The sequence below is a fragment of the Seriola aureovittata genome, chromosome 11 (genome assembly GCF_021018895.1).
Source record: "Seriola aureovittata isolate HTS-2021-v1 ecotype China chromosome 11, ASM2101889v1, whole genome shotgun sequence".
In the NCBI taxonomy this organism is placed as follows: domain Eukaryota; kingdom Metazoa; phylum Chordata; class Actinopteri; order Carangiformes; family Carangidae; genus Seriola; species Seriola aureovittata.
This window is the reverse complement of record NC_079374.1, coordinates 14,660,134-14,782,029: the sequence shown is the minus strand read 5'-3', so window position 1 is coordinate 14,782,029 and position 121,896 is coordinate 14,660,134. Positions and strand designations below refer to the sequence as shown.

Here is a 121,896-nt window from a genome sequence, read left to right as displayed (position 1 = left end):
TGTAGATATTGTTTGTATCATACATTTCCAATTACATGCATGTACTCTGACAGGCAATAAGGAAATCCAGTGAAGTCTTTGCTCTGTTTCACTTAAAGGCAGATCATGTATCTTTATCCAAAACCCTGATCAAGGCAGAGCTGCCGTGAAATAAATAATAATAATAAAAAAAGCCCACATCTTCCATTTAAGCACAAAGAGGGATCAGAAGATAAAGATATTATTTATTTGGCTACATGTGTTACTGGATAAAAAAAAAACAACAAAGCCATCAGATGTAAAAAGATTAGCAAAACGACAGTTGGCTGGACAGCCAGTGGCAATTTTAAGAGATAATCAGTGTCCTGCATTTTTCTGCAGCTTTGTCATCTTTATTTCAAAGGCATTGATTGCACTTATGAGCTCTTATCTACCTGATGATGTGCATTCATTGACACAATGTTAACATTATCCCAGCTAGTAGTTAAGTTTATGTCATTTATTGGAAATAACCCATGTGTGAAAATACAGACTGAGGAGCAGGAATTTTACGGTGCGTTTTCAAGTTCTGAAGACAGAGTGCAAAATTAATGAAGGGGAACTCTGACTTTTAGTCAATGTAAAAATTTCATTAATGTTATTATTCAGTCACCTCTGTGGTCCTGAATTTATATCATAGAGACCTGATGTGTTGAATCCTGATTGCCTGTATTTCCATTTCTTCAACATCAGGGGACCTGAAGAGCTGGGGGTTGGGGGGGGGGGGGGGGGGGGGGGGGCCTGGAAATCTCAGTATGAGAAAGGCATGAGCGACATTAACGTGTGGTTCTGACTTATCTGTAAACCTCCTTTGTCCAGGTTTTATTTTCATATGTCACATTACTTCATTTGTAAATATGCTTAAAGCAGAATCTATTACAATCTTTGATGGATTATAATCTTGAAGAATCAAGCGGGCCAAACTATTTACGTATATTGTCTTTGTGTAGTTTGTATATTTATAATTCATGGTTTTATTTTAAAGTGATTTTTAAAATACATATTTCTAAGGGACAGATTTGTTTTTCCATTTCATTTGTCTCATATAACATTAAAGATTTAAATTAGTAATGAAATTAAAAAATGATTGTAGGGCAATCCATGGCAATACGTGCACTCATGATAGCTGAAAAGAAAGGTATTTTATTCCAATGCATTAGTACAATAAGTTCATAGTAAGTAAGGGTGACCTCAGTAGCTTTTATATGGGAACAAATGGAAGGAAAAGGCCGGTAATGTGAATGAACAGTACAGTAGCATTGTGGTCAGGTCTAGGCAGTGGTTGATTGACAGTGGTTTTCTCCAAAGACAACAACTTTTGTGTCAATATTACAGCGCACTTCACCCAGCAATGAAATCAACTCAAAAAGCCCCTTGGCCTTCAGTTTTTGTTCTCTTGTGCCACTGCTTCTGCTTTCAAATGTTTTACCTTCACAGAAAGACAATGAACACTCAACGCCTTCCTAAAGTCACCTGACCCGATCAGCCGTTTGTTCAATGGCAAACAATTGAAACAGCCTTTACAGTAACATTGAACTCGAGAGGTTCACTATGTTAAATAACCAGATGTCAAGTCTAAATCAAAATGAAGACAAAAGCGCCCTCCCCTCCTCACAGCATGAAAAATAAAATGCACATTTAAACAGCTCTGTGCAGAAGTCAGTCACGATTAGTGCACAGCAGAGATTATTGATGGAATAAAATGTTAGCTTGTAATGTTAATACACACATGAAAACAGTATAGGCTGTTGGTTGGAGATCAATGCAGGTTACAGTTTAGAGTTTATTAGATGTTAATTATTATCATCAGTCAATTATTTTCGTGTAACTCATTAAAATTAATCACGATGACCAATTAGCAGAGGTTTTGCCAAAACATCAGGTGATCATCGTTGTGCATCTACCAAAATGTTAAGTTAGCTGTAGAAGGTTATCCATATTCCCTTTCATGAGAGAACAGAAAACAGAAGACAACACTGTACCTTCATTCTAAGTCCTGTATTTCTTTTCTCAGGTATCACATTTGAAGCTCATATCTTTTGACTTGCTTAGAGGATTACAGGCTCCCGTACAACGTACAGTAGCTCTGCATCGCTCAAAGCCACCTGTAAGGCTACGTCCATACGTCCATACTAATACGTCATCTCTTTTGCAACGTTTTCGCCTCCCGTCCACACTACTACTCCTCCACGCGCGAAGTTTTTAAGCAGCGAAAACGCTACTGGCCCCGTTTCAGTTTGAAAACTCTGACGTAGAGACCTATAGTCACTTCTGAATACAACACGGGTAAGGAACTACAAGTTTTACTTACATTGTTGTCTTTGCTAGCAGTTCTTTTCTTTGCTGTTGCTGTTGCTCGTTCGTTGTAGTTTTTGCAATGAATCAATTGCAGATTAGACAATCAGCTTCCTGTTTACACTGGCTGGCGCATGCCCAGTGCACGTGATTGCCCAGGTGCGTTTTCAGGTGTGGTAGTCTGGAGGAAGATGGTTTCTGATACTGAGCTAAAACGCTCGTCTGGACGGGGGGATCGTTTTTGTATGAAAACGCCGTTTTAAAATGAAAACGTAGTAATGTGGACGTTGTCTTAGATTACACATTTGAGCAGCTTTCCTCACTCAGTTATATGAAAAATATTATATTTGCTTATGTCTGAACCCACACAACTTTTCTCAGCTTCAGTACTTCTAAAGTTTGAGCTGCCAGTCCCACAAATATTCTCTCCAAGCCATAAATGTTGTTGATTTACATACTAAATATAATGTCCCAGGCCACATGATCTAAAGGCTGACTATAACCTGATACAGTATGTTTATTTGAAAGGGCACAAATAATGCTTTTCATCAATTTAAGTTTTTGACTTTGCTTACTTGGATTATGGGAACTGTGGATCTTACAGCTACAAAATGAATCATAATCTCCACAAAACTCTAGTGTGCAAATGATCGATCTACGCATTTCATTTTTTAAAATGAAAACAGTGTATGAATGAGTCAAGTAAAGTTCACTGAAAACTGTGCACACACTGCCATTGGTCAAAATATTCAGAACTGCTGGCAGTGCTGTAAGTAAAATACACACTTTTTTACTTTGGGGATATAGTCCTCTGCCAATTGTGCTGAAATTATGCTATCCTTATCTCAAGCACTGATTCATTCTTTGCATTTTCAATTTCCTCTGACATGGCTCTCCAATCCACGGAAAAAGGGGGACTGTTTTTGAAGTGCCCATACAGTACTTAGATTGAAGAGGAAGATACGGGTTTGTGCAAGTTTATTACACCCTCAAAGTAAAGAGAAGCAATAGAATTAACATATTTCCAAAGGTAAATGTAACAGCATACGTCATGATTACACAGTACAATCTTCAGTGGGCCATCAGATCACCTCATAAGTGATATCAGTCATAACCTGGCCGTCCACTGTGCAAACATTGACCCAAAAAAGATAAGTTCTGTCCCATGACATCTATGAAAGAACATATTAAGTGGTTTGAGAGTGTACAGCAGGTTAAGACTATAGCAGTGAAAAAGAAACTCTTCCCTGTGCAGCTATACATAGCATCCATGGCACAGCAGCAGAGAGAACATAGTAGTTGTTTTTTTTTATTGATGTGAGCATCTGTATTAGCAGTACAGCAACAGCAACATGTTGCTGTCTACATATTTCTATGTTTTTACACTGAGTACACACTATTGATTGAGTACACAGTATACATGGCCATTCAACTACAGCAGAATAACAAAAAAAAAAAAGATCTTGTATTTCAAAAGCAGAAATTCATCCACAAATGTCTTTTGTCAACCAAATATTTATAAAAAAAACATTTCCATCATTTGTTCCATACGGTACATACATGTTCCGTACAGTACAAATAGAGTCATCACACTGTTTTGTGACAATTTTATGTTAGATGTTGCACTCCAAGGTTCAAGATGTAATATAAATAGTATTGTTACAGTTTTTACAACTGAACTGTACACTGGTCAACATGTCATGTCATTTTTTTGGGGGGGAAGGGATGACTTACCACACAGCAGAGTCAAGGCTACATTCAGACACAGCAGGTTATGTATTAGATTACATAATTAAATTAGCTGACCTGATGCATGGTCAGCTAAAATCTTTGGCTTCTGCACGGCCACCACAGGCAGTGTCTTGGCTTGTCTTAGTGTGTCTGTCTTTAGTAGATTTGGCTTAGCAGAGCTATAGGCAGTCGTCCCCTCAGGACCCCTCTCTGGTTCAGCTTTTTGCATTTTATTAGTGAGCTTTTCAGATGCTGGTAGGCAGAGGTTGTCACCTTTATACGAAGCCAGGCTAGCTCACTCCCCCTGTTTCCAGTCTTTGTGCTAAGCTAAGCTAACTGGCTGCTGGCCGTAGCTTCATATTTAACAGACAGATATGAGATTGGTATTAATCTTTTCATCCAACTTTCAACAAATAAGTTTATTTCATTAAACTATCCCTTTTAAATAAAAGTATATGGTGCAACACAGCTAATATGCTACAGTAGCTTCGTCAGTTCAGCACTATTAAGACGGCTTGTTGTTGGTCAGTGGTGTAAATTTGCATGTTAAAGTAAACCAAAGCTGGATACAGGACACATTTTGTCATGGACTTATCATCACATGTGCTAAACATGGAACGTTGCTTAGGTGGGAAGAGGTGGTTGTATGTCAAATTTTCCATATTTAGATCACATGATGACAACTGAACAGTGATGACTGAATAAACTCCATCCACAGACTGTGAGATATGGTTAAAAGCTGTCTTCTTTTTTTTTTGTCAATTTGTTTCATAGTTTACAGCAGCATAACTGTTTTTTAGCCACTTAACACAACAGTGGAAGAAGCTGTAAATGTGACATTAGCCAGGTTTCCATTGCAGTTTTGTACAACGTAGAAGCGATTTTGTTTTAGAAAAATTGACAAAACACAGTTACGAATGGTCTGTGTTTACATTGAATGATGTTATGCGAATAAAGCTGGGGTTTCTCCCCATCATTATCAGTATCATTCCAATTAAATGTGACAATGGATTTCCAGCAGTCCTCCTCTTGGTTGGAGCTGGCTCCTTGGCGTATGATGCAGCAGATGCCATGACTTGAATGCGAAAAAAAGTGAGTTTGTCGAATAGTCTCACACAAGCGTATAATTTTAAGTTTTTTCAAAATTCATGTGCTTCCATTGCTCGTTTTTAAGTTTGCAGTTTCAAATTGCGCATTAAGCAGGTTAATGGAAACACATCCATTGAAATCTTATGACATAATAAAGTTGATGTAGCTACGGTGTCAGCAAACAGTTGACTATTTATTATTTCTCTACCAAAGACTGAGAGAAATGTGTGGCCTCTCAGCTGCTAAATGGTCTGCTATGTGTTCACCTGCTAGTTCTTAACTTTGTGTTGTTATAAGTGATAATCTGGAACAGAAGGTCATGTGTTTGCATGTATGTGTGCATGCCCGTGTGCCAATGATGCTTTGAACACAAAGAACAAACCACCATCCGCCTCCATCGTTCACACAGAGGGACACACACAAACATGTACAGGCAGAGACTATAGCTAGTAAATTCTTATTGCCATGCTTCAGTCATTGGAGAAATATGACAGCAATTACTCCACCACCATGTGAGTTGACCACCTCTGCAAACCATTACACATAAATATGTTGTGATCCCTGTGTTCAACAGTCTGTTATGGACAAAGATACATTCCTTTCCTTTTAGTGTGCAGTCATGTCTGAGGTCATGGCCATTTTGTCCATATCCCATTTCTTGGTGTATCTTTAGCAAGCCAAGCAAACTGGGTGCTGTAGCTCACACTGAAGTCTTTCTCTGTTGTTGGTATATGTGGGTCAAAGAGGAATCTTTTGAAAACAGGAAGATAGGAATACTGCCCAGCACTAAATGAAAGGGGTTTACAAAGCTAGAACTATTCTCTTTAATGTCTGACCAGAGCAAACTGATATTCAGTGGAAATACTCTAAGTGCAAATATTGCTACACCTGCTCCATCACTTTTGTACCTTTATACACAGAGAAGCATCTGGACGGCAGTACAGGAGTGAGATTCAATTAACTTGTGTTATAATAAGGGGCAAAGACTGGGACTTAGCAGAACACAACTCAGGTCCAGAGGTATGATTGACGTTAGCCTCCATTCAACCTCAGCATGAAAGGAAGCGCTAAGTAAACAAATAGCATGCTCTCAAAACATTCTCCGTGTATTAAATTGTTAAAAAAAAAAAAAAAAAAACTTTTTTGGTAACATGAAATGGTGTTTACACACAATTATAAAGTACCATTTCTGTCTACCGGATCAGTGCCAGAATGTGTATGCATTGTGGCTTGTGGACGAATTGAATAAGTCTGTGAGCCGTGCTGTAAATCTCTGAGTTGAAGGACAAGCTGTATCTTATACTGGCTTCTATCTGAGGCAGAAAAAAGCCTCTGGGCAATGATAGAGAGGTAGAGAGGACAGTGAAGGGACGATTGGTAATTTCAGCAGTATCTTATTTTGAATATTTTTCTTTACAACAATAAAAACATTGTCCTTGTGATTTTTTCTTTTTTTTTTTGTATAATTTTTCCAATTATTTATTTAAAAAAATGGCAACAAATACTGGTGTTCTGATGGTGCAGATAATACGTTCCATCCAGTGACAAGTGGGATTTTATATGTGCTGAATGAATGACAGTGTCAGATCCTGTCTCAAACCTTTTATGTTTCACTTCGCTGCACATTTAACAGTCTTTCTCTTTCCTCGCAACAGCCACAGAATATATATTAGGCTTGTTGTTCCCGTGCTTGGTCATGTTTGTGAGACATAAATGTGCTGCAAACTAAACACACACACCTAATTAAAGAGGCAAACACAGATGTTAAGAGGCATGCCAAGATCACTGCAACGCTTTCACACACCGTAATGTAAACTTTTCTAACCTGTTTCATGTAATTTGATTTAAATTCAAATGATTACTCTCATAATAAGATTGCTGCAAAAGATCATTTTCAAACTAAGCATGTTAAATGTATTTATACTGTGTAACCCAATGCCCTCAGCTATAACAGTCAGATAGTCACTGTGGTTTCTATGTCATTATATCACTGCGAGTAAAGTACTAGCTTATCATTGGGGTTGTGTATGTTTGTGTTACTTTCATCATCCCATGTTGCTGTAGAACTTGTGTGGGACAGTATCCACCCCAGCAAGCATCGATCAGCATTAGAGGGTTGATTCGTCAGCAGAGTCTCAGCACTGCAGAGTACAGTTGCCATGCTGTGTGGTACAACTGACAGCAAGACTCTTACTTTGAAGTTTTATAATTGTTGTACTTATTTCATTTCATATTTAATTCTTAAACCTGTCTAATTGCCTCTTTCTTCTCTTTCTATGTTGCATATTTTGTAATTTATAAGTGAGAACTAAGAGAAAAAAGTAAGATTTTTTTTGTGTTGTGTAATTGATTCTCTGTGCATAAGAAAAATGAATTGAATTGAGCTTTTTTGGGAAATGACTGAATATGATAGCATTTAGTAATTGTTTCTGGATTATTCTACCTTCTCACTAGTTCTAATATAAAGTTTAACTTACATTTTACAATTTCTTATTTGCAACTTGTTTTCACTGATGGTGTAACACCTCTGACAGTTTAGTATTTTTGCTTAATTTCCAAAAATATCAAAATCATTCAATCATCATATAAAACATTTCTTTCTTTTTTTTCTGATAATCTTTAAATAATCTTTAATATTTTAAGTGTATACAGACATATATTTGACAGCGAAGTGTGTAATTGCATCATTTTCAACTCCATATAAAACACTAACAGCAAATACTGGAGTGCCTCTGCCTGCTGTCTGTCTGTTCTGATGAAGAATCAAGGACATTTTCTCCAGAGTGCTACAATGGCACACACTTAAAATAAGTAGATGTTTATTATAAATGCTGGAGGCATATAATCTAATGAATTGCAAATTCATTACATTGTGTGTGCTTGGATACTTTCTGCCCTCTTGTGGAGGTAAAATGAGGTACATTCCACAGTTCATCAGTAAAAAGATCCAAGTGAAAATCACTGCAATAATTAATTTGATAAGTATAAGGACATATGGGATGTAGATGTATGTATAGGAAAAATAATAATAGGGATTTTGATGCATATAATACACTTTTGTAAAAAAAAAAAAAAAAAAAAAAAAAAGAATCTACATGAGAGAGAGAAAAATACTTTTGGATCATATAAAATGTATTTCCCTTATAAATTATACAGGCAACTGTCAGTTTCATTACATGCAAATTCTTGCCCAGTGTATGTCAATTAAATTTTTAATTTCTTGTTTTGCTAAATTTGAAGTATGCCACTTTCACTTGTAAAATTAAAACAAAAGATTTTAATAAAGACAATGTGCGCGCAGAGTAGATTAACATAATTTAGAATCGAGAACATGATACAGTAACACAGATCCTCCCTGACTCTGAGCCAGATTAGACGGAGAGTGAATCTGTTCACAAATGCCCAGCAAAAGGTCAGCGCAGTATTGAATTTTTTCAAATATTTTTCAAAATACCTCCTGGCATTGCAAATATTTTTGACCACTGCGTAATACTTTGGGGAAGGATGAATCCCCACTACTCCATGCCCCCATACCTCACTCACTCACTCTCTCTTTCTCTTACACACACACACACACACACACACACACACACACACACACACACACACACATAGATACCACCACACAATGCCTGCCAATCTGCACAGAAAAACACCGCTCTGGGTTATTCATCGATTGACCATTCAAATCCCAACATATGCTGCTCTGCTTCTATTCCACTGTGTTCGCAGAAATGGACCATTTCCTAATTCTTCCACAAGTCTTCCTACTCTGTTCAGGAGTCACTCGCACACCATGTTAATGAGAGAAAAAAGTAGGCAGGAATGTAAATTGATCCAATACGTGTGTATATGTGCTCGTGCACATGCGCATCTGTGAGTGCCACAGTGAACATTTTGACCTATTTTGCAGAAAAATGCAAGGACAATATATCATCCTAAGATCTGCTCTGTAACCTTGAAGTAAATTGCCCCATGATATATATCATGTTGTTTCAAAGTTTCTTTTGCACAACTACATGTGAAGGTATGACTGATAGCAAACACAGGAGTGGGAATCAGAGAGTTTGGATCTACTTTTACAGTGTGCAATAATATTCACCCCAAGTGCTGCACTGTCAAACATCTCAGCTTTACTTTGCTATTCATGTCTTTCTACCTTTAAAGTCCAAAATGTTTTCCTCTCCAAGACCCCCTCCTGGTTTTACCCCTGTCGTTTTCCTTTTCTTCTTCATCTTTTTGATCACCTAAAACATCAGTCCATCACCACCAGAAGCTGTGGTTTACGTCTCCCTGCTGTCCATAGCTCACTGTCTGCCTTCCAGTGAGAGCTCCTCCCCGCTGAGCCGCTGCCCGTTTGCCAAACTCGAGTGTTTGTGGGAGAAGTGAGCAGGTTTTACATGGAGGACTGCCTTAATGTTGTTCAGTTGGTGGGCAGCCACACAGGGCGCTGCACTTCAGATTCACTGTTTGTTCATCTGTGCAGGGCCAAACTCATTCCTCTCTCTTTCTCTCTCTTTCTGTCACTCCATCACACACACACACACACACACACACACACAAACTCTACACACCGTCACAACCTATATCTGTCAAAAAGAGAATGTTTCCAAATTAAATGATCTGAATGAAATATTCCATGTCTTGTTTTTATGTCAGGATATCGCCTGATACCATGTAAACACTTAGCCTGCTGGGATGTTTCGTCTGAGCAGCAGAGGTATGCCTTTCAGCTGGGGATTAGGAAGGGACGTGGCCTCTATAGGGCTCCCTCAGAGCAAAGCCAGTCCTCCCATGTTAATTTCTCAAGGTCAAGAAGAACCTCTGCAACGTTTCAGCTTTGAAGGTGGACTGAAAATACAATAACAGGAACCCTGCTGAATAGGAAGAAGAAAAAAAAAAAAGAAAGATTCGATACCACTACAACTACCTGTTTGCTAAGATCAAAGAGGCCAGTTACAGAGGTGTACCAAGCTGAACATCAAAAGACAGATATGTCTGTTTAATGTGAGCACATTCAGAACTTCTAGCTTCAACATAATGAAAGCAGTAACTCATATAAAAAAAACAAAAACAAGCTGATCTGCAGTATTACAGTAACAGAGCATCTTTCCGCTCTTGTCCTTGTTAGCTCAGTTCCTGGAGGAATAAGCATTGATATGACCATTCATCACTCACTGTTTTGAACAGTTATTTTACAAGCAGCACTGTCTAGGTCTAATTGAGCTACTTTACATTGTAATAAGGCAACAAAATGCACCGGATTAAAGCAGACCCTGTTCCCTTATGTATTTAAAAATAGGGCTTTGGAAAAAGCTACATTGCTTGCCTTTTGAGATTTAATGACTATCCTGTGACTCCACAGAGAATTACAGCCAGTAATTGATTATTAAAACTTGAAATTGCAAACCACATCCATTATTTGACGAGTGCATGTGTTATCCTTGTAATTAACAAAGCTTGGCACTTACCGTTTGCCAGTTCCAAGACCCCCAGAAAAATATATCAGAGGTTAGAGAGGCGACTTATAGAGCAAGCACTGTCTGGGCAATTATCTGAGACATAATACATTACCAAAGATGCTCAATACACCAAGAAAATCCCCTTCCCACCACGGCATGACCACGTTCCCTGAGAATCTCATGCAGTGGGGAAAAAGATATGAGAGCCATTAATTGTATAGTAGCAATGGGTTTGTTTTAAAATAAATGTGTCATTATGGTTGCTGCTGTTGTAAATAATTTTATACATTTTACAACTGTTGCCTGCATAAAATCAAAACTGTTTTAAAGCATATAATTTTTTTTATGACTGCATATAATCTATTTATTTCAAACCCTGAAAACCTTGCTGTAGTACATAATTTTATATATAAATAATATTAAAAAAATCCTGAATATAAAGCTGTGGGCAAATGCATAGATTTTTTAATGCATCATAAAAGCCCTGGTCATTCTTTTTATTAGTCGATCATTTTAAACGACAAACAGATAATGTGTTATATGGCATGTAAAGTATATTGGAAAATTTTGGATTACCATTACCCATAATGCCTTCAAGCTATAAACAGAAAGTAGAAATCCATTGATTAAGCCTCTGAGCTCCAAATAATGTGTCATCTACTCCTTTTCATTTACCTGATTATTATATATATATATATATATATAATACATTAAAGTTCATAAAAAACAATCAGCACAAAGACTGGCTTTGCATTTACCAAATTAAAACAAGTTAGAAATTCCAGTTCAATCAAAGCCAAACTGTACAGTGGTGTTGCATCACTGTTTTAAGAGGGAGGGGTAATATGTTACAGCAGCACAGCAGCTCTTAATTCTCACTTTATAAGTACATAAAGTGTGTGTGTGGAGGGGGTGAGTTAGGGTAAGGGTTACTATGACATGAAAAAATAAATAAAAAAGCTGATTTGTGTGTATGATTTATACATTGTGGGTAAATCTGCAAACATTTTATTTGTATTATGTGAGAATTGTTCCTTAGGAAACACTGAAAACAGATGATCTTTCACATATTTAATAATTTTTTCATATCGACCTATGATTATCTCTGCTCCAGTCCACTGTGGCCATTGCAGTTACAGTAAAGAGCTGTTGGATTTGCTTCTGGCTTTAGATACTCCTGATGGGAGAGCCCTTTGCAAAGGAATAGTCAAAGCCTCTAACCTTCACTAAAGTGCATCCCCTAAAGAAACCTAGCGCCATTTCCTCATAGACTCATAACCAAGCCCAGATAATGCCCTTTTGTGGATCAAGAGCAGAGCAAACAGCAAGGTCTTCACTTCATTGAAGATAATCAGTAACTGGCCAAAGACATCGAAGCCAGATAACTGAAAACAGACTCGGGGAATACAACAAGAGGGGCATTTAAGCACGGAGTGAAGCTGACAACGCTCAAGTACAAAACCTGGAGTCATAAGAGTAAGAGTGCAGGCAGGAGTAAATCCAATGTAGTGGTGTGAAATGTTACGAACAGTGGTGGTTGTCCATGAGGGCCGAAACAGAGCGGAGAGAGGCTTTCTTTACTGGGAGAGATGCTGTATCCACAGGCCGTTTGGGCTGGATAGAGCTGGATGAATTCATTAAAGGAAGCGCAGGCTCTCCCAGCTGCCATCTCTCCCCCTGCAGCCAGACTCCGATCAATGGCAGGAATACATCCAAAACAACATTTAGCACAAGACCTCGGAAGCAGGGGTGCATTTAAGACTTCTCTGTGTGCGCACATCTCCCCTGGATGTGAGCTCTGTTTCAAAATGTGCTATTGAAGTAGAGCAGGGGAGGTATAGGGGCAATGTGTTTGTATCACAACAGAGAAGATTGTTTAACACGGATGCTTCGAGATGAGACATTGTGCTGTTTACTGTTGGGTAGGGAACCATCATTGTGTATGTTACAGATATTCATATTGAATGAAGGAAATTTCTCTTTGAATACCGAGTGGCACTGAAAGTCATGTATATGAAGATGTGATTATCTGAAATGGATTACTTGCATCTTCAGTATAAATTCACTCATCTTAGTAAGAACAGGCACACACAGACTGTTGTTGGTGTCACTATGCATGGTGTATTTTTGGTGTATTCTCAGGTAACATATTTGCGCATACAATGTCAGATGATCAATATCAGTGAGGTCTTAGTTGCACAACCTTTAAGTAACTTTGATTTTTTTTTTTTTTTTTAAATTAACATTAACCCAACTTGCATCTTTGACACATTTCTTATGTATTATGTAATTTAAATTGCACTGGACACAATAAGATTTCAGACACAAACTTGGACAAGCAATAGCAAAATGCTTCCAGTACCATCTAGTGGTTATAAAAAATATTTATGTGACGGTTCCATGGAGGACACAAAGTATATGTATGTATACAGAGTAGTACCCACAGAATTCAGTAAATCATACTTGACAATGTTAGGCTAATGTGTCCCGTACACGTCCTATGTAGTGTGACTAAATTTAACTGTGCTGGATCCCATTAGAAAATCATGACTTATGTATTCACTAGAAAAATCTTTCTGCACAGAGGAGCACCCCACTGTGTGCTGATGAGAAGGCTTCATTTTGCTGTTATATTTCACGTGTGTCATTGCATTTATATGATAACCATGTATGCCCTACTTACTGAGAAATATCCTATCTAAAGACTACAATGTAAACTGTTTTATATTTGAAATAAAGCTGGGGTTTATTAGCCTAGTGATCTATTGCCCGACTCTGTGCCAGATCTTATTTAGGCTTTAGAGTTAAAGAGCTTGTGGTGCTGCTCACTGAACCACAGTAAACATGAATAACACATTGCTGGCAGTTCTTAAACATCACTGAAACCTACTGTGGGTTAAATGAGACGGTGATTTTCTAATAACTATTCTACAGTTCTTTGGGAGTCAGAAAACCCTGAATTGGACAACAAATCAAACAAAATCATACATTACAAACAGGCTGTGTTTATATATATATAAAACTATGCAGTCCATGACATTCATTGTTCAATGCACTGTTGTCCAGCTGAAAAATAAATGAAACAACGAAAACACCAGATGGTCATTTCAATCGTGTCAGTGATTTACAACACCTTGTTCTTAAAAGCTGATGCATTATTGGCTTTTCAAAATCAAAACAATATCTGACACTGTTTAACCACAGCAGTGGTAATAACATCAAAATACAACCAACCCAGGCTTTGCACACGGTGTACCTGAATCTTTGGAAAATATAAAAGCTAAATTTCAATTTCAATATACAATGAATTCAAATATGCATTATTTCTGATTTCCATCTTAATGACTTATGTCTAAAATTGGTGAAATATTCCACTGCCCTTACTGTAGAGCAAGCTCACAACTGATTTCATCTAATACAAAAAAATTCATTTAATCACATACATTTAAAACTAATGTACAGTGCAGACTAGTGAGGCTGTGTGCCACCTCTCCACCTGTACATTACGTCTCTTCTTCTCTCTACAGCAGTCTCGGTCCAGCATACAGAGCATGCACAGTGACACTTCCTGAGAGGTCATTTTATCTCTCAAATAGAAAACAATCATTTTCTTAAAAAAAAAAAAAAAAAAAAAAAACCTGAATACTCAGAGAGATGCAATGACAATGAAAAGTACGATAGCTTAGTTTTACTCAAATTTAATTCAGAGATGCTGTGTACTGCAATCCCCAGCATCACGCCGTAGCAAATAAACAATTATGACCTTGTTGGGACTCAACCATCATTAGCTTTGACAGACCACAACTGAATGACGGTATACATACTGCAGGAGACATTCTATTTGACTTTTCAGTGAAAACTCAAAGTCCAGTTAATGTATGTCACTTACCAAGAAAAGCTACTTTCTTTCTTTCATTGGCTTCACAATCTGTTTGCAGTACACATTCAGCTTTACAATATACAGGACAAGAAGCCATGTTTAAACTTTGCACAATGGATTTGGCAGGACTGAAGAGTAGTGTTTACCAGATAAAACCGCACATCATCTTCAGCGCCCATAATCAGTTATTATATGGTCTATTGTCAAATTCAGCTTTTTCTGAAAAATAAGAAAGGACAGACCGTGTACCACAGTATGAATGTGGACTCTAGATGAAGATAACAGTGGTTTCAGTTAGCATGGCTGTTCAGTTATTGTGTATATCTTTCTTCTTCAAGGCACAAAAACACTGGGAGTGTTTGTCCAGAAAGGCCCTGGAGTTAAGGTGCACGAGGGCCCGCAGGGGTCTGCTGCCTCCCTTGCTCACAGGGTGATCCGGGCACAGTGGTGCTTGAGCTTGCAGGGCAGCACCCCACGGTTTAGCTGGTAAAACTCCACCAGCTGGATCAAGTCAGTGAACTGTGTGTGACCGTCATCCAGACTGTAGAGCGACTCCCCTTCATTATCCACCTACATGTGCATCCACACACAAGGGAATCGCACACAAAAGATAGGTGACTTATTGGAAATGAGGTTAAAATTTTGGAGGTAATGTTTGGAAGATAGATGAGAAAGAATCTTAGAACTGTATAAGCAAACATTGGATTGTACTCACAGGTAAGATCTGAAAGTGTTTGACTTTCTGCATGTGGCACAGTGACAGTACGAATGTCTTAGGGTTGCTTTGGCTGTCCCTCAGAAGAAATACTCTGAAAGCACCAAGAACACTGCTTCTTACTTTTGCCCCGTTTCAAGATTTTCTAAAATACAGATAATAAATCTAAAGCGTGAAAAAAATGAGAATTTTTTGGACACAATGTGGCATTTGCTGGTACTTAAATAACGACATAGAATAAACTGTCTTAAATTTCAACCTATTACAGACCACTAAGAAGAATCTTGCTTTTAGCCCCTTTCTTTTTGGTTATTGGAAATATGCTTACAGTTTTTTTGACAATATGTAAAGATATGTTCAGAAGCTGTGATACAATAACGTAATGCAGGTGTAATGCACTTCAAAGAAAAAGATTTACTGTATGTTACACTCTCAATGATTATATTCTGTACCTACCCACTGCACAACTGTTTTACTGTAATGTCAAATACACATGTGATTTCTGTTCTGCAAAGAATTCAGAAGTGACTTCCATTAAAAATGTATTTAACAAGGAAAGGAACCTTTAATAACAGCACTGACAGGCTTCAAAAAAATAGGTATAGAATAAAATCCTCACTGTGTAAGGAACATACACTAAATGCGACATAGAGCCAGAAAAATAGATGTCTTTAATGACTCTTTTTAAACAGTGAAGTGTACACACTGTAGTTGCTTACCCATCAATAAGACCCTGTTGAGTGATTAGACGCTGAGCCTCATCCCGAGACAGTTTGCTGTGGAACCACGGCTGAGCCAAGTGCAGAGCTGAGGCACACATGGAGCGGATATGTTACTAATCATTTATATCAATTGTGTACATACAGAAAATCAGAATAATAAAATAGTGTCCCACGAACCTATGTTTGACACTGAACTCTGTGATGTGGAGGGGCTCCCATGACTGCTCAGACGGTGGCAGCTTTTCCTCTGAGGCAGAAATGAGTTACAGCCGCAACATTAGTCAAATTAATTTTAGAACATAGCTAATTTATTCCGTCTCTCTTCTCTTCTTATTGTAGTTCAATTATGAGGTGCTTACAGCTGTTGACCTTACAAGCTTTATTTTGTTGTGGTAACCAGCTGTGTGTATGACTATAAAGCGTGTTGTTCAAAAACATGAGGTAAATTCTTAATAACAATGAGGTTGTAAATTGTAAGAACATGCGACTACATTTCAAGTATTTGTTCCAAGATTTGTTCCATTTATCTAACAGATTTTCATTAAGTTCAACAAAATGTTAAGTAATATGACTATTGCAAATTCTTGTTTACAATATTGGGAGTCTTTTCTAACTCTAGAGAAAGTTTTTAAATAAGACCCCTGACTTACCCTCCATGACAGGCCTTCCTCTACAGCCACAGACAGCGCCTCAGATGGGTTCTCGATCACCCGGCTCCTTTGGCCAGAAAAGTCCATGGCCACCAATGAGTTCTCTGAGATGCTTCTCTAAAATGACACAGTTATCATGTTGTTATTCTTGATGAGCTTATGGATGTTTAAATCATTCCTCACTTTTCGCTTTATTTTCCAATGACACTTCGTTTCTCTTGTCTTTTCCATGTGTCAAAGATGGAAAAACAAAAGCATGTCTTATACTCTACAAAACAGCCAATGTTCTTCTTATTTTTGTTTCCTTTGTATACTGTGGAAAGGAAGTGGACTGACTTTTGGTATCGTGTGGTATTGTATTGCCATCTAGTGTCTGAGCAACATGACTCCATCCTCGTCACTTCTAGATGATTCCAGACAGAAAACCCCATTGAAAAAGGATTAGAGTGGCTTTGAGAAGAATGACACATGGGCACATTTTAGTCCTTTAAGCTGCCATCTAGTGAGTGGCTCTAAATAACTGCGCATGCTGAAGAAATTTCTTTTTTATCAGGATTAACAAAAAGCTTTGAAATTACCACATTTGTTCCTCTACCACCTACTAAGCTTGCAATTTAAACAAGTGGTTAAAACAAAGTGAGCAGTGTTTGCTTTGAGGATAGAGGCATTCCAATTCCTCTTATCTGCTCTGCTCCAAATCCAATGTAAAGATACCCATCACCACATATCGAAGTCTTACTTACAGTAATGTCGTGTTTAAATATGGCTTTCATTTACTTTTCAGAGTGAAAAGTAAATGAAGATGTATTTCCAGGACAGCATGTACAGCTATATCTTTCATGTAGAATACAGGAGATTCAACAGCCTGACCCTCCCTTTTGGCATATTCATGCACTCTTCTATCTTTCTAGCTAATCCTCCTGGCGAGGCTGCCGGTCACATATGACCCTCTGACAACAGAGAAGAGGTGATGAGTTGTTAAATCTGTGAGCAGCTGATCACTGTGTATTTTTAGAAGGCAGAGGGTTCATGAACATGTCCAAAAGCCATAAATAGATTTTTGTTCACTGCCACAAAAATACTCCCAGTAGAGTCTGAGGCTATTATGGGACAAGAAACCTACATTAACACACTGAAGGTGCCTCTTTCGTCCTATGTAATTATAGGCTTTTACTACACTCCTATGTGTTGGCATGTGTTAGCTCCAACAGATTTTCAGTGCATGGAAATTTGTCTTTAATTCATTCCTTTTATTAACCTGGGGGTGGTGGAGCTAGTTAGCTAGTTGTTAATATTATCAGTATGTCAGTATTTTAGTGCTTGATATGTACTATAAAGGAGATTTATCACAGCTTTCTGGCTGAGAGAAAGATGACTACTGTAGCTAGAAATTAAGTTGATGAGCACAGATTTTGTGGCCTAAGCACCAAAATAATGAGTCGATGTTAAAAGGGGCAAACTATTACTATTACTAATTATTACTACTATTTAGAAGTGAGTTAGAAGACAGTGAAATAATAAGAGCTTCAGCTTACCATTGGAGAGGCTTTTTGCTTCTGGTGTGGCTGAATGAAGTTTTGGTACAGTTGCATCCCATACTGAAAAAAAATGTTAGTATTTTAAAAACAAACCTTTTACACATTAACTGTAAAATACTTTCAATAAACTTGTCGCATAATGATGAAAATGGACAGATACAAATACTATTATTGATTGTGCTTTACTGTATATTATTTATAGACAAGCAGGAGAGTGACTAATACTTTAAACTGTATCCAGCAGACATCCAGACAATGAACACATGCTGCTTCTATCAAGAGAGGGAGTGCTAATCCAGCATCACTCAATAGTTTCCCTTGACCTCCTCCCAAAGCTAAATCTGATTCTAGCATTGACTCAGCATTCCCCCTCTTAGACACAGACCCGCAGTTTGTGATCGGCAAGCCAACCTTTAACAAGCGCATGGCTGTGATCCAGCAGGTCCTGGTGGGCTCATCATCTGCACAAAGCAGCTTCAAGTCCCGGGCTGAACTACACTTTGTGGACTGGAGAGAGAAGTTACATTAAGACAAAAAGGAGTTCAACCTACTGGAAATCAATGCTCTCCCTACTTGTGCTCCTTTTGTACAGTGGTAGCTTGTCTAGAAGGTGATGGTACCTTGACGCAGAAGCCATAATCTGTAGGTGCTCCATGTAGTTTTTTGGCTGACAAAACGGTGTAGACGTCACTGTCACTAAAGTCGGCAATGAACTGGAGATGTCTTGGTTCCTTTAAAACAAGCAAGAGAGAGGCAATAATAAAACGCAAGTACAGTTATAGGTATGAAGTTTCATGCAACATCAAATCATAGAGTTGTGTCTTATATTAATTTCCACAACATGTCTGTCTATGGTAAACAAGAAAGTCATTTACTTTTAGAAATGAATAGGACATGCTTTTATTAGGAAACTACAACTGAAACAAGTGGATGAATACCATAGTGTCTTTGAATGAAACCATGCTTATAGTCTAATCTAACAACAGACGTGGAGGCAAGCACAAAAATTTAATTTAAACAATGCATATTTATCAATAAGTCTATAAAACAGTGTTATCAGTAATTCAGGGTGTTGTTAACCTATAAATGTGATGAAAGAGATAAGGATAAATTTAGAAATATTGATACAGGCTGTGTTGAGACAGTATCAACAGCCACATTGTGCCAGAGATAAATTTCCAAGGAAAAAAAAAAAAAAAAAAAAAAAAGAAAAAGCACAAGGGCTACCATTGTTCTGCTTTCATGTGACACACCGTTCCCACTTCCTTATTTAAAGTAAAGCCACAGCCGTTAGTGTCTGTGCTGACTGACTAGCAACATGTCTGACCAAGACCGCAGATGAATGGTAAACCTGCTAGAGTAAAAGTGGGCACCATACCAAAGCCTCCCTGTGCTGGACAACAAAAGGTCTACTGTTGTAGGAAATGAAAGCAGTTGAGAAGTGGTTGTGTTGGCATGGCTAGTGCCTAGGTATAAGGTTCACTTGTCAGCAGCATTGAGAGCACTGTTTCTGCCTGGCTGCTGTGCCAGCTGACCTAAGGAAAATCAAGCTCAACCTGTTCCACTGCCCTCTCACAACATGAGTGAGGTACTGTATATACAGAGGATGAACTGGTGAACCCATAGTGTAAAAACAGAGGAATACAATGAGTCTTCAAAGATTATGTCAATAATTTTCATTCTTCCAATTGGTGCCATGCATTTGTTTATCCTGAATGTTTACTGTGGTAACTAAAAACTGTAGCAGAGTGGTTTTATTTGTATGCAACAAATAACCCACAGATTTTTTTTTATTACTTCTGATTTTCAAAATATGCATGTGAATGATTTTGTTTCACTGACCTTGGAAGTTCCCTTATTGGAAAAATAAAGCCCCGATCTCCGCAGGACAAAATAAAACTTCTTCCAAGACTTCCTGCTTTGTTCTTTGGCATGGAGGTGTCCATGTATCTCTGGACAAGTGCTGGAGTTGAGAAAGGTCTGTGTTGGGCAGAGAAATATTTGTCAGTAGGTGGGTTTGTGCAGTAGAGTCTCAAGGTAGCACAACATATATAGACAGAGGTTGAGAAACTCACAATTGGCACTCGAGGGCAGTGAGTTCAATGTAAACAGAAAGAACCTGATACCTGTATAATCTGAGAGTGATCCACCATCCCATTGGTTTCACTGGATATGGAGACCATGTGATCTGGGAAAAAGTCCTACCAATATGAAAGCAGCATCAGTATTACAACACTGTTTGACCTCCTTAACCCACACTATGATGGGAATACAGGTGGTTTAGTTCAAACCATGCACATAATGTCATCACAAACTCACCAGGGGTTTCCTGAAGAATTCATATTTTGCGTAATTCTTCCTAAAATACAGCCGGCTGTCTGTGTCCATCCCCCAGCCCGATAGCACCTCCATAACAGACTCATGGTCTTCAATGGTTCTCTCTAGTGAGACAAGTAGGAAAGATAATGAACGACAGATTAAATCTATTTTTCACTGCTCTGTCGATAAAAGACGGAGACCCAATTAGAATCAGCTACGACGCCAAACCAACATTAAAGATAAGACTTTAAACTTGCTTAAAACCACAGAGAAATTATGTCTGCAAAAGATTTTCCTGCAAGAGTTATATTGCTTAACTTCGAGGCACAGAGTTTGATTATTAACTTTGTATCAATGTGTAACCTCTGGATGAAAGCGTGGCTCTCAAGTCAGGCAGTTCAACATAAACATTAATTATTTCCTAGAACTAAAAATGATTGTTGAATTAAGGGAAAAACTTTTTTTTTTTAATCTTTTTTTTTTCATACAGCCATGTGAAGAAGTGTTGTACAATGAACTATGACAAAGAAGGCAACAGGCAACAAGTGACTAATCATGATTTACATGGCTGATAAAATAAAATCTGAAAAATGACATACGCCCTGCTTTATAAATGATTTAATTGAATAAGTATTTATAGACATGCCCTTTACACATGACTTTTTTTTTTTTAACCAAAAAAAAAAAAAAAAAGGCCTTGAGCTTTGAGATATTGTGTTTTGACAATGGGCTCTTACAGAGTTACATTAGCTCGGTGGAATTGTGTCAAACCTGAAAGGAGAATATAGTTAACATATAGTTAATTTATCTGAATAAAGTTGAAGAATAAATATCTAGATACATGGTTTTCTCTGGATACCAGTGATATGTAGTCTTGACTAAAAATAGACATTTGATGACAAGGACAGAACAGATGGATGAATTATGTAATGTGTGCAATAGTGTGAAAATGCAGCTGAGTAATCATTTATGCAATCACACTGCCCTCTTGCAGTTCAGTATTCACAAACCATTGACACATACGTGTGTTTTCACTGTTGGCTTACTAAGAACAATATTTTATATCATTCACCATTATTTAATGCAAATGGAGGTGATGTCCCTTTAATTTACAAGCTCTGACATCACAGTGTATGTTACATAACTGTTTATAGCTAACAGCAAATTGGCAGCAGCAGGTAATTTAGAGCTTACAGCAACCTCGTGCATTCAACAACCAAAGCCACGTGGACAGGAATGAAAATGATACAATGGGAGGAACTCCATATGTGTCTGTGTAGACAGTCTCTACCACTGCAACTCCAATAGAGGATCAGAAATATTATTCTACACAAGGAAGATCAAGAGTACTTTTTTCAGTACTTTGCGCCACTCTCAAACACATTTTCCCACCCCACTACCTACGGCCAATCCTCTAATCAATTCAAGCAAACCCCGCCCATAGGACTAACAACATTAGTATCACATGATTAATACAAGTACATACTGTAAATATGTCAAAATCAAACAAGTGCTGGTTTCGTGTATATTAAGACCAACAACCTATAACCAGAATTGGTTCAGTACATTATCTTAGACTCATAAAAATGACATGAGCCATAAAAATATTTAGTTTTCACTTCATCATTTCATTCAGTGAAAACTGCTTGAATTGTTGAAAAATATCTGAAACGTGTGCAATGATTCAGAGGTGTGGAATCAGGCTATGAAGCCATGCAAGACATTACAATATATTATTTGGTTTATGAATTGCTGGTTTATTAATTACCTTTAAAAAAAAAAAAAATTAAAAAAAAAAAAACTTTACTTTGCTTACTGTTTATTAACGCTTAACACAGACTGAGACAACAAAATAACAAATATATATATATATATATATAATATGTCAAAGAGTTTTTCTTTTGGCCCTAATGTACAGCACTGGGAACCTTGTAGCTCTGAGCCTGTGGTTGCAGGTTGCAGAGGGACCTTTTGATTAAACACAACTTGAGCATTTTAAGATTTGTTTAAGGGTACTGACCATGTTGGTATTGAGATTTTCACATTCTCACAAAAAGATAATAATTTTGCGGAAAACAAAATCTTACCTATTCCCAGATGGGAGAGGTGTTCAAAAAGAGTCCAGCTGTGGTCATCAATGCAGTGGTTCTTCAAGACAAACAGCTGGCATATGTCCCGGGCAGTGATGTCACTGGGAACCTCTACTGCTCTGCTGGTGTTATCTTCATTATAAACTTTGATTACCTGCAACAGAAGCATTGCGTTAACAAACTATTAACCAGGACGGGATACTTTTCACCTTCAAGAAGTACAAGCAGACTGTTGTTTTTGGCTTGAAGTAATGAAATGACCAGTATTAAAAGTGAGACAAAGCATCAGATAATTTAATCAGTTTGACCCACATACAGCAGTTAGTAGGCCCTGTTTTCCATTACCACAACAAAGTATTCAGAAAATAGAATAAAAATAATAAATAAAAAAGACGATGTGCAAAGCATGTTCCAGGATATAAAGACTTGAGCCTGTGAAGAACACCATGCAGTAATCTTGCAATACCATATTGAGACATCAAATACTTAATGTAACACAAATTTATCCATCTCAAAGTATAACTTACCCCCCCTCTGTTTGGAGCCAAGCATGGTTCTGAGGTTGGGCAAGCTCTATAGCCTATCCATGGCTGAGTACACAGCATTGTAAAGGAGAGCTTTTGTAAGAAACATAAAAACACGCATCAGACGGCACAGCAAGTGTCAGCTGGGAGGCAATGAGTCTTTCTCTCTCTCCCTCTCCCTCTGCTGCAGTGGAGCTGAAAAGAGGTAATTAGACAAAACTGCCTCTTAGCCCAACGCTTTTCTGACTCCACATATCTGTGTTGCTGTGGCTCACTACCAAATCACCAGCTACCTTTCCTCACCACGCAGAGTCAAGAAGCCAGAGATCAATCTGCTCATTCACTAGTGGGTGGAGAGAGGGAGGGAGGGGAAGAGAACGAGAGAGAGAGAAAGAGAGAGAGAGAAAGAAAGAGAGACGGAGAGAGAGAGAGAGAGAGAGAGAGAGAAAGCAAGAAAGAGAGAGAGAGGGTCAGAGAGAGTCACAAGGCTCCAACCCCCTCTCTATTCACATTCACACACCCATGGCAAGCAGAGTTCCCAGCATAACCAAGGGAGCAATTATAAAAGGTGCTAGTTAAATGTAATGCTAGTTGGGTCAACTCAGCCTAAAGTTGACTGGGGAGCGTATGGAGAATGGGGGGGTGGGGGGGTGGGGGGGTGGGGGCGTTTAAAGCTGGGCAGGACGAGCCTGATTCCTTTTGTGGAGATAATAGGAGGACAGAGCCCTCCAGCAGGGCTGAGGTTTGAGCCCTCAAGGAGCCGTCAGTAAGCTATGACATCACCTCTCTGTGTAAACCATTTAGTGTTTAATCAGCCTGTGTGGAGCCTTACAAGACAAATATCTTTGTTAGTCGATGTCTAACAAAGACAAAGGCCTGCATTAAACGGATTATTCCACCAACCAGTGTGTAATATTATATGTGTGTAAATGTACCCGTGTGTATATTTAACACAGCGTCATAACACTGCAGATTAATTATCTGAAAAAAAATGTTGTTACAACCGAGACACAGACACCAACAGCTGAGAACAACAGTGGTGCAAAATTCATATTCATTTAAAATACACAAACAACAGATAAAAAAAATAAAATAAAAAAAGCGATGTATGCACTGCACTGCTGGTCATGACTGCATCTATCCTGGGCTTCAGTTGAGTTGCCTAGGGAAGTGGCTTCCTGAGAATTGGCCAAATCAAATCATTCAGGCATCACATTTCACCAGGAACAGGGTAGGGTTTGTCAGAGGGTGATGTATTTTTCTGTTTTTTTTTTGCATGGCATTGCATTGCATTAGCATTAGCATTAGCATTGCAGATGTACTTTATGTTTGCATTACTTAGCACAGACCAACTGAAAATATTAGAGTTAGTTTCATGAAAAGTTTAGTTTGGATGCCGAGAGGACACACCGACAAAAAATGCTCTCTGAATATTACATTTTATCTGAACTATGACATTAATCTAATCAAACCTGTCAACTCTACTTTATACAATAACCTTTTGATGAACTACTTTACAAGTAAAAGAGACAGGGAGATTATGGTGTCAAGGACTTTATGTCATAAATTGTTTTAAATTTTGTGAAGACCGATGGCAACAATTTTTTCTGAGCTACTGTGTTCCACGGCTACACTAAAGACATTTTGCATAAGAACTGTTGGTGCTTTATCAGTCAAAAAAAATCAAAATTCACTTGAAGGCCTGTATGTTCAATGGTCTGCTGAGACCAGATATTAAAACATTTGCAATCATGCTAAACACATCAGCAGAAACACATCATCCCAGAATCATGCTGTAGGGTTGTGTCTCCAAATGTAGATGATACTATAAATTCAGCCGTGGTCTGCAGGATTCCCAACAATTAAGCATTTTTAATTTACATAGTAACTATAGTGAAAAAAAGCATGGTTCTGGGGATCATATTGCTGGTCAATTGGTCGGTCCACCAGCCTGGTCGACACTGAAACATCTCAACAACTATTAGGTGGATGGCCAAGAAATTAAATACAGATATTGATGGTCCCCAGAGGATGAATCCAACTGATTTTGGTGATCCCCTGATTTTCCCTCTAACACTAAAGAATGAGATTGGAATGTGGTTTTGGACTTCTTGCACCTCTGGATGAAGTGTATTAGCTTTGGTAACCTTGTACTTAGCGCCACCGCTAGGTCAAAATTTCAATTTGTCTAATATTTTGGTTTATGACAAATTATCTGCAAAATGAGTGACATCACAATCAGCCTCTGCTGTAGGTTGTGTTTTGTGCTAGTTAGGAAAAATTACCATGCTAAAATGCTAAACTAAGATAGAGACCATGGTCAGCATTATAACTGCTTTACATTACCATGTTAGCATTATCACTATGAGCATGTCAGCAAGGTGATGGTAACTTTTAGCTAAAGCACTGCTGTGCCAAAATACAGCCTCATAGAGCCATTAGCATGGCTCTAGACTCCTCTTCTTGTTTTAGCACCATGTTACTACTGCTGTAAAGAGTGGACATCAAAGCCATACAAACAGACCAGTGTTCTGTGAATGTAAGTACCATCTCCATAGTTACCATGATAGCATTATTTTTTTGTTGCATTTGCATAATTATCACCAATTATTTGTTGTCAAACAGTGGGTGTTTGGCCTAAAGCACCAAAACGGTGTTCGTATGATTTGCTATTAAAAAGCAAGGCACAGCACCAAGGAGAAATGAATTCTGCTCTGCAGGTTATTTTAGATAATTAACTTAACTGATGTCTGAGTCAAAGAAAAAAATACCAGAATTTTCCAAACATACAAAATATGACATAGCTACTGTATCGCAAAGACAGAATAAAATAATATACAACACACCAAGGATTTTCATATGAAGATGCTGTCAGTAATGGCATTTTGTATTAGAATTTTTAACCAGCTATTAAAGTATAGTAATTTTCAGCATCTTTTTGACCTCTGTATTCAGTGATGTGAATAACAGCAACAAATAAAAGTGGACCCATAGCTTGATTGGTTCCTCTTTTTCCACAATCAATTGAGAAATACATACAAACAAACAGACTATTTATAATATCAACACATCGGTCAAATAATAATAATAATCACAGCACTCAATGTAATTACTCTGAGCACTACTATCAAATTATTGTATCATTATGCATCATTGTTTCAGACCAAGCAATTGAAAACACTGAGTGTACAGCAGAGTTAATCATTAAGAGTTTCTAATGAATGTCCAGGCGAGGCAGCATGCTGCGTAAACCGCTGGTGTCTTTATCAGAGAACACAGAGCTCCATTCATCAGCAAGTAGCCCTGATCCAAATGTACACATGCTTTCACCTGGAAAGCATTCATGTCTGCCTGCATCATGTCAATCATGTCAACCTATTATGTTGCAACATGCAAAAATGAAGAATGTCACCTGGAGAGTTACTTCTCTGATAGATTATTGTTCCTCACTAAAGGAATGCAAGAACACTTTGGCTTCAGCTGCAACTCATCTAAAAATATAAATTAAAATCTAAATCACTGGGTGCAGTCATGCCAAAATGAGATGTCGCTGTTGAAATATGTGACCATTACATTAATAAAGCAATATTGTAAGAAAAGTCATCCTCAGTGGACAGATATAGACAACAATTCAAGTCGATCTAGAATGTGTGGATAGTTTCATTTTGATCTGATTTTGTTCTGCCTGAATGAAATTAAATTAAATGAACATCTGCAAATCTAGCACTAGTATAAGCACTAATAGTATAAGATACCATTGTTCTTGTAGTAGCACACCATATTTGTAGTAATCATATATGCAAATCTTAAAATTTATGTTAAGGTAGTTTAAAACTCACCACCCAGATCAAATCTGGTAGTTTTGTTGAATTCATTATAAATTGACTTGCTGCACAGACCAGTAGTGCCAGGCATAGATCTATGCAGCTTTCAGCAGTGGTGACACTGTCAACATTCATTTATTTTCACACCTTCCACATGACAGTTAGCTTAGTCAAAACGGACAAAAATTTTCACCTCCTCCAACTCAAGCACTGTAGTTGAAATTGACTGGTGCAACAAAGTCAAAATCATTGTCAGTAGATATGCACCACTGCTGACTGGAAGTACCCCTAAAGCCCTGCTGTTTCCAAGATGTTCTGACCCAGTTGATTTGGCCCTTTTTTACAGTTCAGGTCTTTACACCTGCCCTTTTCTCCTGCTATTAAATTACTACCTAATATATATTGGACCATTTGTGTCATTCTTATGAGATAATAAACATCATTCACTTCATCTTGTGAGTGGTCATAATGTTTTAGCTCAATGGTGTATACTGTATGTGATGAGCTGATACTGGCCAATAATTTCGGCCCCCTAATTTATCAGTCAGGCCACATTCATCACTCTTTGTTGCTGTTTTTTTTAGCATTGTATCACAGAGGTGAGGGTTAAAGCAGCGGGCAGAGCAACGGAACATAATGTGCTGTGTTATAAAGGGCTTTCAATGAAAAGCACAAAAAAGCAAAAAATAAGTCTAGACAAGGCAGAATAAATCCAGACATGGACTATGCAGGACTATATATAGCTTTGTTCAATATAAACTCCTCTATTAGACCTTCTTATCTCAAGGACAGGACAGTGTGAGCCATTTTGCCAATTAGACTACTATGGTTTAACCTTGAACTGCACTCTCACAGCTGCAGCTGTATCATCGCGTGGTGGTGAGGAGATGGCCTCCAGCCTTGTCTAGCTAAGACAACCACTGAGAAATGTCCTCCCAGCTCCTCACTGCTAGAACACTTGAAAAACTGACAGCCTCAACTTCATATAGAACTTTCTCTTTAATGGCCAGACCAGGAGCTAGTTGCACTGTCTACTATATTATTGTTGGATTAAACTTGTTGGCTTCTACACATGAACTAAGTTACTGGGCTCTGAGTGCCGAAACAGAATTGGACCACTTAGAGGTACAACGGAATAGCCAGAATACCATTTGCCTTACAGAGTATTCACCAATGAGGACATGAATTACAACAGAAGACAAATCTTATCAAGCGTCATTGATAAGCAGGCTGGAAAATTAGATGCTACTTTATACAGCAAAAATGATAGTGAGCTGCTGGAGGGGTTACTATTGTGAACATACAGTAATTAAATATTATTTGGCCTAATTTTCATTCTGCCTAGTTTGTTGGAATTGGATTGGCACAACTTGTTTTACTCAGAACTGGGATCAAAAAGATACTTGGTGGTGGCTTGATAAAAATGAAAAAAGTGTAAGTAATTAGGACATCAAAGCAGTAAAAAGTTATTTCATTGTTAGTATGATACACAGTTTAAAGAGCCCATTGTCAAAGTAAAATCTTGGAGCAAGCCGCGATAAAATAGAAAGCAATAATCTTATCATCAAATCCTTAAGAAATAATGGAGCAGTTCTAACGTAAATTCCTAATCGTGGCTTGTCCCTTTATATTGTTGCTGAACAGATCAACTGATGTTTTGAACATGGACAAGTCTTAGAGGTCACACAACAAACACTCCAGTTAAGTATGTCCTACCAATGTAAAGTACGGCTCCACAGGCAACACAAAGAAAACAGTCTATTAATATTCTGACTTAACGTGTGGCTTCTTCGTTCAGCATTTATGCTCCTTATTTAACTGAACTGCGTATTTTACATTTCAGCATATTTCCAGAGTCCAGTGACAGCTTGCTATTTTCCTAGTTTATTACACCATTTTTCAAATGACATCTTGCATTTGTGTCAAAGATTGACTTGAAAAAGGTGCTTCATAGTGAGCTAACAGTGAAAAGGAAAGGAAAGTCAGTTTTTCAACAACTAACAATAGCACAGGCAAACTGTAGTGAACAGAGTATGTAATCAGAATATGAACATATTTATGCAGATAAAAACTTTGGAAAGTTTAACATGTATTAGCCCTGTCAGTGCCCATCCAGCAACATCCGAAAAAACAGTTTAAATTTAAAACAATCTCCGATCAGGAATGGAAAGCTGTGGTTCATTAATAAATAGGAAAAAGCTTTAAGTTAAAGAGGTAGTACAGAGGAAATCAAGCTACGATTCCTACCCGCTTCTGCAGACAAAGTGGTGTGATGGCAGGCAAGGTGACTCTTCTCGCATGGAAATTCATGCTTCTGCCTTAGGTGCACAATTCATTACATGAAAAATATCCATACATGGTAACTGAAAATAAGGATAATGTACAAATTATGGTTCTAAATATAATAATAAATATATATGGTATTTAAAACAAAATACTTTTTTCTATACAGCAACCCTGTAGGATAGTACGGAAAACCAGTTACAGTGAGATTCCTCACAACGAAAGTGTGAGAAACTAAATCATGTTGCCTCCCCACAACACAAACTCCTCCTTTGTCCTTGGGAATGTAAAAGCTTTTTCCTTTTCTCTCTTTTCGAAAAACAAAACTAAAATTGAAAAAAAGAAAAAGTGTTTTTCTCATGGTGAACAGAGTGAAAATATACAGGGCAGAGAAAGCTAAAATACTTGGAATCAAAGTAACAAATACTGCCAAGTGATAATGTCAAAACCACAGCAAAGAGGCAGAAAGATTTCCCAGAAAGTCCATGTGTCAGATTGTTTATACTGAATTTGTAGCCAGACACAACATGGCTATTTTAAGTCTCTGACATAATAACAAACATTAAGAAACTTTTGCATAAATGTTTTTATAATTTGTACTGACATTAGATTTAAACATTGGCAAAAAGGGATCATTAAACAATCTGCAGTTTAGTAACTGTTTAGATAATTTAAAAAAATTAAAGAGTGCACTGAGGAAAATACTGATTGATCTGTTTGATCTACATCAGCCCTTCACTTTATTTATTGTCTTATTTCTTCAATTTATTTATATTGCTACGATCATTATTACTGATATCTGCCATCTGCTATATCCCCATAAAAAGCCAAGTAATGTGTAATACTACTCCGCCACTCAGGCTAGTTTCAGGTTACATCCCTGTTTATCCCGAATTATATAAAATATTACCCATTTGCGTGAAATTATATTATTGCTGTGTGAAGTCTTGAGCAAAAGTGTTTTCTGAGGTCACTGTGACCTTGACCTTTGACCAACAAAGTCTAATCAGTTTGTCCTTGAATCCGGCTGAACATTTGTACCAAATTTGAAATTCCCTCAAGGTGTCATGGAGATATTGCGTCCACAAGGCCAATACCGTGTTTTGTGAGGTCACCATGTCCTTGACCTTTGATCCCCAAAATCTAATCAATTCATCCTTGAGTCCAAGTGAATGTTTGTGCCAAATATGAAGAAGTTCCGTCAAGGCATTCTTGAGGTATTGTTTCCATTTGAAGACGGACGGACGGACGGACGGACGGACGGACGGACAGACGGACAGACGGACAGACGGACAGTCAGACATATGTACGTACAGAATGACAACCCAAAAACAATATGCCTGGCTCTGGCTGTTGCCGGCGCGGATGCATAATAACAAGAAACTTTAGTGTTGTACTATAGCGCTTCTCTTCTTTCTTCTGCTATTCAGTGTACAATTTAAAGTTAATTTAGTTCAAATTTTGCACATAAGTATGTGCTATTTGAAAGTATATGGTATGTAGGCTAGAAGTACATATCATGATATTAATTATATTTTTGATTGGTGTTTTGTGTTAACAGAAGATTTTTGATATATAGTAGTTTACTACTGTATTTTAATTTAATATGGTCACGATAGAGAGGGAGAGAGAGAGAGAGAGAGAGAGAGAGAGAGAGAGAGAAAGAGAGAGAGAGAGAGAGAGAGAGAGAGAGAGAGAAAGAGAGAAATAGGCATCCAAAATAGCCCTTACTCCCACAGCCACAATTTATAGCCCACATCTGTTTTACTGTAAGACAAGACAAAGAGGCCTTGTAAATATAAGTGTGCCATCTTTACAGAACACACCCACTTTCTAGGCTCAGGACTTAGCGTTTGATTATTAGAAACTCGAGATCAAAGTCAAAGTTGTAAAGGTTGAGGGTTAGATTTTAGTTCAAATATATGTTTACATAGTTTTCTATAGATTGCTATTCTATTTCTATTTTAAAATAACTTATTACTGGTACAATATGGAAATATATTAGAGGAGACATTTCACAAGTTACAGCATGCAAACGATATCAGATGATGTAAATGGGTTGATGGTAAATGGACTTGCACTTATATAGCGCTTTTCTAGTCTTACTGTCTACTAAGAGCACCTTACAATACTTGCCACATTCACACATCACACCTATGTACTCTAATACACTGATGGAACAGGCATCAGGGGCAATTTGGGGTTCAGTATCTTCAATAAAGCTATTAAAAAGGTAGAGAGATAGATAAGGGAGAAACAATCATAGACCACAAGGAGCCTGAATTCACTGTCTGATGAAGATCACACTCACCCAAACTCGTTCAGCCTTATATGGCAATACTGTATATCTGGTTCATTTTAAGACAATGTGGTTAGATTCAATTCTATCTAGACTAAATATTAGTGGTGATGTGAAAGTTGTCAGAATGAGAATATTTTGGGTTAGTGATTTTGCTAAAGTGCATCCCAGAGAGATAAAGCAGCTACTGTATATTGCAAAACTTCTCTGTCACCAAAACAAAAACTTGTAAAGCTACTAGAAAAATCCAGTACACTGCATTTCAACATAAGCATGGGTCTATATTTCTTACATCTCATTTCCTTATAGACATGTGCAGTATATGTTATTATATTTATCGTACACAGCACTGAATGTGGAAATTTGGCACCAATCATTGTCCTCTCTTTCAACTCATGAGAACAGACAGGAAAAGAAGAACCTCCCACAACAGGGTTCATGTTTATCTGGAAACATAGCACAGTGACTTGTGAGAGCACAGACAAACAGACGCTGCTAGTTATCACACAGCTAAAATGAATTGGAATTAATGGAGCCAGAATGATAACAGAGTCTCCACAACTCTCATAACAAAGCCAGCTCCAGACACATTTGACCACAGCTGATTCAATCAAGACCCCCTTGCAGGCTCTGTCAGAGCAACAATACAGCAACCAGAGGTGCAATGGTGCTCATATGCAGGTACACTGTGTATACCGACCTCTGGGCAGGGGGGTTTACAGTATACTAACTTGAAAACAGCCAGAGACACATATCAGTTTACATCTTGCAGAGCAAGGACATAGCCAGTCATGTTATAATCCTATCTGTGGAGGACTTTTGTTCTCTGAATTTAGCCTTTAAGGCTGTGCCTCTGCCCAGGCAACTGGATAAAGCAAAGTCTCTAGAATTTACAACTAAAGATTGTTCCTTGTCTTTGTCATTCCATAACTTGTGAGCTTTGTGGAGAGGTATAAAGTGAATGTTTAAAGATAAAAAAAAGCACAAAGCACAAAAGTACGCAAGCACAAAGCAAGTAATCAAAAACAAACAAAGCAAGCTTCATCAAAAGAAAAACTGACTGGCACTCATGAAACTGACAAAAAGTACAAAATTGTATTTGTACAGTATAGTACAATGTACTTGCTTCCACCATTGCTACTCGCTTCCATTTCTTGGCCATTACTCATGCTGAAAACTTCAGATTTGGTTAAAGGGTGGGGCAAGGAATGAGGTAGATGCAATCAGTTTCGAGTTGTCATTAGAGGAACTGCAGCTTAATGCACTACCTCACTGACGATTGACCATTTCAGTGAGAAATGGATTTCCATGCATTCACATAGTATTTAGTAACGTCTGTTTCTGATAAGATCATACAATAGGGTGAATACAGCATATTTGTCTGTGTATAGTGTGTTTGTGTTTCAGAAAGAGATAGAGGAAGAGTGAGGGGTAGGTGCAACTTGTGTTTGACATGGTATAATGACAACACATTCTGCGATTGACCTATTCACATCACGCTACCATCACAGTTTAATCCCTGGCTGTTGCTGTTTAAACGAGACCAGCATCTGCACCTGTCATTCCACAGACCACAGTTAAGCCATAGAATAATACCACACCTTGTATATTTGGTAAACATAGTTGAAATTGAAGTTTGGTAAAAATCGCATTGTTAACATCGACATTCATCAAGACAAAGCAGAAGCAGTGGGTTATCATTATAGAATTTACTAGCTTTGGTCTTATTAATAAATGTTAAAATTGAGAAGGACAGAATTTATGGTTGACCTGGACTAAAAGTTGCTTCCAATATCTAAATCCTATAGTTATTAAAACACTGTTGATTCCTCTATAATATAATAACACATACTCTCTGTTAGGCACAAAGAATGAAAGCTATGTGACTCCTCTGATTCTAACTCCTTCAATTCTCACTTTAAGTACTGCATTATAATGAATTACGGCAATATTTAACCACTCAAATCAGTGTTATGATAAATCAGAGAAAACTAAAGCAATTCAATTGTTAAAATAAAAAAAGATGTCTGCTGGCATTTTCTGGAGACTGTGGTTGTGACATCAGCGATCGCTCATCAACCAAATGTTGATTCAAGTTTGTAAAATACAAATTATTCATCAGCTCACCTCTGTTTTGTCAGTAAGCAGCTTTCAAATGGACTATTAAGTAGTAGAAAAAACATGTATCGGTGGTTTATATCTATTAAGTGTGACCTGATGACCATGTAACATCTGCTGTAGAGGGGCTAAAACTCAGAGTGAAGAACACGGACATGATGCATGTTGCATCTGAAATAACATCTCTAGAGGGGCAAGCATTTCCTCTGAGTCATATGGCTGAACTGAGCACTCAACACCGTCTGGACACAGACAGTCTGTTTGTTTCTGGTTTCTGGTATGAGTCCAAGCATGACTGCCCACAATATTCCTGGAGAGTGGAGGTGGTGCCAACCACTTGGACTTCCCCAAAAACTGTTTATTTTGTCATTGTTTTGTGAAGATATACCAATTCTTCCATGATGTTGCACTCAAAGCCAGTTTCCACTGCCATTATCAACGACATCAACAAAAAATTGTCCGCACAACTAAAAACATGCAAGAAGAAAAGGTTTCTCAATCCAACATATATTTACAGAATCATGGTGTCATGCTAAAAGTTTGTGTTTGTGTCTGCAGTAATGTGGTGAAGTGGCTGAGCCGACAGTCTGAAGAGCAGAACCTTCGACGTTGCCAGTGGGCACTTTTCCTGAGGTCAAACTCAAAAGTGCAGGAGGATTTTATTTCACAAAGTAACCTCTCATGTCACAGTTGTATGTCTGAAACAGCTGAGGTGGTACAGGACACACACTGATTTATTCACCATAGAAACTGATCTGTCCTGACAATCCAGTTGTCTCAACCTACTGTATATATAACAATGCCTTCTTATGTTAAGGTTAGGTGACTACACACTTATATGTATTCAGACATACAGTTTTCTGGAGGCTGTGACTCCTTGACATAATGTGGCCGTCCTTACTTGGTGGTTTTTGTTATGGAAATGTACCGTGACACTGCAAACACAAGGCTAACAGGGGGCTCAGATAGGCCAGACTCTCACGAGTGAAACAGCTTTAAAGCGATGTCAAGCAAAGGGTCTCAGTCAGACACTGAGCGGCTCGAGATACCACAACAGATGTCACTGACGGTTTCTTAGCCTGCTCATTTTATAGTCCAAGCTTGTCCCTAGTAGAAGATCATTATTTTCAGATAATTGTAACTGATGGGAAAATTACTACCCCCCAAAAAAACACACACAGTGAAGCTCAATGGATAATTTTCCTTTACAGAAAATTTGGAAGGGTGGGTGAGGGATGAGTTGAAACAATGATGTCATGATGTTTCTTTGGTGCTACTGAAATGAGGTCATAATGCTGTGAAACGAGGATTGTCACAAAAAAACAACTGTTCAGTCTGACATACTCCCTTTGTCTTCCCAATACTGCTGCTGACAAGGCTAAGTAAGAGGCTGTCAGATCCAAGAGTTGCAGACAAGGGTCTCATCAGCAAGCACTTTAAGATTTACTAACAAGGAAGCCACATTGTTGCAGAGTGAGGTCAACTGGGTGTCATTTTGCTCCTTCGCTGACAAGCCTAAGGATTACTCTCGCACTTATCAAAGAAAATGCCAAATCCGTGCAATTCCCTGACCTGTCTCCACAAAAGGCTGGTGAGAGCACAGGAGAATCGGCAATCACTCTAATTTTCTGATGTGAAACCTTGAGTGTAGTGAGGAGGGAATAGAAGGGCTCTTTTGAGATTTTTGGAGACTCAAGTAGAGACTCTCCAGTGTAAGATAATCAAGCAATCTTACCACAATGCATAGGAGGAACAAATACCAATTTGATCACATTCTTGCACAAATACTCTGAGCACAAAGAAATAAAAAATAAGGGGAAAGAAAAACATAAAAACACAACTCTCTGTATTCATTTGTCATTCTCAACCTGAAAGCAACACACACGCACACAGAGGTCTAATACTGCTGATAGTCGTCGGTAACTGCTGAGCTCTGTAATTTCTAGCTTTCCTATGAGTCATTGCTTTGACCTGCCCCCTGCTGCTACACATACACACACATATACACATACACACAGACCACAAAGATACTGAAAAACCTGAAATCAACTCCAGCATACATTACAGGGATCCACATCCAGGAAATATCTAGTGGTTGACAAACCAGACTAATTTAACAGCCCTGGAAAATGTATAGACAAAATCCATTCTGAAAGCCATGCACTTTTGAAGCAGACCCATAATTGTTAGCTTTCCAACATAATGAATGTGCTCTCTTTTTAGAATTTGACAGCGAGTTCTCTATAAATGTACAAATCAACTACAGATCAGAGGGTCAAGTTAAATAATTTTTTGCTGTACATAATAATACATTTTTTACTGACTTGCACTCACTGGTTAAAAAAGAGAATCTTATTAAGTGAATGATTATCTATTATGATATGTGTATCACCTGCATTAAAATTACAAGTTCATTAGATTTTATGGGCAAGCAACAATAGGTTTAGAACACAATGGTGGTTTGACAAAAACTCTCTAATTAGTAAATTTATCTTCTCAGAAGGTAATTAGAAAAAATACACAAAATATTTATGACTAAGATTTATGTGTTCCAATTTGCTGGTAATTGATAATTCACAAAGCCACCCTGCCCCCAAACAGCCATTGTCCAATCATACCTTAGCAACAGTAACTAAGCACAAGCTTTGGATTTCTTCACATCTTGAAACAGTGTGGGTGTGGCTGTACTAAGAGTGGTACTCAGTCTCTAAAGAATTTGAAGTGAAGTTTCGTAAATATTCAGCTGCAGTCACACTGTGTTTTTCAGTCAACTTGTCGAGTAACAACTGAAAAAGTCTGCCAGTGACACTTGTGATTTAAGCTGACAAAATCAACAGTTGCTGGCCAGCAATGAGTAGCCTTTCAACTTCTGTGTGAAATAAAAAAGATACTGTTTCCAAAGTTACTATAAACTTCAGGTAGTAAAACTCTTACCATTACTGTCAACTGCATATGTGCTGTGCTAGATTTGAAAGCTTGTCAGGCATAGTGACAGTAACAAGGAGGGGCGGGGCTTAGAGAGCAGTCAATTGTTGAGCAATTTGGGTTTTTTATTTTTTTTATCTTATTAAAATCCACATAAATTACATTGCCAAAATTGGCTCAACATTGAGATTGCAGTGAAAGCTTTTCCAGCACCAGTAGGTACTTCTCGACATTCAGTGCATGACGAATCACACACCCTGTGCTAAAACAAACGTACAAGAGTGGCTGTTGGGCACTAGGCCAGGTATTTCCTCGGTAAACCGTGAAGTTGTGATCAAATTTCAAATTCAATATCTACAGGTGGTATCGCACTTCATATGTATTGCTTAATTTTATGTGGTTTAGTGGTCACTGTACAGTGTGCATATTAAAAATCTGGACTCTCAAAAGTAATAACGTGTGTGCGCAGATTGTGTGTATGTGCTGGCACAACATTTTTATCATCTCCTCACTGCAACTCATTTCCATACTCACATAACTGGTTCAACTATCCATATGCCCTGACATTTCAGACAAATCCCAAGCCAAACATCATGTAACTATGCATTTAATTAAATCTAAATGCTGTATGTCCTGCTGTTGTTTTTCTGGCACTTGTTTCAATTAGAGTTTGCATGACTTTGCTGCCTGGGGTAGCATATGGAAAAGCTTACAACAGTTAGGCCTCTTTTTTTTCAAATAATATGCCTCTTTGTGTCACAAATGGCCTCAAGTACTGTAAATGGAACACTTACCTGAGATGCACTACTTTTGGTCCATGGTAATAAACATTCAGAGACAAAGGGGGAGAGGGTTGAGGGGATAAGCTCAGGGAAAGGGTTTGGAACAGGAGAGGAGAATGAATCCTCTCCCTCTTTATTGCTCCTGAAGAACAAAAAAAAAATTAGACACAGTGAGAGAACTAAACAGATGTTTCATACAATGAGCTAAACATTGTTCAGATTTGATTTTAAATTCTATATGAGTTTGCATAGTTCTCAAAATTACTAAGCATGTCAGACTGAATTGGCCCCCAAGAGTCATTATACACTGTGACATTGCAACTATGTATTAGACCGATTTCACAACTTGTACATTAGAGAGCTGTTACAACACAATGCTGGTTCTGCTTCTGTCCTATGCACAGGAATGAGGAGTATAAATGGAGCGAGTGATAAACAAACTGACAGATCTGACAGAAACACAAGGCTGTCTCTGCTTGGACCCCTTGTGCTCTCAACTACCAGACGACACGCCCCAATCGCCAACAGCTTTTTGATAAGATGGCAGATAATGCGCGTGTTAGCCGCCCCTGACTTCACCACTATAAGATACAGCAGTTGCTAACAGACACAGACAGCGCTTGAACTGCTGGCTGGAGGAAAGTAAGCCATACTACAATCAAAAATCTAATCATCAATATGTAAAGGAATTATTTTATCATAGTCACAAAATATTATGATACTGTCACCTTTTACAACCACTTAGGGATTCATCATTGCAATCTGTGCGTTTGGCACTACGCAGTAGAAATGGTCCATGTTTTGTTCTTTATTTATTAAAACACATTTAGCATGTCACTGTAATCTTCTCATGCTTAAATCAGTCAGACAAAAATTACATACACAGATCATTCATAACGCAACATCCCATTACCATCATGATATGGTAAGAAAGACTGGCATTTCAGCACACTTGCACATGAGAGGGCCTTAGTCTCTGAGAGGTGCTGTTCTCTGACTGACACTTTCTTTACTGCTCTGTAAAAACAACAGTTACTGGGTTACTAATTATCTCCCACAAACTAACAGGTGCTTGATTTGATTCCAGGTCTTTAACCGCACTGTTGAAATAATACATTACATTTCATTGACAGCTGCATGCGGACCGAGCCAATTGTGTTTACAGGTACAAAGTCTACACTACAGCTTTCAAATAGACCTCTGTGTCTCGCTCCTGCAAATACAAAGAGTGTACTATTCTTCTGCAGGGTAGCTGACATTGTAAAGTGTAGAGTAGAAAATGCTACTTTGAGTTTTAGTGTAACTGAAATTTTTAATCCTATAAACAGACTGGCGTCGTTCATGGCAAGTTTAAAGAAAAATGAGTCATACCTGTTTCCCTTGCAGAGCGTAGTCCTGCTCTTCTGGGCATTTGGTGTTAGTAAAGGAGCTCGCAAAGGGATGAGGGCTGGGCTGGGAAAGCCACTCACATTACCCTTGCCACTCTGAAAAATCTCTACTTTATCTCCGAGGCTTCCAGAAGTGTGTATTTCCTCCAGTGTGTTATTCATATCACTCATGTGGGCCAGCTAAATCCAAGGCATCATCTGGAGCAGAGAGAAGAGACAAGCTGTTGGACTGGAGTGTGTGCAGAGCACAGTTAGAGCAAGCAGGCTGGCGGGGCTCCTCTGCTCACAGCTCAGCAGAGCAACACACACACACACGCAGACACACACACACACACAAGTCTCTCTGGCTCATCTGCTGCCCACGAGGTTGGCCCAGTGGGGCAAAACGATCCCTCCTACCCAAACATGATCCACCACAATAAAGATATTTTTAACGCAATGACTCCCAAAACAGTTATCCTTGCTCTGACACAGTAGCATATTAATAATCTACTAATTTGTTCAACCTTGTCAAGTGTTGTCTTAATATTGCTGCTTTCATTTCCTTCCCTTTGTTTTTGATATAGTTCCCTTTGCAACCTGGAAACCAGGAATTGTACACACAAAGCACACTTACACAAAAGGGGATGTCTTTAGCTCAGTAATGAGTCCGGGAGGGCCGCCAGTACTATAAAACCAACTGTTCTTTTGTCATGGACTTCGCACAGGGATCCAAATTGCACTTTAAACTTAGTAGACTGTAGAAGGCATGTGGTTGTACAGAGTAGCCAGCCCAACAGATTGGTTGTGTTGTGGGCTGTGTCATTCAGTGACAGGCTCCATGTGGGGGATGGTTGGGATGATAACATCTTTCTGAAAGGTAATGTGTAACAGAGTCTGACAGGCTATTGGAGATACAGAGTAACAGACAGCATAGGGTTAAAGCAATATCTCACTACATTAACAGAAGAAACAGAAGACAAGGAGAATTTGATTACTTTGGTAAATATGACAAGCTGGGGCAGTGGTCAAAACCAAGTTACTTTTACTTTCAAATGGAAGAAATACAGAATAAGGAACCTGTGCAAGAAAAGTTTGAAACTGGGAAATCTCTTGCTTTGAGATGGAAATCAGTCTCGTCTGTATGACCTGTGTCTTTCTATCTCCATTAATCCACACTCCTTGACATGTACCTACCAAAGCATCTGTCACAATAACAGAGCTCCACAAAGCTGGATAACTTTTTACCTAAGCTCTATTATACGCACTTAAAAAGCCTAACGTGAACGTGGAGAAAGAACAGGTCACCAGAGAAATCAGATGTTAAATGTGCCAGTGCTGCTATAGATTAAACAAGCAGAGTTAATATCAGTGTGTTGAGGGTGATTTTGGTGAGGAGAGAGCAGTAGGAGATGGGAGGTAGACAAACGGCCGAGGTCCTACACTGGATTGATACAAGGACAAGAAACCCCAGGCAGCATGAGGGCCAGAAATAACTCATAGCCTGGAACACATTCTTTTGGTATCAGTCAATGCAAATGCTAATTACATTGGTGTAGGATGAATGCCAAATCTATTTTAGGGAGTTAATAACAGTGTCTCACATTACTCTAAGATACAGTTTTACTTTCATTATTTTGTACTGCAATGCATTTTGGTTTTACAGACACTTTACTTTCAGTACAGAAGCAACACAATGGTCATAAATGTGCTAATTAATTATCAATTTACATAATTTTATCTTTAACTGATGGGCAGATGAAGTTTTAATATAATTCATTAAATTATTTCAAAGGCTTTTTAAATATCTTTTTTCATCAGGAATTCCACCATATTGGAAGTGTGCTGCATTAAATGACTGGAGTAGTTTCGCTCCCATTTCTTAAGCACCAAAAATGACATTATGGACACGGATTAATTGGTCTAATGAGGCACTGGTTGTTGCCATTGTCCCTTACCAGCTCCGCTGTCAGTGCCACAGCACCATGAGTGCTTTCACTTAATTTGCAGGCCTATTAGTGGTAAAGAAAGCACTTGCACTGCTGCTCTGCAATACAGTTCAGATTTAAACAGTGGAGCAAACAGAGGTGGCACCTCATCCATGCTTAATCGCTCTACTCCAGTGTAGGGGTCACCTCTTCATTTTTGCTACTGCCAACCTGCAGGCCACCACTCGGCAGCGCATCGACAAGAAAATGGGGGAAATGGGACCTTCTTTCACTTTGCTATCCAGTTGGCAATGGTGACCAACAACCTGAGGCTATTGGGCATGTCCCTGTCAATGCTATAACAACAGGTAAGACTTCTGTGTCAGCTAAGAAGTTAAATCTGACAGAGAGAAACAACTTCTGTTCTGTGATAGGCTACGTTATGCCTCGTGTTGCATAACTGTCCCCCAACACAAGGAAATTGAAGAGCACCATCACTATTAGGATCAGCATTTTCAATGTTTTAAAGAAGTAAGTAATACTAAATACATCTACCAGCTTTGAGGAGAAAACACAACGCACAACTTCCACTCAGAGAGCAGCACAAGGACTTTGCTACAGCCTATGGATTCACAATGGATTCACCTGCTCTATCATGGCTCCCTGTCAATGCATGATGCTAATCCTACCTGTCCATCAAAGTCTACAGTATCCTGTTACCAACTTCTCTCTCTTTCTGAGGATGTTCTAAATCCACAATGAAGGACTTGGTCATTGCAGGGGTCAACCAAGAATGTGCGCATCCCCTCCCCATGACTTGATGAGCCTGACTGTTGATAAAGGTTGCATGGCTGACAGGGGCATCTTGCAGTATTCTCAGACTATTCTGGTCTTTCTGGACTGCTTAACTAGAACAGAAGCATCTCAGCTGCAGGTAGAACCACCCTGGACAGCTCCTCAGTACAACAAAGTACTCACAGGCATGTCAGGTGATGGCTTGACCTCTTATTCTGTGCATACTTATACTGTTGAGTTACTTTGCTGTAACTGCTTTTGATGTTTGCTGTTGTACTGTTGATTGTAAAGCAGCAACTAATGATTATTTTCATTGTTGATCTGTTTTGTTTTGTCCAACCAACAGCCCAAATCCAAAGATATTTAGTTTGCTGTCATACAAGACGAAGAAAAGAATCAAATGCTTACAGTTTAGAAGCTACTGGTGTTCCAGTGTTTGGGATTTTTTGATTAAAAAATTATTTGAGAGATAAGTTATTGGTCTTTGATTGACAAATTCATTAACTGTCTAACCATTTTAGCACTTTTAGCACTTCAGCTAAGTGGGTTAAAAATCCTCTGTTGTTCCACCAACTGATCTGAGTACCTGTCAAAACAGAACATCAGGTGTTAAAGTCAAGGTAAAGCTGTCCAGCTCAGCTTGATGCACTCATCTAGCCATCTACTGAAATGGAAAGGTTACTACATTTGTGTACTGTGTGGGTCGGCTTATGTGGAATGCACAGAGTGAGGCATAGCAGCTGTTGGAAAGTACAGGGAGAGGGCGGTTGGTTAACACTTGTGCAGCAGAAGCGTCTTTACAAAATCTATGTTAGCCTATTTAAAATTTGAGACACTAGGGATCATGCCATTTGTCACCACTTGGAAGAATAACTATTTGTGTATTCTGGGTAAGCCTCATTGCTGCTACTAGCTGCCATTTCTCACTTGAATTCAATGCTTCATTTCATGTTATAAAAACTGGAGAGGCAAGGACAAAATTATACTGTTTTCCAACAAGCTGTCCTATTTTTGAAATGTTGACAATCTATTGTGAAACAGTATCAATGTGTCTTTGCTCCTGGCAGAAGAGGGTTTTGAGAGCTCCTTAGTTTTGATGCAGGCTTGTTAGTGACATTACATCTCATATTGAAAAGCAAACATATCTCTTGTCAGTGACAGTCAATGACTGCCTAATGTCACTATCCTCTTCTCACTGAGGTACTGAAGGAGCACAGAATACCCTCTTGAAAAGAAAAAGTACTTTGGATTTTATGGGATGTTCAGTCAGTGCCACTTTTCATCCATGTTCAACTGTGAGTAATGAGGAACTAATATAACTAAATGTACTGTAAGTAATAAAAAAGTAGGGATGTCGTGATCCAGTCACAAAACATAATTCTAAGAAGTGATATGTTATAATATTTAACATGTAATATATTTTATTCATTTGAATGAAATTTAACGTTGAACCTAAAACGTCGACGAGTTTTACTAATAAACACCAACGGCATCGACGGGCATGACGCTGTTATATTTTTCTAGCATAAAGATTTCATGGTACTAGAAATTATGAACTACAGTTAAACTATGGTCTGATTATATAGGCTTTAATTTTGAAAGATAAATGCTTGGTGTTAGCCTCTACGTTTTGGGGAGGCTTGCCTATCAGTAACCCTTATTTAGAAATGGAAAAGGGGGAAAGTTAGATCTCATTTGTGTTTTTAAAGACGTTAACTTTTCAACTACCATACATATCAAAGTCAGGGGAAGCTTAGTCACTATCCCGGTGTCTAACTACGCTACTTTAGACATTAACGACCTTCCGGCTCTGACGTTAGCAAGAACTCTTCGAAGTCGGCGACATACCTTCATCTTCTTTCAATTAATATGACTTTCAATTCAATACGTAAAACACGAAGGTAAACGTTCAATAACAGAAAAAAAACCCCAGAGATTTCACGGTAGCACACGCCTTCCTGCTCCTTCTACACCAGCCGGACCACCTACTCGATAATACTCGTTTGAAATGATAGACCCGACATGGCCTATTTGTACAGCTGTTCTTACCTTATGCCTCTTTAAGTGGAGTTTCCAGTTCAAACTCTTCATATCGCTGCTCCAGAGAGGAAAGAGACTCACTGTTCGCACGTGCAGCACAGGTGCTCTACTGTAACATGCTTTAATTGCGTCACAAACTGTGATCACGTTTTACCTGTTGAGAACAACAGGTATTCAACGGGGTCCGATTTCAGCTGTTTATGCAGTGTGTGTGTGTGTGTGTGTGTGTGTGTGTGTGTCAGTGTGTGTTTGTGTGTCAGTGTGTGCACCGACTGAGGGCAATGACAATAATAAAGACAACAGAAATGATAAACGCTTTATTCATAACAACTCAGTTTGACAAGAACAACAGGTGTGCTGTACACATCAGTGTATTTCTGCATAAAGCTTAATCAAAACTCTGTAATACTTAAATATAGATTTGATGCATAATCTAAGGAGCATTTAAGTACCATAGGTCAGACCTGCCCTGTCCTAAACATCCAGTATTATTTAGATACATTTTCTGAATAAACCCAATAATATTACAACTCTGGAAATCAGTGGAATAATTTATAGAATTGTTATCATTTAATGTTCTTGTTCACTCACAACAGTAACGCATTAAATGCAAGATAATCGTCACACAAAAGTAAAAGCGAAGCATTCAAATATGCAGGTCAGTCAGGAATATTACTTAATGACATGTGACACATAAACCAAAATACAGCAATTATTAATTATCAACATACATCATTTTATGTACACTGTTGGAGACTACCAAAAGAGGTAAAACATAAGACGGTTGCTGCTTCTGTGCCGTGGGATGAAGGGTTCTGGAGAACTCAAAGTATACAGGATAAGCTCCTCCTGGAAGAAAAAGAAAACACAATATTTCATGCATGTTGGGCAGAGATTTATATAATATCATACGGAAATGCATGGGATTTTGCTTACAGTAGATGATAGATTGTCAGAAGAATGAAGACACTGCTATGGACTGCTCTCTCCTTCCATTTGAGCACTAAAAGTTGGTGGTTCACACTCAACTCCCTGCAGAATGGAGCCTTTGTCACTCTCCACCTCTCTGTTCTCACCATCCTGTGATGTTAAAAAAAAGAGACACAATGAATGTAGTCACTGAAGGCTTACCGTGCCAGAAAACAAAGACACAAAAAGAAAACATGGCTGCACTCTCTTTTTCTTTTTTACACCTATTTCAAGAGCCAATAAAAAACGTATCGGGCCCAACAAAGATAGATGCAGAATGTCTACAGGTCAAGATGTGACCCAAACACACAGCTAAAGGGACTTTGCATTATATCATGGCTCAGCATTTCTCCCCATTTGTTTGGACTATGTGAACTATTTCCTGACCTGCACACATTATGAAAAATTCTTGGACAACCCACATTGTCAGCTTTGCACTTGAGAATGTTGTGTTTTTTCACAGTGATAACTTTATATCCAAGATATTTTTTAGATTGGTTGTAGATTGTTGATCTGCAAGGCATGCACTATTTGGTATTCATGTCTTTAGAGAACAAATGTCAAATACTAATGCACAGAGAGTTCAACAATGAAGGACTGTAGCTCAACACTCAGTCCAGGTACTCTGGATACAGAATCTACTTTGAACATCAACAATGTCAAATATCAATTAATTAATAATATCTAATCAGGGTATCTGATAAATCCTTCATCTTAACCCACAAAATCATGGAAGCCTATTTAATAGTTTTCTTCTAAAAAAAATCTAATTCTATATTGTTTTGTATATAGAATTTTGGATAATATATATATATATATATATAATGTAGTCTACAGTCACAACTTCAAATTATTCTGGCCATCCCTAAAGCTCAGATAGCAAATAGAAATAATGAAAAATGGTGGCTGAATTGTTGTTCAGTTATTCATTGCCAGTGGACTGTGCTCCTCATCTCCTCTTTGTTTCAAATGCCAACCCTCTGTTTCTCTTTTATTATTCTTTTTTATTATTATTAAACAAATTGATGCACCATAACCTTCTTGATCCTTAACTTCAAATAAACTAAAGAGGATAAAAATTCAAATAAAAATTGAAAGCCCAACGCTATTACCCTCAAACGGCTGGGGGACACAGACGGGAGTTTATATTTAACCCTGGGATGATTCAAGTCAGTGGGTCGCAGGAACTATTACAAAGTATTTTGCTATTTATATAATGTTCATGACAGTCAATAATCACCAGTGGTCACAGCGTAAATGGCTGAGACAGCACCAAAAAGAAGCAGCAGAGCAGCTGCAAAAGTGGTTTGAGGTTAAAACAAACTGAAGTGGTGGTGAGATAAGTCACACTCTTGTCCTGTGTAACTCTTTTAACCAAAAAAGTGCTTTAATCAGCAGTGCAGAGTGCTCTTCTACTCAAGCATTAATATATCAGTGTGTGAGTTAAAGTATTAAAAAAGCTATGACCAGCAACAGAGGTTGTGTGAGTAGAAAATAGACATTTGCTGCTTTCATCTTCATCTAGATATTCAAACGTGAGCCTGCTTTCAGAACTCACCTTGAGCTTAGACGATCCTTTTGACTCTGCTATTGGTGGGCGTCTTGTAATGGGAGAAAACGTCGGTGAAACAGGCGAGCTGGGTGACTTTGGACCATGGGATAAGGACTGGCTCCTTTTCACAGCAGAGGACACTGCCTGGGCAAAGCGGGACGGGGTTGCGGGAGAATAGGGCCTAGGGGCTGCAAAGCTTCTTAATTTTTCCAAGCTTAACCCCACACTTTGCTCTTTACACGGCAAACTGCTTTGCCTGGTCATTCGCATGATGGCTACATCCTTGTCATCTCCTTTGGGGCTCAGCTGGACGTTAGCGGCCCCTGTTGTCTCCTCCTGACACTGCACAGGAGGTGGAGGAGGCGGGGGTGGTAACATTGCTCTCTCTGCACTTCCCTGAGCCTCCCTCTGGCCAGAGCCAGGACTGGCACTAAGACTTTTCTCTGCTGCTGAAGTTACGTAATACCCAGGTGATTTTTTGTGCTGTGCCAAGCGGAAAGAACCAGGCTTAGGTTTAGTTGCGGGTGGAATCTTCGTCTCCTTGACCTCTGCTGGTGAACTTGCTTGAGATGCCCCATTAGCAGAGGGTGAGATCATGTCATCTGCTTTAAGTAAACTTGTCGGTGATGAGGAATGAGGAGATTCAGGTATACTTCCGTTAACAGTGTCTTGGGTAGTAGCAGTGCTAGTCAGTAAGTCTTCCCTGGGTACAGAAGAGTGCAGCTCTCTTTTTTCCTCTGAAACTTCTGTCTGTCCCCTCGCTGCTGTGCTCTCCTCTAACTGAAGAGAACCGATGTCAAGTCCCTCTTCTGGAGCTGCAGGAGGCGCCTCCAGTGTCAAAGCGACTTCAAAATATCTCAGTTTCTCCAGAGATTTCTGAGGCACAATAGTATACGTTGTCATCCCCACCTTGGGGATGTAGTCCCTTGTCAGCTCGTTGGAAGGCTTGGGCTTTGGCTCAGAGTCTGTGGCATAAATAGTCTTAGTTGTGGCAGGGGCACTTGGTGTTGAGGTCTCTGAGGTGTGGGATAAGGCATCTTTTTCGAGGTCAGGTGGGTCCAGCACGTCCGTCAAAGTGGCCGTATCCTTCTTCTCCCCTGACTCAAGGGCAGGCACATTAGCTGCGGAGGGAAACTTGCCCATGTGTTGTTGTTGTTGAGGAGGCACAGGAAGCGGTGTGAAATCTGTTTGCACTTGAGCATCCTCTCCAATGGGGCGTGATGTGCTGATGGCCACTGGGTTCACCAACCTGTCAGTCTGCTCCCAGAGGGTTTCAGTGTTTGCCTGAACAGAGGCCTGTGCTTCTGCACCCTGCGTTACCGGCTGAGGGAGGCTGCTGGGTGCAGTGCTGCAATCTTCAACTTCACAGATTGGCTGTTGGCTTACATTTTCAACTTGACACGGACCACCATCTATACATGAAAGAAAAACATTTTTCATGTTAGACATTCTCTGAGAAGCAGAAAGACATTGACCTAGCATATTAAGGGGAAATTTATGACACATACTCGTAGGCATCTTTGCAACATGTCTGCAGAAAGAGAATGTAAATAACACTTCAATCCAAGAGCAAACCCACTTGTATCTGCCTGTTCAGATGAGTCTGTGCCAGCAACTGTCCTCACATCACTGAGAGTTGCAGAATCATTCCCTGTGCTCTGCAGTTGACTGTGAAAAAAAATCATGCAAACATAAAGAATTAAAAGTATTGCTAATGCTGCTGAAAAACACGGCTCAGCCTTGAGGAGTCTTACTAGAGTTCGTACTTGCCATCTGAGGACAGATCACGAGACTGATCTTCCCCACTGCCCTCCACTGACGTTGTGCTCAGTATCTCTGTGTCTGGGGACGGGGAATGCAATGAAACATCAGCTGACATGTTGAGGCTGCTGTCCTCTCCCTGGGTATCACTAGCAGTTGCAGACATTACAGAAAGAGTTGTCTCCTCCTGCTCCATAATCTCCTCCAGTGTGTTAGCAGCTGAACCCCCTGTAAAACATCATCATGAAGGAAAATCAGTAAAAACATAATTCACATTTACACAAGTGAAGTGTTGCTAAATGATCACTGGGGTATCCCACATCAAATTGATCTCTTTTGGCAAGGGCATATATTATATATAATCTATAAACAACTGCTAACGTGATCAAAGATTCAAAAGTCCTTCAACTGTTTTAAGTCATGGTATATGTTTCGTTTTAGTTATGTTACTTTCCCACCTTAAGCATGATAAACTAAGCGTGCCACATATTTATCTCATGGGTTTAAGCGTTCACCCTTGTTCCTCTGATGAACGAATTCCCCGTAATAATCTTTTGCATCTCATTCCCTCGTCTGGTTCTTAATTTAGCACTTCAAGGAAATGCATCACAGAGGAGCAGAGAGCAAAAGGAATTTCAAGGCTACTTAAACAAAACTCACTGTTCTCAGCCTCTGATCTCTGTATCTACTGAGCCACACTGCATTCTTAGGGAAAAAGCAGAGGAAGTGATCTTTCTCTGTGAACTAAGTGTTTAAAAAAAAAAATCAATGGGAGGACGGAAGCGGTGGTGTATACACAAACCAAGAGTCATAAAATCTCTATATGACTACACTTTCTGTTAATGAGGTCGGGGAGATATGCCGCTGGTTAACAAAGGAGTTGAGAGATCTTCTGATGAAACAACACAGAATATCTACAAACATGTAAAGAATACAAGAAAACGACAGACATAGAGGTGTGAGGGGTTAGAGTTATACAAAAAAAAGGATGTTTTTGGGATATACAGAACACCGGTTCTTGTAATGTCTAATCACTATACACTTGATGGAGTGAATTAAATTTAGTAAATGATGCTCAAGGCCACTGGCAAAGGGCAACTTCCCCCAGACACCTTGTCCTGGTAAAAATGTGGATCTGTGCTGTTGTATTTTTTATTAATATATAAAAAAAGGTGCTAATTTCATTGTGTCAGGGTGGCTTCAGGGTGGATCAGAGGAAATAAAACCACAACTAGTTGCATGGCTTGATACCATCCACAGAAAGTGAGAAAATATGATTTTTTTATTATTATTTTTTTTTTTTTTTTCGACTGGCTATGTTGTTGATGAACCTTAGTTAAAAATAATTGGGAATTTTTCATGTTTTTTTTTCTTAAATTGCCATGCACACAGGATGGGTAGAGTTTCCCTCACAGGACAATACAATACAATACAGTGAGGGTCCGATGTGTCTACACAATCACAGGAAAGTTCATTATATCCAACAGTAATTTGGAATGTAGCATTAACCAGCTTCTCAGAAACTGTATGTTAAACATACGTTAGATTGTGCTTTGGATTTTTAGACATTTCACAGATATCTGAATAAACAAGATTTGATTTCTAATTAGATAAAGAGGGTGTTTGTGTTGAACAAAAGGAGAGACTAAATACCAAAAAGTAGAAGTAGTAGTAGTCTGAAGTAAGTCAACACAGGTAGATGAAAAAAAGGTGGAGAGTAATCAGTGACCAGAAAAACAGGCAAAGCCTAGGTGTTGAAAACTAAATGACTGACAAGGGCAGCACAGAGAACATGCTGGCAGAACCAGTGCAGCGTACACTCACAGATGAAGCAGAGCCTACAGCGTTAAACATAAATCATATTTAGATTAATAATTGCTCCAAGTTCCCATGATCATGTCTCCTTACAGGACTACATTAAGTGCTTAAAATGAAGCACAGCTCAATAGCGACCACTAGGAGGCACAAGAGTCAAATCAAATAACAAGTTGTAGAATCAGGCTGCAAAGTTTGAAAAAGACCTGTCTTTGTCTTTGAGGCCAAAGTACACATGGCCAAACATCACACATCAAGCAATATTTTATATTCCACGCAGAAGTTTCAAGAATTTAAATGTTTACTAGAAAATTACCCCAGAAACCAACTGAGCGAGTCTTTCACGAAACACTAATAAACAGACACAACTATAAAACAAAGACAAACCTTGCAAGTTTTCATCCAGAGGAACCGTTTCTTGGACAACAGCACTAGGGGATGTGGGGGGTGGGGGAGCCTTGCGCTTGGTTCTTTTCAGTGAAGACTCTGCTGAGGACCCACGACTTAAACCAGCCATCTGCGTACCAAGACGTAATGAGGTTACATTATCAGGGGGACCTAAACATAGAAATCTTACGACTTTCATTCTACCATTATAGCCAGGTGTTCAGCGCTGTGCTGAGATGTCAGGGCTTCCTTCTCAAGATCCAGTCCACTCACCTGGTCACTGTCCAGCTGGGCGCCAGGTTCAGAGTTGAGTCTCCTGCGAGCGCTGAGGTCCGAGGAGCAGCTCTGAGACACAAGGATTGGGGGCTGGGGTGCACGTCTCTTCTTTGGCACATCGGTGGGGATGGTGGGAGAGCTGAGCGGAGACACATTTGTGCTAGGTAAGGCCATGCTGAGTGGTCGAGGCTTGCTCACGAGCACTGGAGAAGCTGGGGCACTGGCCGTCGATGCCTTTAAAGAGCAAACAACCAATCAGAACATGATAAGAGGACTGTTCCCAAACAACACAGTGCAAGTTAACCAATGGCCAACCAAAGTAAACAAACCTCCCTCTGAATGTTTAAAGTTTCTTGCTAATACAGCCGGATCTTTGCATAATCAGTGCATCAAAAAAAAAAATATATTGCATTACCTGCTCAGAGTTTTTCTTGCTTTTTCTAAACTTGCTGAAGAGGCCTTTGTTTTCTTTCTCCTTCTGATTTTTATCTTTGCCAGGCGTGACTGTCCCTGGGAGAAGAACAAAAAACATTGTAAGATATCATTAGTCAGATATAAGATAAGCCTGTTGATATCAATCATACAGTTTACAAACAGAAGTACCTGCATGACTTGGCGAGGCTGGACAAACAGGAGAAGCAGATTGTCCTGCAGAGCCAACGGGCATGAGATTCAGTGCAGAACAAATGGTAAATACAACAATAACACACAACAAGTGAGCTAATGAGGTACAGTATGACAAACTGGATGGTCAGTATGTTAAACCACAAACTCCTATGTCACAATATGATCTTTTAATACATTAGGACTTACCTTTTGTGTCTCTTGCATAAACCTCCCTTATTGCATAATCATTAAGACAATTGGACAAGTCCAAAGGGGTCAGTGATTGGACATCTTTCAATAAAACTGTAGTCTCCGTGTCAAATTCACATTTCTCACATATTGCTGGTAAGAGTTCAGCCAAGGGAACTCTGGGATTGACTCGTAGTATCGTTTTCTGGGTCTTTCTGTAGTTTATCACCATCCGAACAGTTGCCTGGAGAATATAAAATGTGCCACTTTTACCTGGTTAACTCAACAAAAAAAGAGCAAAACGTGGTGTTTACTGTAAGTGGCAGCATAGCGTCCAATGTGTTTAACGTACCTCAGGCATTTGAGGACTTGCCTTCTTATTTTTATCTTCCCCTTTAGGTTTAAGTATAATCTTCTCCGCATCTAAAGTTCCTATGAGAGCATTGGGCTTGAGTTTGATGTTGTTCCTGTTGGCGGTGACCAGCTCTAAGGTGTGGCTCGATGGGTTCAGGTGATACGTCGCACAAAGCGTCACTAATAGATCCATAAGGGGTTTGCTGAAAGACATGGAGGAAAAAACAGGGAAGAGGTACAGTGAAATTTGGTTAAGGGCCAGTTGCACAATGCAAAATAAAAACGATTTTGAAATCACTTTTGATGGCTCACTAAAAATTGGGTTAGTCTTTACAAATGTAAAGAAACTGTGCAGAATGTGTGGAAACAATACAAAGCAAAGTAACAGTAAGTTACAACACCAACAGTAGCCGCAAGAAATTTTCCTGACACTGATAATACAGTTGAAATGTAATGCCTTAAACTTAATCGTCAAAATAAAGCTTTAACTCTGTTGTGCAGGCACTTAGAGCAGGTTTAGAGGGAGAACAGACGGTAAAGAATCCAGTGCTTAATCCTTTCATACTGGCTCGGTCTCAGTCATTTCTTAAGAGACCATGTTGCCAAAGACACCTATGAAAGAATGTTTGTAAACTGTGTGCATTGTGAGAGAGATAATGATATCTTAAGTAAACTCTGTTGATGGAAAGTCCAAGAGTGAGTTGATTCACAGAAGGACACACAGACCTTGTTCTTAAGAGCACTTTCAAGAGTAAGTGTTGAGAAGAATGATTTGTTTGTGTCTTTAATGCAATGCAGTGTCCAATTAGAGCATGAAAAGTTGATAATAAATAAATATTAATAATTAATCTCACTCATGTCTCTTGATGGGAGAACAGAATAAAAGAAATGCAATTCACTTTACACATATTAACTGAAACCACAAATGCAGGCTCCACCTATCTGACTCAATCTGCCTGGAGCTGCACTTTATGTGATGACGTCATTCTAATGATGTGGTGTTTAAATGTATTTATTCAAAGGCTCAGTTTGAACAAACAGTGTTTTCCCTTAATTTGCACACATAAGCATCATGTATAAAATATTCAAGTGTATTCATTTAAACTGCACAAATCATGACTGTGAGATAATGATTTAGATTCAGTGATCTGACTGTACCTGCCATGGACCGTGGTCATCTTTTCTACTCCACCAGGCAAAACCACAACCAGAGAGAGGTCTTTATCAATAAGGTTCTCTTTCTGGTCCATGGTTAAATGAGGGTTTCCTGGGTACCACTGAGAGAAACCTGGAGAATCCAGCTTCTTTAGTCCTGGCGGAGATGGTGCCTTGCTTTTGGTCGACACCCTGTATTTGAACAAATGAACACTTTGATGACTGGGCATGGTTTTCCACTCATGTGCATGTGTGTTAATTTTCAAAAAAGAAAAAACGTCATTAAAGTGGCTTCTGCTATCTCAGACAATAACCTGATTGAAAATCAAAGTGCAGCAGACAGCATGAAAGGAATCCTTTTTTTTTTCCTCAGGTTTTAGAAAGCAGTGAAGCTATTACATGAAAGAGCTCAAGTCCACTTTGCAAACAAGTCACAAGACAACCGAGTGGACAGATTTACTCATTGAGCCTGAAGAAATGGCTGTGAATGGACAGACATGTGAGAGAGACGGATAATAAGATGCAAGACAGATACTTCAGTAACTGCACGCGCTGTGTTTTATAGTGTAAGTTGTGGTAAAAATGGTTTTACAGTGAAGTGCAGTTATATTCAACATCCCATGCATCACTGAACATCACTTGGTACAGCTAGGTTGTTTTTTTTCCCCAGTGAAACTATGACAAACGCATTTCAGTTTTGAAGTACACTTCTGAGTGTTTGTGTAGGCTCGACATTCCTGTAAACTGTGTCAATAAAGTGTGGGAGAGAGCAGTAGCTGTCATGTGAGAGTTACGAACTAACCAGGTATTCCACAACAACAACAAAAAAAATAAAAAATCCCAAGCCAATAATTTTCATGTACTGTTCCAATGATTTCATTGGTCCCAAGCTTTTCTATCAGCTGGCCACCTGGTAAACAGTAATACACAGTAAACCGTTCTCATAAATCTTCCTGAGAAGCGGGACCGCTGTCTGTAAACAATCATTATAATGTTTAGAGATTAGCTGTAACCTGTTTTGTTTTGTGTTAACACACACTTGAAAAGCTGCAGATGTTAAGATGAGAAAAAAAAAAAAAAAAAAAAAGTAAACAAAAGATCACATCAACTCAGCAAAGGTCACACTATTGCACTGCAATACCAGTCAGCCAAGGTATCCATTGCTTAAGACACACTGAAGTGTCACTTCATTTAGTCAGCATTAACATTGATAAAATAAATAAATAATTGCAGTCCCAGTGCCCTGAATTATAGCCTGTGAAGTCTCACGTGGGGGCACTGCTGATTCAAACAGAGGAATCTGAGCAATGTGAGGTCTCAGGCTCCAGCGAGGCACGTCTAGCAGAGGATTATTAGTCTTGCTATGGGGGGTTGTCCTTAAACACTATGACTATCACATGTATGAAAACACACACAGACACAAACACACGTAACTGTGTTTACCATAGCCTGTAGATATGTTAATCATGAAGCCAGAACAGAGTATTTGCAATACTGTATATCATACATGTTATCAAATGTTAAATTGCATGAGCACAACCCCACTAGCTACAGTGTACAGTTTACATTGTTGTCTCAGTTATGGTTGTTGAAATGGTATTTTCAAAGAGTAGCCACTCTGCCTCGATCAGTCTGAAAAATGTCATTTTAACACGGTTGTGTAAACTGGAACCATTATGCTAATAATTAACCTGTTAGAGCTTGGATATATACTGTACTACCAATACAACTGTTACACTCTCCTAGAAATGTTCTGATACAGCTTTAACAGTGACTGTTTCTGGTCTTGAAGGGGAAGTTTGCCAGTTTAGATATTACTCATTTACTTGTCATGTGGACTTGTTGCTACATACCATATTTATAAATCCTTCTGGAGCAGAGTGTGCTTTGAAAAATCAAAAGAGAACAATGAGAACTCACACAAACATGTTCTAACTTGGAGTTAAGAGTTTGAGAGAAGTGAGAGTTCAGGACACCAGCTGAACCCACAGACTCAGTAAGCTATAGCATGTTATTGCTAAGGTAGCTACTGCTAAGACTCAAATTTAGTCAAATTCTCCAGTGAGACTTATTACTTCTCTGATAAAATGAAATATGCCACAATGTAAGAAGGAGGGAACAAGTGACGATCAATTACAGAGATATTCCTGACAGCGTCAGCCATATCTATAAATGTCAGAGAGATTTGTTTTCATGCATTGTTGTCTGCTGGTCCTCAAGGAATTGCTTGACAGTCTCCGAAATCCATGCACGTGTCTAAGCCATGAGTGCTTTTTTAACTGATCAGAGGTCAGCCAGACTACAGGCTGTGCAGAGGAAGATACTCAATAATTTGAGATATTGCAAGCGGAGCTGAGGCGGCAAAAGAACAACAAACAAGCAGTAAGCAGTAATACGTAATTCATTAGTTTGCGTCCTTCCTAACTTCTTTGTAAACACCAGTTTCAAACTGCAACGTATGGCTGATCTGGATGACTGAAACTATGAGTAAATACCTCTATCTGCCCGTCATCATTTCCACTGAATAACCCGAACAAAACCTGTTCCAGTGAGGTGCTGGATTGCACGTTCTGGCACATATTGTGTTTTTTTAATTTTATTTAGCTACCTATTCTTTTGAGAAAAGGATTATCAATCAAAGATTTACTCCCACAGTTTTGTTGACATTTTGGAGCTGGTGGTGAGTTATGAGATGAGATATAAACTGTTACAATGATTAGATTAAAAAAAAAATTTAAGAAAACATTTTGATCACTAACGGTTTGGACGTTAGCTTGACAAATCAATGCAGTTTGTTGATGATTGACATTACTTTTTTTTTTCCAAAATCTAAAACTTACTAAACATGCTCATGCTCCCAAGAGGATCTCTGTCCATTATGGTCATAAGTGAACTTTACTTTAGTCTCACCTATAATTTGTATTCAGACTGATACTGTGAATACATTTTCTCTATACTTGCAGTGTTGGCATGAACATTGGCCACTGTCCATCTTTGCAAACTTATATTCAAAGATTGCTGTTTGTGTTTTTCCTCTGTATGTAATCTTGTGATCTCTAATTGTGTTTATGTTTAATCTGAATGGCATTATTTCAATATTTGCTTTTTATATTCATTCTCCCTATTTGATGAAATATACTGATATTGCCACACAACAAAATTTCCACTTCACATGGAACTACATGATCAAACAGGCTGATTTACATACAGTCTACATAGCTGTAACACAGGGATGCAAAGCAGGGTGGTAGTTCCATCCTGACTCCCTACGTTTAATTTTTATCCCCATGGTGGCCCGAAAAACAACTAAACTGATAGTATGTTGTTAATTTTATCCAACAATATCATAAAGTATTATGGGATATAACTGTACCACTGTAATTGTGACACTGCCACCTCTAGGGACGAGCAGCAGCGCTTTAGACGTTTATGTCTTAGGAATAACGTTGATATGTTGAAATAGTTTAGAAGGATGTAGAAAAGTAAAGGAGGGAGAGTGATAAATAACAATATACAGATCCGACTCATGGATCTGAATCATGGCAATGAATGCCACAAATTCCCCGCACGTTTCAACAGACAGAGTAAAACAGACATTTACCCTGTGGTCTCTACTGGGTACAAAGTCCCAATTTCATGGCTCTGGCTGTTTATTTGGCAACAGGTTTATAATCCTTTAGCACTGTGTCTAAACTATTTCTTTTTCCACACATTTTACAAATGCTCTACAACTAGGCCTTGTAAATAGATTTATTTAATTGATACAGTTATTATGTGATTTACAGTGGAGAAAAAAAACAAAAAAACATCATGTGATATTCCACTTTGAATGGCCCAAACATAAACAATGAATAAATTAACATGGAAAAATAATACCCATACCCCAAGTTCAGGGTCAGTCCAGTTTATACAGCTGTGTCATCAGTGATTTTATCAAGACACCTCGAGCAGGTGACAGACACGGACACACAGGCTGGTTTGTTTTTGCCGTCCAGGCCCGTGTTTTTTCAGAAGCCCAGGATGTGTTGCTGAATGAGGGGAGACGTGTTGAAGCTTGACTGTGCTGATGCTTCATTCACTGGGTTTCCCTGGGAGGTCTGACACTCACAAACAAGCCCATTCAATACCAGAGGACATGCCTGACAGACCTGATCACAGCCGACCAGGAAATAACAGGCCTGTTGTCATTGTGCCACTTGTTGTTGATTTTTTCATCATACAACAATCTTGTGAACTCCAGTAGCGCAAACAAACAGGCACTGTGATAACTAAATACTGCACGCTATGATGGTTTGCTATGATTGGTGTCACAGCAGCCATCCACTGACTTGTGATCTGAATACGTGCAACAGTTTAAACAGATGTCTGCTGCTACATAACTTGAGACAGGTGAGAAAAGGCTGAGAGTCTTCAAAAGATGAAATATGCCTGGTTAAGCTTTAGCTATATCACTTCTGACAAACCTCAAAATGATAAAAGAAAAAAGAAAAAGGCCGGCAAAATACCCAGATGCTACTTCTTGTGTAAAAATGCTTCAAATACTTCGGTGCTTATGTATAAAAAGAAATAAAGAATGACAGAGACAGGACAGGGGAGAGAAAGAGTCTGAAGAATGGTGGAAATACCTGTCCTTTGCTATAAGTCATCAAAAATGAAAAAAAAAAAAAAAAATGTAATATCAGCATGAGTCAACCAGCTGAACAAAAGAATATCAAAATTCCCTACAATCCATTACAGTTTGTTCCAGCTGGCACGACTTTTACCAGAAACATTTCACTCACTTCTACATGTTTCCTCCGACCAATCAATGAAATTCTCCTCAGGCAATTCCTGGATCAAATGCAACAATGATCGAGCGGGAGCAGCCCAGAGAAGAAACCAAACCAAAGCACTGGTAGAAACGTAACTTTCCTTTGAGACTCCGAGAAGGTCGAGGATTAGCAGAAATGCCTACTGTGGTATGCTAGCAGCTGCTGAGTAGCAGGAGGGCCCCTGGGGGATTCATGTACATACTGTGTTTGTGTAAAGAAATAAACAAGCTTTCAAAAAAAAATTAAAAAAAAAAGAGTCCTTCTGCTCAGTTACACTTTTAGACAACACCCTAATTATTTTAAGACACAAGAGTAACAATTCAATGCTCCAGTGACCACAACACTGCCAGAGCTCTACAAACAGTAGTTTACTAGCTTAGCTGTACAGTCATGTGTACAGGCTCAAACATGCCAGAGAGCAGCAGGTCCAACACACCCTCCTCCTCAAGTCAAAACACATAGACGGTTAACAGTCTGAATGAAAAAAAAAAACTAAAAACATAGTAACACAAACATAATTCAAGGTCCTGTCCGGCACTTTCAGAGGAAGTCAGTGACAGCACTGCTGTGCTGTAAAGATAATACTATAGCCATAACAATGAGAACCACAAATTTGGAGAGCAGGTGTGACAGACCTGCTTTTCCTCTCACTCTGCCAACATTTCATTCCACGCTCTTACCTCTTTGTCTACGGTCGTCTCCGCTCAAATAATTTCCATTCTGCTGTGTATGTCCCATGAGTAGTCAGACAGACTAAACTCTATCAGTATAGCTTGAAAGGGCCCACCTTAATGCCACGCCCAAGATGTGACATCAGAAATCTGTCTCCTCTACCCAAGTCCTGTCGGGCCCCAGAGCACAGTGTGCGTCGGTAGCACTCCCCCCGCGGTCATGAGCAGAAAGGTAAGCAGCTTTTTGCCTCCCTGTGCAGACATGAACCTGTGGGTGGGGCTACAGTGGAGCAACAAAGCGCTGCAACACACCGCAAACACACCGCGGGCTCACAATGGCAACTGGAATAAAGACTAGAGTAAATATGCTGAATTATCATGATGTGTTTTCATCAGGAATTAGCTTTAATTCTACTCATGCTTGTGCTGATGTGATTATCAGAGTTGGAGTGACTTTTATCTCCATTACAGCCTTGGATTCCTCCCCACTCCCTAATTTAATCAGGTAGTTCTCCTGTGTTTGCTTTTCATTATGAAAAACATTGCCAACTTAAAAACCACACCTTACTTTTACAGAAATGACTCACTCCAAAATCATGTTAGAGGACTTGTCGGTTGAGCGTAACGACAATGATAGTGATGCTGGCAAACCAAGGCGTAAAAAAAACAAAAAAAATACATAATTTCCTTATAGTAAGTAGTTTGTCCAACTTTGAAAAATAAAACTATAAAGCTACGACTAAAACAATATTCGAAAGTCAACACAGATACTCATGAAACCAGTGAGGTACTATTATTAATTAAAGCTGTGAAAAGAGGCTGTCAGCACCTTGCACTTAACAGATCCAGACAAGGAAGTGCTGCCTCTGGATTTTTTTTCTGTTTTCATTGTTACTTTAATCAACAGATGAAAATCAAAAGAGCATTCAGTCTAAAATGGGCAACTCTATCATTTCCTGATGAGCTGAGGAACATTTACTGTACATATGAATGACTTATTTTTAGCTATATAAATATATATACATTGATGGTTGTAGGTATGGATACAAACTTTAGATTCTTCCACTGAATAAACTCTTTTATCCCCATTTCCTTTCGTTTGGTCTATTAGATTAAAGCAATAAAGTTTCATACTTATTGTCCTGAACCATATAACCTTAATTATGAATATTGTTTTCTGTATAGCTTTGGCTTGGTGTAGGAAACTGTACACCGTCTGGTACGGAAGCAATGAATCTGACCTTCCGTTATTAAATAAGTGCAGACTGCCAGTTTTTTATCAGCAGCCCTACACTTTCACTCAAGAAAGTGCGTCCCATTCTACAAACACCATCAGATGATAAGGAAGTTATGTTAGTGAGATGTTAGGGTGTAGAAGCAGGCAGGGTGCAGGGGTGGAGTTAAGGAGTTAGACTGAAAAAAAAAAAAAAGGGGGGGGGGGGGGGTCCCTGAGGAAAGACAAAACACAGGGCCAGAGCCACAGCTGGTAATTTGGTGAGAGGTCACTCAGAGTAAACTCTTTTTAAAGCGGGTCTGGAAAGATCATTAGCACTATCATAAGCAGTGTGGGATGGAAAGAGATGAGGGAGAAAAAGAGCAGAGGGACCCTATGAGAACTTCCCACTTCCTATGTGTATTGTTTATTATTGCAGGCAAAACAAAAACTTTTTCCCACAGCTTTTTCCAGCACAGGCCTGGTTAAACGCAAACTCCCTGTGCGTCCTTAACACCATTATCTAGGACCGATCTAGTGATATTATTAGCTTCTCCTTCCAGTATGTAATATCTGTTTTTCCACCTCATTTTCACTTAGTGTTACAAATCTCTGTGGTGCTCATTCTTGCACTATGTAATACAGGGCCTAATACTAGAGCAGAGCCGGAGTAAGCTAGCAGGCCACTATGTCTGCCAGTCAGTTAGGTAGTGAGATTTAAGATAACAGGGGCTGATCACTCAGTTCTCCATACAACTACCCATATCAGTTCATGAACTGGGGTCTGCTATGGTACATTACCCTCATCTTATCTCAGAGCAGCTCAAATATTTTTAGTTTAAAACATTGCACCGAAACAAACACTGGTTTTGCAAGGATAAAAAAAAAAAAAAAAAAGTGGTCTTTGAATTCAATAAACTTGGAAGAAATGGTTTGGGTTTCGCACACTTTCTTTCCCAGATACTCGTAATAGTCCTTTATAGTCTGAATAACATAAGAAAAGATAAGGTAATTATCCCTCTAACCTCTAAATTTATGTGTTTTTTGTTTTTTTAAGTGAGACGAACATTTAGCTAAAATAATAAGCCCCTCCTCCTTTGAGTCATAATTACAACTGTCACACTGTGTCCTTTCATCTGAAACAATGCAGCATTGTCTACGGTGGGGCATCTTTCAAAAGCACACCAGCATGCTCTCCCTCTTTTGCAGATCACATGAACTGAGGTTTCTAAAGTGTGTATGCACACAGCGATTCCGTGCTAAAACAGGCACACGCAGTGTCTTATTTCACTGCTAATAGTGTAAACAGAATATTCAGTGTTGCACAAACCTTGAGACCTTGAGATCTGGAACACAGAAAGAAAATTCCACATTTTATCTTAATGTCAGCAGGGTTACACCCACTGCTCACATGCAATCTCAGGGCAGGAACAACATAACCATCCTGCTCTTTCAAAGTCATGGTCGGAGGAGGAGCTTTTGCACCTTTTCCTTCTAAGACTTCAGTTTCAACAAAAAGCAGCACCTTGGACATAGACATAGAGGCGTCGGAAATATTAGAAACAAAGTGACCGGATCTTTGGTACAAAGTTGCTCTGCTTCCTTCACTTTACTAATGCTTCCTGTCAGTGTGAATGTGCTCACTGAAACTGCTGGCTGCTGTTTGTTTGTGTCATGCTGTGGTCCATTAGCCCGCTAGACTGTATGAAAGAAGATTACGATCTTGAGGGTTCGCTATATCACTTCATCACCACAGGAATGAGTGCTACGTTAGCCATGTGCACCAACATCTGGGCGGATACAACAGTATGAACATACACACTCAGATAGAGCCATCTAGTGAACCATTTCAAGGTGTGCAATTTCCCATTTCACCCCCACCATTTATTGTCCTAATGCTGGTTAACCCTCTGAGGTCTGAGGGCATTTTCTGGATTTCTACATTATTTCTTATATTCACCTTTTAAAATGGTATTTGCATATAAGATAATACCCAAGTTTTTTATATCACAATTTTCACAACAATATCAGCTCTTTCTATAATGAAGCCCCTCAATGTGCAAAGAGGTGATGTGGCCCAAATGCTGAAAACTTGAGGCCTAGTTTTTGAAATTCTTCAAACATTATGTGAAAACAAACCTTTACTGTTGTGGATTAATTGTTTTGGGGCTTCAAATGGGTTTACCAAAGACTATAGGTTCAAAAAAAGTAGTGCAATTAGAGTAAAATAGTAAAATAGTAGATAAATGGATAATAAATGACTAAAATGAAATTTTGTAATATCAGAGAGTCGTATCTGTCACTATACTTTAACCAAATTTTAGAGGCTATGAGTCACGTATGATCTCGCAAGAATATGTAATGGAAAGTGGACAGTCTAAAGATTCTAACAACATTCAAACCATATTTCTACACTGTACTAAGATATACAAAGATATTAATAGGAACATCCATCGACCTCAGAGGGTTAAAGCTTGGCTTCATGATTTGTCATTGGTTGGATAATTGCTAGACAGCTTATCAAGGTCTTGTTAAACAGACCTATAGTAGACTCTGCCAATGCCAGACAGGACTGGCTGGGCCGTTTCTACACATACATTATCTCATCTAAACAAGACAAACACTGATAGTAAAGGTCAAGCAAATCAAGGCAATTTGTTCTTTTGTCCCATGAAATGTTTGAATGTTATTGGAGATAAATAAAAGTTCCTATTGAGAGCGCACAAAGGACTTATTCATGTTAGGTCGTATTACGGAGGCAGAAGAGTGGGAGGCATCCAACTGTTATGCCCTGGAAGACAGAAACAAAGAGGGGCCAAGGCTTCCATTCTATTTAGCCGGTGTACGGGCGGGATCCATGAGGCAAAATCTATCCAAATAGGCTGCTGTGCACAACATCACTATTATATAAATACGTAATCATAATGTCTACTTAAGAGATAAAAAGAAGAATTTGCCATAACAGCCGACAAACTGTGTTTCATTGTGTTCATAACTGTCCAGTGAGAATCTTCACTGGTATTTACGGTCAATGCGTTGGCTTCAGAGTGGTAACAAAGACAACCCATTCTTCCCTGTCTCCTGGTTCTTAGCCATTTTGTCTGTTTTAGCCCTGTGAGGCAGAAAACACCCAAACGTCCCAGTATTCAAAGACGCATCAGTTCATTAGGAGGGCGAGATTGCTGGGCCTTAATGCTGATTTTCCCATTTGCTTTATTGCATCTAGTGGGTGGATATCTTTGAATGACATCCTTTATCTTGCTTTTTGAACCACAGATGATCTGTGTGGGCTTTCTGAGGGCAGCATGCTGGAGACCAAATTATATAGTTTCCTGAATGAAGACAGTCTTGTTGTCTCTGAGCATAGTTTCTATGAGAAAATACTGTAACATGCTTCAGTCCAATCAAGACCCTGTGATTTTTCTATCTTGACTTCACACACTGTGTTTTGACTCCACGTGCCCATCTCCTTCATCTGTCTCAATCTGACCAGCCACGATTTTCATCTGTAGACTCATGTGAGCAGCTGTGCCCTTGGACTGCCTGCATGTCGGGAAACAGCTGTGGGGATTCACAATACCTTAACTAATTCCACATTCTGCCCTGAGGAAAGCCAGCCATGTGAGATCATGGTTTAAGGTGTGTCCAATTAGCAGGGCTCCAAACTCCAAGCAGCGCACTGTTAGAGTAGATAGGAGTGGATGATTATACGTCTTAAACATGCACCATCATAAACAAAAAAAAAAAGTTTGCTGAAATTAGTTTTTATCTGCTCCCCCCCAATAAAAAAAAAATAAAGCAAGAAAGAAACCATGCTCAGTAATGTTGTTAAGACTACGTTAAATAATATACTATATGTGTTAAGTAGTGCACAGGCAGCATCAGCAGTTAAAGAGCAGCCCGCGCAGACTGATTCTGGCAGGGTCAGTATTTGGATAGCTAATGCAGCGTAGCTTTGGGGGTCATATGAAATCTTCACATATGACTGCATTTGAAAAAGTGAGAAGCAGCAGGTCTATTGGCCTCCAAATATAAGAAGCCACAAATAAGACAGAGAACATGTGTCCTCGCCCACACCCCAGCAGCTTATGGAAGAGTGTGGTTTACTTTTCCAAATTATAGTCAAACCACAGAGAGATTTAGATAGTCTGCTGCTCCTCATTGCCAAGGAGCGTGGCTGTGCTCCCAGATTACAAAATACTTATGAAATATGAACACAAGTCACACCAAGAGGGTGATTTTTTTTTCTTGGTAAAGTGCATATGATGTGCTTGAATGCTATTTTTACAAAAGGGAAATTACAGTATGCAGGGCAGGACTGGAAACTTAGTTAGCATGGAATACTGGATTGGAAACTATCACATGTTCAAATTCTCACCTCTAATTTAAATCTCAAAAACTCAGCAGATCGCCACTGAATGCCAAAGGAGTGAGTAGAGACTCTGTGAAGAAGAAAAAAAAAAAGCTCTGGAAACTCACTCCCCTTTTTTTTAATGATTCCAACCACTGGAATACCGGCAGCTGACATCATCTCTAAGACCCTGAACCAAAACTGATGGGAAATTCCATCATGTCATATATTCACAGCTCATTTTTATTGTGATTTTCTCTGACTTTTGGACATGACAAATCAGTATTTTATAGAATATCAGTTTCCATCCTGTGCAGTGAACGCATGATTTCCACAAGAAAAAGGCTCATCAGGCTCATCGCAGAGACACAGGAGGTAGAATGTTTTGCCTGCAAAATACTTCCCATGACCTCTACATATGGTCAAGGCAATTTCTCAGTAAAACTCTGAGAGCAGGAAATGAGGAGAGTTCAAAGGTTGAGGCGTCTGCAACAACTGCGACTTCGCTGAGATGTACTGAGTGAAAGGAATGTTAGTTGAAAGTTGGGTATGCAGATGCATTATTCTACAAAGGTGGCTTTATGCTCATGCTTTAACAGTTTGGTCAGAAAAACAGCTGGTTCCCTGCTTCCAACTGTTGTTGTCAGCCACTCAAAGGCAGAGGAACTTGATTTTTCTGGCTTTTTATTTGTGCACAATGAAATAAACACTTTCATTCTATTTCTTATACTTGATCGTTATCATTTTCTTTTCCAAACAATACTACCAGGGCCATAACTAAATCATGTTTACTATTTAACAGCAAAGAAGGGCTAGTAGACATACATGATCCCATTAGGTCTTATTGATTTTTCTCTCAGTAACAAATAATATACACAGAGATGACAGCTGGGAATCCAAATGACAGTTAGGCTACATACCTCAGACCTGAGCTCCGTGGATGGGGCTGGGATCCATGATCATCCATGACTAAGCTCAGTGGTTTAACAATATCCCTCGGACTAGTCAAATACAAAAAAAAAGCACAGTTCATTTTTTAGTAGCAGTTCACATGTTGTAAAGGCTTAGTCTGACCTGCTGCCTCCAAGTGATGCAAACGCGCAAATACTGAAATATGGGCGAATCCCACATGAGGTCATCGGTCGTTCAGTCATATGAATCGTTTTTTTCCCGTATTTTCACCAGAAACATGGTGTAAGATTTTTTTAGTATTGACTAATCACACCTTACCATGAATGCAGCTGGTTTTCAAAGCCGTTGTCAACTTCCATCAGTCTTCAAAAAGGGAACGTTGGCTGGATGCACAGATGTTGTTTGGATAAATCATCCATAATTCCGCTGAAAATTCCGTGTTTCGCGCCGTTAACGCAACACCTTCTCTCTAGTTTGTTTACTCCTCCTGTCTTTGAACTCAACATTCGAACATATCTAAACCGTCCCCGTCCCCCCACCCCCCCAACACCGAGCAAAACTCTGCCAACTTCTCTCCTACACCCCGCACAGCAACGCTGAGCTGGAGAGAGAAGTGGGGCGTCTCTCAGATCCAGTTTACCTTCCCTCCAGGATCCCGATGAGGCGTTTGGCAAAACGGTATCTTGTCCAAGTTTTCATCTGGGCAAGAACACACACAGCAACGAGCCAATACACCCATGTCTTCAAAAACAACACAAGCCCACTCTATTTATAGTGGAATAAGTCGAATCAAAAGACATCAGGGCTGTTGTTTTGAACTTCCTTTTAATAAGTGTTTCATTTGTCTACAGCGACATCGTGTGGCCGGACATGGAAACGACCAATTCCCCTTCCCTGTGATACAAATAGTCAAAAGTAATAAAGAACACATCCCAAAAGAACTACTACACTAACTAGATAACTATCTACATTTAATTAAATGTCCTTGTACAATATATGACCAAAGCATATGGACACATCAACATTACACGCATATGTGTTTTCTGGATATCTTGTTCCAGAAGCCTGGACATTAATGTGCTGCTCCTGGAAAGGCTCTCCATAGGATTTGGGGATTTTGCTTTAGCCACAAGATTTTTGGTGATTTCAGACGCTGATGTTGGGCAGTAAGGTCTGGCTCACAGTTGACATTTCAGCCCATCTAAAAGGTGTTTGATGCGTTTGAAGTGCTTCTACATCCAAACTGGGAGAATCATTACTTTAAGATACAGAAAAGGGCCTTCCCCAGACTGCTGCCACTACATTGGTAGCACAATATTGTCCAAAATACCACTGCAATCTGTAGAATTAAGATATCCCTTCACTGAAACTAACCAGCCAAGCTCAAACTACAAAAACAAATGATTAAAACTACTTTTTTTTTGCGGTGTAGTGTAAGGTGTGTTGTAAATAATTATTTAATGTTCCTTTCATACAGGTGGTACAGTGCTAGAGATGTTGGCGTCTGCACAGTAGAACATCTCCACACCGTGTGAACAGTCTTGAGGGTAAAGGCCAGTCATGATCAGCCCGGTGATCATGACAAATAAGCCAAGTATTATCAAGATGGTGGGTATCAAGTTTTCCCCCTGAAACCAGCGGCCAGGGGAGAGTTTGAGAAAGCATGCCGATGGAATGATGAAGATCAGAGGTGTGGCGCTCAGAGCACCCTGCATGATAGAAGAAAATGCCAGTAAGATGAAAACAAACACTTCATTAACATGGATAAATGAACACAAGTAAATAGGCAAAGAATAGCTGAGTGGGTTTGGCTTACATTCAGCTCCAAAACAACTCCGAGACAGTCATAGCCCAAAGATACTGATGTGCAAACTGCAACTATGAACAAGGTTATGGCCACATGTTCAGCTTTTGAAAGATCTCGACTGCAAATGACTTTGGATACCACCTGAGAGGATTAACAATCATATGAAAATGAATAACTCCTAGTCTGCATGGAAATATGACTCCAATTAGCATTGTATTTGCACATTGAGAAAGGGTAAGACACAAATTCCTGACGAGGACCCAGTAACTAGTCTCTAGGCTGACACTGTTGTGCTGTTAGCGCTTTAGGAGCAACTGGGTGAAAAGTGCCACGTTTTCTTTTTGTTCATTTTGTTAACAAAGCCACGTCTCTAGCTCTGAATAAAGCTAACATATGTTAATGTTTAACTGTTTAAGTTTGAGGTTGAGAGGGTATTACTTACCTCTCGTGTAACAAAACACTCCAGTGGAAATGTGGTTATTATGCTAAGGCCAAAACAGAAGCGACCGAACGTTGCCAGGTTATCATCTCTGCAGTAGTTCTCAAATATGTCTCCTGAGAAGTGGAAATTTGAGATCAAAATACATTTGTGGTATTAAAAATAATAATTAAAAAAAAACAAACATCTGTCACACTAGTGTCTGCTGTACATTTTGTATTGTGACCTTGTGTGTAGCCGGTGAAGGTGGTATAGCCAGCGACAGCAAATGCAGCACTGATCACCAAGGCAGAACCAACTGAGATGTGGGTGACTCGAGACCAGTTAGCTAGTGTGGGCTGCTCCAGGGAACCATAGATAAGAAAGCTGTTGTGGTGGCATATAAAGGCTAAAGAGACAGAAAACATTCAAAAATATTGCTCCATTCAGATGAAAACATCACAGTTTCAAGCATTTCATGACTTTGGATTTGATAGTAAATTGAGCATATCCATTCCATTTGGGATTGAGAGGTTGCCAACTCCAGGCAAAACTCCACTGTAATGTCCTGAGAGCATGCACGTCCCCATCTAAATGGCCCCCCTTTGTAGCCGCAGTAGCTATTATCATCAAGGCACTTGATTCAGAGCCATAATTTTCACCACAACGTATGTGAAGCTCTTGATGGACTGGAAAAGACCCAGCTCTCTACTCTCAGTGTGCAGTGATGGGCAGAGTCTCCATAAGACAGCGATGACAACAGATGTTGTTTGAGATGTTGTGCGCCGATTTACCAAAGGCTTAACAATATTTAGACAGTGATCTAACTAAATTAATAGCCTTGATCTCTTTACAGTCAAGCTGTACTGCATGTCTTATGCTGACTGGACTATACAGTGCATTGAGGCTTTAATCTTTTGATAGGATCAATTTAAAGACATTAGATTACTGTTGCAGGAATTGATTTTTGGCCACTAGGCGGCAGAAAAATTCCAAAACGAGCTGTCAGACATACAGCTCTAACATTTCCCCGCTTAAGCAAAGTTTTTTATTGCTGACATGTAAGAAAATGATTGCCTACAGACGTAGAGCAACATTACCATCCTATTGGAAGCATGCTTTCTGACATCCTAACAAAAGTAAGTCTAATATTTACAGGTATAATTGCTAAAATATCAGGCATCTGCATCATCAGCATCAGCATGCAGACAGACTCACCAAAAGACATTACGCCAACTGCCTGAATTGCATTCCACTTTGCAAATGCCCATGCATTCTCTGTGGGGGGGCTAGAGGGTGATATTCATATTTAGTCATCAAGAAACACAGAAAAAAAACATAATTATGTTTCTATAATAGCATTTTAGTTGGTTTTCATTAAAAAAAGAACACCATGGTTCACACACAGGAACATTTAAACTAAAACCACAATGGATTAGCAAATTAGCAGGAATCATACATTTGGGGTCCAAAGGTAGCTGCTCTGATGATTACAATGACGAGGATGGTAAGTGTCAGCACCATTGACAGGAGGGACACCTGGTAACATACATGAATGTTTTACAGGCAGTTTCGAAATCACCAAATTACACTAACAAATGCCTCATAATCAACCTTACCTTCCCAAGTTTCTCTATGTTTCGATAAAGTGAGAGAGGCAGTGTGAATACAAGGGTCGAAAGCAAGATCACAAAGTGACGCTCTGCAAGTATGTGATCTGTACCAACTGCAAACACAAGATATCACAACAGATAAATGAAACATCTGATGCATTTAAATATGCACTGCAGGTTTTTATTGAAACATACTTTATCTAAAGAGCTTTAAATCTTATTTAAAGCTTTTATCTGAGGCGGAATAAACTATGTGCAGCATACCTCCTGGTATTCGCTGAAATACTTTGGTCAGTGTGTCACCAGTTGTGATGTTGTAGCTAATCATAGCTGAGGAGGAAAACAGAGGTGAAGCATCATTGTATTGCTCATATTAATCTGCAGTATTATTTAGACTGAACTAAAAGTCAAAAGACATAGAACATAGAATGGAATAAAGAGAATATAAAAGACTTTTCAGGCCACATTGACAATTAGAAATAACATGCTGCTATGTAACTTGATATATTATTCAACTCTGGGCTACTTTGCTACTTGCACTTTAATCCGCTTACCAATGAAAGGATAAAGGAACTGCAGTCCAGATAAAATCAGAAATCCAGGGAAACCAAATGTGCTTTGCACCAGTGACTGATAACTGTTTGTGCCTGACAGGTTGCCTCCTTTGATTAATAAGATGATTGAGTAGTCTGCCATGAAATGCAAACATAATGTTATCAATTTGTCCAGTTGGCATTTTCATAATAACACTGATTTCTCAATATACTCACCTGTGATGAGCGCAACAGCTATCAAAAGCAGGAGACCAAGCGGGAGCCCTGCCTGGTTCAGTGCATATGGTAAACCTGGTTTAAGAAAAAAAAAAAAAAAAAAAACAGCATACAGCTGCAGCTGAGGAATGTACCGTGGAAATCAAAGATGTGAAGAATGCAAGCGGTTACACAGCATAAATGTGCACACAATTAACACAACATTCATGGTACATTATTGAATAAGACCCTCTGACAGTAGGAAATCAACGACACAAAGACCCTGACATACAGTATCTCTACAGTGAACACAGAGTCAGAGCTGGGTTTATTGATCCGCTCTCTTGATCACAAGTTTATAGATGTTTATATTTGAGGATGCTAATTTTGGGGGCAATGCTGCATGTAAATGAAGAAATCAGCTGAAGACACAGTGTTAGATTTCATTCTGCACGGATTCAAGAAAATGACACTGTAAGACATTTTTAGAACATAATGACACATTAACAGCCAAGCTACTTTTTAATGTAAGAAACAATGTATGGAACTAATGATACTAAAGAAGTCTGAGGGGGTATGTTAACAAGGCACTGTACAGAATAATTTATTTTAATTAATTTACATACTTAATATGGTTTTTAGCCTAAAGGCACTGTAACAATGTTTGCAGCAAAAAACAAAGTTCGCCACAAATTGATTTTGTATTGTCTTGTAAAAAACAAAAAAAAGTATCACAGATACAATCAATCAATCTGTTGGATAAATTTGAAGAGAATGATGTGCATATGGATTTGGGTCATTTTTGAGGATGAAAGAGTTAAAGGGAGATCGGGGGCCAACAGGCGCTAGTCATATGATACGGAGGGTTTACCACTGCAAGCGCTCCAGCGGTATGAAAGCGTCTCCTTGTTGCACAAAAATGAGCAACTGCAACTGATTATTGAACTCAATAAATTCAATAATCAATAACTTGACGCTTGAAATCTGTAATACTCGTACTACGGTTTGGTTATGATTGAATTTATTTAGTTAAGCAATATAATGTAGGCTATTATGAAGTGAATATTCAGCCTACCTATGATTCCTGATCCTATGATGGAATTGATAAAATTGAAAGACGCAGATATCATTGAACCTCTTTGTTCTCCAGCAACTTTTTGCGGAGGAATTAATGTGGTCCCTTCTTCGTTGTTTAGCTGGAAAATAAGAAAACAATGCAGAGTAACAACAAAGAAACAAAAAACAACCTATCACTCTTATCCTACAACAACAGCACATCACTTCAGATCTCTACCTGCTGAGCCATGTCGCTGACTTGTTTCCTCTCGTCTCGTCAGTGTTGAACTCTCACATTATCTGCGGTGTGACTGAATTTAGTGAAGTCCGTAAAAAACAACTGTCAATTTCACTCAACTAAATCCGTTTGAAAAGTCTCAACAGCGCCCCCTCCCCCCCACCCCCCGGTGTAACCTCTCTACACTGCGATGGAAAATCAGCAGTGGTGCAATTAAAGACAGACTTCCTAAAATTTATAACCAATCATTTCAACCTGCAACCTCTGTGACGTAGGTTGCATTTGATACCAAAATATGTATAGGCACATGCAAGGAAAATTTGGAATCAAAGGATTTATTAAAAGGATTATTCTGTAAAGCTGACTGCTGAAAAAGACTCTTTTGTGCAGCCACAGAAATGATTAAAGAACAAGGAAGAGGCTGGAGTGTTTTGTGAAATTTTATAGATTTAGGTCAAAGGTTCCTTTGGTTTTTCTTCAAATGCTAAATGTTCACATTGCAAAGAATTTTTCATTTTTTAAAACACTGCTTCATTTATTTATTTTTATTTATTATTATCATTATGTATTTTTATTTTTTTTTTTTTTTTTTGGGGGGGGGTCAGTGTTATTGTGGGTAAGATTTGGTGTGACTGCACCCATTCATAAAACTGCCATTCTTTATCTGTGTATACACCAACATGCAGTTATGGGTGCTTCATAAATGGAATTATAATGTTTATTATAATTAACACTGTTATCTAAAAATGTACCTGCTTATATCTACATAACATTACAACCCAGTTATTAAATGTTTATATACTGCCAATAAATGCTGAATAGGTTGTGGCTAGGATTGTTTGTATGCAAATAAACCCAGCATTATACAGTGTGTGATTTACGAAAGAGCTAAAATAAAATTTTCATTTGAATGGACTGTGCTGTGGATCTGATTGACTGAAGTGACGCCCGTCGTGTCGGATTATAGCAGGCTGCAGCTCATTTTGTTGCTGTAGCTCAGTAACATTACACTTTGAGAGGGAGGGTGTGTTGTTGGGAAAATCTCTGCTATGTCTGCGATATCGTCGTCTGGTGGGTGTCGCCTCTTAGCCATAGACCTCCTATATTGTTAAATATTTGCCAGAGTAACATTACTTTTGGATTGTTTTTATGATTATTGTATTAAGTTTAGTGTGTTGTCATTGTATAGGCCTATAATGTGAAGTGTGCTTTAAAAATAAAACTTTAAGATTGTCCTATCTCTCTCTCCTATCGTATTTTGTAAATGTAATTTGTGGTTGTGACAACTCAGTCTTTGCCACATTTATCACAATATTTATTGTGACAATGTAGTTTGCTAATTTGAACAAACCTGCCTCTATTCCTACAGTAAAGTTAAGTTTTTGATGTAGTATTTTTTTATTCAAAAGAACCTTGAAGTAAATTTAATTTATACTATTCACAAATCTAGCTTGTTTTCCTTTTAAAGGGAAACAGACTGAGCATCTCCACAGATCATCTTAAAGGGTTTAGAATCATAGCTTGACACAATAGGGGCCTCCAAACAGCATCTTGCATAGGGCCCCCAAAAAGCTAAAAACGGGCCTTTGTAAATGTCTCTTGTAGTGCTGTCTGTATCCACCAGGGGGCATTAGGGTCACAGTGAATGGTTGACAGTAACTTTAGAGATGTATTATTATCCATATGCAAAACATAAGGCTGTATGACAGACAGAGCTGCACCACCTGCTCATTCTCCACTCTGATGTGTTTCTTCATGTGTTGTTTTCTAGTGTAATGACTGAATCCTTTCGACGTTTGAGGCTCCTAAAAACTTTTGTGTCCCCACTGACCCCATTCACTTCCTCACACACACGCGCACGCACGCACGCACGCACGCACACACACACACACACACACACACACACACACACACACACACACACACACACACACACAGTTTCAGAACTCAATCTGATTATGTGGCTTTAGCTTTTAGTTTCTGATACATGCCAGATTGCAAACATCCCGACAATTACGCACGATAATGTCCACCACAACATCTCTGCACTCACTTGGTCCCCTTGAACATCCGGAAGCACAGCAGTACACTTCTCTGGCTCTGCCGCGCGGAGGGGCGGTTGAATCTCACACGCTCTCTCTCTCTCTCTCTCTCTCTCTCTCTCTCTCTCTCTCTCTCTCTCTCTCTCTCTCTCTCTCTCTCTCTCTCTCTCTCTCTCTTTCTCTCTCTCTCTCGCTCAGGGTTTTCCTGTTGGAATCGTGGAAATTACCAGTTGTGCACTGGGACAAAGCGTCAAACGTCGTTAACGGACGAACAGATTTATTTGAAACAACGTTTTTATCCGCACTGAAGTTAAGCTACGACATTCCCCCCTGTACTGTTCACCTGTCGAGGATGGAAAACTGATGGTGAGTGGAGCAAATTCTGTTAAAGTTGTATCTGTGAGCTTTTTCTCAAACGAAATAATATGATTTGATAATTAAATAATTAATTTATTAAATTAAAAGTTGGTTTATTTCTGTAAATGATGTATTAAAGCCTGTAGCTGAGAAAAGTTTTGATTCAGATTCTATCCATCTATCTATCTATCTATCTATCTATCTATCTATCTATCTATCTATCTATCTATCTATCTATCTATCGATCGATCTATCTATCTGTCTGTCTGTCTGTCTGTCTGTCTGTCTGTCTATCTATCAATCAAAATACATATATAGGCTTATAATGTGCTATATTTAAAAAACTGAGAGGTTTCACACTTAATATGATGTAGTCTTTATGGATCACATTTTATCATATTGTTAAATGTCATGTTTTATGATTGTAACTGTGTTAGAGGATGTGTATGGAAAAAGGTGATTGATCTCTTGCAGTTCATATGGGCAGTGACTAGAGTGCAAATCACGGGCAGTTAATGGGATGGCAGCAATTATTAGCCCACACTCCATCTTAGACGACTTCCTGCTTGCATGATTGTCAACATCATTATTAGATTGCTGTCAATTAGAGATCATCCTGCCCTGTTTGCTTTCTATCCAGACTACACACACACACACACAAACACACACACACACACACAAACACACACAGTATAGCCCGGCAGATTCTACATAAAAAAAAAAAATGACTGTATCATCAGCTATTTAGCCAACGCCCTGAACGAGCAAGATCTAATCCTGATCCTGTAGTCTGTAAGAGGCAGCAGCAGACATTAGTTGTGAGCACTTAAGAGCTGTGAGTGTGTTGGTCCCAGAGGAGCCCACAAATACTGAAGTGTGATCACTGTGTATACAGGTATGTTTAACTTTGAAAGAACATGTTATTCCAATCCTACTCATTAATGGATGTCATCCTACTAACCAGTAACCATATACTTAAATCATTCGTATCGTTTTGTAGGCCTGCTGGGCAAGTCGACATAACAGAACAAAAACTGAGCTATAGTATACTGCACAGTAGTCTGTACCTGTACTGTATATCTGAGAGAAAACAACCTCTAACAAGTAAAACTTAAATTAAGTTAAGTTAAGTAAATCAGTAGAATTAAAGGATAAATTCACAGATTTTCAAGTCTATCTTACACTAAACAATACTCACAAGCCCCCTATGTATAGGCCTATTGAAAAAGGTAGTGGTCATTGCAATTCTTCCTGTCGTCCATACCGGCCGTGAAGAGAGGCTTTGCTTATGTGATGACTGCAGCTTTGAAGGACACCTACTTGATTTAAGTAGTGCAGACAGGATGGATCCATTAGGTCTGTTGACACAGAACAAGAACTTGGGATTTGGGGGACAGCAGTGGAAAAGGATCTTTTCACAGCCAGTTTGTAACCAGCTCACCATAATCAATTTCATGTCAGAATGGATATAAGTCTGACAGCAGAGGCAAGTCCGTTTACAAGAAACATACTGTAGCGTTCATTAGTCTATACTGGTATTCAAAATGTCAAAAAACTTTCTCTTTAACTGTAATGTCCAAACCAAAATTAACAAGTGTATTTAATTTAGGCAAATAATCTGCTGATTATGTCCTTGATTAATCAGGTAGTTGTTTCGTCTGTAAAAAGTCAGTAGATGGTGAAGAACGTCCGTCACAAATCCAGAATCAGAGAATTTTGGCATTTTTTCATAAAATTACTCAAAATGATTAATCACTTATCAAAATAGTTACCACTTGATTTTCTGTTGATCACTTAATTGACTAATCGTTGCAGCTCTAATTTAATGTCCGTAGAATTGTGGCTTCCACTGACATTAAATTTGGCTTTATCAATGTATCAATAATGTATTTCTCCTTTGTCAACAACATCTTTACCTTGCGTTGGCTCAGTGTATTTTATTTTGAAGCCTGAGGCAATGGGCTACAATCAGAGACAAACATTTCTTCCGTCATCTAAGTACCAAGAAGCAATTTGAGGTCACTTAAATGGAGTTGTAAAGTTTTGAAATGAGTAATGAAATATTCACGCTGAGCTTTCCGTTGACGCTGTGTGAGTGTTTCATATAGTTGCAGGTGACTTGGGTGGCCTGAGGTCATCGTCAGTCATCACTTAAAGCTCATCGGCAGGACACAGTTAAATGTATTGTGAACAGCAAATACCAAACCAATGTGTTGACATTCTGTTCCAGTGAGAGTTGGTGGAAACGAATGTATCCATTTTAGGTTAGTCACCACAAGGTCATGATACCGACAGGTTGCAGATAAATTGAAGTGGTCCTATCTGAAGCTTCAAAGTGGCCGTTCATATCTCAAGTTGTGTGTGAGTTGGGAATGGATTGACAGAATGATGCATACCTCTTTAGAGGTTAGTCATTGCAGGTTGACCTTGTTGGCTGAACATCAGATCGAGGTTTGTTTGATTTTGTTTTCAGAAAGTTAACAGAGAGTTAAGAAGTATGTCTTACTGTTGCTTCCTTTCAACCAAGACTATATTGTTGTCCTATAAATAGTTATAGGCTACAGTAATATGGCATGACTGTTGTTTTTTACCCTTCATTTAAAATCATCACACATCTGAGGCACTTTATCATTGCAGGAGAAACATATGGGCTTCAGTACCTACTGCACCATACATTATACAAACAATATATGGTGCATCGGAACAGAGGGTGACATTTTTACTTTAAACTATGACAGTGTATACACTTATCACATCTGTTCATGTGTTTCACTCATAAAGGCCACAGCACAGCAGAGTAGATGCACCATGAACAACATCACCCATGAAGTTAGCATATTTGAAACATACTCCATCACTGTCTAAATCCCATTCAAAGACAGCAAAATGTATCCTGTAATTGAAACTCAGCCATAAAATACGGTAAGTTCATTAGAAAACATTAACCAGTATTTTGTGGGAAATGTGGCTTATGTGATCATGTGGAACTCTGGTCCTAAATGGTTGACTTTTATTGTGTGAAATATGATGTTATCGCATTTTTCATTGCTGTAGTCGTGTGTTTGTGTTGGAGCTGTGTTGGAATATTCTCTCACAGACACAGATACATTGAATCTGAAGTGTGTATTAAAGACAGGGCAGGCTCCCTGGTCTCAAACAAATGTCCATAATGACACTGACGGCAACAAATAGTTTGGGCTTTTTTTAAACAAGTTGAATTCAAGGAGTTTTCATTAAGTCTTGCTCGCCTTAAGTCCTTACACATACTCATACAATTGGACACGCTATTGTGACGATGTGATGTTTAGGAAAGATGACTAATACAGTAGGTGCAAATATTTGTAACCAACGCTTTGTACTTGCAAAGGCTCATGCACTGCATTTGACTAACTCAGCAGGTCCCCTCTCTGTCCAGCAATGTTGGCACCAATGATACACACAGAGGCAATTGACTGGAGAGGTGTCTTCATAAACTTGATAGTATTTTGAACAATACCACAGTCAACTGAAAATCAGCAACTACCTGTAGTGTTTCCCTTTTGTGTCTCTATTCAACTCAACTGTCTCTGTTGTTTTCACAATGTTTTGCTTTGTTTCAGTGTAAACCAAATATTCTAGCAGATATGAAAACAATGTAGATGGACATATATTCAGACTCAGAGCCTTGTCCCCCAGCAGTTAGACATCCGTTTATGTTACAATTACATCACAAGCATGTACAACTCAGTGCTGAGGGCAGTTGATTGATCAGTGTGTTTGTGATTGATTTCTTGCATCACAGCACAACATGTGGAAGTATTCTATTACACTATTACATTCAGATCAGGCAAAAGCTCTCAGTGGCAGGGCACCCAGAGAGATGCCGTGCAGTCTGTAGTGCATTCATATTTAATACTGCAAAGGTCTGGCTAACACATCATACCAGTCAGGCCTATTAGTAGGATGGATCTTTTCCTCCCACCGCTCTGTCTCAGTCTCTGAGGGAGAAGAGGGGCTCTTTTCATTTCGAGGGAGGGAGGAGAGGAGCGAGAATCTTACCTGGAATTGATCATTGTCATGTCAAATCTTAATTTTACCTACAGAAGAGCAGATAATTAGATCTAATTTTACCACAGCTGGCAGGAATTTATGTGTATGACAGCCATCTCTAGGCTCATTATAGCCTGCCACTTCCTGAGATGACGATCTCTGACCAAAGAGCTGAGCCGCACCCACCTCCCTCTCCACCATTTGAAGCAGTTCACTTAGTTTGTTGTGGGAATTTGTCGCAAAAACTTATGAGGATTAGTCAGAGGTCAACCATTTTTCAATGAAATAATATGTCATGTCGGAACGAACAGCTGTTAACCTCTAAAAAGAGCTTCTTGTCTGTACTGATCCCTCAGGCCTTTCTCATGTTGGAGGCTAGCAGTTCAGTCTGAAGGTGCAGGATGAAAAGATGGCACAGCTGCTTGTACCACCAGGTCCAGACAGCTTCCACCGCTTTAGTCGTGAGTCCCTCAAAGCCATTGAGGGACGGATTGCTGAGGAGAACGCCAAGAAACCCAAGGGCGAGAAGAAAAAACGCAATGATGAGAATAAGCTCAAGCCCAGCAGTGACCTGGAGGCAGGCAATTCACTCCCTCTCCTGTATGGGGACATTCCTAAAGGCATGGTGTCGACACCGCTGGAAGATCTCGACCCCTACTACTGTAATCAGAAAGTACGTATTTAAGTCTGAAGCTTGGCTGGAAACCTTGAACACAGATGAATTAGCATTCAAATCTTCTTTTTGTCTCATCATGATTTGATTTTGACAAAAAAAAATCTTTAATCCACTAATAGAGTTTGCTCGGTTGTCATCACAAGACAAGACAGTATTGAACTACTGTTTCAGAGAATTATTTGATTTGATTTTATCTTAACTGGGTTCATACTTAGGCATTATTTGTAGTTTAATACTAAGAGGTTGTAGGAAAGATTCTCTCATCTTGCACTGCATACAGCTGTTATCATTGCAGTGTTGCCATCTGGCAGAGGTTTCAATCTTAGATGACAGGAAGACAAGCTCAGTTAAAAGGAATTATATGAGGCTGATCAGCAATATACAAAATGTTATTAGTGACTTGTACACTGAAATGTGTGCTGAAAACAACAAGAAGTCATTCTTATATAAATCAGAGTGTTTTATACATATATCTCTTTTTCCTCTCAGACTTTCATAGTATTAAACAAAGGAAAGGTCATCTTCCGCTTCAATGCCGCTCCTGCCTTGTACCTCCTGAGCCCCTTCAACATTCTTAGAAGAATATCAATTTGGATTTTGGTACACTCATATCCTTTCAATAAGATCTTAATCTGATAAGCATTAAAGGACCTATTTGTAAGTTTTGCTATTGCTACATAGCCAACGCAAGAACTAACAGCTGTTTACTTACCAGTCTCACCAAGAGCTTCATCCATCTATCCATTGTTGTGTTTACAATACAAGAAGTCAATATACACCCTCTGAGCAGCACTACTTCTTAAGGGCAGCTCGGACACTGCAGTGACTTGGTATCGGAAAGTGTTGAGAAGAGGAAAAGAAGCCATAGAAATAGAAGCAAAACAAGCGTCAACATTGGCATTGTCCACCACTGGAGACAGCTGTTGGGGAGTAAAGGAATGAAGTTTGATGTTGAACTCCAACCTTTCTTCTAGACTGGTAATTAAACAGTTGTTAATGCTAACATTGTCTATTAAGCAATGGCAAACTTTAAAAATAACTCCCTTAATGATGTTTATGTTGAGCCCACACTAAATCTGTGGTTTTTATCCCATTCTTGATCACTGTTTGTCAACATAAGCCAAGATTGCATTGTTTCCATTGTTACTTTGTTTGAGAAATGATAAATGATACAAAAAGGAGCTAACTCCACCGTAAACTAAATGACTTCCTTGACAACTGCTTGCAAATTGTTCAGTGTGGTGATCATGTGCACCATCCTCACCAACTGTGTATTTATGACACTGACCAGACCGCCTGATTGGACAAAGAATGTAGAGTAAGTTCTCCATGAATTGCACATTGAATCACATGTACGTACTGCATCACAAATATATCACACAGATAGTGTAGATGCCATGTAGAGTAACAGTTACATTTGTTTTCCAACAGGTATACATTCACTGCAATATATACCTTTGAATCCCTTGTTAAAATTTTAGCTCGAGGGTTCTGTATAGGAAAGTTCACATTTCTAAGAGATCCCTGGAACTGGCTGGATTTCTGTGTCATTGTTATGGCGTAAGTACTTTTAAGTCTATTAACAGTTTTTACATCTTTTCTTCAAAGTACTCTATGTAAACCTTGTGTTCAAGGTGCACAAGCTGGCAACCAACAAGTTACTGGTTTCACTTGTCGAAGCAAAAGTAACATCATTATTTAAATTTTTTTGTCTTAAAGGATAAGGCTGGTGTTAGTCTGTATATTTCTAACAGCCAACAAATTCCAAACTAATAATGCTATAAAACATCTTTCAATATCTTCATGTTTCCCTGCACTGTCAGTGGCATTCAGCCAAAAGCTGTTTGGTTTCTACTGGAGATGTAAATCTTTAAAAAAAAACGGCTCTTAAATTCATAGTTTTGGATTTGGAGTTATCATGAGTATCTACAGCAACAGGGAGGTGTACTCAATGTGGGATTGACTCAAAATAAACTACAGTGTGTTTATTCTTGGTAATAAAGGAACAAATCACTCCACAGATGTAGACAACAATGGAGGTCTACGGCACAAAGGAATAAGCTATATCAGGCAATTTATTGTTGGTTTTCATTTTAATTATTAATATAGAATATCACCAATCTTTTCCTTTAAGCTTGTATCACATGGGGCCAGGTGCATATCTTAATTCTCACCACAGTGGCCTCATTATCATTTTACCTTCACCAATGTGCATGCCTCAGTTCACCCAGTTGCTTCACCTGATTGTGTATGCACTAAAATGAAACATGTATTGTTTTCTGAGTCAATATGCCATTGTAATTTTAAGTTTCCCTGCAGGTATGTAACAGAGTTTGTAAACCTAGGCAATCTTTCAGCTCTTCGCACATTCAGAGTGCTGAGAGCTTTCAAAGCTATTTCAGTTATCCCAGGTAAGCAGTAAGAGTAAGTGCATGGAAGTTTGCCTCTTGCACGCTGCACCTCAACCTCCCCTCTTCCTTCAGTTACCTCTCCTCTAGCAACTGTCATGACATGTATGCTCTGCGACCCCCCACCCCCACACACACACACACAAACACACACACCTGTCCATCTCCTAATCACAGATATGTCACAGAGTTGTTTGAGCAATCTGAGGATCCATAATCCTAAAAACAATCTTGGGCATCCCAGGTGAGAGGTAGTTGAAATGGGAGTGTCTTCTGGTCTTCAGTGGATCATTTTCTTTGACTCAGGAAAATCAGGAAATCAGGAATCTTAACCAGTAAAATCCCTCCTACTTCTTCAGGGAAGTAGTAGTTTGCATAGTTACTCTGTGAGATCTGTGCCATTTTCTTATGTCTTTTGAACAACCTGCTCTTAGTCTTTTTGCACTGATGTCTCTGAGTGGACTATTCTTGAATGCCATTTGCTCATCTTCGCTTGTGGTTAATGAAGGCATAATGTCATGTAATCTGTGGTGAGGGTGTCCCCCCATTAATTGTTGCATGTGCATCATCACAGACATGCATGATCCTAATTTCCTGTGTTACTTTCCTCTGTCTGATGGCTACATTGAGCTTTGATAAACAGCCTCCATGTTGTCAAAAATTGAGAACAATATGTTATCAGAAGGTGGTGGCGAAAGTAACTTTTTCCAAGTATTTCTAGTGTTTGCTGTTAAAACATACCATAATTATGACTCCTCATCATGGCCTGTTCTGTAGATGATAGTTGGGGAAAAAAATGAAAGAATGAATGCGCATGCGCAGGCTACTGTGTGTTAGCAATGTCTTCTAAATGGCTATGTAGGATAATAAGTGGTGCTTTATTTGGCAGGCCTGAAGACCATTGTTGGTGCGTTGTTCCAGTCAGTGAAGAAGCTCTCCGATGTGATGATCCTCACCGTCTTCTGCTTAAGCGTCTTTGCCCTCATAGGGTTACAGTTGTTTATGGGCCATTTAAAGCAAAAGTGTCTACTGTGGCCAACAAACCAAACATTACAGGAAAACTGGACTGAGTACTCGCTCAATAAGAGTGAGTATTTGATTAATTTTCCTCTGTTCTGGTTTGAGTTGGTCACAAGTTGATCCTGCTTGGAAAAAAGTTATGTGATTAGAAATGGTTATATCCTTAACTATGCTGAGGCACAGATAACAAACCACCAGATAACAAAACTCTGATTTTCCTTCTCTTCCCACCAGGTAATTATTATTTTATTCCAGGAAAACGAGATCCATTGCTTTGTGGAAATGGCAGTGAGGCTGGGTAAGTTTAGTCCTTGACTGTTAGAGGACTGGATACAATATAGAGTGAATATAATGCTTGTATGATGCACCTGTACAGTGTGAGAAGGTGGAGGTATGATTCTGTCAGATGTTCACAGACTCTCTGTTTGTTGCAGGCAGTGTCCGGAGGGGTACACATGCATGAGAGTGGGAAGGAATCCAGACTATGATTACACCAGCTTTGACTCATTTGGTTGGGCCTTCCTTTCTCTGTTTCGACTGATGACACAGGATTACTGGGAGAACCTTTACCAGCAGGTAGGCAATTAGCTATAAAAACTCGTATTAACAATTTTATACACTTTTTTGATGATGCAAGAATATCAATTGTTATTAGCAATTAGCAAAAAGAAAGTTTGTTTTTTTGTCAGATTCAGTTTATCAGGTTTCTTGCTAGAATTGGCCGCACCAGGAAGGATGAAATCAGATACTCTGTTTTCAAAAGGTTGTTGCTGGATATTAAAAAGATTGAGGAAGGTGTCAAATACATAAAAATGAAAATTTTGTTATCTACATATAATGTGGCAGCATGTAGAAAGAGAGAATGAGAAGTGTTTATTACCCAAGTGTGTAATCTGGGGAAGTTTTGAATGCAACCTCAATGCAACCTCAATAACAACAGATAAAGTTTTTTTTTTTAATGACATTAATACAGCCATTTTAAATTTAGTGGAGAGATACACACCCCCTGTTTAATGGTAGCCATACAGAGCTGTTAATGGACTGAGTACATAGTGAGCAGGAGTGATGCATTTTGTCAGTCAATTTAAGTCAGTTTAAAGGAGTGACAGTGAGGAACCTGTGTAACAAGGCTTACACTGAAATGCTCATGGAAAAATCAAGCCCTGGTATTTTAACTGCTGTGTTAAATTGCTTAATGAATTCATTTAGTCTATTTTTTTATTTTTCATTTTGGTTGCTCTGTGATCCTTCAAGAGCGTGTTTGGTGGCAGCCTCATGAAGTGTTTGACCTCACGCATGCTTCAGGGTGCTGTATTTGTACTGTCTGCTTTTCCAGAATACATTATCAGGCAGTGCTGGTTGTGTTAAGGAGGGGCTCTGTCAAAGGCAAAGCATTCTCACATTACAATATTGGTATTAAAGGGAATATTTTGAACGTCCTGTTCAAACAGACCTCTGAATGAAGTGCAGGTGCATCTTGGCCAAAAGGAACAAAGATGAGTCCCATTACGACTCAGGCAAACACAATGTGAATGGCCCTAAAAAGGCAAATAGATGTCCAATGAATAGGCCACTGCTTAACTTTATAACATCAGCAAGTAAAGCAAACAAAGCTCCCATGAGCAAATCTTTTCAGCACTCTGTGTAATTGGGTAGCATTACCAGTTTGGGACTATCGGCAAGCTCTCTTTTGTGCCAGTATCTGTTGGTCATAATGTGGAACAGTGATAGTTGTTTTTTTTGTTTTTTTTATCTTTTTTGTTTTTGTTTTTGTTTAATTTGAAGTCATTGAAAAAAGTAAAAGTAAACACAGCTTTGCTATTTCCCAAGAAAACAACAGTAGGTGTATAATAAGCACAGCAACGACATGATAACAGTTGACTGAGCATTAATGCTTACATCCTGATTCAGTTATCTCGCTATACATTTACAGTTAGTATTGTACTGGGTAAATGAGACAGTAGTTTGACATAAGGGTGACAGTGGCATGGAGTATGAATCTACACAGCAAACTCATTAGTCACATTGGCCCCATGGGTGGCACAACAACAAATCACAAAGGGTTTTTAATCTTATATTGATTAGTTTCATGTTTCGAGCGGCTGTGGCTCAGGAGGTAGAGTGGGTCGTGCACTAATTAGAAGGTCGGTGGTTCGATCCCTGGCTCCTTCAGTCTGTGTGTCGAGGTATCCTTGGGCAAGATACTGAACCCAACCTTGTCCCTGATGGCTGTTCCATCTGTGTATGAATGTGTGAGTGAATGGGTGAGTGTGGCAAGTATTGCAAAGCGCTTTGAGTGGTCAGCAAGGCTACAAAAGCGCTAGTCCATTTACCATGTAGGTTTGTTTTATCTTGATAATGCGAGTGAGCTAGTGTGAATGTGAATCTGGCCATTCAACCTGTTTCCTTTTTTTTTTTTTTTAAATACACTGCCCAGACAAACAAGTGGAGGGACAGAGGCAATCATGTGACCTGAGCCACAGCCACAATCATGATGTACATCATAATAACAATCATATACTCGGTTTGTAGAAGACAACACTAAAAAAAAAGAAAATAAAAGCAATGCGGAAATAAGACAGGAAAAAATGGTCAGATAAAAGAAAAAATATTACTATATTACTATATTAAGTCTATCAAATAAGTATCTATTGAAACAACTTAGCATTGCTGATTACAAATCATCTGCATCAGTTCTCAGACCAGAACATTGTTTCTGTGCCTTTCAGACGTTGCGGGCAGCTGGGAAGCCCTACATGGTGTTTTTTGTACTAGTGATATTCCTTGGTTCCTTCTACCTGGTCAACCTGATCTTGGCTGTAGTAGCTATGGCCTATGAGGAGCAGAGCCAGGCCACCATTAAGGAGGCGAAGGAGAAGGATGAGGAGTTTCGGATCATGCTGGAGCAGCTGAAACGGCAGCAAGAGGACGCTCAGGTACACGGCACTCCATCTCCATATGTGTCATTGTTTCACACCACAAAATCTCATTACCAATCTTGTTCTACAGCACCAGATATTAGATGGCTTATGCTCTTTTCAGCACATTTTACAGACTAAGAAAAGACAACTTCAGTCAGTGTTTTTCCTAACAAATGTAGTTGCCTTTCAGCTACCTGCAAGATAAATAGTATGTGTCCTTTTATAGGCTTTCAACAGTGTCCTCTGTGGTTGACATTTTCTCTTTTGCAGTATAATCATATTTCTTAAAATTCTGCTACCTTACTTCCATTGCAGTACATAGTTGTAAATCAGCATAACTTACAGACTTATGGGAGCTACCACCCCCTAAGCTATTTTATTGCCAAAAGAAAAAAATCCATATACCTTTCTTCCTGGCTACGAAAGCCTTTGCTGCTCATTTTAAATTTTCTGGCTTGCTACATCAGTCAGACAAACACCTGTTCAGAGATCAGACAGATATCAGAATCCTGTATGATCCCAATTTTTCCTAATGGGTTTTTACAAAAGACCCATCACACACAAGGTATTGGTATAAAAATGTGAACTTCAGTGTGTCCCATGTTGTGTTTATTATCTTGAATATATTTGGTTCTCATAATGGCAAAGTGCTCTTAACCTTTAATTGAACTTCTCCGTGCACACAGCTACGCAGTTGAACACATCTCCAACACAGGGTCAGAAAAAAACGAAACATTTACCCCCATCGGCCTCTCTTTCCTCTTTCAGGCGGTAGCAACTGCGGCTGCTACTGAAGGTGGGGAGGTCAGTGACAAAGCCGGCGGCGCTGAGAGCTCATCTGACGCCTCCAAGCTCAGCTCCAAAAGTGCCAAAGAGAGACGCAACAGGCGAAAAAAAAAAAAGGAAGAGGAAGGCAAAGGGGCTGGTGAGAAGTTTCCTAAATCCGACTCGCAGGACAGTATAAAGAAAGCTCGCTGTCGCTTCAACGTGGAAGCAAACCTGCTCAACTATGACATGAAATGCTCGACTGCACATCAGGTTCGTTACGATGATTTGTGTGTGAAATCAGAATTCAGTTCTGTACTGTGTTCCATTATTCACCATGTGTTTGGCTAATTTTCCTCATCCTTCTTGAGTTGCTAACAAATTGTGGGATGCTTTCATGTCATGCAAGTAAGCTTAATGCAATGTTTCTTTTGACTGCTATCACAGTGACAAATTTTTTCTTTTCATCATCATAATCGGTATTGTCATTGCCATCATCATCATCATCATCGTAATCATCATCTTCCTCCTCTTCTTTGTCCTCATCAACTTCTTATATTCTTGTCATTATCAATCACCATCAGGATGCATTTTTAATTTCACAATTTTCATTCCTGCAACGCTTATCATCATTATGATGATCATCATCATCATGATCATCATCTTTACCATTCTCAGTCATCACCAGTATGTATTTTTAATTTTGCAGTTTCCTCACAATGCTCACCGACATCATTATGACCACCATCATCATCATCTTGTAGTTCTTTTCTTCACCTCACCGCAGAAATCGTTTTTTTTAAATATATATATATATATATATATATATGTATATATTTGCAGAGTCAGTCATTGTCATCGCCGTTCTTTCTTCTCCACGGTCAGCATGTATCATGTTTCCACTGAAGAATATCTTTCTTTCCCAGTCCTTTCTGAGTTTTCGTGGACCCCTGTTCTCATCCAGACGGAACAGCAGGAGCAGCGTTTTCAGTTTCCGAAGCCAAGCACAGGACACGGGGTCAGAGACTGACTTTGCTGATGATGAGAACAGTATTTTTGAAGACAACCTGAGTCGGAGGGGTTCTTTATTTCTTCCCCGGAGGTTTGATCGACGCAGCAGCAGTATGAGCCAGTGCAGCTTCTTGCCACATCTCCTGCTTCCACCCAATGGGATCATGCACAGCTCTGTAGACTGCAATGGGGTTGTGTCTCTGGTGGGTGGGAATTCTATCCCGTCGTCACCTGTGGGGCTCCTTCTGCCTAAAGTGACAGTAGATATGGCCTCCACCGGAGACAATGTAAGAAAGGGTTGTCCAGTCCAGACGCTCCTATAGCCTTGGTTCTTTTCTCTTTGTCTTTTTCCTGCCTGACTCACACTGTGTATATTTCAGTCTGTTAACTACAAATCACATAAGTGATACTTGACATTATTACTGATCATTTTCCAAACCATGGAGGAGGGGTTAAAATCAATATCTTTGTGCCAGGCAGACATGGGTCTCTATTCATTCCAGTAGGGTATGCAGTCAACAGTTTGATGTGTTTACTTGTTTATTTGTTTTGTCAAAGTTACATTATTGTTGTGTGCTGATCTAATTGCAAGCAGGGGCTGTTTTGAACACTCTTTGTAGTGGTGCATCCAGAGAAGCTCCAACATCAATAATTTGATCATTGTAATGTGAATTTAGCCATTACATTTTTTTAAAAAAACAACAAAAACATTATACTTTATTATCCCGATCAACCATGACTGGTAAGAATAACTGCTGACCATCTGACCAGGGTGCCGTTATTGTGCGAAGTTATCACATTATTGTGAGTGAACCTGCTATAGAAATATGCAGCTTTCTAATCTACAATTCAATTTTATTTTTGCAGCTTTACACTGTTTGTCACGTTTGTAGCTAGTGTACATCCAATGTGTAATGTGTTGTGTTATTTTCTGAATTGTATCCATAACAACCATCTCTATCTCCAGGCTGACACCACTGACACAGAGTACAGACAGGCTGGCGGAGGTACAAACCAGGAGTTTATGGACTTCCTTGATGGCCCAGAGGCCAGACAGAGAGCCCATAGTATAGTTAGTGTGATTACCAGCACAATGGAGGGTAGGTATTCTGCATCATGGCATGGGTATCCTATCTTGATTAAAGGTGATGATGATTTGAGATATCTTTAATCAAGATAGGATACTATCTTTAATAATGATGTTGAAAAGAGAAATGTTACTTGTATAAAAACAACAATATTTATTTTTGTTTTGTCATCAACCTGTGTATCAGAGCTTGAAGAGTCGAGGCAGAAGTGTCCTCCTTGCTGGTACGATCTTGCCCGCACCTTCCTCATCTGGGAATGTTGTCCAGCGTGGATAAAGATCAAGAAGGTGGTCAAACTAATTGTGATGGACCCATTCGTGGACCTAACCATCACCATCTGCATTGTGCTCAACACATTGTTTATGGCCATGGAGCATTATCCAATGACCACTTTTTTTAACAGGATGCTGGCTGTGGGCAATCAGGTGAATGGACTGTAGAATGTAGCGTACTGAAAAAATTTCCAAAGAAGGTATCATGTTTATTAATGGTCTGTATTTCTGTTTTTTTGTTTTTTTTTAATATATAAAGGTATTCACTGGCATCTTCACTGCTGAAATGGTCCTCAAGATCATTGCATTGGACCCATACTATTACTTTCAGGAAGGGTGGAATATTTTTGATGGAATCATCGTTAGTTTAAGCTTGATCGAGCTTTGTTTGGAAAACGTGGTTGGCATGTCTGTTCTGAGATCGTTCAGATTGGTGAGTCTATATGTAAATGTGTCATTGCCAAAATGTTCAGGGGCACGTTGAGTGTAGAAACATGTGAAATGACGGCTTTTCTTTTCTTTTTACAGCTGAGAGTATTCAAGTTGGCTAAATCATGGCCCACTCTTAACACACTGATCAAAATAATTGGTAATTCAGTGGGGGCTTTGGGCAACCTGACCCTGGTACTGGCTATTATCGTCTTCATCTTTGCTGTGGTGGGCATGCAACTGTTTGGAAAAAGCTACAAGGACTGTGTGTGTAAAATCTCTGCCGACTGCACTCTGCCCCGATGGCACATGAGTGACTTCTTCCATTCATTCCTCATTGTGTTCCGAGTGCTTTGTGGAGAGTGGATAGAGACCATGTGGGACTGTATGGAGGTGGCTGGGACAGCCAAGTGCATCATTCTCTACATGATGGTCATGGTTATTGGAAACCTTGTGGTACATTATCATCCAACTCATCACACTCTTTTAGATTTAGCTGATTGATGTTAAGAATAACCATCCACGGTGCAGTTCTGTAGCTACCTGTTTTGTTCTTATCATGAAGTACAGTAGCCAAAAGATAACGCAATCTTAACACTAAGTAATGTCATTATCCGCTAGGTGCTGAACCTGTTCCTGGCCCTGCTGCTGAGCTCATTCAGTGCCGACAACCTGGCAGCGACAGAGGACGACAGCGATACGAACAATTTGCAGATCGCCATTGGACGGATTCACAAAGGCATCGCCTTCGCCAAGTCCCTGCTTCGAAGCAGCTGTAACAGCGTCTGTCTCAGGGATAAGAAGAAAGGGAAGGGTGATGAAAAATCTCTGGATGAGCTCCACAAACCTTTAGGACCCAATGGTGTCCCCAACCATACCATCAAAGACTTTCCTAAGAATGGCAATGGGGATGTGATCGGAGTGGACAAAAATGGAGACAAGTACATAGTCAGCAGCAAGAGTGATGACTCTATTATGTCTTTCATCAACAATCCTAGTGTGACGGTCACTGTTCCTATTGCTGTGGGAGAGTCTGACTTTGAAAACCTCAACACGGAGGACTTCAGCAGCGCCTCATCTGATATACCAGGATGCCATGTGGTAAGGATGCTCTTGTGGATCTGGTCTGACTGGTCAAGTTGCCTTTACTGTTAGAGATAATGCTCCTTTGAAACCAAGTCTCATCAGCCGTATCACAAGCAGAATAATGTTTTACGATGTGTGATGTTGGTTGTGTTTCTTGGCGAACATGTTTGTTGTTGAGGGAAGTTGGATGTGGCATCACAGTATTCGCTTTTAAGCACTTTGCAACAAGGTATGAGTCTGCAGTGACATTTTCCTTAAAGATCCCATATACTATGACGCTTTAATGAGGAGAGGCCATATAGACAGGAAAATACTATTGTGCAGATTACATTATGTGCCGTTTAAGTCTGAGTGCTGGGGAGCTGAATGATGTTTGCTTTGTATTGGAGAAAAGCTCACAGTGTAAAAGAAGAAGAAAGAAATACACTGACTGTCTATGTATAATTGTTGTTATGTTATTGTTAGTAATTTACTTGTTTATTTATTTTATCTATTTTTTTTGTCTCTGCTTTAAATAATTTGCCTACATGCAGTGTTTTATTGAAGATCTGTAAGCAATGTTATGTGACTGCTTGCTTGCTGCTGTTTTACAGATGCTCTCAAAGTTTTAGGAGACTTGTAAGAACATTTTACCAAACAGTATGTTACACTCACGTCAAAGATTGCCTGCCTCATTTACCATATTAACCATTCAGTAACCTCTTAAGCAGGTCGCTCATCTGCTTTTAGCCTCATGTCATTCACCCTCTGATGCCAAATTTGTTTTTGTTTTTTTGATGCTGGAATATTTTTATTGACCTAAACATCGATGAAAATTCTTTTCTTTGCAAAATTTTCTAATACGGAATCACATTAAAGTCTTTCTTAATTTAGTTAAATTTTAGTTTAAACGTAGAACAAGCTTTTAAGGGGTTTTGCTGCGTGACATCAAATCTATTTAGCTACAATGATGCATTTCCCAACAAGGATAAATATGATTTAAAAATAACACTCATAATGGGATGATGTCAACACATTGGTCATCTGTGATGATTTTCATCAATTCAAAATGACATTTAACAAAATATTATATTTCCACAGTTTAATTTTGCTCAAATTTACCATAAAGCACCTCTGACAGAGAAAGGGTGGATGGAGTGGCAACACAAACACATTGACTTAAGTGCTCACAGTATATCGCAGTAACATGCTTACATCATTCCCTGCACTGCATTAGCTGGTCCCAGGACAGCCCAGTGCTCCTGCATTCTCCAGGAAGGCATTCAAGCTGTTCTCATCTACCAGCTATTAGGAGACACACCCTGTAGAAAGCCATACAACAACAGGCTAAAGGGGAGACCATGTGGCTACTGTACAACACTGTTTGGCTTCAAATCTCCAGTGTTTTTTTTTTTTAAGATATATTTCATAGTAATGGCTGCAAAGAGGAAGTACTGTGTCTATGTTGTGAGTCTCTAACTGGCTAAAAAACATTAATCAGTTAAAAAGACAGACCAGTATGTTGTATCTAAATAAATAACAGCAACTGTATGATTTAGAAAATGTAAAATGATAGTGATTCAGTGTCACCTTTGCCTTCGGGGTAATAGCATGTTCCCCGCAATGAATTGGAGTTGATGAGTCTAATGTAGACTCCTTATTGCCTTCTGTGTTTATGAGCACTTGGCTGCTCTTCTGCCGTCAAGCTAATGAGGGTGTCCTAATGTTTGTTCTGCAGAAAGAAAACATGCACGTATTTTCCTGTCAATATTTAATCATAAGATTTGTTACATCTCTTAACAGCAAATACCGATTGATGCATGTTCTTCATTTTAGTCATCATACATTTGATTCAGTGTCAAACTGGATGCATGTCAATGATTCCTGTGAAGTCCTTCTTACCGACAGCCTTAAACAACAAGACAGGCAGCAGGCATCTGTCAAAACATACCAATTTCACAAGTCTTGTGCAAGTGTCTTGGCATGTTTTGACTATTATTGTATTGGAATTGTATATAAATAACTTCATTGTGGAGGGATATGGAGCGCATGAAGTGTGTGGACAGACGGGTTCTTAGCATGTCAGCCCCTTACATTTGCCACGGCTCTGTTATATTTGCTCATCTGAGAATAGTTTTGCTCGGCTTCCTCCGCAGATTGTCGATGACGATGGGCAGGACAGCTCCTCTGAGGGCAGCACAGTGGAAGATGCAGCACTTGGGGAGGGAGGAGAGTCTACAGACTTTGAACTAGAAGAAGCTATGGATCCTGATGCCTGCTTTCCTGACGGTGAATACTGCTACAGTCGCTGCCACCACTGAGCTTGCTATTACAGCCTCGGTGTTAATCTGATACTGCATATTATGCATCTAAATCGTTATTTCCTCTTTGTCTCTGTCTCAGGCTGCGTGCAAAAGTTCCAGTGTTGTCAGGTAAATGTGGACGTGGGCTGGTGGAAGATGTGGTGGACGCTACGAAAGACCTGTTACCGAATAGTGGAGCACAACTGGTTTGAGAGCTTCATCATCTTCATGATCCTGCTAAGCAGTGGAGCACTGGTGAGTCCCCTGCGAGAAGTGACACGGCTACTGTCAGGTGTTTACATATTGTATCTGGCATCTCTCATGATGCAGTAGATTCTCAGACTACTGTACTTCATTTAATGTTATCGAGGAAAACCTTTCTCACTGCTGTGTTTTGGTGCAAATGTGGAAAATGTCTCATTCCGTGCAATTTAAGGTCAAGATTTTGAATAAGAGTGACCTTTCTATTATAAACAATAGATTCTGGATGTCAAGAATTTACTGGTTACTACCCAAATCTTTCTACAACATTAACAGCAACAACTTCTTTCTGGGCATTTTTGGCATCACTGACATTTGTATTCAGATTCACAGTTTATTACTCGTCATTTTCATTCACATCCAGGCATTCGAAGACATCTACATTGAGAAGAGGAAGACCATTAAAACGGTGTTGGAGTTTGCAGATAAAATCTTCACTTACATCTTCATTCTGGAGATGTTATTGAAGTGGGTGGCGTACGGATTTGCCAAGTACTTCACAAATGCGTGGTGCTGGCTGGACTTCCTCATTGTTGATGTAGGTTGAAAGATGTTCACTCATATAGATACACACTTGCTCTCACACAATTCTTACTTCTCAGGAGGGTTTTTTTTTAGGTAATAGAATCCATGTTGTAGTATCTGACAAAGCTCTTTTTAAAGTATAAAGAAATGTAATGTGTCTTTTCTACTTTTGACGTGTGTGTGTGTGTGTGTGTGTGTGTGTGTGCATGTGATCCAGGTCTCACTTGTCAGTATGGTAGCCAACGCCATGGGATGCTCTGACCTCGGTGCCATCAAGTCTCTGAGAACCCTGCGAGCTTTGAGGCCCCTGAGAGCATTGTCACGGTTCGAGGGCATGAGGGTAAGGGTCATTGGATTTCTCCACCCACTCTGAGTCATGGGGCACTGTCTGACGCCGGCTCACTCCACCGGTACAGAGCACAGTAACTCTGCAGTCTCACTCTGCAGAGGCAGAGCAGCAGATACCCCAAAGATTTGTTGCATGTAACTGAAGCATTCCTCTCTTTTCCTAATCCTCCTTCTCCAGCTGTTGTTTGTCCCCGGAGGTTGACTTTAATATTTAAATAATAACGTTTAAATTATGGAATAGGAATTAAGGAATAGTTTGACATTTTTGGGAATGTGCTTATTTGCGTTCTTGACAAGAGTAAGATGAGAAGATTGATGCTGCTGACTATATATGTCCATTAAATATAAAGCTATTGGGCCAGCAGATGGCTTAGTTAAGTATAAGGGTAAAACAACTAGCCTGGTTCTGTCTAAAGATTAAACAAATCCTCCCGCAAGCATGTCCAAAACTTGATAGTGAACATGTTATATTTCAGTTGTTTAATCCGTTCAAAAACAGAAGTTTAAAAACAATAAGTTGCAGTTTTATTGTCACGACTGGTGGTAGGCGCAGCGGCAGGGAGGGGCGAGGCAGACACACAGGCAGGCAGATGCAGTGAAGGAACTTTGATAGATTAAATGATGAGAACTGGGTTTACAGTCAGACAGATTGTCGGGCAGGCAGGTAGGTACAGACAACAGGTAATTACACACAGAGAGCAGGTGTCCACTGTGTCAGCAGCACATTGAGAGAAAAACACACACACACACACACACAGACATTAGGAGACAATCAGCTGGTATAAATACTGGGGACCAGATGAGGGAAATGAGGAACAGGTGCGCAGGTGGGCGGGGACGTTCCAGAGATTGGAAAGGGAAGAACAGGTGAGCAGGGGGATCTGGAAATAGGAAAAAAGGAGGCGAGTATAGTATGATAAATATGGCTAAGACAGGAAATTAGCAAGAGTTAAGTGCCTGTATATTTCGAGTTTCAGCTCTCAAACACAATACGACTCTCAAAAATGTATATAGGTATCTAGGCCTGTGCGTCAGTGAAAAACTTGGTTGTTGTGTGTCCAGCCTCTCAGTTTAGCCTCATGTCTGTTGTAACAAATGTAAAATAGAATTTCTGTTACTTTTTATAGCATTACAATTTTTTTTCTGTGCAATGCAAGCATGGTCTAAACAGGAGTTCATAACTTATGTAACAAGGTCGACAGCTGCTGAAATCAATGTAACATATTGATTAGTTGCTTTCATATTGTGGTGGTCTAGATCTACAGCACTGTTATGATGATGATGGTCTTTCCTCACGTGGAAGCCGGTGAATTCCCTCATTTGCATGAACAGCTTCTCATGTGCGTCTGCAACGCTACATTCGTTTCCATTACAATTTCACTGTCTTGGATATTGTTTGCTGGGTTCTTTAACATGATTTCTTCATGCTTTATTTATGTTTCTGTTTACAGTAAGCAAATTTTGTGGCGTCCTCCTGCCTCTACAAGGTGTTTTGTTTCAATGTTTTCCTAAAATTTTGATGTTACCCAATAAAAGCACTTTTAGATATGTAGTATTCTTTATTTGATTGATTTCCTGACTCCTCTCCTAATTTTTTCCCCCATCTTTACCCTGCAGTCGTCATTGTGTTGGAGCTTTGGTCTTAGTCATATCTATGATGGGCTCTCACTGATCTCTCTGTTGGCACTGAAACATTCACTCTTGTGTTTTCCTATTCTCACCATTACCAGAGTGTTGTGTATCAGTTGTGTACTCTGAGGTCTCTGCCTTTCGTACAAATGGGTTTTGTTTGTGTGTTGGTGCGCAGGTGGTTGTCAATGCGCTGCTGGGAGCCATTCCTTCCATCTTCAATGTGCTGTTGGTATGTCTCATATTCTGGCTCATCTTCAGCATCATGGGAGTCAACTTATTTGCTGGGAAGTACAACTATTGTGTCAACAGTACCACAGACAGGCGTTTCCTTCCATCAGAGGTGAAAAACAAGACAGAATGTGATGCCCTTGGCAACGAAAGTCGCTGGAAGAATGTCAAAATCAACTTTGACAATGTTGGAGTGGGTTACCTGGCGCTGCTGCAAGTGGTAAGTAATTGAATCAGCAGTGTTAGATAATTTTTACGATGTGTGCAATTTCAAACTTGTTGATATGTTATTTGTTAGTGTTAGTGGAAAATTGTCAAAGATGGAACAATCAAAGGCCCAGTGCAATAATTTTTGTTGATATTGTCTATTTCTGTACAGGCTACTTTCAAGGGCTGGATGGATATCATGTATGCTGCTGTGGACTCTCAAAGCAAGGTAATCCCATTTTCATATATAGCTCATCCTGTTGTTGTCTCTTTGTTCCTCTAATATCACAATATTTTAAGTTATGTTACAAGTTACATCTTTAATACTATTTATGGTACTCATTTTTTTCAGTAGTAGTTGTGTTGAGTATATAAAATACAGTATGCAGTAGATTTAAAATGCCTTTATAAAAACAAATCAAAGATTTTTGTGTGTTGTTATATGACAAGATAAAACACAGAGGTGTGTTGCCTTTCAGTCTTCTACAGCAGAGGGCAACTTAAACCTGCCGACGCTGTCAATAGTGTTCGTGAGCAACAGAGCATTTCCGATGCATTGTCCATGCAAAATGGAAACGCACAAAACATCAACATTTAACATTTTTTTATATATATTATTTTATTTAGTTTCATTTGTTTTTAACCCTGTGTCAAAACTGTATTAATTTATTGCTATGGCGTGAGGAACCGTCCCCAAAACAAATGGATCATTTTTAATTTTTGAGAGGGAGTAGTGGAACAAGAAGTAGTAACCGCAGCGAGCTGTTAGATGAAGAGTTGCAGGCGCCAGATTGCACTGCACCTTCAGCTCCTCATCAAAGCAGGATAGGTGCCGCATGAAATCAGATTGAAGTTGCATTTATTAGTGCTATAAGTATCATTATTATTATTATATATTTATTACAACAACATGACTTTATTTGGCTCTGATGTAAATAAGTAATTGCCAGAAATCTTAAATCTCAAATCTTAACTTCAACACACTATTATCTCTCTCTGTCACTATTATAGCCACAAGAACAACCTGAGTATGAGATCAACCTGAAGATGTACGCGTATTTTGTTGTTTTCATCATATTCGGAGCCTTCTTCACACTCAATCTCTTTATCGGTGTCATCATAGACAACTTCAATCAGCAAAAGAAAAAGATAAGTATCAAATCTACTTTTGAAACAAAATTTTGTATTTGTTACCTCAGTATTCTGACGGAGATGCAATTTGAAAAGCACTACTTTCAGGTTCTCTTGCTGCAGTGTCTCCTCATTGCTTTTGCTGTGATTTAACATGCCTCACATTCCCTCTTTACTTCGGAGGCCAAGACATCTTCATGACTGAAGAACAGAAGAAATACTACAATGCCATGAAAAAGCTGGGGTCAAAGAAACCACAAAAACCTATTCCTAGACCGTCAGTATGTAACTTTATTCATGACCTCTTCTAATCTGTATTACTAATCCATCGTAATTTCATAGCACCTAAAATGAATTTTTGTTTCTCTGCCTTGTGTCTGTTTCAGAACAAGATTCAAGGATACATCTTTGACTTCACCACAAAACAAGCTTTCGATATTGTAATAATGGTTCTAATATGGCTTAATATGGTAACCATGATGGTGGAAACTGCTGACCAGTCAAAAGAAAAGGACAAAATTCTCTACGTGATCAATGTAGTATTCATCTGCATGTTCACTGGAGAGTGTTTGTTGAAGATGATCTCGCTTCGCCAATACTATTTCACAAATGGCTGGAATATATTCGATTTCATCATAGTCATTCTGTCGATCGCTGGTATGACTCGCCTCTGTTAACTTGCCAGATATCTATATGCATGTTTGTTCATTCTCTCAGTGTGCACATTTTGTATGCACTCGATATCCTTTAATGTGTTCTGCTTTCTCTCCTTAGGCATGTTTCTCTCAGACCTGATCGAGAGGTATTTTGTTTCACCAACCTTGTTCAGAGTCATCCGATTGGCTCGGATTGGCCGCGTCCTCCGACTTATTAAAAGCGCCAAAGGAATCCGCACACTCCTGTTTGCCTTGATGATGTCACTGCCTGCCTTGTTCAACATTGGTCTCCTGCTCTTCTTGGTGATGTTTATCTATGCCATCTTTGGCATGTCAAACTTTGCTTATGTGAAGAAGGAATCAGGCATAGATGACCTTTTCAATTTCGAGACATTCGGCAACAGCATGATCTGTTTGTTCCAGATCACCACCTCGGCAGGGTGGGATGGCCTACTAGCTCCCATTCTCAACAAAAAAGAAGATGAGTGTAATGCTAAACTTGAGCATCCTGGCAGTTATGTTATAGGAGACTGTGGAAATCCGTCTGTTGGAATTGCCTTCTTTGTGAGCTATATCATCATCTGTTTCCTAATTGTGGTGAATATGTACATTGCAGTCATCCTGGAAAACTTCAGTGTGGCCACTGAGGAGAGTGCGGACCCACTAAGTGAGGATGATTTTGAAATGTTTTATGAGGTCTGGGAAAGGTTTGATCCTCATGCAACACAGTTCATGGAGTACAATAAGCTGTCAGAATTTGCAGATGCTCTGGAGTCACCGTTACGCATAGCTAAGCCTAACAAGCTCGAACTGATCTCCATGGATCTACCCATGGTGAGTGGAGAACGCATTCACTGCCTGGACATCCTGTTTGCATTTACAAAACGTGTTCTAGGTGAGGATGGGGAGATGGACATCCTAAGGGGGCAGATGGAGGAGCGCTTCATGGCTTCCAATCCTTCCAAAGTGTCCTACGAACCCATCACGACCACTCTCCGCCGCAAACAGGAGGACTCGTCAGCCGTTGTCATCCAGAGAGCATATAGACACTATGCAAGGCAACATGCTGCCAGTAAGCCCACAGCCAGGGATGATATTCAAAAAGATGAAACGCTCATTGACAAAGAGGTTGCTGTCACAGACGACCTCAAAAAAACTAACGCCCATAAAAATGAACTAGCACCCTCAACTGCCTCTCAACCATCATGTAACAGAGTGACAACAAATGGAAAAAACAAATACGAAAAAGACAAAAGTGAAAAGGAGGTTGTGGGCAAAGATGTCAGGGAGCAAGATATATAAATGAGTCTTGACAATGACAAAATGTTTACAACCTTCAATAGTGACTAAGACATCCACTGGACTCTCTTCCTTAGTACGGATATCTATGCCAAACTGGCCATGCTTACTTGAGTCTGAGGGTTGGTGCCTAAATAGAGAGGTTGCTCAGTCAAGCTGTAGTGGGACTATTTTGGCTGTGTTCAGGAGCCAGGATGACTTTTGACTGTTTGTGATGATTGGCAACATTTCTCAAAGTGTTCTGAAAGACACATTAGTTAATGGTTTAACTTCTATTGCAGCTAGTTCTGCTATCCAGTGTCTTGAATTATTGTTATATCACTCATTGTTGTATTACTTTACTGAATTATTTTTCAACCAGAAAAAAAAAAAGTTTTAATGTTATTACTTTAAGAATTCGTAGTTTGGTTGATTGACTTTTTATACACTTTTTTTTACTCTTCAAAAAGGGTTGTTCCTTCAGGGGTAGTCTTTACAACGAGCAGCATTGCTTTAAAAGCTAGGTCATGCTAAGTGATAGCACTTAAGATACTTGACAAATCCAAGAGACAGTGTCAGAGTTGCTGCAGTTAACAATAAACATGTAGACCTGCATGAATGTTTCTCCATGATTATGCATGCTAGAGTGTACTATTTTCATCAGGCTTCCTCCCTGTCCATCATGTGTCATGATGCAAAGTATACAGTCATGGCATGGCTAGTTTTTTTATTTACAGACTACGGAAAAATGACCCAAATAGCCTAAAGTCCAAACAAATCCAGCTCAGTACGTCAAGTAAGTTTGAGTATCAGAGCAGTGACACTTGGCAGGAACACTTTGCACATTCACATTTTGTTGAATCATCAAAATAATTCACATACTTCATCTCAGCCTGCTATGTGCTATGTATGTAGCTACCATTTATGATATTGCTAATTATGTACAAATTTTTATCATGAAACTGGGCTTAACAAGAGAATCCTCCACTGAGGGGTTTGTCTTTCAAAGCTGGAAACTGAAGAAAGAGCCTCTGTTGTTTGTACACTTTAACTGACCCTGCTATAAGTTACCTCACTCAACCAGAAACCTCTGTCAGTCTGATCTCGGAGAAGATCATCTTTAATATTGTCTATTTTTCGGACATCGACAACACTTAGCATTTCTGACTCCTCCATGTGTCTGCCTTGTCTTCATTTTGTCTGTTTGCTTTCTCAGTCGTTTTTCGATGATGACTCTCAGTGTGTACTCTACAATGATTATGAAATTAGAGAATTTATGGAGCATTATTATTTATTACCCGTGATATGAAACCAGACATATTCTCCATGTTCTGCTGTATTCAGGCAGATAGGGATTTACATCCAGCAGGAGCTGTGAGGTGAAAAATTATATGTCTATAAAAACTGTTATATGGATGGTAATTCTTCTTAACAAGCCCCATGTTTGATTACTGGTGATATTATATGCTTATGCCTCTGTGAGCTGTTTTATTCTAACTTTTACTGTATATTTTTATTTGGAAATTGTGACCGGAAAATAAGGTTAGCTGATCTTTTATGTTTCTGTGTGCTTTGTGAACTGTTTTTGCACAGTTTGCCTCTCATTCTTTATCATGATAAATATCTAAATTGGATGAAAGATGGCTCCGAATATTTTGAACGATGGTCTCAAGGACATGGCATCAAACATCTCATGTGTTTCCTACTTCTGTTTACATTTCATAGTGGCAGTTAGTTGTGTTACTTTTGTCAGTTCTTCCTGTGACATCCTCCCGAAACTGTGTCACAACTACATCTGTTGTTCCATGTTATAAAAGTATAAATCCATTCATGTAGGTATATTTTGCATGTAAGTAAAACTTTCAATACTTACACTATACTTTATGCATAATGAAAGAATGTTTTGATTACATAGAATTTAACATCTCCCATCATTCATATGCATAATGCTTGTAGTGTACAAATAAACTGCATGCAAGACACTGCTATAACCCATTTCAATGAAACGCCGAAAGAATAAAGATTACATGTACCTCAAGTATGCCTAAAATATTCATTTATTTTATAATGCTTTATAAAATACCTTTGTATGTTATTTGTATGTATGTAAGATGTGTTTAAGGTCCTGTTTTAATCAGTGTTTGAGTTGAATGTGAGAGCGCAGTTAGAGATGGATTATAGGATTTTTTTTTTCTTTGTTTTTTTAGAACGACCCTGAGGTTTATCGTTTGCTATCCACATTGTTCCTGAGCTTGTCCCTATTTGCTTCATTTGTCTTTTTGCTATGCACAGTCACAGTATATGCCTTGTTTACCTATGCTTATGCATTCCCTAAAGTTTGAAGTGATTTTTTTTTTTTTTTGGTTCAAATATTAAATGTGTATAATATACAGACTATATTGTGATATGCATAAACACTTTCATTCACAGGAAAACAATGTGAAGAAATCCTAGAACAAGTTCTAGTTCTTCTTTTTTTGTATATTGTTAATGTTTTTTTCTGTTCTGAACTTAGTCTGCATTGTTTTGAATAATACTGGCCAATGAGAAGAGCACCAGGCAAAGCAGTGTCAGGGAGGGCCAGTCTTATGTCTCTAGGTCAAAGGGCACCAGGGCTGATTTGTTGTTGACGAGGAATTCAAGGAGCATAAATGTAACGTAAGTTTTAAACTGGCAAACCAAACGAAAGGAATGATTAATGAGTTTGCTTTCTTTTCTCACATGCTTCTTATTTTTTCAGTGAAGAGAGATTATTTTTGCATATTCTACGTAAGCATGAGTCTGCCTGTCTAGCTTTGCCTCGTCTCAAAATTTTGACTGTGCTGTGATTCACATGATTTAGCTATAGGTGAATCTATACTCAAAATTTACAAAACTGCTTCCATCTCCATAATAAGCATATATGAAAACGTGTCTTGTTGACACTGTTGCATAAAGTCAGATAATTTCAACTTTCTCTTACCTACATTTTTTTTTTCAATAACCACATATTTGAATTCAGTGTTATGTTTAGTTACCTCAAATACATTTTGAAAAGTCTGAAGGTTGCAGTCTTATTAGAAAGTAAGAGCACACCTTAATGTTTATTTCTTTATAGAATTAACAAATGTTTATTTTCTTACGTTGATTTTCATTGTTATTATTTATTCACTATTATAATTGATACTAATAATACTGTATTTTATCTTTGTTTAATAAAATAATGTCATTGATATCAGGCAGGCAAGGACTCACAATCACAGTTGAATGAAGTTGATGAGTAATCGTGAGACTGACATGAAAACTTTCAGATTTCATTTTCATTTGAAGAGCTAGGCATCAGCTTTTACAGTTATAAACTTGATGACAGCATCAGTGTCAATTCAGAACCTGTAAAATGTTGAAGCTATCAGTGTCCATTTCATGTGCAAAATGCAATGAGCACTCACACTGTTAATGGTTCAACTTATATTGATCTCTTCACTCTCTTGGGATATTGACAGCACTTAAGAATGTCTGACTTTAAGCAAATTATCTTGAGTGACATGACAATACACTAGATGTAAAAAAAAATTCAGTCCCTCCAGGCCAAGAAGGGAGCTTCAGCTCTGAAAATGTGCACAGATTTGCCATCTTTTCATGTCAGTGTGACGTGAACAAGAACAAGAAGATAGAATCTGGTTTCTGAGTGTGCTTTGTGGCTTCTGCCGGAAACTATTAGCATCTTAAGTGGGTGGAACATTTTTTATTAATTATTAACAACAGTCCAAATATTCATTTGAATCCAACATTGCTTTTACCTATTGTGGCTGCTGAATCCTGAAAGCAGTAAACAGAGGACTGATGGTAAAGTGCAGATTTTTTTCTGCCATTCTGCCTCACACAGATGATGTGATTATCAATTTGTGCCACACCCACTCACAGTACTTTATGGCTCACATGTTTTCCAGAGAAAGCCCATGCTCTCAGAGAGTGTTTATATGAAAATGTCAAAAGATTTTTCTTCTGTAAAAAACAAATATCATTGCATATAATTTCATCCATCAGCTGATGTAGGCAAGCCAATATACTATGAAATCTAGCCTATGACTGAAACCAGCACACAGCCCCACTCATGGCAACAGGTCAGGTTAACAGGCTGCTTTTTTTTTAATGACCAGTAAATCAAGAGTGATTCTGCAGATTCTCCTCGCCAGTTGCTCAGCAACAGGACATCAAGCTCCTTTGTTAGACTGCATTAGGGCGGGAGGTCGGAAGTTGGTTTGCTGTCCCCACCCTTGGAGTCTCGCAAGCTGGGCAATAATATGTGGACATGTTACACTATATGTGAAAGGATGTCTACTTGGCTTGGGATCTCGCCACTGGCATGCATGGGGGAGCGTGATGAAAAACAATTCACAAAGAAATCTGAGAATGCTCCCCATAACAGCTCTGTAATTGTATTTGCTGTAGATAGATGGGAAGAAAATCCCATTAGATTAGGTAGTGGTGAGTTTCCCCCCTACCTTCCCAATGTGCTAATAGACAGAGACACAGTGTGAGAGACACACATACACAAGCATACTCACTTTGTATCTCAACCACTGGATTGTACACCGACATACACACACACTGTTTCAAGTGAACCACTCCCTCAGTAACTCACAGCAGCAAAATAACACAAATATCACAGTTTACAGACAACACCTTCTCAATCAAAAGATATTACAACAACAAACACACAAAAAAAGTTTTTTAAAAGATTGCTTTACATTTTAAAGTACATTTTGAATTCAAATTAGTACAAGCTTTTTTTTTTTTTACTGCAACACATATGGAAAAAGAAATAAAAGAGTTTATTAGCAAGTGAGCTGCTTATATTATTGGGTATGGCTCTTTGATCAATAATGGTCTGTACAAACCACAATGGATATAGCCATTAAAATGCTATAGCAGTACATCCCAGGGGGTTCATATTCCACAGTATTTCCTCTAATAGGTTTTCAGATGCATTTTGTGTAAGTGCAACAACACATGCAGTATTTATTGCTCTTTGCTAAGTACAACACCTCGGTTATCTTCCATGTAACTACCATGTAGAAGTATTATTAAAAATGTCATTTATTCCAGTTGGATTGATGAATAACTGAATAAAGACAAAATAGTTCAGCAGAATACATATTCAGCATGTGCATTTATGGTAAAATAAACTGTGAGATAAAATGTGTGATACGGCGTACAGACATTTCCCATTGCTGCACATGCTCAGAGCTCGATACCAACCTGATTTACTCTTCCATTGATGTGTGCTGCAGAGAGTAATGATTATCTGCCAGAGTTAGTGCTAAATAGTATCTGACAAGGCATGGAAAGGTCTCTCCTGGAACAGTTGCACCCATGCTGGACACTGGCTGCTCCTGCCATGGACTCAACACTGCAGACATCAGGAGTTCATACGCGTGGTGTTGCATAACATTGGGCCAACAATTACCACTGGCCGGATGGAAATATGTTTCCACTGCACATGATAAACTGTGTAAAGCTGTGTTAATAGGTGAGATTTAGAAAAACTTTCTTGTTTTCTTGTTTGGTTGAGATTAAAAATAATGTAGTTGATATTACACAATAACAAAAATGAGATGTTGACATCATTATATCATTGTATCATCATGTTTTTCCTAACCTGAGAAAATGATGTAGGTCTGGAAAACAGAAGGCCAGTCCAACCAAGCCTACTGACCACATTAATCCAACCTCCGTGAGTGTAATCTAAGCCACTGAACTCCCTTAAATCATTTCCATATATTCAAAGTAGGTTAAACTTACTTTCGCATGCAATATTTTTTTCTGCATGTTGCTTCATATGATCTACAACATTTAGAAGTCAAAAAATACCATCTTATAAAAGGTAAAGCATGCATGGTAAAATTCACTTTAGTCATATTTATTAAATTTCAATTTTTTAAAACATATTTTCTTATATAGATTTTTCAGCGAAATCGTTGTATTGTAATTATAATTATAATTATTATGATTATTATTATTAGTAGTAGTAGTAATAGTAGTAATAATAGTAGTAGCTAGTAGTATAGCATTTTATAAAAGGATGACTGCGCCACCTAGAGATATAAAGCCAAACTAGCTCGATTCAATGTAAAGATGGCGTCAATAAAGATATAACTTTGCCCTCAGTTTGGTATTTCGGGCTCCCTACCAAGCTGTCAGACCCAAAACGCTTTACCAATAGTCGCCCAACAAATTGTATTAATAAAAATATTAAGCGATTTTAAGACAGTATAAACTCTGTCCGGGTTTTAGCGCCTCCAGTTATAGTAAAGGTGGCGAGATAAACAAACAGCCCTGTTGCGGGTGGTGCCTGAAAGGCAAAACTCAGGGTATAACCCCCACTTATTTACGTAGGTTACTAAGTTACCAGGCAACGCTAAAGGAGTCAGTGCAAGATGGCGAAAACACAACGAAAACTGCAATAATATCGTTTTTATGCCAAAGTACAATGCAGACAGGGTAAATTGATATCTGTTTCAGGTTGGTAAAAGCCCAAGGCTTTTCAGCCAAGATGGAGGATGAAGACACAACGTTGGTAAGCGCATATATCTTAATGATAAGTCAGCCTTAACTACTATTACAGTAATGCTACAGTTTAGCATGTCGAGACTGTTGCAAAACTGATACAGAGAAGTAGTTAACGATAAATTAGAGTGAACTGTTCGTACTAATGTTCAACAGCAACAATAGCTGTTGTCGACGAATGATATCTGCCAATGGTGAACTAGCTAGCATGCTGAAGCTAACGCAGGGTTCTTCTTTTAACTTCTGAAAATAACGTTGGCTGCAGTATATGGCAGAGCGTATTTCACAAACCGTTTTTTTGTTACTATCACTGCCATTAAAGCCTTGAAGACGAAGTACCTTCTTTATATTTTTCCACAGGCTTTGATCAGGTACTATTGCTACGAAAAGTATTACAATCACGCTGTAAACGCTGCAACAGCTGCTCAGAGGAAATTCAGCAATGATGCTATCTACAGTTTTTACCATGCATATGGTAAACTGATGCAAGGTAAGCTTGAAAGAATCGAATAAAATAATAGCATTAGCCTTTTCTTGTCAGACAAGTGTCAAGTTGCCATCTGCTGCACATGCATTTATGTCGCTATTTTACTACAGATCAAATTCAAGAAGCCTCAGTAGAGTTCGACACAATAAGAGATGGCCGGGATATATCTCTCTGCACATTGATGGCCCTTGTCTATGCTGAGAAAAAAAAGTCAAACCCAGGTAATCCAGCATACAGTAGTCCTTTTATTCAGGTCACAGCTGTTTGGTCAGACTCTTTTAAAGGACTGGGCACACTTGTTGATAATATTCTAATAAGTGTCACCGTATGTATTCACAGACAGAGAAGTCATTCAAGAACTTGATGCCAAGGTCAAAGAGGATCGTAAAAGTGCATCTCCCAAGAGTCTTTACCATGCTGGGATGTTTCTTTGGCTGTTGGGGCGAAATGATAAGGCAAGGGAGTACACAGAGAGAATGATCAAACTCTCCAATGGCTCTAGAGAGGTGAGATATTGATGTTATATGTTTGAGAAATGCATCAGTATTTAAGCGTATGAAATGACTTCTGTACAACTTCCATTGATCTGTTCAGGGGACCATCCTAAAAGCCTGGATAGATGTGACATCTGGTAAAGATGCCTACGCCAGGAAGGCTGGAAAACACTTTGATGAGGGACTGAAAGAGAAAGCAGATGTTTTCGCCCTGATGGGAAAGGTGAGATGGGAGATACAAATTCAAATTGAATAGTCTTCCTCAACCATAGAGAGAGAGAAAGAGAGAGAGTAACAGACTTATGTTCAATGTTTTTACTAGTGCGTATGATAGACCTTAAGTTTTGTTTGGTTTGTCCTAGGCACAATACTATGAATATCGTCAGAACTACTCTGGAGCATTGGAGATGGTTAACCAGGTCATTGTTAGTTTCCCTGGGTTCTTGCCTGCTCTCATCAAGAAGATGAAACTGTTGCTCAGCCTCCAAGACTGGGAGCAAACCATAGACGCAGCACACAGGTAATTGTTGAGTTGGTTAAGTCATCTCTCTCAAATCATACACAGAGGTCACATCTCTCCCAGTGCAAGCTCTCTTCCTCAAACTCATAGAGGCTAAAGAAGAGTTACAATGTCTCTGTTGAGATCAGAAAGTGCAAAAAACATTTGTAATCACCACTAGGCACATAAGAAAAAGCACAGTCCGCCTTTACAAATGGCTCAGCATTCAAGTGCAAATGAAACACTAGCGTGATGCCTCAAACTAGTGCATACTGACTAAGCCATTGTTTGTGTTCGCCCCTCTGGACCTTAGCCAGTGTCAAACAGCATAAAAAGGCCTTTGAGCCAAAGCGCAGAAGTCTAACACAATTCCAAGGAGTTGTAGCTTCAGGTTTGCTGAGGGGTCCATGCAGCATACAGTATACTTAAGATTCTTTGGCAGCCCACACAATTCCTTTTAGTTTTAATTTTATTTGACTGGAAGCTCAACACAGTACTGCAGCAGTATCAGATGTTCTATTACTATCAATCAAGGAAATCCAAGCTTATTAAGTAAAGGAGATGCATTATATTCACAGCACCTTGTGTCATATTTCAGGCTTTTACAGAAGGATAAAAATAACCTGGAGGCACTACGGATGTTAGCGCTACATTCTTTATGTAGAAATGGAGATATTACTGAGGTAAACTTCACCCATTTTCATTCTTTGAACTCATAGAGATGCAGTTCAGCAGGAACTAAAATAAAATAGTAAATTTGAATTTATAATTGAGCTGTGAAAAAGTGGTGATCAATTTACAGAAACTGTTTTATGTGTCCCTTGTCAGTCAGTAAAGCAGCTTTCAAACCTCATCAGCAACTTGGATATTCTGGAACCACGCAACCCTGAGCTTTCCTACAGAATGTCTCTCGCCTTCACTCGTGTTGTAAGACAGTTTTCAGTATTCTCTCTACATTCTTAATGCTGCAGTTTCAGGTCTCTTTTAAAGATGTCGTTGATTTGCATGGAGGTAATCAACCTTTTTGATGTTTATCTTTCCTTAAAGTGTGGACGGAATGAGAAAGTGATTGAGCAGACATTCAGGATTGTGGAAAGAGCCTTCTCTGTGGCATCAGGGGACTCAGATTTAGCCACAGAGATGGGCTACCAGATGGTCCTTCAGGGCAGAATCAAGGAGGCTATGAAGTGGTATAAGACTGCCATGACTTTGGATGAGACCAGTGTTTCTGCTTTGACTGGTAACATGTTACAATGATTAATCAGTTGTCTACACAACACTCAGGGTCCATATGTTTTATTCTGACGTTTTTTCAATTTTTGTTAATCAGGCATTATTCGTTGCCAGCTGATAGAGGGCCACCTTGATGATGCAGAACAACAACTGGAATTTCTCACAGAGATTCAGCAATCTATTGGAAAATCAGGGGTAATGCCTGTTATAAATGCTGACAGATGACAACATGAAATGTCTTTTTACTCTATTAAGAAAGAGGAAAAGACTTAATCTGGTTTAGAATAATTTTACTTAAAAAAAAAACTATATGTTGAACACTAAACAGGAGCATCTGGCAAGAGAAGAAAAGCAGATGCTTCAGTAGTTCTTTAGTATTTACTCATGTACTCCTCAGTATTCTTTCACTGAGACTTTTTTTTGTTTGTTTTTTATGCTTGTGTCTTTGATCCATCTTGTACGCCCTGTCAAGTTTTCATCCCTGCTTTCTTCGTCTAAGTCTTTTATTTTATCCCAAACTTTTTTGTTTTTCTCCTTCTATTAGTTAATTTCTTCTTTTTTTTCTCTACCCTTTTAGGAGCTACTATACCTGCGTGCTGTTCTGGCAGTGAAAAAGCACCAGCCCCAGGAAGAGGTGACCAACCTGCTGAACGATGCAGTGGACACACATTTCTCCACACTGCAGGGTCTGCCTCTGGGAGTGGAGTACTTTGAGAAGCTCAACCCTGATTTCCTTTTGGAGATTGTCAAAGAGTATCTCGCACTGTGTCCTGCTAAGGTATGACTGGGAGACTTGTCAATGACAGGGTGTTTTACACTGCTTTTTTATTTCACACATTTGGGGATAGTATGATAGGGATATGCATACTTAATCCTCTTGACTCATCACTAAAGAAAGTTTGAGAATCTTTCCAGTAAATAGCACTTTTACTGTTGATGTTTTAGCCTCCGGCCCAGGGCCAGCCTCCTGCTCCTCAACTCCAGCACTGTGCAACATTGTTGGATACTGTTGTCAAGATTGTGCCAGGTCTCCTCCAAGGGGTCTTCTTGTTAGCCAAAGTCAGATATCAGTCTGGTGAGTAATGCATTTCAAATAGTGTTTTTGTTTCTTTGTCTGCCAGTTGCTTTAACTGCATTGCTTCTGTGTTCATTCAGGCGACACTGACGCTGCTCAGAGCAGTCTGCATCATTGCTTGGAACAGTGTCCTTCTCATGCAGATGCTCATCTGCTAATGGCACAGATCCACCTGCTGCAGGGTAACTTCGCTTTGTCTTCCCAGTCTCTTGAACTCTGCCTCAGCCACAACTTTGAGGTAAGATCGCCATCAAGATGATAGTATTAGTGGCTGCTAAATCTTTTTGAAGCAGTCTGCATTCAGGCTTCTGCTTGACCCACAGCAGAAGCAGCTCTGCCACCTTTATGTGTAATACAGCGAAGGATGTAGATGAAAAGAAGAATAAAGCAGAAACCAGTCAATATGCTTTGTGTCCAGAGAGCGGTAGTTTGATCATCAGCAGTGACAAGATCTTAGTATCAATACATATCATTGTTAAACGCCAACAGTTCAAAAATGTTTGGGTTACATCATCAGGTTTGGGCTCATTAAAAGCTGCAGTTGTCTGAGCACGAGTTAGGTTAAAACAGAATCAAAATCAGTGTCGTTAGTGACAGTTCAGCTGAATCACACTGATCAAAAGGATTTCTGTGATGAATATTATTTCTTGCTTGATAGATTTATGAACATGCATCTTGACAAATATCATTCAACTGCAGGGATTGCATGTCCAAATGGATCATGACTTCTTTCCCATTTCAGATTCGAGACCATCCTTTGTACCACCTGATCAAGGCTCAGACTAAGAAGAAAATGGGTGAACTGACGGAGGCTATTCAGACATTGCAGATGGCCATGAGTCTTCCGGGTGTCCGCAGAGCTGGATCCTCGTCCAAGTCCAAGAGCAAGAAGATTGAGCTGAGCCCTGCAGACTGTGTCTCGGTCTTCTTGGAGTTAGCTGAGGCCCTGTGGCTCAACGGCGAACAGGTAAAGTAGTGAGTTTTGACTTCAGAAGGCTAGTACTCCTTTTGGATTTCTACCAGTGTCTGCCCTTGAGGAAAAAAGTACAGTATTAGCTTATGAATTGATGTTGTATTTCAGCATGAAGCAGCAAAGGTGATGCAAGATGCCATCAATGAGTTCTCGGGCACGCCTGAGGAGCTACGTGTCACTATTGCCAATGCAGACCTGGCTCTGCTGCGTGGTGACACCGAGCTGGCACTGAGTATGCTTAGAAACATTACCCCTGAGCAGCCCTACTACATCCAAGCCAAGGAAAAAATGGCAGACATATATGTGAACCACAGAAAAGAGAAACGTCTGTATGCAAGCTGTTACAGGTGAGCTGCAAATCTGGATCCAAATGAACAAAAAAATAGGACACCGGAATCTAAAAGTGATCTTGATGTAAGATAGTAGCTGAACACGTACTCCATTTGAAACCTAATGTATTGTAAATGTTTTTCTTGACAGTAAGGGCTGAAACTTAATGACATACATGACTCTAGGATATCCAGCCTAAAGAAGGATTTAGACCACAAATTTTAAACAGTTTTAACAGAAGCCATCCATGCTGTAAAGAAAAACTTTGCAGTTTCCTCTAGTTGCCTCCAATCTTCTCTTGGTCTCTGATGCTATTTGTTTTGACAGCTGAGACGTAGTAAAGCATGACTGAACCTCAGACCAGCAGAGACACACAGTATGTCTACATAATGAAGTACACCATATGTGATGCGGTATCTTTGTCTTTTCTCCAGAGAAATGGTGGAGAAGCTGCCCAGCCCTCATACATATCTCTTACTAGGTGATGCCTACATGAACATTCAAGAAGTAAGTGTGAGATGTGATTCAGCTGAGTCCTATGGGATATTTTCTGTATCCCATAACAACTTAGAATGGCTTTAAAAGTACCACCTGCTTCAAATAACTAAATTCTTGTTATGGTTTGTTTAAGCACATTTTTATCTCATCTTCTACCTTATCCTCATGTTATATATAACCTTTCCAAAATGCCAATATGTAGCCTTTTAATGTGCAGTGATGGAGCTGTATTGAAGTCCATCACTAAGGTCTTACCTTGGATGATTATTGTCTGGAGGGAACACAGGGGGTCCCTCTACCCTGCAGTTGTAACAGAGTCATTTGAGAATGAAATTTGTAACATTCAAGGAATGTTTGACAATGCTACTGCACATATTTGTGAAAGAGGAGTCAGTTTTAAGCTGGACCATGAAAAGGCCACATTTCTATTAGGCTATCAAACTTATACAATTGAAAAACAATTCAAACAATACAGGATACAGGACATTAAATAACAGTAGACTTTAAATAAGCAGATCTACTTCCCTCTTGGCAGAATGAAAATGCATTAATCTACTACTGTAACATATTTGATACAGTCAGTTTTCCTGGAAAACCTGGAAAATTGTAGACTATTTTTCAAGTTGATATTTCAAATATGAAAGAAAAAGTTAAATATTTTTGGAAAATAATGTGCTGAGAAAGAAAATGGAGAACTAAAGTTAAAAGCACACAACAGCAAGAAGCTAAAACAGCTATGTTTAGGACTACATTAATCAATAAAAAAAAAAATCACTAACTGCATAGCAGCTCACAGGGAATCATTAACAGCTCATTCCCTGTAAACAGAATCTGAGCAAAAATGACACCCTACAGTGGAAGACTGGGACACAGTATTTTATGTAGGCTGTATAAAGGAGGAAACAGGGTTAATAGTTACCACAGAATGTTTAACCAATAGGTTAAAGGTAAATAAATATATACATCAACTAGGATGGAATAATTGAAGAAAACAATATTCACATTCATGCACAACATACAATGTTAATTAGACAAGAATAAATTTTCAGTGATTATTTATCGTCTTATATAGGCTAAATGAAGCATCATCATCATCATCATAAATAATGGTTGAAAATGCAAAGGGACACAATGTGCATTCATGTAAGTGACATGCTGATGATTGTAGCATTGGTTTCAGATTAATCATTAAGTCAAAGACGAGGAGGTCTGGTCACCTGTGTGATTTGAAGGGTAGCAACCCAAGCCTCCTCCTAAAATCAGTCATGTTAATGCATACTGCTGTTGTGGGTAAGATGACGTCATTCAAGGCCAAATCGGATATGGTATCTTTATCCAACAGTTCTTAATTTGAAGTGTTCAACAGCCTTTAAGATGTTTATCAAACGTTCACAACATTTTGTAAATAATGAAACGTATCAGACTGCCTGAATAATATTTATAAAAACCTAAAACTAACAGTTAATTTTGATATCACTTCTTGTCACATGTGTTTATCCTCAGCCAGAGAAAGCCATTGAGGTTTATGAGTATGCTTTGAAGAAAAACCCCAAAGATGGTGCTTTAGCCAGCAAGATTGGGAAAGCCCTGGTCAAGACTCATAACTACGGCAAGGTTTGTTTGCACACTCATTGAAAGATAAACAAAGTTCGCACACAGACAAACCAATGTTGACATATGGCGGTTATTACACAGGCAATAAATTACTATGAAGCTGCCTTGAAAACTGAGCAACAGAACTTCCTACGCTATGACCTGGCTGAGCTGCTGATGAAGATGAAGCAGTGTGAGCTCTGTGAGAGAGTCCTGCATGAAGCTCTGGCCCATGAACCAGGTACTTAAGACATCACAATACTTACTCACATACACACACACAAACCCACACACACACACACACAGTGACGTCAAACACCACAATAAAAAACGAGAATCTAGTCAAAAGGACAGTTTGTGTACAGATGTGATAAGTATAAATAACTTGGTGCAAAGATGGAAAGAACATATTAGCAAATACTGTTTATGGAAATACAAAATTTCTTTGAATGTGTAAAACAAATCCAAACTTCCCTCTGCTCTGTTTTAATATAAAGTATTTACTGATTTTTTTAAATCGTTTATTGTTGTCTTTCTACTCTATCCAGTGAACGAACTACCGGCGCTCTCAGATGATTGTCGTTATCTGGTCCTGTTGGCAAAGATCCAAAATAAGGTTGAGAAAAATGAGCAAGCTTTACTTTCCCTACAAAAAGTAAGTGTTTCCAGTTATCTGGTTCATCTTTTTACATTTTGGATCAAATATTTAGCAGGATTATTTCAAAAGAATTCTTACCGGTCACATAAAATAATGCAAACTTTTTTTAATTGCAATAATCTTTTACTTGTTTCTACAGAGATGATTATGATAATGATTATTATGCGGTTGTGTATTTGCTGTTCCTAGGCCCGGGATGTGCAGGCCAAGGTGCTGAAGCGGGTGCAGTTGGAGCAGCCTGACGCCATCCCCATGCAGAAGCAGCTTGCTGCAGAGATCTGTGCTGAGATCGCTAAACACTACACAAGTCAGAGGGGCTATGAGAGAGCAGTCAAATTCTACAAAGAAGCTCTTGTGTATTGTGAGACTGATCGCAAGGTCAGTGCAGCTGAATCAAAAACCTTCTGTGTAGTCACTGCAGCTGCGGTTAACAAGTTCTGGCGTCTTTTAGCATTGCATCTTTGTGTTCTTAAAATTTTGTGATCTTAGTTGTTGATAGTTTGATTTAAGCAAAAGGCCTGATCAATCTGCCCTACATTATTTCACAAATAATCTTGTCACATCAACTTCATTGAAATGAATGCACTCTCTGTTCCTAGGTGATGCTGGAGTTGGCTCGGTTGTACCTCACTCTGGATGAGAGTGATGCGTGCCAGGAGCAATGCAGCGTCATTCTGAAGAATGACCAGTTTAATGAAGACGCAACGCTGGTTTGTTCTGTCTGTCTGCCACCACAATTGTGACCATAACCTTTTCTTTGGAACAAATATATAGAACTAATTTCTTCCATATGTTTGTCCTCAGATGATGGCTGACATTATGTTTAGGAAGCAGAACTATGAAAAGGCAGTTTTCCACTTTCAACAACTCCTGGAGCGCAAACCAGGTGTAACAGAGCAAAGTTTCTTTTCTTTCTTTCTTTTTTTTTCACACAAATTTGTGCTGAATGTAAATGCAAATTCATGATTGTAATTTCAGACAACTACCCAACTCTGTCACGTCTTATTGACTTGTTGAGGAGGGCCGGGAAGTTGGAAGAAGTCCCCAGATTTCTTGATATGGCAGAAAAACATTCTCCCAGGACTAAGTTCGACCCTGGATTTAACTATTGCAAAGGACTTTATCTTTGGTAAATTTGAAAGAGTGAGATTATGGTGACATCTGTTTCAAGTTTATTGCATTATGTGATTAATCTTTTGCTTGCTTCTCAGGTATACAGGAGAACCTAATGATGCCCTGCGACACTTCAACAAAGCACGGAAAGACAATGATTGGGGTCAAAACGCTGTGTATAACATGATTGAAATCTACCTAAACCCCGACAATGAGACCATGGGAGGGGAAGTATTTGAGAATTTAGATGGGGAAATTGGGTGAGCGGCAGTAGGAGCTTACAAGTGAAACAATAGACTTTATACAGTATATATACTCTGTTTTAAACCCACAGACTTACTTGTAGTATTCACCTGTCTCTCATCAGGAACTCCACAGAGAAGCAGGAGTCAGAGCAACTGGCTGTTAGAACTGCTGAGAAGCTGCTGAAGGAGTTAAAACCTCAGACACCGGGCGGACACATACAGCTCCGCATCCTGGAGAACTACTGCTTTCTGGCAACTAAACAGAAGGCCAATGTAGAGAAAGCCCTCAGTGTTTTCACAGAGATTGCAAACAATGAGGTAAGTAAACTCCAGATGGTGCATATGATTTACATCACTCTCTCTTGTGTAAATATACCCACACCAGGAGCCGTGCATTATTTCAGACTCTCTCTTTCTGTCAGTCATTTCATTTGGTAATAAACTGCACATTGCACTGTGGTTCAGTTTTTTTAATTTTATTTGTTGAAAAAAAAAACAAACAAAAAAAACATTTTATTATTTCAAATTATGTACTGAAGTCATGTCAGTATGGTTTTGGTGTAAACAAATGGCAGTGGGACAATGGCGAGAGGTGTTGCCAGATTAATAACCAGAATTCTTTGGTTGAATTCAGAAAGACCATGTCCCAGCACTGTTGGCCATGGCGACAGCTTATATGATGCTAAAACAAACTCCCCGAGCCAGGAACCAGCTCAAACGCATAGCTAAAATGAACTGGAGCATTGTTGACGCCGATGAGTTTGAGAAGAGCTGGCTGCTCTTGGCAGACATCTACATCCATTCGGGGAAGAATGACATGGCCAGGGACCTCTTGGAGAGATGCCTCAATCATAACAAGGTCAGTACTGAAAATATTGTCACTGCTTAAATATGATGTGGTTTACGGCAATTTAAGGCAATTAAATTCACAAAAAATCTTTTCATGATATAATGCAGAGACCGTCTCTTAGTTTAAGTACTTTGTGATAATAATTGCACCTTTTTTCCACAGTCATGCTGTAAAGCTCATGAATATCTGGGCTACATATTGGAAAAAGAGCAGGCATTCTGTGATGCAACGGTCAAATATGAACTGGCTTGGAAATATGGAAATCGAACTAACCCAACTATTGGTAAGGCAACTAAAATCACATGTCCAGTTCAGTTTATAATTACAACGTGGATAAAGAGAATTTCTTACATGTAATGTTTGTTTTGTTTTTATTGCAGGATACAAGCTTGCTTTCAACTACTTAAAAGCAAAGAGGCATGTTGATGCCATAGATGTGTGTCATAAGGTGAGACACCTGGTGATGTTTACAGTTGAAGAGCTTCAAAACAGTCTTTATCCCATGAATCATGTTTGGTTTCGTCCGCAGGTTCTGTCTGCTCATCCAAATTATCCGAGAATACGAAAGGACATCCTGGACAAAGCTCGTGCTGCCTTGAGATCGTAGTGTTAGACGTGTGTGTGCGAGACACTGCTTATGTTTAGGTTTCTGTGATGAAAATTATTAGTTAACCCTGATTGAATCAACTTTTATTGTTTGGCTTTTACTGTCAAGTTTAAAGAATGTGCAGTTATTAGCATTATTTCTTTCTTTATTAAACACCATGTAATTCTTTTCAGTATATGAATAGCTGTGTGCTGACAGTCCTGAGGGAAAACAGAGTGCAGGGGGGGATTCAGGCACATGCAGGTTTTTGTTTCCTCACAAAGAGCAGGGGGCTCTTGCAGAGGGGCATTGTCTAAATGAAAGAACATTTAAGCTTTATATATCAAAATTTAAATGTTTTTCCCATCTGATAGAGAACCTATTTCATCTTATACATGATACATTCTTTTTTTCATATTATATTTTCAATATACTTTTTTCTTATTATTCCCTTCAGTTCATATGAAAATCAATATTGACATGTTTTATCTTATGAGGAATATTAGGATGTAGATATTTGTGAAAGTTGTTTTTATACTTTTGAACTTATGTTTAAAATAAAGTTATTTAGAAATATGATGGTGGCTCTTTGGCCTGATCTTTTATTTATTTATTTGTTTAATTAATGACATAAAGACAGCTGACATCATTAGTATCCACACAGACAAACATTTCCAAGCGTGACTGGAAAAAATGCAGGACATAGTGAACATTTTAATGGACATAATAAACTGGATGCCTGCCGTGGATAGGAAGTGCCGGGGAACACAGTCACTACAGATGGACTCACTGTGTAAGTCAAAGGCAGAAAGACTTCAAACTGGGCACCAGAGCGGGCTCCCTGCGGCTGGAATCCGCGTTGTTCCTCCTCCAAGCATCCAACTCTTCATTAAGACCATCCGCTGTGAGAAACATGGGAAATTAGAGGATTACACAAACTACAGAGTCCGCTGGTGAGTGTCACCTTTTTTTCTTTCTTTCTTTTTTTTTTTTGTAGAACTTTTATCACCAACGAAAGCTCAGACGTGTGATTTTAATAAAGTAGGCACATCCGCTTCCATGCGAAAAGACGTTTTAACTTTTTCCCACAACACATGCTGGGCCATGTGCGTTTCTTTTTTTTTTTTTTTTTTTTTTGTAGTTTCTCCCAAGTGTTGACGTTTTTAAGCTCTTATGTGTAATTTGGGTGTTTTCTCAGAGAGCCTGATTGGATGCGGTGGGCTGTGTGTGGGGTAAAGTGCGTTCCTCCGATATCTGTAACCCAGCAACTGTCCCAGTGAATGACCAGTTGAACGAATCCTATTAATGACACTATTATTGAATCTGAGGAACTCCGTCGAGGGGCTGCAGTGTTCCTCAGGTCAAAGTGACTGCAGAACACTTCAGCCTGTTTATCAAGAGGTTTGTCAGGATAAACGTTTGATTCGGTAGTTTTTTAGGCAAATCTTATGTATTTTAAATATGTTAATTCAAACAGTACCACCGTCGAACTTTTTCGTCGGGGTTGTCTATTGTAATACTCTTATTTCTTTCCCAGGTATGGAGTTTGACACGCAGAAGTCCTCTCTGCGCACGCGCACCAGCACGTCTCCTCCTTCTACCTGAGCGCAGCGCACCTTGATCCAACGAGACGGAAGTTTTGTGACTTTCAGAAAACAGAGCAGACCTTTTTTGTGTGTGTGTGTCTCCGCGGAAAGTTCGTTTGGAGTTCAAGCAACGAACAGAGGATCCCCGGTCAAAGCAGGATGCCATGCGTTGGATTTTATGAGAACAATTTAAAGGGCTTTTCCAACTTTAATCTGTTGTTCAGCGACTCATGGTACGTGGTCTTTCTCTCTGAAGGAATGCAGAGCCGGGCTTGTTTGCTGATTTCATGAGCAGATTTAAAATGTGATCTGTAGATAAAAGCAGACTAGGTTTAGTTTAATCAGGAACTGCTTCACATGGTTTATTTGTCTCTATTTCAAAGACCAAAAGTTTTCAAGTTGCTTTGATAAGATGTGCATGTAGTGACATGGCAAGACACAGCACTACTTACCTGTATTTTTCTTCCTGAAACCCAAATCTTTTTGATAATTACACCAGTACAGATTGCTAATCATCATTAATCACCTGAATATATTTATTCATTACAGCTGAAGTTCAGTCCAAAGTCGGCGTGCTCTCCATTCAAGCAGAATGACAGCTCTCCGCAGAGTACTTCGAAGGCGATTGCACCCACTTAAGCTGGTGATAGTGGCCCTTGTCTTTGTCACATTTGTGTTCCTCATACAATGGGAAGTGGGGAGCCAGAGCCAGCAGGAGGACCCCTGGCTGAAGGAGATGGCAGTGAAGCGGGATGCCATGCTGGGCATGGTGATTGGAGCTGTCAATAACTTCAGGGATGCAATGCCAAAGATGCAGATCAGAGCCCCTGTACGTCAGCAGGACAAAGCAGACAGCACGTCCTGTCTGCCAGGTCACTACACTGCCGCTGAGCTCAGGCCAGCTCTGGAGCGGCCACCTCAGAGTCCTCTTGCTCCTGGAGCTGCTGGGAAACCTTTCCATACAGACTCACTGAGCCCTGAAGAGCAGAAGGAGAAGGAGAGGGGTGAAGAGAAACACTGCTTTAACTTGTATGCCAGTGACCGCATCTCCCTGAGCAGAGACCTGGGCGCAGACACAAGACCACCAGAGTATGTCAGCTTATATAATCTTTATGCTTTTGTTAAATCTGTACAAAATAATTCATGAAAGCTGGTGTGAGTGAATGTAGTTGACCAAGTAATGTTCAATTCATTTTCCAAATGAGTTTGATTTAAAAAAGAAAAAAAAAAAAAAGATATCATCTAATTGCACCACCTAGTGGGTGTAAATGTAGCTTTGATACTTTACAAGAAGTACACCACTTTTGCTATTACTACTCCATGCATTCATGTATTGGCCCAGAATATAACTTAAAGTCACATGCTGAAATGCACCCACGCAGATGATTGTAATATAGATGGGGTAATGCAACACTGACAGTCTAACCCAAACAAATTCATCTTATTTGCTTTTCGCCACTGGGGAAAATCTCAGGCAGAAACCACAGAGATGATTGTTCTGACTGGGACTTTGTTTCAGCATGTCTGCCCAGTTACTGTGGCCAGTTCAGGATTAAAGCACAGTTATGATTGGCTAATTACAGTACATCTAAGTACATGTAAGTCCACATACAATGCCAGTATGTAGTCGGCACATGACACTGACATAAAGCCTGCCCATGTACTGGCTATCTTTTATAAGAGTGAGTTACAAAGTCTCTCTCACTCTGATATGGCAGGTATTGCAAAGGCTTCTACACATGCTGTATCACATTTGAAATGGACACCCCACAGGGGAGAGTCTGCAGATGTAATAACTAGACTATTGTGCCACTCAGGAGCTATACCGGACAGTCACATCTTTGTGCTCTTTTTTCCTTCTTGCTGCAGATGTATTGAGCAAACCTTCAAGAGATGCCCCCCCTTGCCGACCACCAGTGTTATAATTGTGTTTCACAATGAGGCTTGGAGCACTCTGCTAAGGACAGTATACAGTGTCCTCCACACCTCCCCTGCCATTCTGCTCAAGGAGATCATCCTGGTGGACGACGCCAGCGTGGATGGTAAAACTCAATAGGGCCTTTCAGGACCGCCCCGCTCTCTTTCGGGTTCGATTTCATGCTGCGTGTTGGGTGGGCAGCTCTTTGGTGTGCCACAAAACGTGCAGAGAGGAGCTCCCTGCTCCTTCTGTGGCCCATGAAGTGGGTTACAACGGGAAGTGAGAGGCTGCTAGTGAATACTTTCCTAAGAGGAATTAGCAGCAGTTGTGCTAAGAAACGAGTCAGTTAACTCTTGTAAACAGGTCCAGTGTAGGTAGGAAACAAAATGTCTTTTTCATCTGTTTTGAGTCTTAACCTTTCTGTCTGTTCCCTGTGAATGTTATATGTATGTATATTTGTACAATATTGACTCATATTATTTCTTCAAAATTGTCCCCCTCTATCTTAACTCCTTGTCTATATCCTGTGCTTTAGATGTGCTGAAGGACGAGCTGGATGAGTATTTGAAGCAGCTGAGCATTGTGCGCGTTGTCCGACAGCGCGAGAGGAAAGGACTCATCACTGCTCGGCTGCTGGGTGCCTCCGTGGCTACCGGTGACACGCTCACCTTTCTGGACGCCCACTGTTAGTCAACACCACTGACGTTACTCAAACCATAAAACCAGTTTCATGTTAGCCACACCCTTACTTACACAACGACAGGCCAACAATGCAGTATTTGAACTCCTTGAAAGCCAATGAATGGCTGCCATGGATTTACATTCTAAAATTTGCCATTTGCTGGTTATTGTTGAGAAAGATGTGATGCAATGTCCTAATGTGTGTGTGTGTGCGTGTGCGTGCGTCCGTCAACAGGTGAATGTTTCAATGGATGGTTGGAGCCTCTGCTGGCAAGGATAGCAGAGAACTACACTGCAGTAGTCAGTCCTGATATAACCACTATTGATCTCAATACCTTTGAGTTCATGAAACCATCCCCATATGGCCAGAACCACAACCGGGGCAACTTTGACTGGGGCCTGGCTTTTGGCTGGGAGAGCCTCCCAGATCATGAGAGACAAAGGAGGAAGGATGAAACATACCCTATCAAGTAGGCAAAAATGCTGCATGAATATAGAATATGATAAATACTGTATATAAACTCTTACATCTTTTTGGAAATAATTCAAAACCTTGAATGAAATTTCTCCACAGGACTCCCACATTTGCTGGTGGGCTCTTCTCCATCTCAAAAGAATATTTCTACCATATTGGAAGCTACGATGAAGAAATGGAAATCTGGGGTGGGGAGAATATTGAAATGTCATTTAGGGTAAGACATTACACACGACTCATCATTGTAGATGTGCAGCAATATTGTTATTTATCATCGAGCCTTTTTACCCATTGTACCATTCCAGTATTCAAACGACTGCAAAGGTGTGTTTAACTGTCAGTATGCATCTGTTCCGTGCCGTCCCCCATTAATTTGCAGGTGTGGCAGTGCGGAGGACAGCTGGAAATCATCCCTTGCTCCATTGTTGGTCATGTTTTCCGCACCAAGAGCCCACACACCTTCCCCAAGGGTACACAAGTGATTGCTCGCAACCAGGTACGGCTGGCCGAGGTGTGGATGGACGACTACAAGGAGATCTTCTACCGTCGTAACCAGCAAGCGGCGCAGATGGCAAAAGACGTACGTACTGCTTCTTATGTGCCTCTGAGATCTCTGGGAGTCTGTCCTGTGATAGTTTCAAATGTTCTGTCAAGTTCTCTGACTTTGATGGAGCAGTAAATTGCTCAGTAGTGTTATCTTCCACTGCTACGTGTTGTGGTCATATGTAAGTGCTTTTTAAGACCACTCATTATCCTCCCCCCTTGAGACAAGTTTGAGTGAATCCAACTCCAGCTTTAATTCAGATCATGACATACTTAATACACTCTGCAGGAGAAAGCATAGAATTACAGGAGGACTCACTGTTGTGATTCTCAATGCATGTTTTCTGTAGAAAAGAAACACATTCTTCAAAATGGAGAAAGATAGAGTAGCTTTTAGGAGCTGAAAGCGATTAAGTAACAGAGGAAAAGGGGCCTGAAGGAAGTCAGCTCTGGTAAATGACACTGGCTCTCAGCGTTTCCCAACATGTGGTCCCATAGGTGCTATAAACCGTTCCCTCAGGGCTGTACCTCACAAAGGGGGTCAGCCCTCTCCCGCTGCCTTCAAACAGACAAGCAGTCATCAACAGCTTCAAGGAACCCACTATAGTAGCTATCAGTGTGAGCAGCGTCCTCATCATTATAGTAAGTGCTCTCATTATTCAAGAGCACGAGGCTGCCTGAAAATCCTTTCAAATGTGCTGTTACACTTCAGTTTAAAAGGAAGTGATCGAATACACTTGTCTGTAGTTAATTCGTTTAAGGAAGGAGTCATTAGAGCACTGGAACATAGTCATTGACTTTAGAGAAGTAAAGTGATGAAGTAGAATATTCCTTTTTAAGGCTGTCTTAGTGTTTTTGTCTGTTTTTGTTTTGTTTTTTGCAATGTTTTCCTTTCTGTAATCCGATGACAGTTATGAGGTCAAGCTATTACTTTGTCCAATACTTTGCTTTATGATCAGATACCTGGGAAACTAATTCCCATCAGCCTCAGCTGTACTTTGTATTTAGTGGTAATTAACAAATGTAAAACTCAGATGGTGAACAAAGTGAATGTTATGCTGTACCATCAGCATTGTGAGCATGTTAGCATTTAGCTTAAAGCACCACTGTGGCTAAGAGCTGCTAATATAGCTGTAGATTCTTAGTCTTGAAAAAAAATGAATAGAAAATTGTGTGGACCTTATCAACATGGAAATAGTAGTTGTGGTCTTATGCTTAAAACTGCTTCACAGCCTTTCCTAAGTGACCTTTCAAAATGAGCCCCGTTAGTGTCCAGCATGCCGGCAGTGTGAGCTGACGAACTTTTTGGAAGGAATTGCTTTGATCTCCTGCCTGTTATTGTTTTAACAGAGGACATTCGGAGATATCTCCAAACGCGTGGACCTCCGGGCGCGGCTGCAGTGCAACAGTTTCTCCTGGTATTTGAAGAACGTTTATCCAGAAGTCTTCATGCCTGATCTCAACCCACTTCGCTTTGGCTCTGTAAGATCACACACCCCACCACCAGCTCTCTTTCCAAACCTCAGAGCTCTGTCTAGCCACTGTGGGTTTCCACTTAGGATCTCCAGAGGGTAGCGAGCAGTTCCAATTTGACACCACTGAAAGCACTCCAGAGACTAAAGTTGTTTGAACAGCTTGCACTAGATGTTAGTTTTTCATTTTGTTTCCTCACACTGCGTTCCCCTTCCCTTCTCTTTCTCTGTAGGTGAAAAATGTGGGCAAAGGCTCATGTCTGGATGCGGGAGAGAACAATGAGGGTGGGAAACAGCTGATCATGTACCCATGTCATGGACTGGGAGGAAACCAGGTCAGTTAAAAAATGTACAGTTTATCACTGATTGACAAAACATATGATTGGCTTTAATTGTCAGTGATTGATTGCTTTTTTAAAAAAATCTTATTTTCCGGGCTGTAGTATTTTGAGTACTCCACACATCACGAGATTAGACACAACATTCAGAAGGAGCTGTGTTTGCACGGGGCAGAGGGGGCTGCGAAGCTGGAGGACTGCCAGTATAAAGGCAGGAACACATTTGTAGGAGCAGAGCAAAAATGGGAACTGAAGGATGTGAGTTTTTCTTTTTTTTCTTTTTTTTTTTTGCATGTTTTTTGAATTTTTTGCATCTCTTCAGTATTATATGATTTTTAGATGCCTGGGTTATCATTTGTGTTTAGGAAAAGTAAAACCTTTGTCTTCTCTTCATATAGAACCAGTTATTCTACGTCCCAGGGCTGAAAATGTGTCTGAGTGCCCGTCTTGAGCATCCCTCTCTCGCCGTCTGCAACCCCTCAGACAGATACCAGCTCTGGTCCTTTGTCTGAATGTACAAACTACCACTTAAATAGCTACTCTGTATGCATACGCGTACTAGGACAATGGGTATACTATACTGTATGCAGTTAATATGCAAGTTTTGTTTTGTTTTTTTTAGATCGATGACATTGAGTTTTAATTTATTTTTATACATAGAGGAACTGAACTGTTGCTGCTGGAGAGTTTGGACTTTGGGAGAAATACAGTGTGGCACTGCTGGAAGGAAGCATTGAAACAATGCCCCCAA

The 121,896-nt window shown here is 39.3% G+C and overlaps 6 protein-coding genes across 13 annotated transcripts in view; 3 read left to right on the top strand and 3 right to left on the bottom strand.

Annotated features, from left to right (window-relative positions):
• Positions 1 to 12,693: 12,693 nt before the first annotated feature.
• grb14 (growth factor receptor-bound protein 14) lies at positions 12,694 to 43,555 on the bottom strand. Of its 5 annotated transcripts, none has more exons than XM_056389694.1 (15): positions 43,404 to 43,555; positions 38,636 to 38,850; positions 37,277 to 37,406; positions 22,507 to 22,663; positions 20,420 to 20,541; positions 20,227 to 20,301; positions 19,943 to 20,080; positions 18,721 to 18,831; positions 18,512 to 18,607; positions 18,098 to 18,160; positions 16,563 to 16,679; positions 16,090 to 16,159; positions 15,910 to 15,997; positions 15,191 to 15,284; positions 12,694 to 15,045 (listed from the first exon to the last, which is right to left on the bottom strand). In XM_056389694.1, exons 2-15 carry the CDS (start codon positions 38,821 to 38,823, stop codon positions 14,899 to 14,901), a joined length of 1,596 nt encoding a protein of 531 aa, XP_056245669.1. In that variant the 5' UTR covers positions 38,824 to 38,850; positions 43,404 to 43,555; the 3' UTR covers positions 12,694 to 14,898. The 5 variants fall into 5 exon arrangements, with proteins under 5 accessions (XP_056245669.1, XP_056245671.1, XP_056245670.1 ...); XM_056389696.1 differs by lacking the exon at positions 43,404 to 43,555 and adding an exon at positions 39,269 to 39,486; XM_056389695.1 differs by lacking the exon at positions 43,404 to 43,555 and having other exon boundaries at positions 38,636 to 38,941.
• Positions 43,556 to 43,696: 141 nt separating this feature from the next.
• On the bottom strand, positions 43,697 to 64,929 carry cobll1b (cordon-bleu WH2 repeat protein-like 1b). Of its 2 annotated transcripts, XM_056389392.1 has the most exons (14): positions 64,735 to 64,929; positions 64,425 to 64,505; positions 52,462 to 52,650; positions 51,302 to 51,506; positions 50,968 to 51,193; positions 50,758 to 50,802; positions 50,570 to 50,664; positions 50,152 to 50,388; positions 49,879 to 50,008; positions 47,682 to 47,904; positions 47,495 to 47,583; positions 45,922 to 47,327; positions 44,331 to 44,474; positions 43,697 to 44,243 (listed from the first exon to the last, which is right to left on the bottom strand). In XM_056389392.1, the coding sequence occupies exons 1-13, from the start codon at positions 64,773 to 64,775 to the stop codon at positions 44,367 to 44,369; spliced, it is 3,075 nt and encodes a 1,024-aa protein (XP_056245367.1). In that variant the 5' UTR covers positions 64,776 to 64,929; the 3' UTR covers positions 43,697 to 44,243; positions 44,331 to 44,366. The 2 variants fall into 2 exon arrangements, with proteins under 2 accessions (XP_056245367.1, XP_056245368.1); XM_056389393.1 differs by lacking the exons at positions 64,425 to 64,505; positions 64,735 to 64,929 and adding an exon at positions 57,950 to 58,111.
• A 184-nt stretch (positions 64,930 to 65,113) lies between these two features.
• Positions 65,114 to 70,430, bottom strand: slc38a11 (solute carrier family 38 member 11). 2 transcript variants are annotated; one of them, XM_056389394.1, is made up of 12 exons: positions 70,298 to 70,430; positions 70,079 to 70,199; positions 69,025 to 69,099; positions 68,809 to 68,943; positions 68,519 to 68,584; positions 68,261 to 68,367; positions 68,101 to 68,180; positions 67,860 to 67,930; positions 66,889 to 67,050; positions 66,666 to 66,778; positions 66,233 to 66,364; positions 65,114 to 66,125 (listed from the first exon to the last, which is right to left on the bottom strand). In XM_056389394.1, the coding sequence occupies exons 1-12, from the start codon at positions 70,307 to 70,309 to the stop codon at positions 65,886 to 65,888; spliced, it is 1,314 nt and encodes a 437-aa protein (XP_056245369.1). In that variant the 5' UTR covers positions 70,310 to 70,430; the 3' UTR covers positions 65,114 to 65,885. The 2 variants fall into 2 exon arrangements, with proteins under 2 accessions (XP_056245369.1, XP_056245370.1); XM_056389395.1 differs by lacking the exon at positions 66,233 to 66,364.
• A 2,141-nt stretch (positions 70,431 to 72,571) lies between these two features.
• On the top strand, positions 72,572 to 99,955 carry scn1laa (sodium channel, voltage-gated, type I-like, alpha). The gene is made up of 27 exons (XM_056389296.1): positions 72,572 to 72,705; positions 77,082 to 77,398; positions 77,891 to 78,006; positions 78,627 to 78,719; positions 78,833 to 78,961; positions 79,721 to 79,812; positions 80,699 to 80,896; positions 81,064 to 81,127; positions 81,264 to 81,405; positions 83,559 to 83,765; positions 84,519 to 84,788; positions 85,442 to 85,813; positions 86,494 to 86,626; positions 86,801 to 87,039; positions 87,146 to 87,319; positions 87,415 to 87,771; positions 87,937 to 88,416; positions 90,537 to 90,669; positions 90,784 to 90,938; positions 91,309 to 91,482; positions 91,687 to 91,809; positions 93,625 to 93,897; positions 94,057 to 94,113; positions 94,896 to 95,033; positions 95,192 to 95,296; positions 95,402 to 95,672; positions 95,790 to 99,955. Exons 2-27 carry the CDS (start codon positions 77,135 to 77,137, stop codon positions 96,971 to 96,973), a joined length of 5,943 nt encoding a protein of 1,980 aa, XP_056245271.1. The 5' UTR covers positions 72,572 to 72,705; positions 77,082 to 77,134; the 3' UTR covers positions 96,974 to 99,955.
• Positions 99,956 to 103,350: 3,395 nt separating this feature from the next.
• ttc21b (tetratricopeptide repeat domain 21B) lies at positions 103,351 to 114,711 on the top strand. Its single transcript, XM_056389295.1, has 29 exons — positions 103,351 to 103,508; positions 103,859 to 103,988; positions 104,096 to 104,206; positions 104,325 to 104,491; positions 104,580 to 104,702; positions 104,842 to 104,999; positions 105,577 to 105,661; positions 105,807 to 105,905; positions 106,026 to 106,218; positions 106,309 to 106,406; positions 106,789 to 106,989; positions 107,157 to 107,286; positions 107,367 to 107,524; positions 108,029 to 108,253; positions 108,368 to 108,606; positions 109,024 to 109,096; positions 110,591 to 110,701; positions 110,783 to 110,921; positions 111,229 to 111,335; positions 111,528 to 111,716; positions 111,938 to 112,048; positions 112,143 to 112,224; positions 112,317 to 112,467; positions 112,550 to 112,711; positions 112,819 to 113,014; positions 113,331 to 113,555; positions 113,709 to 113,829; positions 113,927 to 113,994; positions 114,076 to 114,711. The coding sequence occupies exons 1-29, from the start codon at positions 103,485 to 103,487 to the stop codon at positions 114,151 to 114,153; spliced, it is 3,954 nt and encodes a 1,317-aa protein (XP_056245270.1). The 5' UTR covers positions 103,351 to 103,484; the 3' UTR covers positions 114,154 to 114,711.
• Positions 114,712 to 114,801: 90 nt separating this feature from the next.
• Positions 114,802 to 121,896, top strand: part of galnt3 (UDP-N-acetyl-alpha-D-galactosamine:polypeptide N-acetylgalactosaminyltransferase 3 (GalNAc-T3)) — an 8,140-nt gene continuing 1,045 nt past the window's right edge. The window contains exons 1-12 of one of the 2 annotated variants that reach the window (XM_056389633.1): positions 114,802 to 115,085; positions 115,670 to 115,951; positions 116,268 to 116,807; positions 117,588 to 117,760; positions 118,172 to 118,321; positions 118,553 to 118,787; positions 118,892 to 119,009; positions 119,172 to 119,372; positions 120,686 to 120,817; positions 121,041 to 121,142; positions 121,251 to 121,403; positions 121,544 to 121,896. The exon at positions 121,544 to 121,896 is cut by the window's right edge and continues 1,045 nt beyond it. In XM_056389633.1, coding sequence (XP_056245608.1) covers positions 116,311 to 116,807; positions 117,588 to 117,760; positions 118,172 to 118,321; positions 118,553 to 118,787; positions 118,892 to 119,009; positions 119,172 to 119,372; positions 120,686 to 120,817; positions 121,041 to 121,142; positions 121,251 to 121,403; positions 121,544 to 121,657 — 1,875 coding nt within the window. In that variant the 5' untranslated portion in view covers positions 114,802 to 115,085; positions 115,670 to 115,951; positions 116,268 to 116,310 and the 3' untranslated portion in view covers positions 121,658 to 121,896. Of the gene's footprint in view, positions 115,534 to 115,669; positions 115,952 to 116,267; positions 116,808 to 117,587; positions 117,761 to 118,171; positions 118,322 to 118,552; positions 118,788 to 118,891; positions 119,010 to 119,171; positions 119,373 to 120,685; positions 120,818 to 121,040; positions 121,143 to 121,250; positions 121,404 to 121,543 lie in introns of both variants that reach the window. The other variant, XM_056389634.1, reaches the window with a different exon arrangement.

What these genes read in the sequence shown, in the direction of transcription:
- scn1laa (XM_056389296.1), top strand. Translation starts at nt 77,135, where the DNA reads ATGGCACAGCTGCTTGTACCACCAGGTCCAGACAGCTTCCACCGCTTT. An exon ending in GGAAATGGCAGTGAGGCTGG is followed by an intron (nt 81,128 to 81,263) that starts GTAAGTTTAGTC and finishes TGTTTGTTGCAG; the next exon opens with GCAGTGTCCGGAGGGGTACA. An exon ending in TGCTGGCTGTGGGCAATCAG is followed by an intron (nt 87,040 to 87,145) that starts GTGAATGGACTG and finishes TAATATATAAAG; the next exon opens with GTATTCACTGGCATCTTCAC.
- ttc21b (XM_056389295.1), top strand. Translation starts at nt 103,485, where the DNA reads ATGGAGGATGAAGACACAACGTTG. An exon ending in CTCTCGCCTTCACTCGTGTT is followed by an intron (nt 105,906 to 106,025) that starts GTAAGACAGTTT and finishes CTTTCCTTAAAG; the next exon opens with TGTGGACGGAATGAGAAAGT. An exon ending in GCCTCAGCCACAACTTTGAG is followed by an intron (nt 107,525 to 108,028) that starts GTAAGATCGCCA and finishes TTCCCATTTCAG; the next exon opens with ATTCGAGACCATCCTTTGTA.
- cobll1b (XM_056389392.1), bottom strand. Translation starts at nt 64,775, where the DNA reads ATGGAAGTTGACAACGGCTTTGAAAACCAGCTGCATTCATG. An exon ending in CCACGGAGCTCAGGTCTGAG is followed by an intron (nt 52,651 to 64,424) that starts GTATGTAGCCTA and finishes GTTCAAATACAG; the next exon opens with GGTGTCGACCAAAAGCAAGG. An exon ending in ATCTGAACAGGCAGATACAA is followed by an intron (nt 47,328 to 47,494) that starts GTGGGTTTGCTC and finishes TTTCATGTATAG; the next exon opens with ATGGTGGTCCGTGTCAAGTT.
- grb14 (XM_056389694.1), bottom strand. Translation starts at nt 38,823, where the DNA reads ATGAGTGATATGAATAACACACTGGAGGAAATACACACTTCTGGAAGC. An exon ending in CCAAAAGTAGTGCATCTCAG is followed by an intron (nt 22,664 to 37,276) that starts GTAAGTGTTCCA and finishes CTTCTGTTGCAG; the next exon opens with GTAATCAAAGTTTATAATGA. An exon ending in ATTATGGCTTCTGCGTCAAG is followed by an intron (nt 18,608 to 18,720) that starts GTACCATCACCT and finishes TTCTCTCTCCAG; the next exon opens with TCCACAAAGTGTAGTTCAGC.
- slc38a11 (XM_056389394.1), bottom strand. An exon ending in ACATAGAGAAACTTGGGAAG is followed by an intron (nt 68,181 to 68,260) that starts GTAAGGTTGATT and finishes GTATGTTACCAG; the next exon opens with GTGTCCCTCCTGTCAATGGT. An exon ending in CTTCACCGGCTACACACAAG is followed by an intron (nt 66,779 to 66,888) that starts GTCACAATACAA and finishes TCCACTTCTCAG; the next exon opens with GAGACATATTTGAGAACTAC.